General features: G+C 46.4%; 2 protein-coding genes across 5 annotated transcripts; both read left to right on the top strand.

Moving 5' to 3' along the window:
• Positions 1–15,407: 15,407 nt before the first annotated feature.
• On the top strand, positions 15,408–70,085 carry SLC20A2 (solute carrier family 20 member 2). Of its 4 annotated transcripts, XR_009555862.1 has the most exons (12): positions 15,408–15,573; positions 32,416–32,948; positions 43,679–43,819; positions 46,307–46,392; positions 53,614–53,710; positions 55,568–55,684; positions 57,016–57,219; positions 57,945–58,533; positions 62,084–62,269; positions 62,870–62,954; positions 63,782–63,866; positions 68,293–68,459. XR_009555862.1 is itself a non-coding variant. In XM_060247852.1 (11 exons), exons 2-11 carry the CDS (start codon positions 32,660–32,662, stop codon positions 68,455–68,457), a joined length of 1,959 nt encoding a protein of 652 aa, XP_060103835.1. In that variant the 5' UTR covers positions 15,408–15,573; positions 32,416–32,659; the 3' UTR covers positions 68,458–70,085. The 4 variants fall into 4 exon arrangements, 3 of the variants coding, with proteins under 3 accessions (XP_060103835.1, XP_060103836.1, XP_060103837.1); XM_060247852.1 differs by lacking the exon at positions 63,782–63,866 and having other exon boundaries at positions 68,293–70,085; XM_060247853.1 differs by lacking the exon at positions 62,870–62,954 and having other exon boundaries at positions 15,432–15,573; positions 68,293–70,085.
• Positions 70,086–94,024: 23,939 nt separating this feature from the next.
• On the top strand, positions 94,025–114,381 carry LOC132578042 (sulfotransferase 1B1-like). Its single transcript, XM_060247867.1, has 7 exons — positions 94,025–94,174; positions 96,695–96,823; positions 100,687–100,784; positions 108,568–108,694; positions 112,144–112,238; positions 112,443–112,623; positions 113,222–114,381. Exons 1-7 carry the CDS (start codon positions 94,027–94,029, stop codon positions 113,332–113,334), a joined length of 891 nt encoding a protein of 296 aa, XP_060103850.1. The 5' UTR covers positions 94,025–94,026; the 3' UTR covers positions 113,335–114,381.
• Positions 114,382–121,896: the final 7,515 nt, after the last annotated feature.

The raw sequence follows: 121,896 nt of genomic DNA, 5'->3' as shown, positions 1-121,896 counted from the left end.
AATAATTTAAGGCGGGCAGCAGAATCGGTCTGTAGTAGAAAAGCTGGATTTAAGTCTGGAAGCACCTTAAAGACCAACCAGAGTTCCACACACTTTTGAAAGTCAGAGCTCCCTTTGTCAGATACTGCAAGTGGATGAAAAGATACTCTAGTATCTGTCTCCCCACTCGTATTCTTGGGCATTTATGGCAATACAGTAATGCTCAGCCTTTCATGTAGCCAGAGTGTACATTGTTAGAGCGGGTATGCATATAAATGCTTGCCATTTGATAGATATAATTTCCTTCTATGGTAGCATTAAGGTTTCCCTTAAAATTAGGGCTAGCTTGCTTATAAGTACCACAGACCCTCCGGCTTGGCACCCAGATCTCTAGAAGCACTGGTGGAAGAAGGCAGGAGGTTTGCCTTATGCCCGTTGTCCCCTCCCAGACCACCAGCGAGTCCAAGATATGTCCCTGTGCTGCCAGCAGCTCTACTGGCTCCAAGGGTGTTTGGCCAAGTACTGCCCTAGTCTCTCCCTTCACCCCATTCCCCATTTTGGTTCTGGGACATTGATTTTTTTTCTGGTACTGGGGCAGAAGATGTTGCTCACCTCTGCTCTGAAGGAAGCAGTCCTATAGTTGGTTTATTGTTGTGTGATGGCATGCAGGAGGCTTCCTCTGGATATCCTTCAGCACTGGAGAAAAAGGGCAAAATGCTTTCACACAGCAGCATTGAGGATGGAAGCTCAGGTTAGGAACTTAGCAGTGTGGGGTGCACTGTATCCGTCCCTACAGACCTTCAACTGAAAGTTAGAGATCTGTGCAAGAATTCAAGGGGAAACCATTATCCAAACTTCACTCCTGTGATGTTTCCTGTTTTGCTTCTTGAGATACAGGTGTCACGATGGGGAGCCCTTCTGGAACAAGTTGGACTGAAGAAGCAAAATATCAAGATGCTGGTCAAGCAGTTATTATTCACATGGGCTATCTGGGATCGGTCTGAGAGGAAATCTGCCAAGTAGAGCTATGTAACTCCTGTCTCTGTGGGTTGAAGGAGCAGGGACTTCATGATTTGAGAGACTGCACCATCTTCGGTGGTGGCATTTCCCTGTGCAATCTAGAAGACTTGACAGCTGTCATTCCACCTCAGCCCTTCGTACAGTCATTTGTTTCATCTTTTCTTCAGGAAAAGTATCAGCTGTTCGCTTGTTTATGGGACCTCTTATGCAACACAGTTCATAAATCTCTTATTAGGCACCTGCAGGACCCAGAGAATTTCAGCTCATCCCAGTTGCAGATGAAACATGAACTTGTGCACAAGTAATAAAAGACATTATTATCCAAACGATTAAATCCTCGTCAAGAATGGAAAGAATAACTACTCTGTGGATACTTTGTCAGTACTGTGTGTATCTTCAGAACTCATGTCTACATGGTTCTCAGGCTTGCGTTTACAGACTGTTAAACAATGGAGCTTATCAGCTGCCTGGCCAACCCTGAAATAACAATCAGCAGCTCTTTTATTTCTGTGTTATTGTGCACGGAAATACATGTGGCATTAGATCAGAACATTAGTGGTTTGGGCATTTATGTAAAAAAAAATTGTCAGAGCTCCTGCCTTCAACAGAGTTTTACTTTTTCAGTACCTCTTCCGATGCTGCTTCGCAAGCGACATTATATTGTGGTCAGATGGTGTATTTGACCTAACCGTCTAGTCTGGAGATAGAAAAGACATTTCAGGTTTCAGTGTGCTTGCCACCCAAACCTGCTGGAGCTTTTCTGTTGAGAATAGGAAGAATATCTAACATGAAATAACCACAGCATCATGTAGCAGGAGATATGACCAAAGATACTGTAACTCTCAAGTGTTTAACAATTAATGGGAAAAATAAGATTCTGTTGAAGTTGGGGGAGCCCTGAAAGAATTTTTCAAATGCAGAAGCCTAAGCTTAGATTTTTAATACTTAAATCTCAAACATGTTCTTAAAAGTTGGATTCCACCCCTCACCCCCCCTGGAATTTCTATGTTGATTCTAGGTACCTTTACCAGAAGCTTTAGGAAAGCTGCCATGCATTTTGCCTTCAATATCTTGCACTTGGCATCTAGAGGTTAATTTTTTTTCATACTGAGAATGCAAGTCTAGAAAATGGTGTAATTGTTAACATACATATATATATTTATTGAGGTATCTATAAAATTAGTAAATGAGAGTGACTTTGCATTGTACCATAAAGGAATAGAAATCCTGCATGTATTATGAATTTAGTGTATTTTTTCTACTACTTTTTGATCTGTGAGGACTGAAAATTACACTTAACTGTTACTGAATTATTATTATTATTTATTGCATTTGATTAATTGCCCTATCCCAGCTAGTGCCAGGCTCAGGGCGATGTACAGCAGTAAAAACACACATATATAAAATCAATGACATTAAAATTTACAGACCCTGATGACGTCTTAAAGTGCTCTTAGTTATTACATCACATCAGGGGTTATGTTCCATAGTTTTTTAACTGAAGATTTCATAATTTTTTAACTACGTTTTTAACATAGTTTTTTAACAATTATGTTCCATAGTTTTTTAACTGAAGATATGCAGATAATTTAGCAATGTAAGCCTGCCTATAAAATTAGTAACTGAGGGTGGCTTTGCACTGTAATATAAAGGAATAGATAGATATTTTGCATGCATTATGAGTTTAGTATGTGTTTTTGCTACTACTTTTTGATCTATGAAGACTGAAAATTACCCTTAACTGTTACTGAACTTACTTAAGTTCCATATTAAGTTTTTGAACTGAAAATGTGCAGATAATTTAGCAGTGTAATCCTAATTTGGTCTGGGGCTATTAAAATGAATGGTTTTAGACTGGAGTAATTCTCTGTTTGTTTGCATTTGTGAGTCTGTTGTACTAGTTACATGTTCATTCTAAACAGGGTCGTCAAAATCAGGAAAGAGGAATTGATCCTTAAAAAAGAAAAAAACAGCTTTGCACACTGGACATAAAGATGGCTCATCTTGCCTTGAAAATAAAAAAAACCTGCTTAAAAATGTTGTCGGGAATAATATAACCCAGCTGCTGCTGTTCCAAAATATACCTCATTTGTTTGCTTACAGTTTGATGTCTTGGTGCTCCATTATAGTTTTATTTTAAAACAACAACAACACTAATTAGGAATCTCTCTGTTTGGAATTGTCTATAATGGCTATGCCTTTAATTGTTCCATGCTGCTTGTGGCAGGTTTTTAATATGGATGTTCTTAAATTGACTTGTTCTGTGTTGATGTGCCGCTTTGTCTGTGAGGGGCGTGGAAGAAGAGCTATCAGAAGAGCTGTCAGAAGAGCTATCTAGCCCAGCATCCTCTTTCACACAGCAGGCAGCCAGTGGCCCTGGAGGGGCCAAAAAAAGAGGACACAGAGGCTAAGGCCTTCCCCTGGTATTGCCTCCTGGCACTGCTGTGCAGAGATCTCTGAATATCGATGTTCTCATTAGTTGCCAGGGCCAGTGATGGAGCCTTCCTGCATGAATCTGTTTAATCCTGTTTTAACCTTACCTGTTATATTGTTGATCATTACGTCTGCAGGCAGTGAATTCTACAGTTTACTCATTGAATTAAAGAAGTATTTCTCTTTGCCTGTCCTAAATCTATTGATAATCAGTTTAATTGGGTGTCCTTTTGATCTTCATCGTGGTCTTTGTGCAGTCCCATACATGGGTTTTCTTCCTGGAAACGAACTCGACCTCAGAGAATTCAAAGCTAGCCTAGGCGTTTATTTTGGCGTGCATTCCCTCTCGATCTGGGGAGCAGGCATCCACTGTGCATGCCTGGAGCGAGGGGAAGGCGCGCCACCCACCCAGTTTCTTCTTAACCGCCGTTCGGTTTAGACCTACCTCGTTGCGTCTCCTCAAACTCGTTGCGTTTTTCTTCAATTCTTCTCCAACAACCTCTTCTTCATTCTTTGACTGGTATCATTTTTTTTAAAAAAGACTTTATCTACTTTACTATTACCACTTCCCTCCCCCCCCCCACCCTCCCCCGGGTGAATGGAAGGGAAGGACCCCAAAACAACTTTTAAAAAGTGCATCCAGTGTGGAACCAAAATTCCCTCTACCGATGGACACTCTTTGTGCTTATTTTGTTTGGGGGAGACCCACAGGATCGACACCTGTGTTCATTGTAGCCAGTTTGGAAAACAGGCCAAAAAGAATCATGCTGCTTGACTCAAAAGCCATCTGCTGGAATCTTCGCTGTGGCCTGCAATGCCCCACAATTCTGGGTCTCATACTTTGCCACCTTCCCTGACTCCACAAAGGGACGTGGTTTGATTGGCAACTTCTGTGGCATTGGCTCCCAGTAAGCATAAGTCCGGAAAACATACCAAGAAATCTGACGACTCCAAGAAAAACCGATTGGAATCGTCTTCTAAATGTCACTCGGATTCGACTTCGAAATCCACGATGAAGACTGACCGTAAGTCCTTGGATTCGAGACCCTCCGACCATACCATGGCATCGACCTTGCACTCGGCGGCTGTATCTACCTCGGCTACGGTATCGACGGCACCGACTGTTCCAGTGGAACTCTCGACTCCTACTGATGTCATAACTGACGAGGTAATCCGTATCCAATTGCAGTCTCTGTCTGTCCACTAATCTCTACCAGAAGACATCCTTGCTACTGAATCCTTGGAACCATGGTTTCGACTTCGAGGTCAGCAAGCTAATCTCCTTGGTGTCCACTCATTCCGGGAAGTGTCGGTGCCTCGCACCTTCAAGGATTCATCTGTCTCTCCGCTATATTGAGAGTCTTCAACTCAAGCCCATGATAGTCATCTTCCTAGATCCCTGCTACATGGCCCACCAACACACAAAGATCTGTCCACACAAATCTATACTGACCCACGGTCTCCATGCCAACGCAGGGATCGTTATTATTACTAAAGTCCATCAGGGTCCAGATCACCTCCGTCCCCACGTCGGTACTGGCACTATAGGTTTTCTAAATCGCCATCCCACGAGCTCCATTGACCTCGGTACTGTGAGGAAGTCTATCAACCTAGGTACCATGAACCTCGGTACCACGAAGACACATACCATACTCGGTACCATGAGGAAATTTATTACCCCCGATACCATGAAGGTTCATCTCATCGACCCTAACATTACAGTCAGGATTCAAAACCACTATCACCGGTGCCCTGAATGTCTGCTCTCTCGGTTCCATCGAAACAGCAGATGGACCAACCTGACCAACCTACCCTTCTGGGTAAGGCTATATCGCTACCGACCAAGCCCATACATGACTGCCCTACGACTCCCATGAATGTTCCTGAGAATTCTGAAGCTGAGCACTCTGATTCGTCTCAATCTGCAGCATCCACAACAGCATCACCTGTTAACGATATTACCAAATTGGCCGATCTCTCACCATCCGATGGATCCAAGGCTTACTTAGACCTGCTTACCAACATGACGAATACTCTCAATATAAAACTCACTACTGATTTACATCCGAGAGTATCATATGTGGTCCATGATCGAATCCATGCGGACTTACCTGCAGGCTCCTTCCTCCCTATGCTCCCTGTTCACCTTGAAGGCCTAAAAGAGGCTTGGGATAAGCCCACGTCGATTCCACCTACATCTAAAAGGATCGAATCCTTATATAAAATCCATGCACTGAATTCTAAATTCTTATTCAATCATCCTGCACCCAACTCCATGATTGTGCACTTCTCATCAAAGTCCAAACAAACACGTCATCCAGTCCCACCAGAGAAGGAGGGAAAGAAACTTGACACCATAGGGAGAAAAATTTACTCCCGCTCTACTGCCACCTCTGAAATTCATAATTATTTGGCATATTTTTCGGCCTACACCTTTAATTTGACGTCCCAATTTACTACACTAGTTCCGTCTCTGCCTGACTCAGCACAGAAGCAAGCATCACAAATCCTGCAAAAGCTCTCCAGAGTTAGCACACAACAGATTAACTCAGTTCGTCTGCTGTGGCTTGCTTATCCAGAACCATGGCCACATCCATCGCCTTGCGCCGCCATGCCTGGCTTTGCAACTGGACATCAAATTTAAAATTGAAGACTTGCCCTTTGATGCCCTTTGATGGTCAGGGCCTTTTTAATTCTACAACTGATGACATCCTGACCACTGTCGATGACAGTAGAAAAAGAGCTAGGAAATTGGGAGTAAGTCAACAACAGTCTCAACCTAATCGGCAGAGAGTCTGGAAACCGTCCTATTATAAATGTCCCCGTTCACCAAACAGGCAGACTATTGGAAGCGCAAAGCTCCACCAACTAAACAACCCTTCCATCAACGGCCTCGTACACAGACAACAAAGAAGGCGACTCCCGCTTCAAAACAGTCTCTTTGACTTCCTCATACCATCTCCTCTTCAACCACAACATCTATCCAGCATCACAAGACTGCTTCCTTTTTACCCCATGTGGGAATCCATAACATCAGATTCCTGGGTCCTGGCGATAATCCACAGGGGCTACACCATAGAGTTTGATCCACCCCCGAGGCTCCATCGATTCATACGTACTCCTCCATCCCTCCCACTTCAAAGGGAGATCTCCGCCTTGCTGGACAAGGCGGCCATAGAACCAGTTCCACCGCAGTTCCATTGCACAGGGTTCTATACTCGATACTTGCTGGTTCCAAAGGGAGATGGAAGACAGTGTCCAATCCTGGAACTTCGCAAGCTCAATCGCCATGTACAGTACAAAAAATTCCGCATGATTACCCTGCAGTCTGTTCTCCCATTGATTCCAAAAGATGCTTGGATGGCGTTGATAGACCTTCAAGATGCCTACTTTCACTTTACCATCAACCATCACCACAGAAGATTCTTGAGGTTTGCTGTCAGGGACCAACACTACCAATTCTGCTCCCTTCCCTTCGATCTATCGACTGCACCAAGAGTCTTCACAAAGTATATGGTGGTGCTGGGGGCGACGCTCCACCAACAACAACAAAAAAATCTCCATCTATCCTTACATAGACGACTGGCTCATTGTGCCCAATCCAAAGAGCAACTTCAGAAAGAACATCTCAACCACTCTGTCTCTCCTGTCTTCATTGGGTCTTCAAGTCAACTTGACAAAGTCCAACCTGATCCCAACACAGGACATTCAATTCATAGGTTCATGCCTATCCATGGTATCCCACAAGGCCTACCTCCCTGCAGACAGGGCCCACTGCATTCAGACTCTGGCTGCTATCATATCACACCCTACCCAAACAGCCTTCATTTTTCAGCGCATGCTGGGACTTATGGCTGCCACAACCTCTGTCCTGTGCTTTGTGAGACTCCGCATGAGACCTCTACAATTATGGTTTGTACGGACATTCCACCCGCACCGACAACACCAAATGACTTTACTCACCATTCCACACCACATTCTTCTATCTCACGAATGGTGGAAAAGGAAACATCATCTTCTGGCGGAAATGCCATTCCTAAGATCACCCCCGTCGGCCATTGTCACGACCAATGCCTCGAGGTGGGGAGCCCACTTTGGGACCCTAATGGGACAAGGGCAGTGGACAGACTACGAGAAATCTCTACATATCAATTGCCTAGAACTCTTGGCGGTCCACAGAGTACTCAAGTCATTTCTACCGTCCCTTCATGGTCTGCACATCCAGGTCACCTCAGACAACGTGGCAATCGTGTTTTATATCAATCGTCAGGGGGGTACTGCTTCTTTCCGACTTTGCAGACGGTCCTTATCCCTCTGGCATTGGAGCATTGCTCACAACATATTCCTCACAGCTGTACACCTGCCGGGAATCCAGAATGTTCAAGTGGATGCACTATGTGGTCACCTTGTGAACGACCACGATGGACCCTCAACCGCAGTTAACTTCTGACAGTCTTCAGGACATTCGGGGTTCCGACCATAGACGACTTTGCCTCTCCGGACAATGCTCAATGCCCACGTTTTTACACTCGAGGCCACGCAATCCACTCGAATCCACGCAGTCCACGGGAGATGCCTTCCTCCACTCGTGGTCAGGACTACTCCACTACCTGTTCCCTCCAATCCCACTGATAATGAGAATGCTTCAGAAAATCAGACTGGATCGAACCAACTGCATCCTCATCACTCCCTGGTGGCCCTGCCAACCATAGTTCACCACCCTCCTTCTTCTGTCAAACAATGTGTTTCATCGCTTTCCCCAAGTTTGGGACTTAATATCTCAACAGGACGGCAAAGTCCTGCACCACGACCCAGGACTTCTGTGATTGACTGCCTGGAAAATCTGTCTCTAGACTTCCCACCAGAAGTCCGACGTGTCCTCCTCAATGCTAGAAAGCCCTCTACTAGAAAATTCTACTCAACAAAAGTGGAAGTGCTTTTCAGCATACGCTGCTCAACACAAGTTTCTTCCTGAATCGTCCTCTGTGGCCCAAATTCTTGTCTCTATCAAACTCCGGGCTGGCCTACTCTTCTCTAAAGGTCCACTTGGCCGCTGTTTCAGCCCTTCATCCACACATTGAAGGATGCACTGCCTTCTCTCACTTCGCTACAAAAGCCTTCCTAAAGGGCATTATGCATCTTCACCCTCCCATTCGCCAACTGCAGCCCACATGGAGTTTATCTCTTGTTCTAAGCCAGTTGATAAAAAAAACCCATTTGGGCCAATGGCATCCATTCCACTGCATCTATTGTCTTGGAAGACAGCGTTGCTGGTGGCACTCACATCTGGCAGGAGAGCCAGTGATGTTTGTGCCTTTCAGACGGACCCCCCATACACTGTCTTCCACTGTGACAGAGTGGTGTTACGTCCTGACCCTGCTTTCCTGCCAAAAGTAGTTTCACTTTATCAACTGGGGAAGTCGACCACACTGCCTCCCTTTTTTCAAAAACCCAGTGATGCTGGACAATGGACACTACATAATCTTGACGTATGTAGGGTTCTTGCTTTCTACTTTGACAGGACTCGTCCCTTCTGCAAGGACTCTAGACTTTTTGTAGCCTATGGAACACATAAACAGGGCTACAAATTTTCAACTCAGAGATTTTCAAAGTGGGTTGTGACTGCAATCGTTTTATGTTACCAATTGGCTAAACAACCCATACCTGAACACTTGCGAGCTCATTCCACCCGAGCCGTATCCACATCATCAGCTTTCTGTAGAGGTGTACCGATGGAGGACATCTGTGCTGCTGCAGTCTGGTCTTCTCCATCTACGTTTGCCACGCACTGTGCCCTAGACATTCATGCATGGCGTGACGTATCCTTCGGGCAGGCTGTGCTTCGCTCCATTTTTGACTGATGCCTCCAGCTCCATGCCCTGTAAGTACAATATTTCATATCATTGTATGCATGCTTAACATGTGTTCTTTTATTATAGAACCAGCACCCACATACCATGCACTCCAGCTTACCAGTCACCCATGTGTGGGACTGCATAGAGACCACGATGAAGATAAGAAGGTTGTTTACCTGTAACTGATGATCTTTGAGTGGTCATCTGTCCTGTCACACACGCCTGCTCAGCCTTCCCCGCTGCTGGTTTATTCTTTCTACTAAATTTTTTTTCTCTACACAGCAGCTAGAAGAAACTGGGTGGATGGAGCGCCTTCCCCTCGCTCCAGGCATGTGCAGTGGATGCCTGCTCCACAGATCGAGAGCGAATGTGCGCCAAAATAAACGCCTAGGCTAGCTTTGAATTCTCCGAGGTCGGGTTCGTTTCCAGGTGGAAAACCCCTGTGTGGGACTGCACAGATAACCACTCGAAGATCATCAGTTACAGGTAAGCAAGCTGTTTTTCTAGTATTATGGGAGAGGGATAAAATGTTCTCCCCATCCACTTCCTTTGCCCTGTGCAGAATTTGATCAACCTCTGTCATCTTGTTGTCCCTGTTGTCTTTTTTCAGAAGCTGAAAAGTCCCAAACTCTTTAGCTTTCTCACAGGTGTTTCTTATCTCCTTAATTATCCTGTTTGCCCTTTTCTGTGCTTTCCATAGCTCTGCAATACAGACACAGTGACCAGAGCTGTACACAGATCCAGGTGGGCAGCCATGTTGGTCTGAAGCAAGAGAACAAAGTAGGAGTCCAGTAGCACCTTTAAGACCAACAAAGTTTTAGCACATGAAAGGTGACATTCTAAATAAAACTTTGTTGGTCTTAAAGGTGCTGCTGAACTCCAACTTTGTTTTAGAACTGTAAACAGTATTCCAAGTGGAACAACGCCATAGAACTAAACAAGATATTACAATGTTGACATTTTATTTTTTGTCCCAGCATGCATTTTCCTTTTTCTCTGCTGCTGCACATTGATTTGACAATTTGAGTCATCCACTGCAACTCCCAGATCGGTTTCAGTCTTCTTCCCAGCTAACTCAGACTTCATCAACATATTGTTCCTGCTGGGCATTTGCCTAGGGCGGCGGGCCGTGTGTGTGTGCGTGTGCCAGGTTAGGCTCTCCCCACATGACTTCAAATAGAAAAACAATTCTTTGCATTAATTTTGCTGGCCTGAATCATTCTCCCTTGGCGGAACACTGTTTTTTAAGTTGATAATTTTTTATGGCCCGTGAATGATGTTATAAATATCCATATGGCCCTTGGCAGAAAAAAGGTTCCCCACCCCTGCCCTAGGGAATAATGGAGTGCCCAGGAGACATTTCCCTCCCCCCTCCCCCGCTTTCTGATGACCCTGGGGTGAGGGCCTCCAAACCAGGGAATCCCCTTTCTCCCCCTGGGGATTGGCAACCCTAGTGCTGCCTCTTTTCCTCCCAGCTATTCCTCCACATAATGGATTTCGCCTGTTTCCTATGTACTTGTGCTGAATCTTGAGTGGAAGCTGTGCCTGTTCTAGAGGTAGTAGGATACTGGACTAGCTATGTAAATATTAGCGGACCCCAACTTGGAGACCCAAAATACAGATTTAGTTCCTGAAGTATCACTGCCAGTTTCCATAACCTCGCTGTGTGTTTGGAAGTGGCACTGATGGTGGCCGTAGGACATCCTGGTTGTCCCTTTCTGCAGATGGAGTTGGGGAGCTGGGCACCTCCAGCCTTGCTCAGAAGCAAGGTTTTCATATGCACCATCTCTAATCTTCTACCCCACATTTCAAAATTTTCTGTGGTGTCTGTCACCAGTATCACCAACTGCCACCATAACAATGGATGGTTTATAATATATGTTGTGACTCATGTTGACTTCTACTGTTACTTTAAAACAATATACCATTGTGGTATAAATTTCCCAGCAGTTATATTTTCCAAAATTTAAAGTTGGTGGGCAAGATTATCAGTCATTGATTACTATTTTTGTATATAGCAGTAAACTTGATCTCTGTCTTCAGGTTCTGTTGCTGGAGATTGTTTTCCCATGTCTTGGGCTCCAGGATAATGAGAAACATCTACAATGTTTCTATCCTCTGTTGTTCTTTCTTTCTCTGTTTTGTTTGCCTGCGCACATAATAATTTAAGGATAAAGCTAATCCTTGATAGTTGTTCTCTGTGGGAACTATTGAAAGAGCCTTCTCTTAGTACTGCAATTAGAGGACTGAGTGGATTCACGTGGCTTGAAAGTTGTCTTGTTGGGTTAACGTTAAACACATCCTTCCAAACCAGACAAGTGTTCTTCTAGCAGCATAGTCTCCTGTGGTGGTTGATCTAGTCATTAGGTTGAACTATCAAATGAGTGAGCTGGACCCTGTGGGAATTGAGGGTTAGGACAGGGCTTTCTCACTCCGCAGACAGAAGGGCAATTTCATCAGGGATTTAAAATAAACTGAAAAACTGGATAACTGTTTTAATTTCCTAGCAGGTTCAAGCTCAAGGCCCATAGAAGAATCAATACTGTATAAACACCCCCCCCCCCCACCGTATACCTGCAAGCACTGGTTTCGAGCTTATGTGCAGCATCCCCTAAAATGGAGCATGCAAGCAGCACTGCTTTTTTTAACAGGACATCCACCTTGGATCACAATCCCAGAACACACTTCATTATCCTTTGCATCACAACAGAGAGTATCAGCATGAGTATATCTCCACAGTGCAGTGGTAGGTCGGTAAAAGATGAATTGTATATCCTCCCAAAACATTACAATGTGAAAGTTTCCCAAGAAGTGATAAATTAACACAATAAAATTGAAAGTTATGTTAAACGTTTCTGGACCAAGACAGCATAAATTGCAGCACACTGACCGGAGGAAACCTGGCCCTGGGAGCCAAGCCAGGTTGTCAGAACAGCACACTCCACAAAAGGCCGGTCTTGGTAAATGGCAGCAGGTTAATGTGGCAGTGGCCATTGCTTGAAAGGCTTTTCTGAGTTTTATGAAAGTTGAAGCAAGACAAGTAAAAAAAGCTCCGGTCTGGTAGTCCTGGAGGTCATCAGCAGCATCTGTGTTGAATACCTGGCCATGAGCAAGAGTCCAGGAACACCTTAAAGACTAACAAAATTTGTGGCTGGAGAGGAGCTTTCATGAATCACTTCTCACCTCAGATATCTGAAGTGTGCAGTGATTTACAGAAGCTCATATCCTGCCACAAATTTTGTTAGTCTTTAAAGTGCTGCTAGACTCGTAGTCTGTCTGTAGCGGTAGACAAGAACAACACTGCTACCCATCTTCATCTATCTGGTCATGAGTTTTAGGACTGTCCAAAGAGGGATATTGGGAATTGGCTGATTCAGGTAGTGACAAAAAAATGCTGTTATAACCAGCAACCCAGGTGGTCATTGCAGCTGGTTAACAGCTTTGATAGGTGACTAGATGGAGAATTCTCCAGTTGTTTCTGTCTCCTTCTGTTCATGGGACACAAGGTCTTGAATAACCACAAACCATAGAATTAATAGCATACTTCTAAAGAATTTTGATTTAACTTCATGCCTAGAAGAAGCGGCCGCCAAAAACTGTTTATAGGAGAGCTCTTTAAAAGAGGTTTTATAAAACATGAATGAAGCATAGAGACTAAGTTTGGATAAGAAAAAGAACCTCTTAAAGAACCATTTCCTAAATGATTTCTGAATGGATTCTTTGAAATAAGGTAGTTAAGAGGAGAAATGGCATTATTTCATCAAATCTCTGGAAATCTCAGGATCTTCTACCCTCTGCACTAAGCAGTAGGCCATCCCATAGAAAAGATGATGCTGGTAGCCTTTACCTTAAAAATAAAAAATAGGAAGATGATCACTTCCCAAAAAGCTGCCCTCTTTTTTTTTAATTTTTAATTTATATCCCACCCTCCCCGCTGAAGCAGGCTCTTCAAAAGAAATTACCCAATAAAGCATCAAATAATTAGTCAGGAAGCAACTCATAATGCTACAGCCATGTTCAGAAAAGAATCAACTTGAGCAGTTTTCCCAGTTCCGTCATTCGTAATAAATAAGGCCAAATAAAGAATTACAAATAGCAGAATCCTGTTGACATACTTTACTTTATTCTCTTGGGCTCGCCTGAAGAAAAGGCCAGAAAAATCTATCAGCAAGTGGAACCCAAACATCATTTGTTGGGCAGATATGTGCGTTTAAATCACCTCCAATGTAGAATCAAACCCTGGGGTAAGCTCAAATTACGCTATTCAAGTGGTAATGAAATGATTGCCACTTGTTTTCCATTTGCACCTTTGTTAGGGATGGGGAAAGATAAACTGAGATGAATGGAAAAAAATTCCCTTTAATATCAAAATGGTTAACACAAGTGGAGACTTAGCTACTATTGCTTTAACCAGAATTTCCAAGGAAACGAAGAACAGACAAGGAAGGCTGACCACCCTTAACTTCCAGACAGTTAAAAGCAATAAATCCTGGGATATTAAAATCACCCAACTTCAAGCTTTCCTGTAATAATAAAATGTTACATAAGTCAAATAAATGATGTCAGGAATTGAAGATTTACTAGGCTGGCTAGCCAGATTCCAGGACATAATAATTATACATTGATGTCTCCTGAGTCAATTATTTATTTCTGTGATCTCTGGCTCACAAAGCTTGATGTGTACTTTAGGGGAGAAAGGGACTGATGGGTTAGTTGATGTAACTGGAGAGAGCCTGATGAGAGAGAAAGTCTTCTAGAAGCAGCAAACCAATTGTAGGGTTGAATAAAGTTTCTGCCTGTAAGTTTTCCTTACTGCCAGTGAAATCCTGCTGTTGTGGGTTTTGGTCTCTCTGCCCCTTGAAACAAGGGGAGTTTTGGACTGATACTTACACTTGTTGCCGGGGAGTGTTTTTTTCTCATCAGCTGCTCAAAAGGATCAGCCAGCAGCAAATAAGGTTCTGAAGGACTAGGATGAAATATTTTATCAACTGGGCAATATTTGAGTATTCTATTAGAACTTATTGTCTTCAGGCGACACACTTGATGGATCTGCCTTTCCTGTATCTTTACAAGATTAATTAGCGGAGCAAAGGCCCTGGTCATCAGGTCTCCCAAGTCACACTGTCTTTAGCCTTTCAAGCTTGGCTACAATCCGCTGCTGCTCGATCAATGCCATTTCCTGTAAGAGTGAAATAACTGGTTTTTTAAGGCTTCTAATCCTGGGTTCTCTTCCAAGGAAGATAAGTTTATAAGGAGAATTGCAGTACTGAGGAGTGTCATCTTTTTTCTTAACTGACTCAGACATTTCACTCTTAAAACACCCTCACCATAATAAAGTAAGAGTCCAGCAGCACCTTTTAGACCAACAAAGTTTTATTCAAGGTATATAATAAGCTTTCGTGTGCTGCTGGACTCTTACTTTGTTCCGTTGCTTCAGGTCAACATGGCTGCCCACCTGGATCTGTCTTTGTGTCTACTCCATGTTGTTGTTTTTTAAGGGTACCTGTGGGCCTAGACAGGAATTGGGGATTACAGCTGAGGTAATAAATGCTGCTTGGGCAAGGGTCCAGTAGCCCTTTGGAGACAAAAAGATCATTGGAGTGGGAGCTTTTGAGATAATGGCATGGACCTTCATGCTGCTGTTTCACTCCATGTATTCAACGGGAGGATTTTGCTTGTTCCGCAGGAAGGTGTCTTCTGGAGAGGCAGCTGTTCTTAGTGCAATCACAATCAAGTGCTGTTCAACTTGGGGTTGGGTTTTTGTTTTGTTTTGTTTTGCTTGTTTAGCTTTGCTGTATGCTGCTCTTGCAATTTGGAGCGTGTTGGCTGTTCTGTTTTCCTTTGTGTAAGTGGACTTTAAAATGATTGCTACGGAGAGGAGAAAACCAGCTTTGGACTTGCATTCATGTGCTGAGGTCAGAGAAGGGGAGGAGTGGACTTCCAAGAACCCTCTTCAAAACAGGCTTCACTGGGATTGGCTTGTTGAACTCATGTAATTGTGATGTTGTGCTGCGCTGATCAGTGCCCAGCCTTGGCAGAGTTTGCCTTATGTATATAGAGCTCTCTGGCCAGTGCTATTGAGAGTTGTCTTGTTTGCAGTTCTCTCAGGAGTGTTATATGCAGGTTGCTCTGAGCTGTGCGACTGTTTGCTTCACTTGGGAGTTCTGTGCTGAGAACAGTCGGACATCTATTTTGGACCGAGGAATGCATTTGTGACCAGCAAGGCAGAGTTGCTTGAAGAATTAAATGGGCTTGTCTCTGTCGTAAAACAGCTGGGAGGCGCTGAGTGAGTTTTAACTCCCCCCACCTTTTAATGGAAAGGGCTTTTTCTCTGTAATTTTTAATATTTAGTGGAAAGTTATGAAAGTTTTGGCTCTAGTTATATAATGGCTGGTAAAATCAATCTCTTTAAATATGGTTCTGTATTTGAATTGTGGCAAACAACCTTAAACGTCAGCACTGCTCCCTTTTTAGTACAATGGGAAGTTTATTCCAGCAGCGCATGAGTGGATGTAATCTCATGTGTCATCTAAACTGGGGCACACTTTGTTGATTCATAATATAGGGCTGTATGTTTAAAATGTGAACAGTGTTCAGTGTTTGAGGAAGGTTAAAGAGCCTGGGCAACAGAAACTGGTGAAGGTGTTCCTCTGAATGATTTTGTAGCTGAAGATAGTCATGCAGCTCTGAGTTTTTAAAATGCAACGTACCAGTGTTTGCCCAGTAAGCAGGCTTGCGAGTCAACTGCAGGAGGCTGCGTAGATGAATTTAGTAACTGGTAGATGATTTTTTGTTGTGACTAATTTTATTCTCTTTACATTTTGGACTCTAAACTTTGCATCATTCTTGGGCTTATTGCGAGTAATTCGAACAGTATGGGGATGTAATTTGGCTAGAACTATTTTAATTTCATGCCTGATATGGTAAGTTAGATTTAAGCACTTTATAACCACATAACTTATTTACTTGTGACTGACATTAGAATTCTTTAATATGACTAGAACAGAATGCAAAGCATGTTACATAGCTAATTTCTGACCAGAGGAATGAAACACAGCAAAAGAGCCACCCGTTTTAACTCCAGGGTGCTGCTGTGGTTCCATATTCAGGATGGCTGCCTGGTTAAAGATGGGCCAGGGAGGGGGAGTCCTGCTGGGGGCATGGGCTTACTGGGCTTACTTGTAACTTTGCTCCTTAATTGTTGCGTTTTCTTGTTAGGCTTCTGCACCGTGTCTAGATCGAAATGCCAATTATTACGGTATAAAAAAATAAGGAAACTAGCATTTTCTGTTTGATCCTGCTTGCCTTTAGATATTTTGTTGTTGTAAATACCTGGCTGTGTATACGGAGTAGCATTATTCCCCCCCCCCCCCCCCCCCCCCCCCCAAGTCATGATGTAGGAATTAAGATCTTCCAGCATGGAACTCATATTGGTACTGTGTGGTGAATATCAGACACTGGCAAAGATTTGTTGGGCTGGCTGCCATTTATGAACAAGCACTATAATTTAGCAGGGTTTGCCCTGGATTCCCTCAGAGGAAATTTAAGGGTAGACCATTAACATTCACCTTCTGTCTGCTTATTTCCTTTGTGCCTGGCAATCTGCTCTTGGCTGGCCGCTGCCATTCCCTTGGACTCTGGACTTGGCTCCGCAGCCGTCCCCCTTTGTGTTCCGATATGTCCTCTCCTTTGGATGTCCTCCTGGGTGGTCAGGAGAGTCAATGTGTCTGCCATAGATCTCTCTCCCTGGCTGGATAGGATGGTGCAGTTTTACATTTCGTGGAAGTGTTGTTTTTCTTTCAATGCAAGATCCCCTCTGAGATTCCTAGACATCATAAATGACTGTGCCGGGGAACAGTTGGTCACAGAGCCAACCAGAGAGGTAGTGACCTTGGACTTGGTTCTGAGCGAGTCTCAAGACCTGGTGAGAGATGGAGAGTTTGTTACACCAGTTGGGAACAGGGACCACAGCACTATTAAGTTCAGCATTCAGGTCACAACTGTGACATTTGATTTCAAAAGAGGAAACTTTACAAAACTATGGGGAATAGTATAAAAGAAGCTGAAGGAGAAACCCAAGAAAGTAAAATCCCTAGAAAAAGCCACCTGTTTAAAACCACACTGATTGAAATAAATAAAATGCCCAAATAAAATGCATTCTGCAGGTTAGGAAAGGTACTGCTAAGTTTAAAAGAAGGTCTGCATGATTAACAAAGCAAGTCAAGAAAGCTATCAAAAGTAAAGTGGAAGATTTGCCCCAATGAATTGAACAGGAGGCTCTTGCAAAAGAAACGTAAGTCAGTAATTAGGTATGCCAAAAGAGATTTTGAGGCATCAGTTGCTAAAAGTGTCAAGTCAAAGTATAAACAATTTTTAAAAAATACATCCAGATAGGCTTGCCAATCCCCAGCCCCCAGCAGGGGATCCCCTGGTTTAGCAGGCTCCTTCGCACCCCCAATCAGAGGGAAGCCCCGCTGGCAGAGGGAAGCCCCGCCCTCACAGCCCCCATGTACTTTTCCACTTCGGAAGGCTTAGAAGACTTGGGAAGGGCTTGCTTCTTGAAAGGTGTGTGTGCCTTTAAAACTCTGGAGCTAGGCTGAATGGGGGCAGGGCGAGCCTGCAGAACAACGTGGCTCTTGGGAGAAAGGAAAGGAATTAGGGAAGCAGCTAGCTCCCCCTGTTTGTTTTGCAGCCCTTTCAGAAGTTTTTGCAAAGTAAAATAGAGAGAACTTCTATTTCCCTGTGTTAATCTGAAGAACTTGGTTGAGTGTACAACATTCATCAACTCCCATGGTGAGTAAATTGCCCCAGGAAGCACAAAGAGTGTGCTTTCAAACTGTGTTTCTTTTGGCTGCTCTGTGTGTGTGTGAGAGAGAGAGAGAGAGAGAGAGAGAGAGAGAGAGAGAGAGAGAGAGAGGAAATAGAAGTGCAGCCAGCTGCTGAGGGACGAGGAAATGAGACTGTGTTCATGGGAACTGCACTGCTGTATTTTTATTTATTTGTTTTAGGGAACTGGAAGGTCTTCTGGCTCCACCGCAAAGTCTCCCAGCCCCAAAGTCCCCACGTATTTCTGAGTTAGACTTGGCGACCCTACATCCAGAGCAGGAAACCAGCCAGAGAAGCAGTGCGGCCTTTGGATGAGAAAGGAATAAAATTATTGCTAAGAAAAGATGGGGAGATGGCAGAGAAGCTCAGTGAATTTTTTGCTTCTTTGGAAAGTGTGGGGCACGTACCCATGCCACAGCCCCTATTTTCTGGAAGGAAGCCTGAAGAATTGAGCCAAATTATGTGACCAGGGATGAGACCTATTGGGGAAATTGAAAGTCTCCAGGTCCTGATGGCATACATCCAAGAGTTCTTAAGGAACTCAAATGTGAGATTGTTGATCTACTAACCCATATATGTAACCTACCACTAAATTCAGTTGCTGACTGTACCAGACGACTGGAGAGTAGCAAATGTGGCACCAATTTTTAAAAAGGGTTCCAGAGGGGAACCAGAAAATTACAGCTCAGTCAGCATATCATCTGTCCCAGACAAATTGATAGAAACTGTAATCAAAGACAGGCTGGTTAGGCACATAGAGGGACAAAGCCTGCTGAGGGAAAATCAGCATGGCTTCTGCAAAAGGAAGTCCTTCCTCACCAACCTTTGGGAGTACTTTGAGAATGTGAACAAGTATGTAGACAATGGTGACTTGGTAGGCATTATATAGTTGGTCTTTCAAAAGGCTTTTGACAAGGTATCTCACCACAGACTTGCTCAGTAAATTTAGCAGTTGTGGGATAAGAGGATAATCTTACGAATTAAATACTGGTTAAATGATTGGAAGCAAAGAGTAGGATTCAGTGGTCAGTTTTCACAATGAAGGGAAGTAAGCTGTGGAAAACCATAAGAATCAGTATTGGGACTGGCACTATTGATCTGGAACTAGGGATAAGGGGTATAGTGGCCAAGGCTGCAGATGACATCAGCCTATTCAGGATGGTGAAAAGCAAGGCTGACTGTGAAGAGCTCCAAGAGGACCGCCAACATATTGGGTGAACGGGCAACAGTGTGGCACACTGAACAGTGTGAGGTTCAGTGTTGGGAAGTGTAACATGATGTACATTGGGAGGGGGGGCAGCTTCAAATATAGGCTAACGGGGGTCTGAACTTGTTGAAACTGAGAAGGGGGAAAGATCTTGGGGTGGTAGTGGATAGCTCAATGGAAGTGTCAACCCAGGGTGCTGCAGTGATGAAAAAAGGCAGACTCTATTCTAATGCCCCTCTGTGGATCGATGGTGCGGCCTCATTTGGAATCCTGTGTGCAGTTTGGGTCATCGTATTTCCAAAAGGACACTGCAGAGCTGGAAAAAGTACAGAGGAGGGCGAGGAAGGTGCTTACGGGGCTGGAGCACCTTCCTAGGGGCAAAGGCTGAAGAGTCTGGCACTTTTCAGTTTAGAAAAGAGAGGACTAAGGTGGGACATGATAGAGTTTCATAAAGTTATGTGTGGGTTGCAGATAGTTGACAAAGAGACATTTTTCTCCATCTCCCAAAATACCAGAACTCGAGGGCATCATAAGAACAAAAGAGAAGCCATGTTGGATCAGGCCAATGGCCCATGCAGTCCAACACTCTGTGTCACACAGTGGCCAAATTTTTATTTATTTATATATATATACACACACACACACACAGAGTGGCTAATAGCCACTGATGGACCTCTGCTCCATATTTTTATCTAACCCCCTCTTGAAGCTGGCTATGCTTGTAGCCGCTACCACCTCCTGTGGCAGTGAATTCCACATGTTAATCAACCTTTGGGTGAAGAAGTACCTCCTTTTATCCATTCTAATCCGACTGCTCAGCAATTTCATCGAATGCCCACGAGTTCTTGTATTGCAAGAAAGGGAGAAAAGTACTCCTTTCTCTACCGTCTCCATCCCATGCATAATCTTGTAAACCTCTATCATGTCACCCCGCAGTCGACGTTTCTCCAAGCTAAAGGCCCCAAGCTTTTTAACCTTTCTTCACAGGGAAAATGTTCCAAACCTTTAATCATTCTAGTTGCCCTTTTCTGCACTTTTTCCAATGCTATAATATCCTTTTTGAGGTGCGTGACCAGAATTGCACACAGTATTCCAAATGAGACCGCACCATCGATTTATACAGGGGCATTATGATACCGGCTGATTTGTTTTCAATTCCCTTCCTAATAATTCCCAGCATGGCGTCGGCCTTTTTTATTGCAATCACACACTGTCTTGACATTTTCAGTGAGTTATCTACCACGACCCCAAGATCTTTCTCTTGGTCAGTCTCTGCCAGTTCACACCCCATCAACTTGTAATTGTAGTTGGGATTCTTGGCCCCAACGTGCATTACTATGCACTTGGCCACATTGAACCTCATCTGCCACGTTGACGCCCACTCACCCAGCCTCAACAGATCCCTTTGGAGTTCCTCACAATCCTCTCTGGTTCTCACCACCCTGAACAATTTAGTGTCATCTGCAAACTTGGCCACTTCACTGCTTACACCCAACTCCAAATCATTTATGAACAAGTTAAAGAGCATGGGACCAGTACTGAGCCCTGCAGCACTCCACTGCTTACCGTTCTCCACTGCGAAGACTGCCCATTTATACTCACTTTCTGCTTCCTATTAATTAGCCAGTTTTTGATCCACAAGAGGACCTGTCCTTTTACTCCATGACTCTCGAGCTTACTAAGGAGACTTTGATGAGGAACTTTATCAAAAGCTTTCTGGAAGTCAAGGTAAACAATATCTTATCGGGTCTCCTTTGTCCACATGTTTGTTCATCCCCTCAAAGAAATGTAACAGGTTAGTGAGGCAAGATCTTCCCTTATAGAACCCATGCTGAGTCTTCCTCAATAACTCGTGTTCATCAGTGTTTATTATATGTTGTAAGCCGCCCTGAGCCCCCTTGGCGGGAAGGGCGGGATATAAATCGAAATAAACTAAAACTAAATGTGCCTACTATTCTGTCCTTGATAATGGTTTCTACCAACTTTCCCAGTATTGAAGTCAGACTGACTGTAGTTTCCCAGATCTCCTCTGGAACCTTTTTTAAAGATGGGGGTGACATTTGCTACATTCCAGTCCTCAGGAATGTAGGCAGATTTCAATGAAAGATGACATATTTTTGTCAGAAGATCCACAAGCTCAACTTTGAGTTCTTTCAGAACTCTTGGATGTATGCCATCCGGACCTGGTGACTTATTAGTTTTTAATTCATCTATCAGTTGTAGGACCTCCTCTCTTGTCACCTCAATCTGACTCAGGTGTTTCAACACCCCTTCCAATATAAGTGGTTCTGGAGCAGGCAAACACTTCTCATCTTCCACAGTGAAGACGGAGGCAAAAAATGCATTCAACTTCTCAGCCATTTCCCTATCCTCCTCCAGTAATCCTTTTACCCCTTGATCATCCAAGGGCCCCACTGCCTCCCTGGCTGGTTCCTGCTTCTAATATATTTGAAGAAATTTTTATTGTTGGTCTTTATGTCTTTTGCAATATCTCCTCATAGTCCCTTTTTGCCTGATCACAGTCCTGCATTTGATTTGCCACATCCTGTGTTCTCTTTTATTAATCTCATTTGGACTAGCTTTCCACCGCTTAAAGGAGTCCTTCTTACCTTTTACAGCTTCCATTACTTTGTTTGTTATTTCTTATACCTGTTTGTGCCTTTCCTAACTTGTGGTATATATTTTATCTGAGCTTCTAGGATTGTAGTTTTAAATAGCCTCCAAGCTTCCCCAAGGGTTTTGACTGTATTTACCTTTTCTTTCAGTTTCCTCTTCATATGCCTCCTCATCTCAGAGAATTTACCCTTTTTAAAGTTAAACGTGGTTGTGCCGGTCTTTTGGGGCAACTCTCTATTTATACAAATGGTGAAATCAATAATGTTATGGTCACTGCTCCCAAGTGGTGCAATCACTTTTACATCTCTCACCAAGTCTTGGGCATTACATAGGACCAAATCCAGGATCGTCCCACCCCTGGTAGGTTCAGAGACCATCTGCTCCATAGCACAGTCATTGAGAGCATCTAGAAACTCAATCTCTTTCTCTCGACCAGAACACATATTGACCCAATCAATCTGCGGGTAGTTAAAATCACCTATGACAACACAGTTTTTACGTCTAGCCACTATCTTTAATCCTTCCATCATATTATAACTGTCCTCTATCTTTTGATTTGGTGGGCGATAACAAACTCCCATAGTTAAATTTCCTTTTGGGCCCTCTATTTCAATCCAAAGCATTTCTGGAAGGGAATCTAATTCTCTGACCTCAGTCTTACTGGACCGTATCCAATGAAGCTGATGGGCAGGAGGTTCAAGACAGACAAGAGGAAATACTTGTTTATACAGAGAGTGAATAAAATGTGGCATTTGCTTCCAGAAGATGTCATGATAGCCACATGCATAGACAGCGTTAAAATAGGATTAGATGGATTTATGGGTGATTAATCTATCAATGGCAACTAGCCATGGTGAGGGGAACCTCCACATTCAGGAACACTAAACCTCTGATTCCCAGGGCCAGGAGGCAACATCAGGGGAAGGCCTTAGCCTCCATGCCCTGTTGTTAGCCTTCCAAAGGAAGTGATTGGCCACTGTGTGAGACAGGATGCTGGACTAGATGGACCACTGGTCTGATATATCAGGGCTCTAAAAAAGCCTAAAGAAGCTACGTTGGCTCCATAAACAGCTCTCTAAAGACTTGCGAAATAAAAAAAAGACTCCTTTAGGAATTGGAAGGAGGGCCTTATAACCAAGATGAATATAAACAAATCACCAGTGCTTGTAGAGAAAAAGTTAGGAAAGCTAAAGCTCAGTATGAGCTTAGACTGGCCAAAGATACTAAAAACAACAAAAAAGGGTTCTTTTCTTATGTTCAGAGTAAGAAAAAGAGCATGGACATGGTAGGCCCATTGCGAGGGCAAGAAAGTGAAATTGTAACAGGTAATGAAGAGAGGGCGGAACTGCTCAATTCTTAATTTTCCTCAGTCTTCTCTTCTGTGGGAAACAGTGCTCAACATGGGAGAAACAGAACATATAATGAGGGTATGAAGTTCCTACCTAGGATCAGCATTGGGATAGTACATAAACACCTCGTTCCTTTAAAGTCCTCAGGGCCAGATGAACTGCATCCAAAGGTTCTAAAAGAGCTTGCGGATGTAATTTCTGAGCCTCTGGCTATTATTTTTGAGAATTCTTAGAGAACAGGAAAGGTGCTGAAAGATTGGAGGCAGGCAAAGAAGAGGAAAAAGGAGGATCCGACTAACTAAAAAGTTTTAGAACAAATAATCAAACAATCCGTCCTGGAACATTTAGAAAGGATGGCTGTGATTACTAAGAGCCAGTGTGGGTTTCTCAAGAACAAGTCATGCCAGACTAACCTGATCTCTTTTTTTGAAAAAGTGACTACCTTGCTGGATTATCATTTATCTTGATTCCAGTAAGGTTTTCGATAAGGTTCCACATACTATCCTTGCTGACAAGTTGGTAAAATATGGTTTGGATCCTGTTACCGTTAGGTGGATCTGTAACTGGTTGACAGATCGCACCCAAAGAGTGCTTGTGAATGGTTCCTCATCCTCTTGGAGCGGAGTGACAAGTGGAGTGCCCCAAGGATCTGTCCTGGGGCCTGTTTTGTTCAACATCTTTAGAAATGATTTGGATGAAGAGAGAATGCTTATTAAATCTGCCAATGATACTAAATTGGGAGGGATTGCAAATACAGTAGAAGACAGAAATAGGATACAGGATGACCCTGACAGACTGGAAAACTGGGCTAAAACCAATAAAATGAATTTTAATAGGGATAAATGTGAAGTTCTGCATTTGGGTAGGAAAAATCCAATGCATGGTTATAGAATGGAGGAGACTTGTAGCAGCAGCAGGTGCAAAAAGGATCTAGGGATCTTAGTGGATCATATGCTGAACATGAGTCAGCAGTGTGATGCGGTGGCTAAAAAGGCAAATGCAGTTTGGGGCTGTATCAACAGAAGTATAGTATCCAGATCACGTGATGTGATGGTATCGCTTTACTCTGCTCTGGTAATACCTCACCTGGTGTATTGTGTTCAGTTTTGGGCACCACATTTTAAGAAGGATATAGACAAGCTGGAACGGGTCCAGAGGAGGGCAATGAAGATGGTGAGGGGTCTGGAGACCAAGTCCTATGAAGAAAGGTTGAAGGAGCTGGGCCTGTTTAGCCAGGAGAGGAGGTGGCTGAGAGGTGGTAGGATCACCATCTTCAAGTACTTGAAGGGTTGTCATCTAGAACAGGGGTCCCCAACCTCCAGGTCGTGGACCAGTACCAGCCTGTGGCCTTTTAGCAACTGGGCTGTGGAGCAAGGTAGAGGCACCACACCACCCAGGACCCAGACAAAAGAGGCAGCATAGCCTCGCTCCAAAACTGGTACCCCTTGCAGGGGAGGCAGCCTCGGAGTGAGGCAGAGCAGCCCCGGGCAGGCAGAATGGGCAGTGCCTTCCCCTCATTTAAAGACTCCCATGGGGGGACAGGGATGGGGCATGGGCAGGGGGGGGCACCGTGGGACAGCCAAAACCCCAACCACCCCCCACCGGTCCATGTAAAAATCTTCCATGAAATCGGTCCCTGGTGCCAATAATATTGGGAGCCACTGATCTAGAGGATGGTGTGGAATTGTTTTCTGTGGCCCCAGAAGGTAGGACCAGAACCAATGGGTTGACATTAAATCAAAAAAGTTTCCAGCTCAACATGAGGAAGAACTTCCTGATGGTTAGAGCAGTTCCTCAGTGGAACAGGCTCCCTCGGGAGGTGGTGGACTCTCCTTCCTTGGAGGTTTTTCAACAGAGGCTAGATGGTGGGATTTAAAAGGGATTGGGATAAATTCAGAAGATATATAGAAAAAGAATGGAAAGTAAAAGGACATTGGGTGATTTTTGAGAATACCACCTAGATTTTTAGGAGAAGAAAGAAGATGAACTATAATAACTGGGTGGGACTTTATAAAGTATAAGAAATGTGTTTATTTCTCAGCAAAAATTTATATATATATATATATATATATATATATATATATATATATTTAGGCCGTTTTCCCACTTACCTTACCCCGGAGCGACGTCCCTCTTCACTGCGCTGCGTCTGCGCGGATTTCGCACAAACTGCTGCGCAGCACCAGGAAGAGCCGCGTAGTCCCGGGGCTTTTGCGTCGCAAATGTAAACTGCCAAAAAGCAGGTTTACATTTGCGATGCAAAAGCCCCGGGACTACGCGGCTCTTCCTGGTGCTGCGCAGCAGTTTGTGCGAAATCCGCGCAGACGCAGCGCGGTGAAGAGGGACGTCGCTCCGGGGTAAGGTAAGTGGGAAAACAGCCTTAAATTAAGATTCTTTTAAAGTTAAAGATACTTTTTGATATTAGAATTTTAGGTATTTGGCACCGGCGGAAGTCAAAATTTGGGGGGAGGGGAGGTGGGGAAAGTGTAATGTATGGGGAAGGTAGTAAGTGTTTATTAATATTTTATTAGTATTGGATATAATTACCATATATTACCAAATAAAATTGTTTAACACCGAAACAGAGACTAGATGGCCATCTGACAGCAATGAAGATCCTGTGAATTTAGGGGGAGGTATTTGTGAGTTTCCTGCATTGTGCAGGGGGTTGGACTACATGACCCTGGAGATCCATTCCAACTCTATGATTCTTCTAATGTTCTTATGAAGGCCTCAGCCTCTCTGTCCTGTTGTTGGCCTCCAGAGGAACTGGTTGGCCTCTGTGTGAGACAGGAGGCTGGACCAGAGGACCACTGGTCTGTTCCAGCAGGGCTGTTCTGATGTTCTCTACTTGGCTTCTATTCCAAAATTATCTGCCAAGCATTTCTGAATTTGGGGGACTTTTATTGTAAAGAGCTTTTGAAAACTGAGCACTTTGTGCAATATTGGAAAAACAAGTCCCTTCCCAAAGATTTACAATGTAAACAATGCAAAATGATGAGGAACAGAAAGTAACATTAGATTTTATAACCTAATGTAAAACCATTAAAGCACAGTGTGTTCCTAATGAGTGGAGAGCTGCAAGTCTTTGGGAGTGGGCAGAGCAGCAAGTGGGCTTGGAGCAGGTTGATAATATGATGCTCTCTCCCCCCCAGTACATTTAAGTGCTGAAATTCCTTTTGCAGATTTATGTGGGTTTTTGGTATGCTAAGATTCCCATCTTTTTGTTTAAGTTCTTGAAAATAAACTGGTAAATGTTGTGGCATTTTAAATGTGAATCAGAAATTTTGAGGGAGATTATCCAAAGCCCTGAACAGAGTGTGATATGATTTAGCATGTTTATTTTGACATACCTAGTCACGTATTTTTAAATAACTAGAATAAATTTTGCATCCCATTAGTAACAAATACTTGAATTAAAACATTTTATGCCGGGGGGGGGGACAAATTGATTAGGTTGAAGTGTCAAGCAAATGTAGAGCTTTGTGCAGGAATTTTTAAATTTTGAATAATAGTTTAAAAATTAAAGACAATGTAGCTGAAGGAAAACTAATAGATCCAGGTGGATCGCTGTGTTGGTCTGGAGCAATAGAATAAAGAGGCACCTTTAAGATCAACAAAGCTTTATTCAAGGTATGAGCTTTTGTGTGCATGCACACTTCTTCAGATAGAATGAAATTAAACTAAGGAAAAAGAAATTTGCATTGTTTCAGCGGAAAGAAAAAGAAAAATCAATAATCCCGTATGTGTTCCAAGGGTGTTTAGAGGGGAGCAACTCTTTGTAGGATTGCTTTGTGGTTTCATCATGCCCAGAGAACTGTACCTGATCTGCCGTGGACGTGGCTGTCTACTCCTCTGTTTCAGCGGAATGTAATTCTCTTCCACAGTCAGTGGGGGACCTCCGTTTCCCCGTCACTCTCCGTGGCATCATTTGTGCTACTGCACATAAGAGATTCCAGTGTCCCTTTTAGAATGTGAACGGACACAGAGACATGGGAGTGTTAGCTTTGGTTTTGACTTGACCTGCACAATCAGGTGAATTCATAGTTTTAATTTAATTTGGATGATTATATGTATTGCGTTTTATTTCTCACTCCCAATTTTCACACGTACACACACATGCGCACTCCTCCAGTCCCTAGGGATAATTATCTGAAACATTAATTACAATTGTGACACTGCCAAGCATGCTTATTGTTGAATTTGCAACAACGTCCATTAATTCTTTCATGAAACAGTGAATCTTCAGAAATGGAAGCTCTTCTGCAAAAAAAAAATCCTCATAAAATTTTGTGCACCATGTCTTTGATGTTCTGAGGGTTGTAGTCAGAATGCTTTTTAAAAATGTCTTGAGTTGTTTATAAACTGCCCATAAATCCAAATATTGAAAACTTGCCTGATGACTTTGTGCTAAATATTCCATAGTAATAATGCAGCTGGTTATTCAGCTTCGCCAACCTTCAAGCAAGCTGCTCCCCTTGTAATATATTTCACTGTATTACTCAGTGAAACCCTGACTTCAGTGGCCCAGGCTGGCCTGATTCTTGTAAAATTCAAATGGTGATCGATAGTTTTAAGGCCCTCCATAAAGCTGGTCTGCAAAACATCATGGAGGTAACATGGCTGTGTTATTCTCCCCCCCTTTGCTTTATGGCTTTGTGTAGTGGAGTAGGAAATGAAACTAGTTGGAGATGAGAAGAAATGACACCTTCCCATACATTCCTGCAGGGGAGTATAGACCATCTGGGAAAGCAAGGAAGAGATACTGATAACGTAGTGAGAAAATAGACTTTTATGATAGTTGATGTGCCGGCTGGCATTCCTCACCCCTTCCCGTGAGAACCCTTTGATGTATGTCTTAAAAGAAGTGTATCAATGTATGGTTGGTATCACTCTCAAGGTCCTGTACCAGGAGAGCATATCGATTTAACAATAAACGTAGTTTTGTATCCACTTGACTCGTTCTTTTAAAAATCGCATGCTTGACAGATCTCAGATCTCAGAAGCTAAGCAGGGTCTGCCCTGGTTAGTAGATGGGTAGGAGACCACCCAGGAAGTCCAGGGTTGCTACACAGAGGCAGGCAAGGGCAAACCCACCTCTGAACATCTCTTAGCTTGAAAACCCCACAAGAGGTCACCATAAGTCAGTCTTAAGATGGTGTCGTACAATTATTACTCTTCTTACCTGTGGGAGAGACCAGAATTCCCTGACATTCTGCTCCACCCGTGTTCTGTCTCCCCCAAGCACATCTAAAGGTCCAAAGTGATGGCGTGCCAGAAGATAAGAGGGAACACATCTCACCAGCCCCCCTGACCTGAATGGCCCAGTCTAGCCTGCTCTCATCAGATTTTGCAAGCTGAGGAGGGTTGGCTTTGGTTAGGAGACCACAGAGGAAGTCCAGGGTAGCTACGCAGGGGCAGGCAATGGCCAGCCATCTTTGTTCATCTCTTGCTTTGTAAACCCTTTGGGGTCGCCAAAAGTCAGCTGCAGCTGGCTGGTACTTTCCACCACCATCACTCAATGTGGTGCAATTTCCCTTCTCTGTTAAATTAATTCAGATCTTGCTACTGATACATTCTGGATGGCTTCAAGCATTATCAAGAACTAACTGAGGTAGATCTCTAAGGTAAGTTCACTGAGACAAACTAACTGTATAGCCCCTCAGATTGCCTTTGCCATGCCTCCTGCCCCACCCCCAAACTCATAACGGGCCACAGAAGCAAAATTTTCCTGTTGATAGCAGATGCGGCAAACCTCTTGGATTCTTCGGTTTGCCACACACAGGATCTTCTGTCTTCCATACTGCCTGAGGCTTCACACAATATTCTGGGTTCAAGGAACCTTCCATTTAACAGAAGCCAAGCCGCTTACAGATTAATCCATGCTCCAAAAAGCATAGAAAAAAAATTAAACTAAAACTTCTAAGCCTGATTAGCATCAGCCCTTATATCCCACAGCCTTTGCTATGATGCTCACTTAAAATGAAGCCCTCTGCTGCCGTGTGGTGCTTTGCTCCTTCCGTGGGGCTGCTTGGCTCCTGGCCTAATGAGTTCTTTGCCTGACACATCTGGGGTGAACAGCAGAGCACTTCTCCTTGCCTCATGTTCCATCCAGCTAAGGATCACTCATTGGTAAAATCAAATTGCGTGGAATTGAGGCAGCTTGGTGCTAGATGGCAAGAAGATATTTTTCAGCTTCAAACTCTGAAGGTCCAGAAAAAGAGATGCTGCTTTAAAACACACACACACACACAAATCATTATGTGAAACATTGTGCAAAGAAACACCTCTCTCTCTCAGCAAAGAGTCTAGATGGCCATCTGACAGCAATGCTGATTCTGGGAACTTAGGCAGAACTTGGGGGGAAGTATGAACATAGGGGGAAGGTATTTGTGAGCTTCCTGCATTTTGCAGGGGGTTGGACTAGATGACCTTGGAGGGATCAACACTATGATTCTGTGAAATTAAATCTTAGAGGAAAGCCTTTGTAGTAAAACCATGTGATTGCTATAATTAATGTATATTTAAGAAAAATGTTTGTGTCAATATTTAACCCAAGTTTCCTTTTCCAAAAATTAAGGGAAAATGTGCAAACTAGCTGCCAAAGTAGCTTTTACTTTTGCCTACTCTCTGTCAGCTGAACATCTCACTTAACTTGGACAACTTGGCTACTTGTCACGCCTGATTTATACATGTTTTAATGTTTAGGCTTCTCAGTTCCTTGTGATCACTATCTTAGCTGCAGAAAAAAAGAGCTGATATCATTTGATATTCTGTTGCATAGTCTTAACATCCAACAGAGGAACTTGAGGGTTTTTTGGCATTTTGACCAGATGCTGCATGCCAAGCCAAGTGTACTTCTATTTAAACTTAGCCCTTGGCAACGTATTCTTATCTCGTCTTATTGATCCTCATATGTAAAATGGGACCAGCTGTGATGTTCAAGGAGTTGTCTTGGCGGCTACAGATTTCTTGGCACTGCTTGGCAAATCACTCCTCTGACCCTCTGGGTTCCTTCAGATACCTCCTTCTCTGACTCCCATTTTTGTGCTGTCTGCAAAACGGAGCAAACAAAACATGGGCCCTGAGCAGGCTGTGCAAGTCTTATGCCAATGAAATGCAAAGAGAATTGTGTGAAGAGGTGGTCTGTGCTCAAGGATTCTCTGCACAGTTTTATGGAGTAGTGGGCTGGTCGTTGAGTGTTATGCCTCAGTGTTCCTTATACCTGGAAGATCAGGCAAATGTGCTACCTTTTTTTTCTGGCAGATCTTTTACCTGGCATCTCAGAGAGAGTCGCCAGATTCTGTGCAGTTGATAGAGCCATCAAATCATAGAGTTGGAAGGGGGGCCCTGCAGGGTCATCTAGCTTAACCCCCTGCACAATGCAGAGAATTCACAAATGCCTCCCCGAGATGCCCCCAGTGATACCTGCTCCACACCTAGACTATGACAAAAAAAAAAAACCCTCCAGGATCCCTGGCTAAACTGAAGAAGACTGCAGATTTATACCCCGCCCTTCTCTCTGAAGCAGTCTCAGAGCGGCTTACGGTCTCCTTTACCTTCTTCCCCCTGTGAGGTGGGTGTGGTGAGAGCTCTAGCTGACCCAAGACCATTCCAGCAGATGCTAGTGGAGGAGTTTGGAATCAAACCCGGTTCTCCCAGATAAGAGTCTACACACTTAACCACTACACCAAATTGGCTCTGAACCTGTTGAATATCTGGGCACATTCCCAGAATTTATTCAGCTACTCAACTGAAAGCCTATGGCAAGAGTGGAACCTAATTGGTGAGAAAGGAGCCATGTCTCTTGTCTGTATCTGATCCGTGTCGTCCTCGGTGTGTCCTGCATGCTCCAGGATGGGGCTTTTCCAGGGTCTGCCCCTTGCCTGTGGAACAGCTGCCTGAAGGAGTCTTGAGAGGCTGCAAGGGAACTTTGAGGGCAAAGGGGGGATGAATACCCTGCTGGTGGAGCAAAAGTAGCTGTAGTTTGATTTTAAGGTCTTACTGTTTGTTCCTTTTTTCCCAAATCATTTTTATACTGTTGTGCCTTGAGCCCTAGATGTCCTGGAGAAAGATGGGGTTATAAATATTTTAAATAAATACTTTTAAACGTAGCAAAGTTTTATAGGAGGTGTCAGAATTTCTGATCTTGCATCTCTGGCTCAAACAGGGGCACTGGCCTGTCATGGAATGCAACAGTTTGCAAACTGTGGTGGGAAATCTTTGGCTGTGTGATGTTGTTGAGCCCAGTGCCCTTCAGCCTGTGTGTTGCAAGGCCCTGGGGCCCAATGGAACCGCCTTTCTTGGCCGGCTGCTTGTGGCCATGCTGAGAGAGCAGAGGGGAGCAAGCAATGGCAGGGGAAGATAGACACCCTCTCTTCCCCTTGTACCTGCACTGCCCATCTGCTCCCCCATGCTCACTCCACCAGTCCCCCCTCAGGAGGAGGGAGAGCCCTCCCTCCACCCAAAATAAAAGCCCAGCCTCTTCCCAAAATGCAGTTGTGGGGAGATGATCATGAGATTGACCGTCAGGGTGGGCCAGTCTAGGAGGAGGAAGAGGAGGGGGCTCATTCATCACAATGGTTCACTCCCCTTCTGTCTCTCTTCACTTGACTCTGATATTTGCCCCTCAGTGGGTCACCTGTGCTGCTGCTACCTGTGGAGGTGGGGTGGGTGTACGGCTATCCTGGCTCCGCAAGAGTACAAAACTACTGCTTCAGTGTATTAATTTCTGTGCAACTCAGTCAAATGACATAGTTGCATTTGGGATGATAAAGATGGGGGAGAGGGCTGTGCTATATGCATTCACAATTACTTGAGTCTCCTTTCATAGGTAATGATTGTAAAAAGAGTATTTTGTTCTAGGTCAATCTTTCCCAGCATTAGAGCAAAAATTCCAGATGCTTCTTGGCACAAGGCGGCAGGCTGACTGGTTTCTGTCTACTTTTTGCCAGCTTTGTATCAAGAGGGTTTTAGGGAAATAAAAGCTAACTCTTCTTTTCGGAGGCATAATGGTGTCTTTTCCTTTTGTCTGAACAGGGGGTTGCTGTCATTGTTCGGACCCAGCATTTGATTTAAGCAGTTTGCATTTGGGAGGGTTCCCTCTGGTAACTTTTTTTCTCTGTTGCAGGAGGAAGCATCGCAGCCGTGATTCTGTTGAAGTTAAATATGGAATGGGTTTTATTGATGACAGAAACCAACCAAAGAAACAGTACTGACATTCATCTGAAAATCAACAGTTAGCAGCTTCTGCACCCTCTAACACCAGATCGCACTTTCCAGAGACAACTCATTGTTTACAAGGAATCTGCTTTCCAAAGCTGTTTTTGTGCTCTACTGATTTGTACAGTTAAAGAGGAAACGCACCTGGAAAAATGGCATTGGATGAATACCTATGGATGGTCATTGCGGGGTTTATCATTGCTTTTATATTGGCATTCTCTGTTGGAGCAAATGATGTGGCCAATTCTTTTGGTACGGCTGTGGGCTCTGGGGTGGTTACTCTGCGCCAGGCCTGCATTTTGGCTTCTATTTTTGAAACTACTGGGTCGGTGTTGCTGGGAGCCAAAGTAGGAGAAACCATTCGTAAAGGTATCATCGATGTGAACCTCTACAACAGCACAGTAGGATTATTAATGGCAGGAGAAGTCAGTGCAATGGTTGGTAAGTAACCTTGCTTTTAAAAGGACTTGTGGGGTTGTCCTTCATCCTCTTCAGAGAGCTGCCTCATGATGTGTTACTTTTCTTGATTGTTTCTTCTGCCACCTCTTGCTAAACAAAGCTTGTTGTCTCAAGCATTCTCTCTTTGTAGGGTAGAAGCTTACTCTTGGTCTTTGACTGTTCTGGACAAGTCAGACAGAGCAGATGCCTGACCCATAATAGCTCAGAGGTCAGGAGCAGGCCCTGGGGATGTCTTCTTCCTCCCCACCCCACCTCTTTTAGCACCAGTGTCTGTTTTGATTGATGCCAACCAGTTTCCCCTTAACAAGATTTGAACCTGGTTAAGAGGGAGTGGTTTGAAGCTGACTAGTGTGACTAAGCTCTGAGCCAATGTAGCCCTTAACTGTGGTATTGAGGTAGGATTGAGGTAGGATTGCAAGAGCACACAGAATATGCATTTTCATATATGTGGGTCAGCTCTTTACATCATTTTGATGTCATCAGTGATTTGTGGAAATGCCTTGGAAAGCCATGCACCATTTTGTGGTACCAGAACTAGTGTTTGGACCAGTGCCGCTGTATGTCTTCTTGCAGGAGACTGTCTCCAGAGCATGGTGATGTGTCATCACATCCAAATAGAAGCTTGTGGCACCAGTGCTGGGATATGTCAAGATCTGAATTCTAGTCGTTATAGGGTTACCTGGAAGCACCACCTGGCTCAGAGCTTTAATTGATGTGTTGGATAAACTGTTTGGGTGGTTTTAACTTATCAGTATTTTCGCCTGGCTAATGAGTCAGCTTCTTCCTGTCAAGGTTGTAGAAAAGAGGCTGATTGCCTATTAGCCTCACCTGCCTATCTAGTCCTTCGTTTTCTGTGCCTTGTACTGGTTGCGGCTGCTGCCCATGTTTTATCTGTAAGCTTACCTTACAGATAAAACATGCGTAGTTTTTTTTAGAAACTTCGTTATTTTCCTAGAATAATCCCAGTGTTCCTGTTTCCTAATAGATTTAGATATTTAGATAAATAGCTTTCATTTAAAAATAATGATCCATCGCTTCCACTCATTATTTACCCAACAACCAGAACCAGTGTATGGACTGGGCACTGTGCATGTCTTCTTGCACGGGACAGTCTCCAGAGCATGGGGATGTGTCATTTAGAGTAGTCCAGAGATTGTTTTGGGGGTTCAGCCAGGCCCAGTGTTGGCCTGTATGATTGTCCTGGTGGCACTGCACTTTAAATAAACTGACACAAGAGCCACACTTAGGACCAGGAAACAGCATATATCCTCTCGAAGGGGAGAGCCCACTAAACATAGGGGTGTATGACATGTACTAGTGGTCTAAAACGTATTTTGAGGTGTAAAGGGCAAACAGTCAAGCCAGCTCATAACTCAAATCTTTGAAATACAGGCCTTTTGGTGGTACTCCAAACAGAAGCTTGTGACACCAGAACCATTGCTTGAATTGGGTACCACTGTCTGTCTTCTTGCAGGGGGCTGCCTCCAGAGCATATGTCATTTAGGGTGGTCCAAAGATTGTTTTGAGGTTGCAGCCTGGCCCCAGTGTCTGCCTCAGGGCATCGAGCTCTGGAGCAGCTGGCACAAGAGCTGCTCTTTGGCCCAGGAAGCAGCACATGTACCCTAGAAGGGAGAGCCCCCCAGAACAAAGGTATGTATGACCCTTGGGGGGTGGTTTTTGACCTTTCAAACTCTCCTTAGTGTTTTTGGTTGAATTCATGAATAAGTCATGAATAAGAAATGAATAAGGAACTGGGAATAAAGAACCAACTTCAGCCTCATCTATAGAGCAGGGGTGGCCAATAGTAGCTCTCCAGATGTTTTTTTGCCTTCAACTCCCATCAGCCCCTGCCATTGGCCATGCTGGCTGGGGCTGATGGGAGTTGTAGGGAAAAAACATCTGGAGAGCTACCGTTGGCCGCCCCTGCTATAGAGGGTGGATGCTCTAGGACTTTGGCTCATTTTATGGTATATCAGAGACTAGGAGCAACTGTCAGTTGATGCCTGTAAAGAGAGTAAAGGACAGAAGTTGTTTGAGGACTGAGAGAGGGCTGGGACTCCTCCTTTGGGTGTTCTAAGGGGCTTTTTCTTAATACCAAGAAAATCATGAAGAGGATTTGGACAGTTTTATTTTTTTTTAAAGACTGAGTAGGATGTAATTGGGTAGCAGCCAGTTTTATCAGCAAATATTTAGGATCAAAGGGTTAGTATGGCATACAGAAGGTAGTTGAACTCATTTGTTATGAGGGCAGGATCTCACATAAATGAGACCTTCTCGAGCAGGGCCATTTGTGTCATACAGTGTAATGCCAGGAAGCAGAGATATAAACTTTGCGCAAACACAATTAAATATTTTTAAAAAAAAACTTTAAATAAAACAATTAAAACATTAGCACTTGCAATATTTTGTTTATTTAACAGTCTCTGATAACTGACACCACTTTCTCCGAATGATCACATCAGAATCTAGAGACAGTGCCTGTGCTATAGCAATCTTGAGTATGCTGTTCAAGTATTGTTCATGTGTGTATCTGTAAGTTGCAAACCTACTTTTGATTTACTGACATTTATTACAAAAATCTCATGGTCAGTGCTTTGAGCCTAAGACCCAGAGGAAAACATGAAATGGCTGGGCATTTATGTAAGTTGCTTTTTGTGCTGGTCAGCCAATGAAGAAAATAGAGGCTGTGTTCTGTAGCTTGATTGAGTAAGCCTGGCAAAGCAAGCTGTGATGCAGAAGGAAGCAAGAAAGGGAGAAAGAAGCAGGCTTTCTGTCCCTCTCTGTTCACTCAATACAGTGAATTGTTTGCAGGCCTGATAGGAGCTCTCCAGGGGCCTGATGTGGCCCCTGGGCCGTATGTTTGACACCCCTGGCATACAGAATGCTACAAGTGATGTAAAATGGGAGAAAAAGTCAGGGGGGAACTGGTATGAGGTGGGACATTGAAATTTGAATTTTGATGGAAGGAAGAAGCCTTACAGGAAGGGGGGAGTTGGAGGAGCTGACCTTTGACCTGGACATGACATGACAGGATATGACACCACAGGACATGAGATCATATCCCTGCAGAACTCCCCTCCCTCTCCAGGTCTTGTTTCCAAATCTCCATTAATTTCCCACGCCAGACCTGGTAACCTAGGAAGAAGTTTCTGCAGTGGCAGCAGAGGAGATGGGAAGAAAAGGAAACAGCAAATGGATGAACAAATGGCCAACAGAGGAGAAGAGAGAAAGAGTGACCATGCAGGTGGGAAGGAAGCAACTCAGGAGAGTGGATGATGGGGGATGGGGGAAGGGACATGGCGGGGGAGGCAGCAGAGCCAGGGTGGGGCAGAGGGGGAGGAAAGGCAGCCAGTATGGCACATGGGGGAGGCCACCTCCTGATGAATCTTGCAGGACCCCAGCTTGTACTCATATATTACAATAAATTGTTATTTTGCCAAGGCTGTTGAATTGATTGTGCAAGAGTATAAACAAATGTATGTTTGTACAAATTTGATGTAGAATATGGTTAGAATCGTAGCGCTATAAAAAAACCCTCCCAAGTCTTGCAACAGACACCTTTTGCCTAAATCCTGTAAGTCAACATCCCTTTGGTGAATGGAAGGCTGCCTGCAGTTGCCAGCAGCACAGCCCTGGCTGCGGTGGATTTCGAAGGTGCCACAAAAATGCACATTTCTTTCCGCAGGACTGTTAGCTGACTTCTGTGTCGAGAAAAATCTTGTTTGGAACAAAGTATTCCACAGGAGCCACTGAACGGCCACAGCAAGCGCTCTTGGTCTTCCTCAGATTTGAGAGGCATTTGTCATCAGTGAAGTTTCAGGCATGAGGAACAGAAGAAATGGGGGTGAGGGGAGAGCCTGGTTGCTAGCCTGGTAATGTGGCGAGCATCCAAGACAGCAGAGCTGATTTCCAGGCCGTGTGTCTTGTTTCTCCCCCCAAAGGCAATGTGATGGGGTCAGTGGGGCCATCATCACTCTGTTCACGACAGCTGACAGCCTCCCTAGTTTTTGTTGGCTTCAGTGTGCTCCCCGGGACTGCATCTGATATCAGGAGATCTGATGTCAAGAGAGGCATTTCTGTAACACAAAGTCCAAGCTGATCAAACATACAACTCCAGACTTGGAGAAGAGCAGCAGATTGTCTTGTTCCTGCCAGGCTTGGGAGATGCTCTCTGATGCACAGCCTCACCCAGCAGATCTTCTCCCAGCCCTTCTGAGCTTGGGCAGAAGAATGTGGGCTGCACCTTCCCCTCCTTTCTCACCGAGTCACATGTCAGCATCCTTTTCTTCTCTGCTCTTTTCCTTGTTGCCATTCTCCTCCCACATCTAACAAGAAGTTAGGCAGCCTGATTTTCCAGGAGAGAAAGGTTTAAGTGCCTGGATCCAATGTCTTGGCCCCCGTCCAGGTACTTTTTAACCTTAAGAAATATGGCTGCATCTTGAGTCAGCCCCATAAAGCTCTGCTGTGACTGAAGTCCAGATGTGATGGAGATGGACTCCACTCGGCATGCCCATTCAGCTGGTCTTTCAGTCCTTACCACTCCTGTGTCTTCCATGCCCCCCAGCAGTGTTTCTCAGAGGCATGCTGCTGCTCGGAGCAAGCCTGAGCAAGAGTTGCTGATGCCTTTAGAGCGGAGTGGAAGGGTGTCATTGGCCCAATCTGCTCCTGCTAGCAGCATCTCTCCAAACTGGAGATGCCGGGGATTACACTGTTCCCATGCCAGTCATGTGCTTGTCTTTTGAGCACCAGAATTTCCTTTAATCTTCCTTTAGCGCAGTCCAAGCCAGTGGCCATCCCAGCATGTGGGGGAAGTGAATGCCCTTAATTAGGCATTGTGTGCAGCAGGACTTTCCGTCCTGCCTCTCCTGCCAGTCTTTCAGTGGGTGATACCAGGGAATAGCTGTATGAGACGGAGAGGGACAGAAAGTTCTTTCCCCGCCATGCATAATTTTTTAATCTTTTATCATGTCCCCACCATTTTTCTTCTGTGCTTTTGAAGCTAACCCTGCCTCCAAGGATTTGGCTCTTCTTTGCAGGAAGGGTACTCAGGCATATTTTGAAGATGGGATGACCACAGTGGTATACTGTGTTCCAAGGGTGGCTGAACCTTGTACTGTGCAAGGACTTTGAGAGGCTGGCTGTCTTCTTTGAATCCAGCTGGTGCTGCCCTACTCTGAGCTGGTGTGCTGAGTTCTCTCCTGCCCTTTAGTCTCCTTTAGACTACCTGGGACATTGGTTGGTTTCTTCTGACCAGCTAAGCAAGGCCCCAAGGTGACTTTATGTAAAACATCTCCCAGTTTCATGGCACGTTAGGGGACATTTAGATATTTAAGCAAATAATTTTGCCAAAAGAACCTTAAAGAAACTGTCTGGATATTACTACAGGTGAGCCTATCCAGTACAGTACGTTCAGCTTCAAGCTCAGTAAAGATTAGCAGATTGTTGGTCTTAAAAGTGCTTTCATCTTTCCTGTCCAGTCCAGGGTCTCTTAGTTGTACAGCAGAGCTACTGAGCCAAGTCTCTCTTCCTTCTGTTGGCTGAGGCTCCTCCCCCTCCTGGTCCCCTGGGAAAGGGAGAAAAGAGCCAGAGCTCCGATAAATTGTACCCTCTTTTAGAAGAAGAGGAGGAGATTGGATTTATACCCCACTCTTCATTACCCAAAGGATTCTCAAAGTGGCTTAAAATGTCCTTTCCTTTCCCCTCCCCACAATAGACACCCAATGATGTAGGTGGGGTTGAGAGAGCTCTGACTAAAACTGCTCTTGAGAGAAACAGCTTTGAGAGAACTTGTGGCTGACCCAAGATCACTTCAGCATTTGCATGTAGAGGAAGAATCAAACCTGGTTCTCTCAGATAAGATTCATGCACTTAACCACTACACCGAACTGGCACTGAAAGGGTAGTCCTTCACCCTAATCTTAGGTTTCTTCCTAATGTAGTTTTAAGTTCCATTTGGGTAGTCCTTCACCCTAATCTTAGGTTTCTTCCTAATGTAGTTTTAAGTTCCATTTGTCCCAGTATATTGTTTTGCCCATATTTTTTTCTGCACCATGCTCTGAGTATTAGCACTCATTGCACTCTTTAGATGTTAGGAGGGTGTTGTTATTTTACCTCAAGAGAACCTTGAAGTTCCACAGGAATAGAGGCCCATTTGTTTGCTTTAGTGGCCCTAAGAGAAGTAGGCGAGTATCATCTCAGACCCTGTCCCAATGAATGGCCAGGACCATTAGGAAGTGTGTTGATAGGACCAGATTGTCATGTCTGTTGAGCCTCCATGCCCATTCTACTAGGGAAGTGACTTCTGCAGTTTTCCTGGCTTTGATGGAGATCTGCAGAGGAGTCACCTGGTTGTCGGCAGGCACATTTGCATGTCACTGTGCTTTGGATCTGCAGACGAGGCGTGAGGCTCAAGTAGGCAAGGCAGTTCTTTATTTGCTGTTCAAATGAGGAGAGCAGGCTCCACCGCCTGGTGAGTAGCTTGCTTGAATCCCCATGTGAGACTGCACAGAAGATTGATGATGAAAACAAAGTTGCACTTACCTGTAACTATTGTTCGTCAAGTATCTTCTGTGCAGGCACACATAGCCCCTCCCTCCGCCCTGCTGCATCCTTTGACTTTGGGGCACTAAAGGTACTGAGGCTAGGGGTGTGCTGCTGCACAAGAACTTGTGGTCCCTGGGTGGGAACAAGCTTCTGGCTCTAGTGTGCAGAACCCTCTGGAGGCTTCTAGTTGTGAAGACCTATTGGATGTCAGGCCTGCTCAGGCGCAGTCCCCATGTGTGACTGCACAGAAGAGACTCAATGAACAATAGTTACAGGTAAGTGCAACTTCGTTTTACAATCCCATTGCATTTCAGTGTGCTTTCTGTTAATTTTGCATTCCCTGCCAGACCTGATCTGTGGTAGTTTTTTAAACCTTTAGTACAGCTGGAGCACCAACCTATGCCCAAAACATTATAAAGGTACTTTAGGGCCACTGTCTCTTTAAATTTACTCCTTCCTTTCTGTTTGCACCTTATTAGGTTGCTTGCCATTCACACAGTTTCCAGTGGTACTCCTGAAATAGGAGCCTCTCAAACAGTTTTTTTTCCCTGGGGAGGGGAGCCCAGATTAGTGGGGTTACCGACTCTGGATTGGGAAATTCCAGGAGATTTGAGAGTAGAGCCTGTGGACTGCAGGATTTCGGGACAGAAGAGATGTAAATAAGGCTATAATGGCATAAAGTCCACCATTTGAAGTGGGTCATGGCTCAGTGGCAGAGTATCTGCTTGATATGCAGAAGCTCCCAGGATCAATCCCCAGCCTTTCCAATTCAAGGATCAGGTAGCAGGGAATGTAAAAGACCTCTGCTTGAGACCCTGGAGAGCTGCTGCCACTCTGAATAGACAACTGACTTGGATGGACTGAGAGTTTGATTTGGTAGAAGGCAGCTTCATGGGTGTCCATTTTCTTCAAGGCAACAGATCTGCAAATCAGTTGTACTTTCAGGAGACTTCCAGGCCCTATCTGGAGGCTGGCAACCCTACAAAGAGCCAGTTTGGTGGAGTGGTTAAAGAACAGCAGGCAGATTCCCCAGTTCTCCACATGAAGCCAGCGGGGTGACCTTGGGTCAGTCACAGTTGTCTCAGAACTCTCCCAGCCTGACTTTGCTCACAGGGTGTCTGTTGTGGGGAGAGGAAGAGAAAGTGATTGTAAGCTGCTTCGAAACTCTTCTAGGGACTATTATTTTTATTTTATTTTATTTTTGTTAATTTGTATTTGTTAATTCCACCCTTTCCCATGAGCGGGCTCAGGGCAGATAACAACAAAAGTTAAAATAATTAAAACTACATGCTAAAACCATAAAATACAATAAAACAAATAGCATATATGTCACAGGCCGCGGTTTCCATTGGGCCCTTTCTATGTATCGGTGCAGCGGTAGACCCAGAGATGGAATAATAGATTAAAGGGCAGAGTATAAATCCAAGTCGTCGTCTCCTCCTTTTCCTCCTCCTTCCCCTTCTTCTCCTCTGCCAAAGTGGCTGTTCATTTTAATTTTTTCATTTGCCATTTCTGAATCATACAATTATGATTTTTCAAAAAGAAAAGGATAGTTGTTTGGCGTGTAAAGTGAAAAGCAGCAATTCAGGGAAGCTGTTGGTTTGAAACTGTTGCTGCAGCCAGCATGAACAGGAAGCCATTAAACTGGCTCCAAACAAACTGCAGTGAGAAACAGAATCTTTTTTGAACATGTTTCCAGAAATGCATACAAAAGCCGACATGGCTGGCTTTCTGTGGGGACTGCATATAGTAAGTGTTCTGTAGAGCTGTAGTTTAAATCCTTCTTACAACTGATTGTTGTAAGCACAAAAGCATTCCAGAGATAGGATCAGCCAGAGTGAGAGTATCTGTGGGAAACATGTAGCTGAGCTGATATTGAAAAGTCAACACAGCTCACCGGCTGATGCCTCCTGTACTTACCTAGGAAGAGCTCATTTTGGGTTTCCTGTAACTGGTTTTGGTTTGGTTGGGAAGGGGAAAAGAGACCCTCAGGACAGGGCTTCCCAAGGGAGTTGGATGTGATGCCATCTCCTCACTCACCTCCTACCTTTAGAATAAGTCAGCTCTTCTGGGAGAGAAACCTGGCTTCTTGCTTTTCAGGTAGGAGATCTGACCTATACCTGGTCTTGCAGCTGTGCCTTGCATGGTGCCATCATGGCGATCATTAATCTGGCAAGCCTCCGGAGGGGCTGCTAAGGACACTGGCCCTTCTGGAGCTTGCTGGGACCCCTGGGCACTGACATTCTGCCTAACCCACTCCAGCAGCCCCTGATCCACCGAGGCAAATTCAGCCCACTGTTCAGGTGTTTAGTCAGTCAGCTCCAGGACAAGCCTCTGCTGTCCCAGGCAATACCTTTTATTAACCCTCCCAACCTCCCCCCCCCCAACTCTTTGTGCAAGTGTTTAACTTAATCCAGAATTTTCCATCAGAATAGGGAGGGATATAAATCCAAAAATTAAATTAAATTAAAAGGCCAGAGGGGGGGGGGAGCAAAAGGCTCTTCCAGGGGGTGTGGCTTGCTCCGGAGGCTCAGGGTTGAACGTCTGGGGTGCTGGGAAGACACTGAAGGCGGCATCTGCAGGTGAACAGGGACAGCCGAAAGGTGAGCCAGCGTCTCTCAGATGTCACACAGACACGCACGAGGCTTCTTACTGTGGCTTCCCTTTGCTCAACTACTGATGTGGGGTGTAACATTTTCTGGTGCTGTATTTCTCCATTGAAATTTTTCTGCCCACATATGCAGGGCTGTAGGGCAGCAAAACAGTCATGTTATATGGGAGAAATGTGGGGCAAAGAGCCTGAATAAAGCCTGGGTTTGCACCAAGCTGTCTTCTTTTGCTCTTCTTTTGCTAATGTTACTTTAAAACATTTATTTAAATTTGCATCAGAAAATGTTCTGGTTCATCCCTGCTCTCAGCCTCTTGAGAGACCTGTTGCACGTTGTTTGGCTTCAGACACCTTGAGTTGGTGTTGTTACAGGTTTGCTGGTAAAAGATACTTTGTTGTTAGAAACAGAGAGATTTATATATATTGATATTTTAACCAAGAATTCATGAAACCAGTTGGGGAGCAGCACTGTTGTAACCAGAATGTTGCTGATATTTTTGTTGTTGTTGTCGTCAAAACTGACTTTATTTTCAAAAGTATAACTTACAAAATAGGAAACATAAAACACACATACTCTAAAATACAACCAAAAAAAGACTAATGAAGACACAGTTCACAAACATATACAACTTCCTGTTCCATACACTTATTAAAATTATAACCAATATACCATAAACTAATCAAAAATACATCATTTCTTGATAAAGTCTGTTATTTGGAATAACCTCTTTGCTTATAAGGTATTCAACAATAGGATACCAAATAACTATTAACTTTGATTCCTGAACATCTGACATTAATGTGAAGACATTAGATGTAATTTTATACATTATAATACTTTCCCACAATCTATTCTGCCATGATGCAATATTTGGAATTGATTTGTCTGTCCATCATGAAGCTATAGTAGTGCGTATATGGACAGTTTCAGTTACTGGTGATATTTTTCATGGTAGTTCATTCTGTGACGAAAGGGCTTTTTAAAACTTCTTTCGCTTTCAAGGTTATGTAGAAACCTGGATTCTGTGGTTGTCTAGGTTGCTAAAAATTGTGATTTCCTATTTTGTGGTGAGGATGTAAAGTTGGAAAAGTTGTGAAAGGTAAATGTTTATTTTATTTTATTTATTTATTTAATTCGATTTATATCCCGCCCTACCCCACCGAGGTGGGCTCAGGGCGGCTGAGCCCACCTCGGGTTGCACAGGAAATGTGGTTTCCTGTGCAACCTAGCAGGGCTGCCTCCTTCTGCCTTCGCATTACATCAGCATGCATGGAGGGGCAAGTACCAATGGAAGCAAAGTCATTATGCTGTTTGCACAAAGTCTACCTTTATTAGCAGTTCTGTTTGCTTCCAAACATAAAGCAAAGCAGCGTTGGAGGAAGCTGGTACTTCAGCTGTGTATTCCTTTCTAGAAATCTAGTGTCTGTGAACAAAAACACTTATAACAAAGAGCTTATTATGGGATGGGAAGCGAGTGCTTGTGGGGGGAAGTGCTGAAGTGGTAAAAATGTTTGCATCAGCCTTTATTATCTATACTCTCCCCACCCTCTTCCATTCTAGGCTCTGCTGTTTGGCAGCTGATTGCGTCTTTCTTGAAGCTCCCAATATCCGGAACCCATTGCATTGTGGGTGCTACCATTGGATTCTCATTAGTTGCTATTGGCACCAAAGGAGTCCAGTGGATGCAGCTTGTCAAAATTGGTAACTAGCATTTCCTTTTATTTGTGCACAACACAAAAAGCCACCTCAGCTTTCCTGTGTTCTAGACTGTGGTCTAGCAATATAGCTGGGCACACAAAATCAAAAGAAACGTTGGGTATAGATAGAAAGCTGGGATCCTTAAAAGTCTGATTGGAGCAGTTGAGTTTATTTGTTCATTTGAAACACTTATATGCCACATCTTCTGAGACCTGCTTCAGGTAGCTCACAAAATACAATCCTTAAAATGAACAATAATTAAAAACTACCCAATTAAAGCTCAAATAATAAAATCACGTAAAATTTCCAAAGCATAAAACATTTGGCAGCCCAAGTCATCCTTACATCTCAGCCTAGAAAGAGATTGTAAGAACAATTAAAAGATCAAACCTCTTGTCCAGTCATTAAGTAAAAGGAAATGTGGGACCTGAGAAGCAGAGTAGGAGTTAGGCGAGCCTCAAGGGGAGGGCATTCGGAAAGTGAGGTGTCACCACTGAAAAAGCCTTGTAATTGGTTGCCGACTGCCTCACCTCTGAAGAGACCAGGGCTCAAGAGGAAGGTTCTAGCAGGTGGGCTGGACAATATGGGAGGAGGTGGTCTTCCAAGTGTCCTGATCCCAAGCCACTTAGGGCCTCTTAAGCAAGAATCAGCACTGAATAGTGCCCCAAAACAAATAAGCAGCCAGTCCTGAGATGTCAGCCCTGGGGTGATACCTAGTTCCTGCCCATTGCTTGGCTGTCGCATCGAGCCCATGACCTGGATGTGATCAGCGTGTGGGTCACTGTGGCCAGAGGAGGCTTTTTGAGGAATGGCCATATTGGGAGTATCAGCCGAAGGTGCAGCATGCCTGGGTGGAGATCATCACTCCGGGCCATCAAGGCTGCTTACAGCCCAGGCCTGAATCCAAACTGCCTCTCCCAAGACTGCCTAAGCTGTCCCAGCCACCACCGGCTCAAGCACCTTGAATTGCCATTAAGCCAGTGGTCAGATATCAGAAGGGATAACAACTTTTTCTAGATGGATCCTCAGCAAATTGGTGGTGGTGGTGGTGGTGGGGTCTTCCCAAAGTATACCAGTATGCTTCGGCGGGGAGGGTGGGATATGAATCTAATAAACCTAAACCTTTATCTCTGCAACTATTGAAAGTGATGGAATTAGTTCCTGGAATTCAATAATCATTTGGGGCAGATGGAACTGAATGGAATCTTACTCTTGCTCTTTCCTACAAAATGGTATAGCTGTCCCAGGGCTCACTCCTTAGTAATCAGCTTTAAAGATCTGGGTTTTCATTTACAGAATAGTTTGATTATACCTTTTGTAATGTAAACTTGGAAAAGAGCTGTGAATTGATTTTAAAACACTTTCCACATTAAGATAAATCATGATGGGTAGCTGTGTTAGCCTGTCTGTAAGAGCCAGTTTGGTGTAGTGGTTAAGTGTGCGGACTCTTATCTGGGAGAACCGGGTTTGATTCCCCACTCCTCCACTTGCACCTGCTGGAATGGCCTTGGGTCAGCCATAGCTCTGGCAGAGGTTGTCCTTGAAAGGGCAGCTGCTGTGAGAGCCCTCTCCAGCCCCACCCACCTCACAGGGTGTCTGTTGTGGGGGAGGAAGGTAAAGGAGATTGTAAGCCGCTCTGAGACTCTTCGGAGTGGAGGGCGGGATATAAATCCAATATCATCATCATCATCAGCATACAAGAGCGAGAGTCTAGCATTTGTGGCAGGGGATGAGCTTTTGTGAGTCACTCCTCCCTTCAGGTATCTCACAAAAACTCCTTTCCTCCACAAATGTTGTTTGTCTTCAAGGTGCTCTTTCCTATTTCTGCATTAAGGATGTGTTTGTGGTGTTTTTCATGACCAGTTATTTTGTGTGCTAGTAGTGGACAGGGTAGGGAAGAAATCATCAGCCCCTATTGAGTGTGCAAATAATACTTCTCAAAATAGCACTGGGGAGAAGAGGAGCTGATTTGGCCTTCATTAACAGCACATTTGAGAGTGCTGTGGCTTTTGAAAAGCATCTAATGTGACCCAGCTAAAAACGAAGAACTTTGCAGCCCAGTAGATTTCAGGAGTGATGCAAACTGATGTTTAACCCTAACATTGTTGGTGGTGGAGCACAAGTTGTTAACATGAGCTGGGTTGTGGTCCTTTCCCTCTCCCTTGCAACTATTTTATTTTATTTATTTTATTCAATTTTTAGCTCACCCTTCCCATAGAACAGGCTCAGAGAGGGTTACATCATAAAAGACAATCAACAGTTAAAACCAATTAAAATATATAAAATCTAAACTTAAAGAATAACAATAAAGACTAATATGACAAATTCTGTCTCATGAATCCCCTTTTTACAATAGTGAGGAATCAGGATCAAGAAACCATAAATCTTGTCCAATGTTAGTTTGATCAGGGGTTTTCTTTGCATTGCTTTTTCTTTCTTAAATGGGATGGTTCCCCTTATTGCGTATTGCCTCTTTTCTTTTTTATTCAGTTGCCTCTTGGTTTATCTCCCCTCTGTTATCTGGCATGATGTCTGGTGTGCTGTTTGTGCTGATTAGATTTTTCATCCTAAACAAGGTTAGTGACTAAATTGGCATTTCCTCTTCTTGCTGTTGCTGACTAATGATTGTAATACAACGGACAACATTTCACTGTCACTGACTCAAGACATCGTGGCATGTAGCTGGAGCTGAGCAGCTCTAGGTTCTCTTTGAAGTCTGCAAGGTTTAGCAGGTCTGAAAAATAGTCTGGTAGTACCTAAATTTATGTTGCATAGGGTTGCCAAGTCTTAACTCAGAAAAGACTTGAGGACTTTGGGAGTGGAGCCAGGAGGCTTTCCCACTCCCTAAAATAAATAAATAAAAATACAGCAGTGCAGTTCCCCTGAACACAGTCTTCATTTTATCATCCCCCAGCAGCTGGCTGCACTTCCCCCCCTCACACATACACATGCACACAAAACATCCAAGATAAACACAGATTGGAAGCACACACTTTGTAGTCTCACTGTGACAATTTACTCACCATGGGAGTTGTTCAGTGCTGTGTACTTAACCAAATTCTTCAGACTAACACAGGGAAACCAGAGGTTCTCTCTATTTTACTGTGCAGACAACTTTTAAAGGAACTGTAAAACAAATGGAGGGAGGGGGCTGCTTCCCTTCCCTTTCTCCTAACAGCCATGTTGTTCTGCAGGCTTGCATTTAGCCCTATTCACCCCCAATTCGTCCGCTTCTGGAGATTTAAAGGCACACACACCTTTCCAAAAGCATGCCCTTCTCAAGTCTTCTAAGCCTTCTGAGGTGGAAAGGCACATGGTGGCTGTGGGGGCGGGGCTTCCCCCCTCCAGCCAGCTGACTGGAGGTGGGAAGGAGCCTGCTAAACCTCTGGGATCTGGGGATTGGCAAGCCTAATTGCATTATGTAACAATCCTATATGCAAAAGGAGCTGGAATTTGTACTGAATTCCATGGCACAAAATAAATGTCTCCGGCCTAGGAGACAATTGACGGAGGCCAAAGCTGCCCCATACCCTGTACTCAGGCTCGTTGAATTCCCTGCCCCCTTGAGCCCAGCGGCTCAGCTTCCTCCAGTGGGGGACCCTGCATGGTATGCTCAAAGTGGGCCATTGCACACCTGCATTCTCCTCCTATTCCTGTGCCCTTTTTCCTCCAGGGCATTCATGGTGTTGCATGTGGATGACCTTGTCCTGCTCTCCCCCTCACAACAACTCTGCAAGGTAGTAAATGCAAAGCAAGAATGGCGGACCCATGATTGCCCATGAACTAGGTTAGGTTTATTTATACAATGGACTTAGGACTGGCTGTCTAATTCCATCATGTTTCTATTAGGCATGAGAAACAACTGAAGTCTGTCAAATATTGTGAAAGATAAAGGCATCTTATATAGGCCTCTCTAAGGGATGCAACTTGAGATTACGTTTCAGGGCCATGCAGGAAGGACAGCAGCATTCTGGGATGCTGATGGGAAGAGGGAGTGTTCTGGATGTTGTTCTGCAGTTCTACAGTCTCACCCACGCTGACATCAAGAGTCCCAGTCCAAAGCTGACTAGGTGGCCTCAGAAAACTCCTTTTCTATCTCTGCACTCCCTCCCCACCAGCTGCCATAAAGGAACAATATTCACTCCCTTTCCAGGGCTGTTGTACGGATTACAAAATAATGTAAAAAGGAAGTCTTTTGAATGGGGGGAGTGCTGGACAACTGCTGAATTGTTCCTGCGACTCAGAAAGAGTTTCTGCAAGAAAGGCGGAATATAAATGAGGTTTATTGAAAGAAAAGGAGGAAGGGATGCTGAATTAGACTGCTCTAAATGCAGATCTTTGCCCAGAAGTGCTGAAGCACCCAGGAAGAGCTGATGGGCTTTCAGCACCAATGCCAAGTCAGTCCTTCTGGAACATTAACTTTGCTGAGCAGAAATGCCTGCTGAATTAATGCCCTTTTCCCTTGTGTTTACCAGTCAGCTGCCCAGGGCATGGCATGGCACAGTTGCAAAATTGAAGGCAGCAAACTTAGCACAAACCCAGGTGTCAAATCATGACCTGTCACTATGCCGCAATGGCTTGTTTTGGTGAAAGGAGCACTTGGCCATAGAAACCACAGGGCAAGAACAAAAGCAGGAAGATTTGTCGGTGCCATATGTCAAATGTCCCCTTCTCAAAGAACCACAAGTTCTAAAGTCCCTCTTAAGGTTTTGATATTGCTCAGTATCTCTCAGCAACCCGGTCAGTTCAGAAGTGGTGTTTCCTGTGTTCTTAATGGGAAGATCTTGGGAACTGTTGACAAAGAAGCTGGAGATGCTCTTTTTCCTGGTCTCTGTGTATCACCCTGATGGGAACTGAGCATGTGCAGAATTGGACCAGAGAACTAGGCTTCAAAGGACTTTGGGGGGCACTCGCTCCAAACACAGGGAGCACCAGGCAGCAGCAGCATGTGGGCTCAGAGAGGCTGGAGCTGTCTCCTGCTTAGTGCTACTTTGTCTGGAGCAGCTGGGACCACAGACCATGAATCCACCAACATCCTCCAGTCCCTCCTATGCATCCAGTCTGTCCAGGTACAAATGGACAAGTTGTGTGGAGGGGGGGGCAGGGGCTAGGATCTCTCTCCTTATGTTGCCTTGCATGTTACCTTCAGCATAGGTGTTGCATTCCCATCATGCCATTGGCCCAAGTTCTGGGCATTCAAGATCAGAGGTGGATGCCCTGAGCAGAGTAGGCTTCTCAGCTCATGAAGAGTCATTGCCTGCCGTGGCTCTACATGACCTACTGAAAGCCACTTGAGTGCAGGGGATTTCTTAGCACACAGTGTTCCTCTGTGCTTTGCATCTAGTATCTTTTTAACTTGTGTTCAGTTTGAGCTCTTGTCTGGATTTGTAACAGCCGCACATATCCCAGCATTGAAGCCCAGCTAAAGCTGAACTCTGTAAAATGCTCACAAGGAATTTGATCAATTTGTCCTTCTTCTCAAGCACATTTGGTGGGAATCCTGCAGTCAGATGCAAAGGGATGTGTTCCCGTGAGGCTGGAGGACAAGTGCCTGCCCCTCTTGGTTTCACTATCATGTTGAAAGTGTTTGATTTTCAAACCCACTTTCACCCAGCAGTGAACTCACGGCTCATGGCAGAGAAATAGAACCCTGTAATGACCAAGTTACATGCAGTTTAAGCTTATGTGGAAAGAAACACACAATGATTTAATCATGTTTTTCTTGAACAAGAAAGCAATTTCTTTCCATTATGAAATAGGTTTTCCCCCTATCCTGCCTAGTGTTCCAAGTGGTTCCCCCCAGTGCAACTTGTGTGATTTGTTGTCTATTTTTTTTGGAGGGGGGATCACTAGTCGTCGTCATGTCCCACCTCCTCTCCCTGCAAAATAAAAGGTCTGCATTTTGCTGCCTGGAGCCACCAGTGGGCAGAGCCACTGCCAGAAATCCTTGGAAGCTTCTCATTTTATTTATTTATTTATCAAAACATTTCTCTCCCTCTTTTCCTCCTGGTTCAAGGTGGCTTACAATAACAATTAAGATATCCCCAGCTCAAATATCAAGGCCCAGATCTCCCCCCTCCCCCTTTAAAAGGTGTCTGCCATTCATCCCCCCCCCCCCAAAGGGCTGGCAAACAGGCCGGCCTTTCATCTCCAAGAAGGGCCCCCTTCCCACAGAGCCAGCACCACAATGGGAAAGGCCCCCATTGGTGGGATGAGCAAGGCGTGGCTCACAGGGATGGGGTGGATGGACAGAAACAGCCCCTCACATATGGGGGTCCCATGTCTGGAAGGGCTTTAAAGGTCTGGCCTCTTGAGTTGAACAGACTCGCCGAAATGGATGAGGTGTGTTCCTGGCAGCAGTCAGGCTGCTGCATTCTAGACCAGTTGTAGTCTTCGAGGGCAGCCCCACTAATCCAGCCATGAGGTTACAGAAGCCTGGCTCAGTGTGGCCCAGTCAGTCAGCTGAATCTAGGTAATAAGAAAGCTGGCGAATGAAATGCAGCTGATGGAAGGTGCTTCTGCCCCCCCTCCCACCATGCCAACTGGCTTTTCAAACAGCAAGGCGGGACCCATGAGCACCCCCAAGCTCTTAAAGGCAACATTACTCCAGATTCAGTCCCTCTAGAACAGGGGTGGCCAAACTGCAGCTCGGGATCCACATGTGGCTCTTTTACACATTGTGCGGCTCTTGAAGCCCCCAACGCCCTGTCAGCCGGCTTGGAGAAGGCATTAGTCTCTTTAAATTGCTTCGCCAAGCCAGTCTGCAGCTTGGAGAATACATTTAAAGTTAAAAGTTGCTTCCTTTCCACCCCTCTCTCAAACATTGATGTTTATTCTATGTGGCTCTTACATTAAGCAAATTTGGCCACCTCTGCAATATCAGCCTTCCTGACCATTTTCTCTGATTCAAATCAGTGCCTGCTTGATTCCCATCAGTGTGACCACTCTAAGGCCATGGTACAGGAAAACAACCTGTTCTTCTCTGGCCTTGGTTTGGTGCAAAACAAAATGGAAGCAAAGCAAGGAATATTATAGGGTGCATCCAGAAGCAGTGGAAGATTTTTGGGAGATGAAACAAGAGAGAAGTTGAAAGTCTTGGGGAAAGACATGGATTCCTGCATTGACCTTCTCACCAGTGGCAACTCGAGGGTGGAACAGCTTTTGAGTTGCTGTGTTTTGACATTCTGGCAGTGTTTAAAGCTGCAGTTGGGCATGCACCCATTTTGTGGTGGCTGCGCCTGCTCAGGCCTCTGATCCCAAGCTTGACCAAGCCTCTGCTTGGAGGGAAATGAGCAGACGCTAGTGGAGAGATGTCGAATTTATGGCCATCTTGAAGCCGTGGGAGGAAAAAAAAATCCTTTATTTGGGGGGGGGGGGGGGGAAGAAAATTGAAATATATGCAACACATACTGTTACTATAAAGCCTAAACTTCTTACACTGATTGACCAACATAAAATGCATTGCTTATAACTTAGCATATACAATTGTACTATTTGGCATATTTCGGGGCTTTAAATTCATACATATCTTCAGTTTCTAGAAGGAAAACTAGCAAGCACGCCCAGTACCTGAGAAAGAATGGCAGGGGGGCGGGGCATCGCTTAACAATGGCGAACGCATAATTCTGAGCGGGCTCCCACTTTCCCAGAACTAAATCAAACTGCCATAAATCGGATGGAGAGATATGAACAAAAATAAACGCAGAAAATCAGCAGCTAAAAACAACGCAAGAAACTTAAGATCGACAACTGTTGAAGACTTTTTTCGGCCAGAGGAGCAGGGGAAAGCCCAACTCCCTTATACACCAGAACAACTGAAAATGGCGCTGGCTGCTAATGAAGGAGAAAAAGAGCAGATGCAACAAGAGTCAAATACTCTTACAAAGCAAGACCTTATGAAACTTAAAGATGACCTACGCACATTTATAAAAGAAGCGGTTGATGATGTCCTACAACGTTAAGCAAGATATAGATCAGTTAAAAGCGGCAATGACGGAAATGAACAAAATGGCGGAGCATGCAGCGGAGATCAGTGAAGCAGCAGCGTCCCAAATACGAAGCCTGCAAAGGTCAGAAAAAAATCTTGCAGATAGACTTTTAATTGTAGAAAATAGATGGTGATCGTGTAACCTTAAATGAAGAGGGGTGGAGGAGGACATTGATAATCAAGGGGACCTGGCAAGTTATGTGTCGGCGTGGCTTGGAAATGCTGTCGGAGCGGAGGACAGGGTGGCCCCAGCCATTGTTAGAGCCTACAGACTGGGGGCCTTGGCAAGAGCAAGAAGAGAGAGGCCTCGTGATATCTTGGTGCAATTCTTATATCCAAGATCAAGGGACAAAGTTTTAAGAGAAGCCAGGAAAACCGGAGGCCTTATGCATGAGGGAAGGAAGATACAGATCTTATTAGATCTCCCCACAGAGGCAATTCAAAAACGTTGAGCTCTTAATTTCTTTGCCAATAAACTTTTTACGTCTAATGTGAGATTCAGATGGAGTGCGTCTTCGGATATATACATCTTTTGCAACGGCTCTTTGATGGAGGCCTCAGACATCGCATCAGGAAAAACACTATTGAAGGACTTAGGGATTGTACCTCCTCCAGAAGAAGAAATGAAAATCTCCACTAAGACCCCTGAGGATAAATGATATGTGAAACTCAAAAATTCTTCTCCTAAAAATATTTGTTTTTTCTCTCCTCTGGAAACGTCAACGTGACTGAGATCAATGCGTTTTTGTGCAACATAAATATGTATTTTGTAAATTTGAATATTTGTTACCATCTACAGACTTTAGACAAGACTTATAGTGATATTAGACTTAAAATTTAAGAATCTACTACCAATAACTATACTTTTGAGAAAGAATGGCAAATAATTGCATCTTGTGCTGCCATAGCACATGTATGTTAATATAAAGATCAAAAACAAATTCCATAATTTAAAAAGTGTTCTCTTTGAACAGAAACTCTCTCATTGGGTCACAAGAAGTAGGAAGACCATGATGTATGGATAGTAAGCTAAAATGTATAAAACTGAAAACAGTGAATTATAGAATATTAATTGTTGCCAAAACTATTCACATTTTTAAAAGATCTTGAAAATGTATGCATGTTGAATGTAAGTTTTTTTCAGTGTTCTCCAACATTGTTCAGATTTTCCATGCTGTACATTTGGAAAGAGTAAAATGCTTTATAAGACAATTGTTTTCTCAAATATTTCATAGGATTTTTTTCCAGTGCTGCACCAAATTTCCCAGTTGTCCCATTAGAAAAAAACCAGGGGGAGGGATCATTGAGGCCAAAACTTGGGTTCTTCCCCCCCCCCCCCCAGTTTTCCCATTCCCTCCCCCTCTGCCCCAGTCTTTGCATCTTTACTCTGGTTTCCCTAGGCCCAGGCAGTCAGCGGACTGGAGTTGGACCAACCAGGAAGTTTTGAATCAAGCTCTGCAAGGGAAAGGAGGGGAGGGTGCTAGCCAGGCCACAAGTTGTTCTCATGCAACTTGTGACATCTGATCTGAGTATCTTCTGCCCCTAGAATAACCCTTGCTTAGGTATGATGGGTCTCTCTCGCTTGTCTCCCTACACATCAGCTGAGAGCTGCCTTAGAATTCCCTCACCTGACTGTATTTCTGAATTGGTGCCTGCAGTGGCTGAGACAGAAGGACTCAGGTTTTATGAGCCATTACAAGACACTCCCAGTTCCCCCAGACACCCACTTGGGTTATGTGGGGGTGGGGGTGGTGGTGGTATTCACTTTCTGGAGTTGCAGTTATTTCCTCTTGTTTTTTGTTCTGTACAGGAAGATCCTGTGCCCAACGGCCTTCGTGCCCTGCCAGTGTTTTATGCTGCCACAATAGCCATTAACATTTTCTCCATCATGTATGCAGGGGCGCCAGGTGAGTCATCTCACTACGTGAAATGTTGCAGTTTCTCTTGTCAGACGCAGGGCATCTATCCTGCTGTATGCTTGCTGACCATTAGAGAATATCACAGTGATGAGGGGCTGCTGCGGCTGTGGGTCCTTCCTGTAGGTCTGAGGCTTTCTCGGTGACGGCTTCTGTGGAGGGAGATAGCCCTGCTGTGGTTCTGCAAATTGGTTAAGTGACGTTACTCTGGAGGCTTTTGATGCTGGCAGGGAGCAAGGCTGTGGCTCAGTGGGGCTTGTGACCGGCAGGAGCTTGAGGTTTCCACCTTGAAACACTGGAGGGAATGGGTGACAGGTAAGTTGCCAGCCTCTCAATGCTTCAATCATGGCGCCAGGGGCAAGTGAATGGTGCATCCTCTTCAACAACCCCCCCCTTCCTCTGCAGCCTCCACACACTCATTCCAGTACCTCAGCTCCTGTTAGGAAGAGAGCAAGATGGCTGCCAAGAGGAGAGAGTAGAACCACTGCAGCAGCCCTCCCTGGGGGCGGGGGGGGCGGGGGAGAGTGAACTGGCCACAGTATTGTGAGGGGAGACTGTTCCCCTTTCTCCATGGTCAGCTTGGCAGTCTCACTCTCTCATCCAGTCCGCCGTCCTTCATGCTGAGGAGAGAATGAGAGGCAGAGAGAGAGAAGCCCTTCCATTCACTCCAGATGCCTGAGGGCTGTTGAGCTTCAACAGTTGTGGGGGCAGACAACCCTACGTCCCCAGAGGCACTATTGTATTTTTAAACTGCATAGCTATATATTTAATATTAACAGTTATATCCTATCCAGGTGGGAAGCAATGTCAGTATGAAGCAATAGAACAAAGTCTGAGTCCAGGGGCACCTTGAAGACCAACAAAGCTTCATTCTGGTATAAGTATAAGCTTTTGTGTGCCTGCAGGAAAGCTCATACTAGAATTAAACTTTGCTGGTATTAAAGGTGCCACTGGACTCAAACATAGTTATATGATCCCTTGTATTATTCAAAGTGTGTGTTTGGTGGATGGTGCACAGGCCTATAGGTGTCTGCCTATTCAGAGAATTCCCTAGGGATCAAGTTCTGTGCAATTCTCAACTCAGCCTCTCTGATTTGAATCAAATAAAGACTTTATTGAAAAGATACATGTTCACAGCAAGACGTTCTTTGTTAGAACTGACCTTATAGGGTAAGGCCAGACACCTATACTTTAGGTATGACAGTTAATGACATCAGCAACTGTAGGTGCACAAGAGGGCTTGAATTATTGTGTGCTCAATTCCCCCCCTCCATATAGTCACTCAGTGTCTTTTTGTGAGAATAAAACTCCAAGTCACTCTTTCTAGCCATGCCGATAACTTCCTGCCTTTTGAGGCCAAGTCCTTGCCTGTGGGCACATTCCAGTTCACTCTAAACTTACATGGGCTAAATAATGAGCAGCGCAAATCCAAGCCAAGCAGAGCTATTCAGCAGAGGCGTTATAAGAAATAAAATGTGAATGACATATATGAAAGACATATGTTATAACAAATGCAAATTTCACCATCACAGTATTAGTAATTAACACTGGCAATTCTCTGACATAAATTCAATAGCCTGAAATCAATGGCAAGATGAGGCATCCATGAAAACAGCTGATAAATTAAAACATGCACAGCTGCCCAATCCAACCTGCGGAGGGTGGAGGATGCTCAGGGCCCTTTGAAAGTTCAGAGCGGCTGAGAGCCAGTGCTGTTATTAACAGCCAAAATACTGTTCCAGCTGCTCCCCCACTCCTCCCAAATTTGGTATTTGGATGTAGAAAATATAATGATTGTTGCCAACCCCAATGCACAAGAATGTAACATTATACTCTTTTCTTTTTCAGTCCTGGGAATTGATCTTCCTATTTGGGCAATAGCACTAATTTCCTTTGGTGTGTCATTGGTCTTTGCTATCTTAGTCTGGATAGTGGTGTGTCCGTGGATGAGAAGAAAAATAGCAAGTATGTCTTTTGAGATGCAAAAATGTGGTTGAAAAAACATTGTCAAATAGAATTCCTTTTACCTGGGGATGAAAAAACTGGTTTCAGAATATTTTAATAAATGGTTTTTTGTTTGCTCAATATATATTTTGCATTTAATTGCTTGTATTTTTCTAAGCAAAGAAAACAAACCATGACCCAAGGGGCACAAAGTTGCTTGCAGGTACAAGTGGGACTTTTATCCATCCCTCTTTAACAAACACTTTTCCATGCCATGTCACAAATTGATTTGAAGATTGTCTTAAGTAGAAAATCGCACAGCAAGGAGTTGAGGTGCTTGAGAAATGGAAGCCCCTCGCCCCTTCCACAGGACTTTGGGTCTGTGGCAGAATTCACCTATAAAGGCTGAAAAAGATGAGATGAAGAAAAGACTATATAACTCTGTCTTGTCCTCTAAAATGCGACTTGTATTGTGGCTTCAGAACAAAGAGTCCTTTAAGACCAACAAAGTTTTATTCAGGGTGTGAGCTTTCCTGTGCATACACATGTCCTCAGATTTACCTTGGAGCCCTTTGGAGAAGAAAGAGGAGGGTTTAAGCCTTCAATCTCTGTTTTGTTTTAGTACTTCAGACCAGACACCCTGTTCTGTGATTATTTAAAAGAGGCACACTTTTAAAAATGCATCTTTTTATCCTTGTAAAATTATATTAAAGAAAACATGAAGCAAGATTATGATTAGAGAAACTGAGTGGAAATTTAAGGATTAAACTTCCTTCCATACACAAAGTGAGGCTGTGTAAGCCTCCAGTTTATCCTATTCCTACATATAGCTATAAAACACAAGCTATGACTCACGTTGCCTCCCATTGGCCTCTGGGGAAGCTGCCTTCACCTCCCATTGGCTCGTCCTGCTAACTCCCCCTCCTGGAGTAAAGTGCCACCTTGAGCTGGGCAGCGGCAGCCAGCCCTTCCTCCCCAGCCACCATTGCCAGCTCTTTGTCCCTCCCACCAGAAGAAATCCTCTCAGGACCCCCTGGCTCCTTTCCTGTAGCCAGGCACCTACCTGGCAGGACCAGGCTGCCTGCACCTCCCGCCTTGCTGATGTGTGAACTTCAAGACGTCTGTTTGAGCCCTGAGCTGCCTTGAACTTGGGCAAGTTAATAAAAGCTTAGAGGTATATTACGGATTAGTAAATTGAGTCTCTGTGTATTATGCACAAATTTTAAAAATATATATGTTTGGACTGTTGAACACGAGAACTAATACTAAGTGAACTACTCTAGTCAGTGACACCAGTAACATCTAATACAGATCAGTGATAGAACAGATGATAAAAGCTCTGATTTCCTCAGGTCGGTTAAAGAAAGAAGGTGCACTATCAAGAATATCTGATGAAAGCCTTGACAAAATTCAAGAGGAGGATGCAGTTGTCTTCAAAGAGCTTCCTGGTGCCAAGGCAACGGATGAAAGTACGATTCCCCTCACTGGCTCTGGGACAGAAGAGGCTGGAGTATCAGACAATGTAGCAAATGGGAATCATCCACGTGTTCCATATGGTGAGAATCTGCACTAGAGTGCAGGAGTTCATTTGTTGTGTTGTTCCAGGCTGCTGTCATGTGGCTTATTCATCGGAAGACCAGAATACAGGCAACAGCATCTGGGAAACCAAGGACACAGTGGGAGGGGGGAGCGGGGAAAGAACTGTCCAGTTGTAGATTTTTGGATGTCCATCATTGGGGGGTTTCTGAAGAATATGCTGAGTGTACCTGGACTGGTGTGTGGAGGGGGAAGGTGGGCACTGGAGGCAAAGTAGCTTGTAGCCATCTCAGCTTCTGGATGCCATCAGACCTGTCTATTTCTGCACTGACCCTCCCACCCAGCATCAGCCACCCCCACTGCCAGAAATAAGCTCTTCTGTATTTATCTTTCAAGGAGTTCCCATCCTTGTAATATATTTTTTTTCTGTTCTCTTCAACCTCTCCCGATTACCTTTATTTCAGTTCTTTTCTATATATCCAGTTATTTAAAAATCCCTTTTCCTGCCCCAACAAAACCCAGCCACACAGCAAGTAGCATTAAGCCCTGGCCAGCTTATGTCTTTAGGAACTGCTCTTCAACATCCTTCTGCCAAGCAGGTCTTTGCCAGGGCTTGGTAGGCGGGGCCAGGAGGGACTCAGCTTCCTCTGTGGCTTATTCAGGACACCAAAGCTAAAGGGAGATGTCTGTTTCCTGAAGTTTCTGGTTTAGTCTTGCAATCAGACTTCTCTCTCTGCTTTTTCAGGGAGGGCATTTTCAATGACTCACAGTATGGTGAAATCTCCAATTTCCAATGGCACGTTTAATTTTGATGGGCACATGAAGAGTGATGTTCATGTGTATCACACTGTGCACAAAGACTCAGGATTGTATAAAGATTTACTGCACAAAATACACTTAGACAGGGGCAGCAGTGACAGACCAACCCAAGAAAATAATTACAAGTTCCTGCGGCGCAACAACAGCTACACTTGTTACACAGCCGCCATCTGTGGGATGCCAGTGCATTCGTCCTTCAAGGCTGTTGATACATCCACTCCAGAAGATAGTGAGAAGCTTGTTGGGGACACAGTGTCCTATTCCAAAAAACGGGTGCGCTATGACAGTTACTCCAGCTATTGCAATGCTGTGGCGGAAGCAGAAATCGAAGCAGAAGAGGGCGGGGTAGAGATGAAGATGGCGACGGAACTGGTAGATCCTAACAATCACACGGAGGATCCTGTGGAAGATGAGAGAGATGAGAAGGACACCTCAGAGGTCCATCTTCTTTTCCACTTTCTTCAAATCCTTACAGCTTGCTTTGGATCTTTTGCACATGGAGGCAATGATGTTAGGTAAGTGTGGTAAGTTCGTGTGAATAGTTTCCTCTAAGCTGCACTAGGGGGTGCTGGTGCACAAAATTTTAACTGGCAGCTCAGGGATTTCTGCTTCAGCCCACAATGCATTCCTCCTCCATTGGAAATAATGGAGGATGGGGACATTTCCTTCTGGGGCCCATAGAATTGACCCTCTGGTCCAATCTTTTTGAATCTTGGGAAGTTTTTTGAGGAGATGCACCAGTAACTATGCTCCAAGTTTGGTGCTTCTTACCTAAAAAGAAAAAACCCTCCCAGAGCCCCAGATTGATTCTCCATTATAGCCTATGCAGCCCATTGCCTATAATGGTCCCCATAGGCTACAATGGAGCACACCCCTATTATGCTTTTCAGTATGATTTGTAAGCTGCATTGAGGCACAGGAAAAGTGAGATATAAATATCTGAATAAATACGTAGTTTGGGCAGGTCAATATTTAAGCCACTTCCTGTTTGTTAGATTAGGCAAGGTTCTGTCAGTGATTGTTCCTCCTCTGTTTATACTTGACCTGTAATACTGGTTGTCATATTTCAGTTAAAAAACCCACCAAAGTAGACTGCAAGAGTCTCCCCCCCACTCCCTGGCAAGTGCTGGTACATTTTCTGAGGCTCAGCATAGGGGAACAATCCAAGGCCAGGCTGCCCAATATAGTGGGAAAGAGGTCTACAGATATAGTGGAAAGGGTTCCTTGGAGGCCAGGTCTACCAGTACAGTGGAAAGGGATGAGTTTTCTAGAGGACAGGTCTACCAGTATAGTGGAAAGGGATGGGTGAAATTTGACTTGATTCCATTTTCTCTTATATCGTTTTCTCTTAAAATATAGTTTAAATATAATTTAAAAGAATTGATTCTGAGATTTTACAAGTTATGGAAGTAATCTAAAAACTTAATTTATGCATTAGTCAAATGTCGACTCATTCACAACTTTAATGTTACTAGCCTTTTTCTCTCACGAGGTAGAATTTTTGCTCACAACACTGGAACTTAGGGAACATTGGCATGTGTGGTGTTCACATTGGTGGAACTGTTCCACTTGCTGTGAAGTGTTTGTGAGAGGCATGATGCAGAATTGTATAAATGCTATTCTTTTTAAAAAGAAAAACTGGAGGATGTTCAAAAGATTGTCTTGATTAGCAAGTCCAGGATGTCTCCAAGCAATTAGCTGGTTTTTAAAACTAGTCTTCAGAAGTGCTTCAGAAATGACAGACCATGATATTCATTTAACGGAAGGTTGTCATGTCCACTGTAATTTGAATATGTTAGCAAAATGACTGTCTAAAATTAGTGTTGGCAATTTTCCCTATATTTTCAGTTTTAAATTTATCTTGAACTTAAAGGACAACCAGGCATTCCACTTTTGAGCCATAAAAATATGCTCTTATACCTCTATTTCAGTTTTTGTTTTATTTCTATTATCATTTCCTGCGATATTTTCTCAGACGTATTACCTTTGAGGAAATATCTCCGGAAATGAGGTATCTCAGGAAATTATTATTCTCCTCAGAGGCAAAGTGGAACCCATTTTAAGCTTCCACTTTGAATTAGGGCCATCTTCTTGAAATCTGATCACCTGGAAACTGGTAGCATGATTTCCCCCAGTCTGTGGTACCAATAAACCTGAAGGGCAAGGGACTGTAGTATACATTTTCCACATGGTTTCTTTGCCAGCTCCTGGACTGGTCTGACAATTGTGAGTGTTGCATTTAAGTTGTTAAGTGCTTGAGGTTTTCTTGCCTCAAAATTGTGATCTGGACATTTATAGGAAGATATATGTACTATCTGCGTGATCCAGTCCATGGCAAGTCATCATAAAGTAAAACACCATGACCTTCAACAATATATAAAGCTAAAACATAAGAACATAAGAGAAGCCATGTTGGATCAGGCCAATGTCCCATCCATTCCAACACTCTGTCACACAAGAAAACCAAGTGGCATCAAGAGGTCCACCAGTAGGGCTAGAAGCCCTTCCACTGTGCCCCCACAAGCACAAGAATACAGAGCATCACTACCCCAGACAGAGAGTTCCAACAATAAGCTGTGGCGAATAGCCACTGATGGACCTCTGCTCCATATGCTTATCCAATCCCCTCTTGAAGCTGTCTATGCTTGTAGCCACCACCACCTCCTGTGGCAGTGAGTTCCACATGTTAATCACCCTTTGGGTGAAGAAGTACTTCCTTTTATCAGTTCTAACCCGATTGCTCAGCAATTTGCCCACGAGTTCTTGTATTGTGAGAAAGGGAGAAAAGTACTTCTTTCTCTGCCTTCTCTATCCCATGCATAATCTTGTAAATCTTTCTCATGTCACCCCTCAGTCGACGTTTCGCCAAGCTAAAGAGCCCCAAGCATTTTAACCTTTCTTCATAGGGAAAGTGTTCCAACCCTTGAATCATTCTAGTTGCCCTTTTCTGGACTTTTCCCAATGCTATAGTATCTTTTTTGAGGTGTGGTGACCAGAATTGTACACAGTACTCCAAATGAGGCCATACCATCAATTTATACAGGGGCATTATGATACTGGCTGATTTGTTTTCAATTCCCTTCCTAATAATTCCCAGCATGGTGTTGGCCTTTTTTATTGCAATCGCACACTGTGTGTGTTATCCAGTTAAAACCAAAAGCTACTACATTTAAGGGGGGGGGGCTTTTTAAAGGAAGATATCTGAATCTCTCTCCAAATGCTTGTTGAAATAAAAATATCTGTTGTTACTAATTTTCGAAAGATGAGAAGATGACCCTGTGAGGCTCCCTGTGGGGATTCTGAAGAAGAGGCAGGATTGTTGGTCTCTCAGTCTGGCGGAGGAGGAAGAGATTCATTTATTTAGTTAGTTAGTTATAAATTCATTTGTTTAGAGCGGCTTATCAATTCAATAGCCCCACATAGCCCCATCCCCTGAAAAGTTTTTATAAAGCAGGGCTTCCCCTGACGTTGCTGAGGAGAAGGGATTCCTGGACAGAGACTCCTTCTGTGCTAAAGGCTGAGAAGTGGTGCTTGGAACTGTGCCCAAGAACTAACTGGCAACCAGGGCAGCTGTATTAACCCTGGATTAGTTCACAGGCACTACATTTTGCTATAATCTTGACATAAATAGCTGTACAACACTAAAGAAATTAAAAGCCAGTCTCAGAGGTATCTGGACAAAAAGAAATGTAGGAATAGATGAGTTTAGGAGATGGGTAAGGAGCTCATTCATGTCTGTGGGGAAAGGGCAGGGCTTTTTTTGAGCAGGAATGCACAGGAACACAGTTCCCGCTGGCTTGGCATCAGAGGGTGTGGCCTCATAGGCAAATGAGTTTCTGCTGAGCTTTTTCTACAAAAAAAGCCCTGTGTGAAACACTGGTGATGTCGGGGTGTGACCTAATGTGCAAATGAGTTCCTGCTGGGCCTTTTCTTCAAAGAAAGCCCTGGGAAAGGGAATTTTCATTCGTGTGCCTCTCCTCATTTAGGACATTCTAACCAGTAAGGAATTCAACAAAGGGATTAGGTTGTGATAACAGAGCTCCACTGTGCTGTTCTGTCTTCCAGCAATGCCATAGGCCCTCTGGTTGCTCTCTGGCTTATATATGAACAAGGTGGGGTCATGCAAGAAGCGGCTACTCCTGTCTGGCTGCTCCTGTACGGCGGCATTGGCATCTGCGTGGGTCTCTGGATCTGGGGGCGAAGAGTGATCCAGACCATGGGGAAAGACCTCACTCCCATCACACCGTCAAGGTAGGACTATGTCTGTGGGCCTTGCACCCAGCTTCTCACCAGTCTGCTTTGGAAAATTCTGCCATAGTATTGCAGGCCTAACACTGTAGATTGCTGCTTTTGATTTTAACTGCGATCAAGCACTGCAGCCTTTTTAAACTAACGTCATGCCTTTGAAGAGTTAAGGTCTAGTTGAGCAGAATATTCTGCCAAAGTCTTGAGTAGCATAGAAAAGCACAAACTAAGAAATGGCAAAAATCAAAGTTGTTTTTCTTAAGCTTTCAAGTCTAAAAAATGGATCTGTGGTTTTCATTTGCTTTTTAATGCATACTAGATGTCTGCCATTAAGCTAATTACTAATGGAGCATGATTTCTTGGAAAGTAGAACAGTGAGATGGCCAGAGAGAGGGAGCCGCTGTGCAGGCTCTGTGTGGAGTGGAGTGGTGTGGAGTGTGTGTGGGGGCAGTTTCTGTTCCTCAGGATCACATAATCACTGTGAATCAGTCGGAGAAGATGTTGGTAAGACACTGGCATGTTGCATGGCACCAGTCCAGAGTGATGACAATTTTTTTTTTTTTAAAAAAAGTGTGACTGTGAAGTGTTTTCTTATGCTTCCTGCAGTGGATTCACTATTGAGTTGGCTTCGGCGTTCACAGTTGTGATAGCTTCCAATGTTGGACTTCCTGTCAGTACCACACACTGCAAGGTATGCCTTTGCCCTGGGACTGCGGCCAGGCCGGTCTGGAGTGTTCGTCTTTTAACTCTGCCGCTCAGATCAGTTTTGTGGTGGCATGACACCTGGAGAGCAGGAAGCAGCCCCCCACCCCCACCCATGGCATTCAGGCCAGACATTTCTGCCACACTAATATTTCAGCTCTTTCATGTGTTCTTGTGGAACTGAAGATGTGAGAATACTTTGATTCAGTCCCCCCAACCCTGCAAGATGCACAGTAAATGTGGCCTAGTTCTGCATCCTCCAGGAAAGGAGTCTTCAGCCGCACGTCCTTTGCAAATCCTGCTGATTTCAGTGGGGACTGTGTGGCTGCCACTTCCTGAGCTGCTCTCCAGTTATTGAAGAATAAGCATCAACTGGGAGAGAGAGCTCTGAGCAAGAGCAGACCTAAGGCCAGTTAAAAAACTTCTGGACTAAAGTGCAAGATGGGTCACAGCTACCGAACCTGACTTGCCGTCCCACCTATGATGGGGGGAAGACACCTTCAAAGCATACAGCAGGGCTCCTTTTGACTCCGGATCCCTGCCGGGGGGAGAAGGAGAAGGATTTTCCGGCTTCCCTCCCAGGCCATTTTCACCGGCAGAAATAGATGTGGGGCCGAGGCCTGTTGGCCCCTTCCTCATGCCAGGGTCAGCCCCCTGTCTGGTCATGCCACATGACACTCTGATCTGTAGCGCCATTCTTTGCCCAGAGGTTCCTCCTTCCTCCCTTCACTGTCCTGAGGACTGCATGGCATGGGATGTCCTGTGTGTCACTTCACACCACAAACTTCTGTTTGTCTTCTTTTTATTTCTTCACAGTGGATTTTGCATTGAAGTAATGTGTGCGCTAACCGTACTTGTAGCCTCAAATGTGGGTATCCCAATAAGCTCCACTCATTGCAAGGTATTGGAGTCTGCTGTGGTCACGCCAATTAACCGCACTCTCAGAACTTTTAAAAACAGAGTTCCAAATCACTAAGCACTCTTTTTCTCCCATTTTGCCTTCATTGTGTAGAACATTGAGCAGTTTTTAAAAATCTGAAACAAAATATGGACTTCCTATTCAGTTTCAAAATTACCTGGAAAATTGTATTTGTGATCTCCCCCTGTGACAACGTTAGGATGCTAAAAGATTTTTCTGTTATTATTTGCTTGGATTAAATTTAGGTAGCTCATTATTGTTGTTGCAACTTAGAGAACTCATTGTAGTGCTCATCTAGTAGTCAAAAGGTAACAACCATCTTAACTTTAAAAGCGTCTCGCTTTTGTGCATTAACTAATTCTCAGCCTTGCACTAACATAGTTTTACATAAATTGTACTCCTCCCCCCCCTCAAAAAAAAAAAAAAGATTTGCACAGCTTTTCATGTTGTGGATCCTTTTTGGAGACATGAATGAGTCACTTGAAGGCTCAGTCCTGTGTTTCAGCACCTGAAGGCAAATGGCGCTTGGTCCCATCCAATCATAGCCCAGCTCTCCCTTGATGGGGGCAGGACAGCCGGTCAGGTGACCAGGGTTCTAACCTGTATTTTCATGTTTAGAGATGCCAATGCCAGTATTATTGATGCCCTTTTGAACGGAGGCAAATTCATGAAAAGAAGAAGTGCATCTTTAAAAATAATTATTAAACAAAATTGTAGCACATTTTATCCTTCCTTTTCAGAGCCTGACCCAGATTTTCTCCCCAGTGCAATGCCCTGTATATGTTCATCTTTACTCCCCTTTTCTTTTTTCCTCTCCATTCACTCTCCCCCACCCCATTAATCTTTTTCTTGTGCTGTTTGTATAATCCACCAAGTGAAAATGGAAGGCCTTTTCAGAGCAGGAAATGAGGGTGGAAGGATGGAGTAGACCAGGCCGAAATATCCCAGAACTGATAAAAGTTTGCCAAACGTCAAGCAGCCCACCCTTGCTTCAGATGCAGAAGTGTCTCCCATGTTGTCCCAGCTGCACGTTGGCAGTGCACCAAGGAGAGAGAATGGGAGACCCAAGGGCCCTGGGCTTGGCAAAGGCCTCTGAGTGGGAGAGATTCAGCAGACAGGGAGAAGAGAGATTTAAGGGGACTGTGGAAGGCACAGTGATTGGGAGTAGGTCCTAGGATGGGGACATGCTCCAGTATATCTGCCAATGGCATATTGAGTGGCATCTAATTATATGCATCAAAAATCTGGCTCTGACGTGGATAGCCCAGCTGAGCCCCATCTCATCAGATCTCAGAAGCTGAGCAGGGTCAGTTCTGGTTAGTCCTTGGATATGCCTTGGATGGGAGACCCCCAAGGGAGTCCAGGGTTGCTGTGCAGAGGCAGACAAGGCCAAACCCACCTCTGACGGTCTCTTGCCCTGAAAAACCATAAAGTCACCATGTCAGCTGTGAAAGAAACAAACAAACCTTGGCTAGAGATCACATCATGATACCTGTTTGCAAGGCCATTGAGTCACTAAATTAATTTCATGCAGCCTGCAATCCAGAGAGGTCTATGTGCCATGTACTTTTCCTTTTTGCACAGGTTTACCACCTGTTTTGCAGGCACCTGTTTTGCATGCAAAACATCCATTTGGAAAAGGAGTAAGAACATAAGAACATAAGAGAAGCCATGTTGGATCAGGCCAATGGCCCATCCAGTCCAACACTCTGTGTCACACAGTGTCAAAAATTTTATATATACACACACACTGTGGCTAATAGCCACTGATGGACCTCTGCTCCATATTTTTATCTAAACCCCTCTTGAAGGTGGCTATGCTTGTGGCCGCCACCACCTCCTGTGGCAGTGAATTCCACATGTTAATCACCCTTTGGGTGAAGAAGTACCTCCTTTTATCTGATCTAACCCGACTGCTCAGCAATTTCATCGAATGCCCACGAGTTCTTGTATTGTGAGAAAGGGAGAAAAGTACTTCTTTCTCTACTTTCTCCATCCCATGGTAGTAGTAGAGGTAGTAGTATTGGGAAAAAATGTTTCTCTGCCTGCAAGTTGTAGTAGAAAGTGCTGGGGAGATGGACCAAAGGTGTGACTTGCTATAAGGCAATAAAAATGTTTACAGTTTGCAGGGTTAAGCAAGAAGTGACAAAATACGTTGCTACAAATAAGTATGTAGTTAAGCTGGAACAGGTCCAGAGGAGGGTGACGAAGATGGAGACCAAGTCCTATGAGGAAAGGTTGAGGGAGCTGGGCATGTTTAGCCTGGAGAGCAGGCGGCTGAGAGGTGATATATCCAAGAGGGCAGCCGTGTTGGTCTGAAGCAGTTGAACAAAGCAGGAGTCAAGTGCATCTTTAAGACCAACCAAGTTTTATTGAGAACGTAAGCTTTCGTGTGCTAAGTACACTTCATCAGACGAGGATCAGACAATACCTGATCCCCTCGTCTGATGAAGTGTGCTTAGAGAGCACACGAAAGCTTATGTTCTCAATAAAACTTGGTTGATCTTAAAGGTGCAACTTGACTCCTGAGAGGTGATACGATCACCATCTTCAAGTACTTGAAGGGCTGTCATCTAGAGGATGGTGTGGAATTGTTTTCTGTGGCCCCGGAAGGTAGGACCAGAACCAATGGGTTGAAATTAGTTCAGAAGAGTGTCTGGCTCAACATTAGGAAGAACTTCTTGACTGTTAGAGCAATTCCTCAGTGGAACAGGCTTCCTTGGGAAGTAGTGGACTCTCCTTCCTTGGAAGTTTTAAAAAAGAGGCTAGATGGCCATCTGACAGCAATGCAGATCCTGTGAATTTAGGGGGAGGTGTTTGTGAGTTTCCTGCATTGTGCAGGGGGTTGGACTAGATGACCCTGGAGGTCCCTTCCAACTCTTTGATTCTAAGTATGGAATATCAGATACTTCACCATCTGCATGGGTCTTGGTCGCAACTCCAGTTTCTGGTATGAGAATTTAAACTCTTCTTATTTGGTCCCATCACCTTTTGTGCAGGCTTCCTCTAAAGTGGAAACCCCACCCCCAAAAAGAGGGGGGAGGAATTCTCTCAGGTACTTCAAAGTAGGCTTGTAGCCCAATGTGTTTCTGTCCAAAAAGGTAACTTTAAAAGAAACCGTTTCTCATGAAAAAAGACAAGAATACTCACAGGAAGTTGCTTATACTATCAGCTGATATACCTTGAATAAAACTTTGTTGGTCTTAAAGGTGCCACTGAACTCTTACTTTATTCTGTTGCTTCAGACCAACACAGCTGCCCACTTGGAACCACCTGCTCATGTTTAGAAAACAGCTCTGTCAAAAGAGTACCAGGCACAATCAGCCATTCTGTTCTAAGAGAAAAAGAGGATGTGGAATTGTCTAGGACATTGATTCCCACATGTGTCCTGATGTCTAGGACCAGGCTTCTTTCCCAGACTAAAGAGTAGATCCTGGCTTTTCTCCATCTCACTGGGGCACTGGCTTCTTCAGAAGCATCATCTTCCCCTTTGCAGGGAGTGCCCATTCAGGAATCGCTGCCCCCATCATAGAAGAAGCCACCCAACATTTTGTAATTGCCCTCTCCCCCATGGCAGCCATTTTCTGTCCATATGCTTAAAAGTGCCCACAAGCTTCACAAAGCTGGAGACCCTGGTCTAAGTTGTGATTTGTCCTTGGCAAGCTGGAGGGAGGACTGGCCTTTCTCCATCTCCACATCCCTTCTCTTGGTGGGGTGGGAACACAGATGAATATGTGTTTAGGAGGAAAAATGGGCTAAGAAGCTAGAAGAAATGCCAGTGGAGAGAAATGATAATCCTTTGTGAAGCAGGGTGTTCAGGATGGAAGACAACCTCTTTGAGCTAATATGCACGGTTAGAGACCTTCCCTTCCTTTGTCCAGAGATCCATTTCAGGCAGACTCTAAAATGGCTGTCTGTGAAGGCACTTCCTGGACACTGTATGCAGTCCCTGGTCCCTTTGGTTTGCCACGTGTGTTGCAGTGTCGTATAGACACAGTCCCTGTGTGGAACGGAAGCAAAAATCCAGATTTCAGCAGTAAGCTATTTCAGATGTTTTTGTTAGATTCTGGGCATCAGTTGACTGGCATTGGTTTGGTCATAGACAGGGGTCCATGAATGCAGTGCCCAGGTAACCAGTGGTGGCTGAACCAAGCACAAAATGGGAGAAACCTCTCCTTCCCACTTCCTGGGCATTGGAGAGGAGAAGAGCCTGTCACTGTGCCTGGTGGCCTGTCACAGGGAGCACGTGGAAAGGATCAGTCTTGTTTCGCATTTCAAACAAGTAACTGGTGAATGCTTGTAACATCTGGTTACCGAGGGTGAGGTAAATTTGTGCACCCCTCGTCATAGACGTTTGTTACCTAGATTATGATGCATTTAATTCTAACTTCCTTCTCAAACTTCCAAGGTTGGTTCTGTGGTGGCCGTTGGCTGGATACGATCCAAGAAGGCAGTGGACTGGCGTCTCTTCCGCAATATCTTTATAGCCTGGTTTGTGACTGTTCCTGTGGCTGGCTTATTCAGCGCTGGCATCATGGCGATCCTTATGTATGGCATCCTGCCATACGTCTGATCATTTCTTCCTGTCAGGAAAGGGGGGAGTTTCTCCGGCCAAATCACACTCTGAAAGTGTGGAGCTCCCTCTTTCAAACAAGGATCGGCTCATCCTCCATATCTAACTTATCGACTGTACAGAACTTCAGTGTCATATTGGTAACATCACACATGGTGCCGTTTCTTATATCTTAAAGAAAAATATATATATTTATAAATATATATATATATATGCTTAGAGTAGGTAACACTACCTTAAATTGTGAGGTGAAAATAATAACCTAGAACTTTAGTGATCTGTGTACATAGTGTATCATTTAGTAGCTAATTTTTAATCTTAAAAGCAGCAGCTTGCTAGTTGAGATGTGTGTGTGTGTGTGCGCGCTCGTGCGCATGTGCCAATTTGATATAGGATGAAACGAGGTGCAGAATGGATCCAATTTTTGTACAACTGTTGAGAGATACTGGAACAAAACGGTGCAGAAACACTTTCGTAAAAGAACTTGGTTCATATCTCGTTGCCATGTCTAATAGTGTATGAAAATGGCTTTTGTAAATACTTTTAGAACTATAACTTTTTAATGGTGCATTTCCCTCATATATTTTGGATAAGAAAGTTTTGAAAGTACCAAAGAAGAAGGGGAATAGCTTGTCAGTATTACATTACTGCCTCTGTGTGTATGTGTGTGCGCGTCTTTGTGCCTGACCCTTTGTAACTTTTTAATTGAAAATTGTTTTCCATCTTATCAGTCAGCAGCAATGCTGGATAACATCACTCACATTTTACTGTAATTAACTTGGAGTTTCACTGTTCAGTCTGTTCTGTGTATTGCGTATGGTCTAAATAGGACTTCAGCAAAACCCCACCTTTATTATGTGTGGAGCATCAAAATTCACTTCCATGTATTGACCACATGTAACCTGACAGCCCAGTTCCCCTCCCAGAATATCCATTGCTTAGCAAGCAGGGGAGGAGGCTGTGGCTTGACATCTTGTTGCCTGGCCTTTTCTGTTTCTTCCCATACATACTAGCCAGGCAGTGTCAGAACTAGGTGGGCAGGGAGTATCGCCTAAGGGCAGAGGATGACGCACAAGCTGCTCTTGCAGGGGGGAGGGCGGGGTCCTTGGGACAGAGGAATTGTGGTGAGATTTGTCCCCATGCCGCTTGAGCTGACTGGCTGCAGCTGCCAGAGGGGGCTGGGAGAAGGAGGAGACACTTTCAGCCAGGCTGCATGTGAAATTATGACACTACTGAACAGGACTACACGTCTTTGGCCTTAGGACTGCAGTTTGTTGTGTTTTGGATTCACTCAATTCCCAAGCAGCCTAAAGAGGTATCCCATGTCAGACAGCAGAATCTGAGTTGCCGTGGAGAGCTCCTTTGTGCAGGCCCACTGAGGTTGGTCCCATCCATCTTGGGGGGCAGGGGGCAATGTTCCTGAGTTTTTTGATACTGCAGTGCCTTTTGGCAGGCTTCATTGCACTGGGCTGGAAAGTGATGGGCCTTTGGGTGATGCAGGGAGCTGAAGACTGTTGAGATGCTGCTAAAATGTTGATTGATTCATAAGCTGTCTTGGTCCCCATCTGGATTGTTTTTCATTGGTCATTCATTCTCAGTTTATAATAAAAGAATCATTTTCCCCAGAACAATACTTTTGTTGGGAGTTTTTTGTTGCTACTGGTCTGTGATTTTTTTTACTATTTAAAGCCCACCCGTGTGCAGGGGGATTCTTAGCACACAGTGTTCTTCTATGCTCTGCATCCGTTATCTTTTTAAATTGTGCTCAGCTTGAGCTCTTCATCTGGATTTGTAATAGCTGCACACATCCTATCGTTGAAGCCCAACTAATGCTCACAAGATATTTGACCAATTTTTCCTCAGATTGTTTGTGCTTCTTCTCAAGCACATTTGGTGGGAATCTTGCAGTCAGCTGCAAAGGGATGAGGTTGGAGGACAAGTGCCTGCCACAGGGCGGCAGACCTGAGAGAAGGCGAGCCAAGGAGAGTCCTGTGTCTCCTCTTTGTTTGACAGCAGTCTTATTCATCCCATTGAAGGAGCTTGATTTCATACGACAGTGTCCTGATGCTTGTCAACTGATTGTCAGCCGATGTAACTTTCTGGAAATGAAATACTTAGCTGAACTGTAGCCATTTTGAAATGCTGTCACTAACCATGAGAAAGGCCTTGCATATCAAAGTAGAAAGTTGTAGATTGTGGCTAGTGCTTGGTGTGAACATTTCTTCCCCTTGATACTAACAAAGGCAGAAATTCCCCTTTGAAGATAAAGCGCCTCCAGGGACAGCCACTTGGCTATCCCCAGAAGACTAACAGTAACAATATGATAAGAGAAGGAGACCGTGTGAATCTTCACACCTCAACTCAGCAATGTTTAGAATTGTGGCTTTATGTAGTTCCCTTTGATGTACCCCCTTATAGCCTGCTCCTTACTGCTACAATGTATCAGTCTCAATTTTCTTTCGTTCTGATGCTTATGGATTATCATATAAAGCCTAACTTTGCAACAATTCAAGGCCTGGTTAATTTGAGATCCCATCGTCTGACATTTTGAGACTGATCCCTTTGAAGGCTTATCTGAACCGGCCACTTTTAAGTCGGATGGCTGAAAAAGTTCCGGATAACAGAGAACCTGCTGAACCTTTAGGGAAAGTAAAGTCCCCTGGCACATCACCGGGGCTCGGAGAACCGGGAGATCCCCACTACACATCCAGACGCTGTTCATCACCCCGCATAAGTGGCAGCCAAGAACTTCAACCACCCTGATGGACGAGGCCCTGGGATGCCACGAGAACCTACTGACCAGACCCGGTCAAGGTGGGAACCCGGGGAGTGAGGGCAACCCAGACCGAGACAGCGGGGAGAGAAACCGAGTCGGGTTGGACGAGGAACACGGCCAGGGGACCAATTTGGAGGGGGAAAATGGGAGCCCCCCAAAGGGCGAGGACATCATGGAAAAGATGAGGAAGGAGATGAGAGTTATGGCTAAGGACCTCCGGGACAAGATCCACTCCAACACTGCTCTCATGGCTCGAGAGGTGCAGAGGCAGATCGATCGACTGCTGCTCCGTGCTTTCGGGCGAGGCCAGCTGGCTGAGCCAGCGCTGGCAGGGCCCCCTCCAACGGGACTAGCCGGTCTGGATGTCCCAGCGGCGCCCCGGGACCCGCCAGCACCACCGGTGGCGCCCACTCCACTGGCGGGCCCCGCAGTTCCGAGGCCACCAGGACCACCTGGGCCATGGGACCTCGGACGGGGCCAGGGACTAGACATCACATTCGATGGCAATCCCGAAGAAGTGGAGTATTTCACCATACAAGCCAACAGCTACTTGCATTATTGGGGGAACACCTTCCCTGACGAACCTAGCCAGGTGGACTATCTGGGCTCGAAGCTGAACGAGGCGGCCAGGAGATGATACATAAGCCTGTACGAGAGCCGGAGCCCAGAGCTGAACAGTATCGAGGGTTTCCTGCAAGCCATGCTGCTCCAGTACAAAGACCCCCTCCAGGAGATTCGGGCCCTTACCGCCCTATGCAACATGAAGCAGGGGTCGAAATCGGTGAGAGAGTACATGGCAGACTTCAGGGCTCACTGCGCGAAAGTCCGGGGTTGGAGCGAGATGATGAAGATCGAGGCTTATCACCGGGGCCTCAACGCTAGCCTCCTGGACAGGGCTTTTCACCAGGCTCATCCCACCACATTATTGGGGTGGATGCAACTGGCGGGGGAAGTCGAAACCAATATGAAGCGCATAGCCCTGCAACGGCAACAGCAGCAAGGGAGGAAGGGGGGGGGCGTGAGGCTCGGCTGGGCACAAAGACTGAAGCAAAAAAGGCGCCAGCCCAGGGTGGGACCCCTAAGGTCGCCACTGGTCGAAAATGCTTCTGATGCGGCGATCTTGGGCACTTAGCCGCTAACTGCCTGGAAAAACCTCGAGCCCCCCCCCCCCCGAACCTGAAGCCGATGGCGGTGGGACCGAAGAAGATACCAGCAAAGGCCAAAGAACCCAGTTGGGGCAGCACCGCCACCTCAATGGTGCTTGACGAGGATACTATAATTGTTGACGACTTGAGCGAAGAGTTGTGGAAGCCCGAGCCGGCGGGAAACGAGAGCGACCTGCACTGACGGGTGCCGGGAGGCAGGTCGTGGATTTAATGGCACCACTATGGGTGAGAATAACTGGGGCCCTATTCTTTGTCCCCTTGACTTTATTGAACCCAAAACTCAAATGATTTATGCACACCCGAGCTCTAATCGACTCCGGGTGCACCCGAGAGATCATAACCCCCAGACTGGTGGACGCCCTTGGACTATCTCAGACCCCTTTACCACACCCAATCCAATTCGAACAGATGGACAAGTCCGTAATGCGAGGGGAACCGTGTGTAGAAGAGACTCAGGGCTTGCCGGTGGGGATAGAAGAACATTGGGAGGTGGAAGTTTTTGTTATTGCCCCTTCGTCCTCCTTCGATGTGGTGTTGGGGTGGGCTGGCTAGCCAGACACCAACCGGATATACAGTGGGGAGCGCAGACCATAGACTTTACAGACAAGCGGTGCGTGCATCACCACTGGTTAGAGAAATGGTGGCCGAATCCACCCCCAAAGAACGAAAAGATGTGCGTGTCGGTAGAGGAGATCCGATTGATCCCAAAGGAGTACCGGGACTTGTGCAAGGTGTTTAGCAAGGAGGAGGCCAATGAGTTACCCCCCCCCCCCCACAGTACCGACTGCGCCATTGAACTAATCCCGGGCCAGGAGCTCCCGAAGACCAAACTATATTCCATGGGGCGGGCGGAGAAGGCAGTTACAAAAGTTCATTGATAAAAATGTAAAACGGGGTTTTATCAGACCGGCCGCGGCACCCCATGCCGCACCTGTCCTCTTCCGGAAGAAGAAGGACGGGAGCCTTAGACTTTGCACTGACTTTCACAGGATCAATGGGATTTCGATGTCTAATGCCTACCCCATCCCCCTGATCAGAGACTTGTTAAGCACGGTATCAGAAGGGTCCATCTTCACCAAATTGGACCTAAGGGATGCTTACTTCCGAGTGACAATCAAGGAGGGGGATGAGTGGAAAAAGGCGTTCAACACGCCAGTGGGACAATTTGAATACTTGGCGATGCCTTTCGGTCTCCAGGGGCCCCCGGGAGTGTTCATGAACTTTATCAATGAAGTGCTGAGAGAATATCTGTACAAAGGGGTGGTGGTGTACCTGGATGACATCATTCGAAAGATCTCCCCTCCCACGTACAGTTGGTGAGGAAAATGCTGTCCACTTTAGACGTGCACAAGCTATACGCGAAATTGTCCAAATGTGAATTCCACCGGACAGAACTCGACTGCTTGGGGTTCCGAGTCTCCGGGAAGGGGTTGGCGATGGACCCGGCCAAAATACAGGCGGTACTAGGTTGGGAACCCCAGAGAACACATAGACAGCTCCAATCATTCCTCGGGTTCGCAAATTTTTATTGGGGGTTCATTCAAGGGTTCGCCCAGGTGATGTTACCCCGACAGACTTGCTTAAGACTAAAGGGAAGGGACCGCAGGCCAAGAAGCCCAGAGCTCAATTAAGCTGGTCGCCGGAGTGCAAACGGGCCTTCGATAAACTTAAACGTTTGTTCACAAGTGAGCCAGTCCTTGCCCACCCGGACGAGCTAAGACCCTTCGTGGTCCAGTGCGACACCTCCGACGTGGCCGTAGGAGCAATATTAATGCAGAGATATGTAGAAAGAAGGCTGAGACCCTGTGCCTACATTTCTAGAAAGTTTTCACAGGAGCAGCGTAACTGGTCGGTCTGGGATAAAGAGGCGTTTGCAGTGACTTTTGCTTTGAAAATCTGGCGGTCCTGGCTAGAGGGGGCGAGGGTTCCGTTTGAGATCTGGACAGACCATAAAAACCTAGAGGCCTTCACAGGGCATTGGAAACTAACTGCCAAACAGATTTGGTGGGCTGGATTATTTGCCAAATTCAACTTCACCCTCCGACACATCCCAGGGTCAAAAAACTTTTTAGCCGACGCCCTGTCCAGACTGCCTCAACACGAGAGCCAGAGGGAGGAAGTAATAGACTCTATCATTCCCCCCTCCGCGGTAGCAGGAGCGGTGACCACTCGATCAGGAAAAGGGACGAAACCTCCAGAGCCGTGGGGGGGCAGCAAACTGATCGAGGAGACGGAAGGGGAAGGAACGAGCAGACTGGATGGGATTGTGAAGGGAGCAGGGAGGTTTTGGTACTACAAGGGGAAGCTGTACGTTCCTAAAACCCTCCGTCAGGAAGTCTTACAGCATTGTCACTGCAGCAAGCTGGCTGGCCACTTTGGCTATGTAAAAACACTGCACCTGGTCAATAGGCAGTTTTGGTGGCCACACATGAAGAAAGACATCTCAGAGTTTGTGGCCTCTTGCCCCACTTGCGTTATGGCAAAAAAACCGAGGGGGGGGGGTAAGATACCGGGCTTCCTTCAGCCCACCCCCACAGCCAATCGACCCTGGTCAGTAGTGTCAATGGACTTTATAGTAGAACTGCCAGCATCTCAGGGCAAGACGGTGATTTTGGTAGTGGTAGACACCTTTTCAAAACAAGCCCACTTTATTCCATGCAAGCAACTCCTCACAGCGAAGAAGCTAGTGTATTTATTTTTCCAGCACGTTGTTAAATTACACTCATTCCCTGACAAGGTCATTAGCGACCGCGGGCCGCAGTTCGTTGCCAACTTCTGGTGGGAGTTTTGCAAATTAATTGGCATGAAATGGGCTGAATTCCGCCTACCACCCACAGACGGACGGACAGACGGAACGCGTAAACGCCCTTCTAGAGCAGTACCTGAGATGTTATGTAAATTACCAAAAAACAAACTGGGTTGAGCTACTTCCCTTTGCTGAATATGGGTACAGTAACAGTTTGCATAGCTCTACTAAAGCCTCCCCATTCCAGATCGTGAACGGCTATGAAGGAAAGCCTTTTCCCCTGCTGCCCAGCAGCCAAGAAACCTTGTCTCCCACCTCTTGTCAACAATGGTGGGGGGAACTCAAAAAGGGTTGGACCATTATACAGGAAAACTTGGAAACAGCTAAAAGAAAGCCCACTTCGACAAAAAACATTCACCTGAGTGGGAGTTTAAAGTGGGGGAGACAGTCTTTCTATCTGCTAAGAACTTGCCTTTGCCACAGACTTGCAGGAAACTGGCATACAAATACCTGGGACCGTTCAAAATAAAACGAGTAATAAACAAGGTGACAGTAGAACTGGAATTACCTAAACTGTTTAGTAAAATTCACCCTGTTTTCCATTGCAGTCTTCTTCGGAAAGATCCTGGAATTACGTCTTGGCACCCCCACCCTCCAGAGCCCCAACCTATTCAAATGAGGGGTCAGAGTCATCATGAGGTGCGGGAGGTGCTAGATGCCAAAATGAAGAGGGGGATTTTGTATTTCTTAGTACGCTGGAAATATTTCCCTCCTAGCTGTGACGAATGGGTCAAATCATCGGACCTACGAGCCCCCCTCCTCCTAAAAAGATTTTACCTGCTGCACCCAGACAAACCCCGAGCAAGAGCTTAGGGGGGGCAGTATGTCAGCCGATGTAACTTTCTGGAAATGAAATGCTTAGCTGTAGCCATTTTGAAATGCTGTCACTAACCATGAGAAAGGCCTTGCATATCAAAGTAGAAAGTTGTAGATTGTGGCTAGTGCTTGGTGTGAACCTTTCTTCCCCTTGATACTAACAAAGGCAGAAATTCCCCTTTGAAGATAAAGCGCCTCCAGGGACAGCCACTTGGCCATCCCCGGAAGACTAACAGTAACAATATGATAAGAGAAGGAGACCGTGTGAATCTTCGCACCTCAACTCAGCAATGTTTAGAATTGTGGCTTTATGTAGTTCCCTTTGATGTACCCCCTTATAGCCTGCTCCTTACTGCTACAATGTATCAGTCTCAATTTTCTTTCGTTCTGATGCTTATGGATTATCAAATAAAGCCTAACTTTGCAACAATTCAAGGCCTGGTTAATTTGAGATCCCATCGTCTGACACTGATGGCTTATGGCTGAGAAAGATTAATCCCTAAAGACCAATTTGCATGTAATTTAAGTTTACATGGAAAGGAACTGTCACACATCAGGGGACCAAGTGTCAGATTTGTAACTTGCTTATAGTAAAGTAAACCCTCTAGCATGATAGCTTGACATGACTAACGCCATATTGTACTCTATTGTGACCTCTGCTTTTACTAACCGTGAGAACAGCAACATGTACCCTTCCCCAGAGCAATCTGTAGCCGCAAGGAGAAGAATTTCACACCCAGCCTAGAAACCACCTGGGGCCTTTGAAGTTAGCATATTCAAGGTGACTAGTGAATAGCTTCCTGGGAAGAAGATAAGGGATATGGGAAGCGCCGACTGTCTCTGGGAGTGTGAAAATGCTGTATTGTTTCTTTTCTCTGAAATGCACAAAAAGGCTGGATTCAGCCTTGAGAGTTATCAAACTAAACTTGGCTCCTTACTAGACTGTTTGTTCTCAAATAAATGGATTAATTTTGCAACAATATGATCTGCCTTTGTTTGAAGTTCCACGTCTTGACACCAGGAAGGGCCTCTGTTGGCTGCCACCACTCTGGTAAGGGTGTGTCTGGGGGGGGGGGTCCAGAGCACCCAACCACCCCTGTGTCTTCCTTATTAGCAAAACCTTTTATCTGTGACTGAAGAGACGTAAGGACCCAGGTAGTATAACAATAACAACAGGCTTATTATAAGTGCTCAAAAACAATAAGTGGGTTGTAAAACTTTTTAGTGCAACAGTGAATTCATAGAATCATAGAGTTGGAAGGGACCTCCAGGGTCATCTAGTCCAACCCCCTGCACAATGCAGGAATTCAGAAATTCGGAAACAGTAGTGGTTGGTACAAAGAAATAAAAACCCTGACACAACTACCTAAATGTTCCCTCCTTGTAATGCCAGAGACTCACCACAGCTTTGGGTGAGGCAGCTCTCCCCAGCTGCAACTTGCTTCCAGCTCAGCTTTTTCCAGCGAGAACCACCTCTCTGTCTGCAGCTTGGCCTGTTTAGGCTTTCCTCCCAGGCCCCACCCCACTGGGCAAGTTTTCCTTCCAAAACTACTTTCACCCAATTAGAGGGACAGAAGGGATCCTGGGAGATGGAAGCCCCGTAGCTACTCCTACACAGGCTTCTCTGGAGTCTGTAGGCCTCACTAGGCCTAGGATCATGACAGAATCACACAAAGATTTAATTGTGTTTTCCATGAAAGCAATTATTTTCCATCATGAAATACAGGTTGTTTGGTTTCTAGACTGCCTAGTGTTCCAAGTGTGGGCTGTATTTGTTTGGGGGGGAGGGGCATAAATTTGAAATGCTCCCTTTTAGATATATTCAAGATTAATTGCAAAACGGATACATAATTTACGTTATAACCACCTTTCTTTCCAACACTTGAAGCAGGTTACAGAATTTTAACAAACTCGCATAAGTCATTCAAAGAATATTGCGGTTGGACTAGAGTTTTGCAGTTACCTTCTTATTCTCCTTGTCTGAACAGAGGCCTTGGATGCTCCTCCTGTGGAAAGATTCACATGTGGCCTGAAGACAGGAGGCCTCCTATAAACAGAACATATGCCAAGAGAGTTTCAGTACAAACACTTGGATAAATACTGCATCTCTCCCTTCCTCCATACCTCTGAGGAAAACCAATGTTACCAAAGGACTAAGGCTCCAGGCTGCTTTCCTCCAAAGGGAACCAGTCAAGATAATCAACTTGGTCATCTTGGCCACTGAGAGCCAACCACTTTTACAAATCTTGACTGAAGTCATTTTTTTTTAATCTTTCTGCTTTTAACAAGTGCTGAAGGCTCCTTAATAACAACTGGATGGAGGAGACAATGAAGGCAACAGTCGGAGACCCACCAGAGGATCCAGTGGGGACTGAGCAGTGTTCTTCTTCTCCTAACAATGCTGCAGAAGGAAAGGAGCCTGAGAGAAGAGGAGCCCTTTGTGTCTTATAGTCATGGCTGCTGGTCAGCATCTGCACTTTCCTGGCCACCTGTAGCCCTACAAAGATGACCATATGCACCAGCAGACTTCCAAAATGACAGCTGTTCTCCAGAGATCTGTTCCCCTGGGGAAAATGAGCTGCTTAGGAGGCATTATACCCTGCTGAGGTCCTTCCCCCCAAACCCTGCCCTCTCCCAGCTCTACCCCCAAATCTTCAGGAATTTTCCAACCCAGAGCTGGCCAGCACCACCACCCACCCACCCCCAGGTTCCGTGTGTGTATCTGCCAAGTGAGGTGGACCAGTGAGCTGGCCTGCTCCTGAGTGCCCTGTTTCCCAGGGTGGTGATGGGTCCCACTCTCGAAGCCTTGCTTGCTGCCTTTAGACGCTTCACTCTCAGCTGGGAAGCTCTCAAGGCAGCTAATAAACCAGTGCATAAAATACAGCTGCAAGGACAAACAAGAACCTATAATGAAACCAGAAGCTGGAGCGTACCTGAGCAGTAGCAACAAGGCATTCAATAATAAAAGCAATCTAGCAGGATGTAGCAAGGGAGATAAAATGTTTATTTAGAAAGTTTATCCAGCCATAATGAAATACTGACCAGGAGCTAATGGTGATACTATCCACAGTATTTCAGCAAAATGAACTGACTGCTTGTCATTGGGAGACAAATGCTGAAGGCTGCCATACTCTGCACACTCTGCACACCGGTTTCAATGGGCAGGATTTACTATTGGCTAAGTTAATAGAAGCCTCTTCACAGACAGCAAGTTTCCCAAAAACCCACAACCCCCCACCAGAATCAGAAGGAGGGAGGTGAGCACAAACCTGGGACAACCTTCCATTTCTGCAGAGGATACTAATGGTGACAAGCCCAAGGGCAGGTAGGACATAGACAGTGTGCATTTTTGTGTGCGCGTTTTTCTAGCATTTCTTGTATTTAAGAAAAGGAATGGGAACTTCTGCTTGCGTGTCAATTCCACATTAGTGGAGCCACAAGGCCAGAGTCCAGTGGGACCCAGAGGAGTCTTGCTCCGTTTCTCACACAGACGAGCTTTGCTTTTGTGTCCCAGAAGAGGGCTGAAGGAAATCCTGGCATGAGCAGAGGACCAGAAGAAGATGTGCTTCCTTTGACTGCGCTGTGCAAATTAGGTCACCTGGATGTGGGAATCCTGAATGTGGGAACCTCCACCAGATATACTGTATGCTATAAGGATTTATTACCAGAATCACACATGCCTTGTAAAACAGAGCAGGAGTCAAGTATCACCGTTAAGACAAACAAAAGTTTTATTCAGAATGTAATCTTCCATGTGCTCTAAACACACTTCATCAGACAAGGAATCAGGTCCAGTGTCAAGCACAGGTGGATGGAAATGCATTCCCTATCAACCAATTCAAATACTCTGTGCTTGGTGTGATTGTCAAGAGCGGCAGGCTCTAAACTGGAGAACCAGGTTCTGTTTTCCACTCCTCCTCCACCTGAAGCCTCCTGGGTGGCAGTTAAGCGATTGGTTCAGAAATATATCAAAGTTTTGCTGCAGACCACTTTAAATGATGTCTTTGTAAATCTGTGCACGGTCCCTTTAATGGCTCTGCATACACGTCCTTCTTAAAGATGCATTTGGTAAGAGGACTTCTGCTCTGACTAGAAAGCCATTCAGCCAGCAAAAGAGTGTTCCATGATCTCTGCCCTCCAGCTTAAACTGATTTCATATTTGAGTGAGACACTGTTGTGTTTGTATAACTATTAAGTGTATATTTCATGCTATATAGTAGCTATTGTTTGCATTTGCATTTACAGCTTTACCAGAGCTGGAGTTTGACAATTCAGTCTTGTGTTCTGGATATGGCGTGGAAGTCTGATAAGTGATGTCCGTTGACAAAGTATAGAACAACAAAATGAGAAGCTTCACCAGGGAACCTCATTTGGACTTGTCTTTGGGAGACCTAATCGGTCATGAACCCCAGTGACATTCTCGTTTCCTAATACAGTTTTTGGGAACTCTGCCAATTGGGGTGTTCCTAGTGTATTGTTATGTATATGTTGCCATACTCTGGCAATTTACTCTTGAGATAATGACAATGATTGATGTATTTTGGTTCAATAATGATGGCAGTGTTTTGGAGCATTTTGGAGTGGGAGCAGCATTGTGTTTGCGGGGGAAGGGGGTTGTATGTTCCATTGGGTGCTGTGTGCCTCTTGCAGTTATCGTTCTGCATGTGCGTTGGGGCCAGCAGATCGCCTTGTTTCCCCTTTGTCACTTGATGGGGGTCAAGAGAGAGAGTCACTCCCTGTATAAATAGGCCCGGTTTGTCTTGACAACTGAAGCTGGACTGTGTGTTGAAGTCAACAAAAGTGCTTGGCCTTCTGTGCTGTTTGTTTACTTGACCCTCTTAATCCTGCTGGAGGCCACTTTCCGCTCCTGCCTGCCCGGCCAACAGCATTTGTCATTTGCTCCACGGGACCCTGAAAGGTGACACTCCTGCTTGGGATCAGGATGGAGAGCTGTCTTGCTGCAGCTGTTGCCACAGGGATGGTCCAGGAAAGGGCCCTGTGGTGGACCTGAAGCAGCAGAGGAGGCCCCAGGCCCAGCTAGTCTCCTGCCCAGTTGTGACAGAACTGTGTCGTGATAATGGGAGAGAGAGACACGGTGGTAGCTTAAGCAACTCACACAGGCCCCTGACTTTATGGTGAAATCACAGTGTCACCTACCAGTGCGATGAGGCCATGGCCAGGTTGCAGGAGAAGTCACATCATTTCATTGGGGCACTGGTTCTCCCCCCCCCACCAATTCCAGAACTCCCCATCTCCCCCCCCTCCAGTTGCCAGGCTGTGAGAGGCAGCCCCATTGCCTGGACCCCTGGAGCAGGCAGTCAAAGCAGAGGCCTACCTTGTTCTGTCACACTGAGGTGGTCAACAGATGTGCCCCCAGGTGTGCTATTCTTTAAAGAGTTGTGCCTGGGATACCCAGTTCCAGCTGTGTTTCCCCACAGCTACACAACAGCTATGGAGAATGCCTGCTAAAGAAATAAAAGTTTTTCTTTATTTTTAACAGACGTTATTTATTTTTTAATTCCTTTATTTTTTAAACATATGGCGAGATTCAGGTCAGGTTGGTGCTTCTGTGGGGTGTGGCACCAGCAGGGAGCGGTGTCAGCTCAAGGCTTCGGCCTGAGGAGAGCTTCCAGAAGCTTCCCATCTTTCCTTCAAGCTGACACCTGTTGGATTTGTATGACCATCCGGAGCACCAGCTTCTTTGTTGTGATACCTTTTGGTCCCTGGTACAAGACCCAGAAGACCCCCTCCCCTGCAGAAGAGAAGCTGAAAGATCTCTCGGGGCAGCAGGAACAGCTGAACGGTTAAAAAAGACCCCCGAGGGCCTGGAACAGGATCTGTGTCAGCAGAAGATCCGTCCCAAAGGCCCCAGGGGAGATGCTGAGGCCAAACAATGCCAAGTCCTCTAGAGTTACAGCCTTGTCAAGCTGCCATGTCCTCAGGGCCCAGCCGTCCCGTCACTGGCAGGTTCTGTTTTAGTTAACAGAAAATCAAGAACAAAGCTCTGAGCCCCTCAGAGCTTAGGTCTGTCAGATGCTGCTACTAAAAATAAATGCACACTCCATGACCTAAAACTTGACACCAGGTTTGCACTCCATCCCCTCTTCTGGAGGGGAAGGGGGTCATTGTGCTTCTCAATTTAGATGCCCCTGGATGCCAACTGGGTTGAGAAATTCCTGGAGATTTGGGGGTAGAACCTGAGAAGAGCAGGGGATGGTGGGGGGAGGGACCTCAGTGGGGGATGTAGTGGAATGTGCCTGCTCTGGCCTGCAGACTCTCTTCTGCCCTGCTTTCCAAGGGTTTTCCAACTCCGGGAGGGGGGGGGGTCGTCTTTCTCTCTCCAGTGATGCATTGCCACCACCTGGCCCACTGGGAGAATCAGGGCTCCCAGCTCCCCTTCCAAACTCTGAGGCCTGGCCTCTGAGGCTCCACTGCCCAGTGCCTGGTCACCACAGGAACACTTTACTGCCTGCCTTGGGTGTCCCTGAAGGAACAGCCGCTGGCCAGCTGCCTTCCTTCCCCTGGTGCTCCTTTTAAAATATGGTGGAGGTCTATGTGGTACAGAAAACCACTGCCAGCATCAAAGGTTTAAATTATTGATTTAAAAGAAGATGTTTACAAGCATCCTTTTAACACAACACCAATTGAGCAAAGGAATCCAAAAGAAATGGGTAAAACATAGTTCCTCTGTCTCTCTCTCTTTATACATGCCCCATCAGATGGCAAAATAGGCTCCTTTTGCTTAGATGTTCTAAATCTCCCAGGTGAGCAAATGGCCAATAACAGCTGCCTTCACAGTGGAGGAGGCGGTGTGCGCTTGTGGATGCAGCATCCCCAAGAAAGAGACAGTTCCTTCCTCATACAAGGCGTTTTATAATTCTCCTTTCCCCTCCCCGATGACCCAGCTCATACCAGGCCAAAGCAACTTCCTGGAAAGCTCCAGGAATCTATTTCTTGAAGACTGTCTAGTATTTAGTATCTCCAAATCTCTATTACCAGCAAATCTCAGAATCCTTGCCAGGTTCAAACAAAGTCCAGAGTTTGTTCCCAAGTTCATAAAATTCATTCAAAAGTTCATTACCAGATTCATTCAGAAGTTCACAAGAAATCCTGGGTACAAGTGTCCCTTCATCAGTGAACCCACACAGTGGTGGCGAACCTATGGCACGCATGCCAGAGGCGGCACTCGGAGCCCTCTCTGTGAGCACATGTGCTCCCTCGCCCTCCCCATGCACAAGGCTCGGCTCCCCCCCACCGCCGCCCCCACCTTCTAATTCTTTGAAGCCGGAAGTGAGGGGGAGCAAAGCCTTCTCCCGCATGGGCTTCAAAGAGTTAGAAGGTGCGACGGCCTCATAGAAGCTGACCGGATTCAGCTTCACCACAGCACGGCTCGGCATGCCTCTGAGGAGGAGTGGGGCCACGTAGCATGGCTGCCTTGCAGCTCTGGGGAGGGAGGGAAGACAGCGGGTGGCGGCAGGGGGGCCGGCATGCCTCGGCAGGGGGGCTCAGCATGCCTCTGAGGAGGAGTGGGGCCACGGAGCATGGCTGCATTGCAGCTCTGGGGAGGGAGGGAAGACAGAGGGTGGCGGCAGGGGGGCCGTGGGGGGAGCTGCGCCTCATGCGCAGGGGGGGCAGGCAGTGTGCGTGCCCACAGAGAGGGCTCTGAGTGACTTGGTTTGGAGAGGGATTTAAAGAGACAAATGCCTTCTCCAAGCTGGTCGATGGGGCAGTGGGAGCTTCAAGAGCCACACAATAGTTGCGAAAGAATCATCTGTAGCTCCCGAGTCACAGTTTGGCCACCCCTGCTCCAGGTGGTAGCTAGAGGTTGTTGACTTTTACAACTGATCTCCAGGTGACGGAGGTCAGTTCACCTGGAGAAATATCTGCTTTGGAAGGTGGACCCTTTGGTATTATACCCTTCTGAGCATGGGTGCAGAACAGGATTGCCAACCCCCAGGTGGTGGCTGGAAACCTCCTGCGATTATAATGAATCTCCAGGCGATAAGAGATCAGTTTTCCTGGAGAAGATGGCTGCTTTGGAAGGTGGACTCTGGAGTCATATCTCATTGAAGCTGCTCCTCTCCCCAAACTCAGGCTCCTTCCCCCAAATCTCCAGGTATTTCCCAACCCTAACTGGGCCTCCTTCAGAGAGACAACAGGGCACTCCAACCTTTTTGAGCTTGTGGGCACCTTTGGAATTCTGATGTGGGGGTGCAACCATGATGCAGCCCCCAAGCACAGCACACAGAGGAAAATTCTTTGCAGGTGATCCTGCAGTTTTAGGGATGGGGTTAGATGGGACCCACTAGGGCAGGGGTGGTCAAACTTGCTTAACATAAGAGCCACATAAAATAAATGTCAGATGTGTGAGAGCCACCAGACATGAACGTTAGATGTCTGAGAGAAGGAAGGAAGGAAATAGATGGGGGAGGGAGAGGTGGAAAGAAAGCAACTTGAACTTTAAATGCATTCTCCAAGCCACTGGTTGCCTTTGTCAGAACTTGTAACTTTCCTATATGCTGTTAGCCTAACCGACTCCATATTGAAAACAAATACTAACCCAAGCAGCTTGCCCAAAATACTAACCAGTCCCCATGTTGTGTGTGCCTGTGCATTTCAAACAAACTGTGATCACTGAAGTGTAACAGATAGCCCAGGGTCAACATCTGCAGATGGCCTTTGAAGCCAGGCCGGCCCGCACTTTCCCAGCGGGATTCCATCCTCCCTGCCTGATAACAAACCCTGAGAAACAGACTGTTGTCTCCACCCGTGTGAACGATCGTTTTATTGTTGTCAACAGAATCACATAAAGTGTATCGAATACTGGCTGTTGTTATCAGTGTTATTCTGCACCTCAAGCTCTGGAGTTCTCTAATAAAGGCCTATACTTGCAACTAAGTCTTGGGCTTTTCTTGAAGTTCTGCCAGTTCTGCCAGCCTTGGCTTGAAGAAGTGGTTTAAAGAGACAAATGCCTTCTCTGGTAGGGCTTCAAGAGCCACACAATGTGTGTGAAAGAGCCACAGTTTGGCCACCCCTGTACTAGAGAGATGGGTATAAGGCAGTTTCACATTTTCATGTGGCCAAGACCTGGTTGTGTTTCATATTTCAAAACTTTTGTGGCACGGTCCAAGCCGAAGGGAAGAAGAGAGCATGGGTGTGTGGGGATGGGGGAGGGGGGGGGAGAGATCAGAACCTTGAATCAAGTACTTTTTTTGAAGGTATGTGGATTTATTACAGAAAATGTGTATCCCACTAATCTGGCAGAAACAGTGGCCGGGATCACCTCTGGTTTAGGAGTGGAAAGGGAGGAACTGCAGGCCTCCTTCCTTTCAAATACGATGCTTCTTATAGTATCTGAGCAAAGCTCTTTCAAGCTACAGGGACCATAAGGTAAATTACATAAGGTAAACAGTTTTTGAACTGTTGCACTGCTGGTCTGGTTTTCCAGAGCATCCCTGACAAGTGTTTGTCCAGCCGCTGCTTAAAGACTGCCAGTGAGGGGGTGGATTGCACTGCTGAAAAACTCATACTGTTAAAAAGTTTTTCCTATGCCAGTCCTCTCCTCTGCTGCCAGTGAGCACTGTGGTGGTACAGTGAGCACTGTGGCACCTACTCTCTACACATGCACAGGATTGCAGTTTTAGTTTAAAGAAAGAAGAAGATATTGGATTTATATCCCACCCTTCACTCTGAATCTCAGGATCTCAGAGCAGCTCACAATCTCCTTTATCTTCCTCCCCCACAACAGACACCCTGTGAGGTAGGTGGGGCTGAGAGAAGCTCTCCCAGAAGTTGCCTTTTCAAGGATAGCTCTGTGATAGCTATGGCTGACCCAAGGCCATTCCAGCAGCTGAAAGTGGAGGAGTGGGGAATCAAACCCGGTTCTCCCAGATAAGAGTCCACACACGTAACTTCTACACCAAACTGGCCCTCCTTTCTTACATCAGACTTTCTAGTTAATACAATTCAGACTATCCCTGAAGTTTCCAAGGGTAGCCATGCTGGTCCATAGTAGAACAACTAGATTCGAACCCAGGAGCACCTTAGAGAGCAACAAGATTTGGGGGAGGAGGCACAAGCTTTCCAGCATTAGAGCTCCCTCGATTAGATAAAAGGAGCTTTGACTCTCAAAAACCTTGTTCTCTGTGGTGCTGCTGGACTCAGATTTAGCCATATAAATCAGTGGACTCCTTTCATCAACTTAATTTATTAACTAACATCATGTATTTCCTGCCCTCCTCCCCCAAATCTTGTTGCTCTCTAAGGTGCTCCTGGGTTCGAATCTAGTTGACACACTCTCCCCTTCTCTTTTATCCTCACAATGAACCTATGAGGTGGGTTAATTCAGAGTATATTACTGGTCCAAGGTTTCCCAGCAAGCTGCCAGGGCAGAGTGGGCATATGAATCAGGACCTCCCAGATCTGAGTTGGACACCCTAACCACCAGCTCCTCCTAACACGCTATATTTTAATGCATTCATTTTTCCTAATGGCAAACTAGAATGATGTTTATAATGTAAGTTACATGTTCAAAAGTAAATCAGGTGGACAGGAACACCTCTGGGAAAGGCATGTTCTCCGTTTAACCCAGATCTGCAAGCAACAGAGCAATGAACAGCCTCCATTTATTGCCTTATGACACTCTCACCATCATTCTCCCATTCTGACATGTCACTATTTTGTTCGTTTCCTAAGCAAATGCTATCCAGACCAAATGTTCTTTCAGTTTGTTAATTTCACTATGAGTTGTTTTTTTAAAACTAAAACTTCAGTATTCAGGTTAAATTGCCGTGTTGGCACTTTGCAATAAATAAGTGGGTTTTGGGTTGCAGTTGGGCACTCGGTCTCTAAAAGGTTCGCCATCACTGCTAGTAGACAATTTAAAAGGTCAAGGTAGTCCCTTGTGCAAGCACCAGTCGTTTCCAACTCTGGGGTGACATCGCATCATGACGTTTTCACGGCAGACTTTTTACGGGGTGGTTTGCCATTGCCTTCCCCAGTCATCTACACTTTCCCCCAGCAAGCTGGGTACTCTTTTTATCAACCTCAGAAGGATGGAGGGCTGAGTCAACCTTGAGCCAGCTACCTGAACCCAGCTTCCTCCAGGATGGAACTCAGGTCGTGAGCAGAGAGTTTGACTGCAGCACTCCAGCTTTACCACTCTTAGACAATTAACGACCATCAACAATGCTGAATTCTGTGTAATTAATCCACAAGAACTATGCATTACTTTCTCACAGGCACCATCACCACCGGGGTATAGCCTCAGGTTCAATCCCTGGCATCTCCAAGGGATGAGAAAGACCTCAGCCTGGAACCCTGGAGAGCCACTGCAGGTCTGAGTAGACAACAGGGCAGGAGAGCATCTGCTGGGCAGCAAAGAGTCCCAGGTTTGGTCCCCAACGCCTCCACTTGAAGAGTCTGGCAGTGGGTGATGTGGGAGGCCTCTTCCTGGAACCTGGGCAGCCACTGCCAGTCTCAGCAGGCGGTGCTGATCACTCTGGACCGGGGTTGTCGTTCCGTGGAAGACAGCTTCATGCCAGCTGGGTGGCCTTGGGCCAGCCCCAGTTCTCTCAGAACTCTCTCAGCCTCACCCGCCGAGAGGAAGGGAAAGGCGATCACAAGCCTCCGGGACTCCCTCCGTAGGGGAGGGGAAAGTGAGGTATAAAAACCAAGTCTTTGGGGAGCCACTGAGAGTCTGAGTAGATGATACAGACCTCAATGAACCAATGTTTAATAAGGCTGTTTTTCCACATACCAAATATATGGGTGATCTCAGGGGGAAGGGAGGCCATCCCTATGGGGATTCCTCTCCCGGCAGTTTTTTACTAAGTATTCAATACTGAATGGAAAGTAGCCAAGTGGCTAGCCTGGGCCTAAGTTTAGTGCTTCCCTTAGAGGCAGAGGGTCTTCTTAAGGATCCTTGCGATTCACAGACCTCACAGGCTTTACGCGAGGACCTTGAAGCCCCCTCAACAGCATATAGAGCTTCCATGGCTTGCTGCTTATGCCTCAGAGCCAGCAAGTCCTGGACAGCTCATCAGAGTGCCTGGTTTCCCCTCATGGGGGTTTATTTGACAAAGGCATGGCCCAATTCCTTGTGGTAGGGGAGGGAGGGAGGGGGGGAGGGAGGGAGGGAGAGAGAGAGAGAGAGAGAGAGAGAGAGAGAAAGAAAGAAAGAAAGAGAAAGAAAGAAAGAAAGAAAGAAAGAAAGAAAGAAAGAAAGAAAGAAAGAAAGAAAGAAAGAAAGAAAGAAATCCTCAACTGTTAAAAAAAAAGATGTTATGTCCAAGAACTGCCTTCCTCCCTTTCAAGATCTGTTTGTAATGCTGTGGGGAGATGGCAGTCAAAGCAGCAATAGAACAGCTGTCCATGACCAGCTCATCTGTCAGAGCTCACACAGTCCCAAGAGATCCTCGCACACAGAAGAATTGTCTTTTCCCTGGACACAGGAACAGCCCCAGGGCCAGGAATGTGTGGGTGGTGTGGTTCATGGAGGTGCTTCAGCTTCAAGCTATTTTCTGAGAATAAGGAGCCTTTTATGTTCAGGGCTCCTAGATGAACTGGAGGTCTCTAACGCCTCTTTAGGGAAGAATGGTTCCTTGCCAGAATGTTCTTCAGTGGTCTCATGCCCACACTCATCTGCTCCAGATTTCTACTCTCTTGCCCGGATGCAATGACCAACAAGAGGTTTAGGTTTGTTCCAAGTGGCCAGCATCATCGCTAAACAGGACACTCGGGTGATGGTTTGTTTCCCCCAGATTCTGGGAGGGGTTCTCTGTAGGAACCAGGGCAGCCATGATAGAAAATGGATGAGAACCTCCCCGGTGGGGGGAATGGGTCCCGTGGGCCAGGGAGGATGGCACAGGGTTGTAAGCTTTGCCTCTGGTGGTGGGTTTTGGTTGTTGATTAGGAAGTGTTTGCCTAATGATGTTTCCTTGGAGATGCTGGTTGTTCAAAGAGGGAGTTACAGCTTGGAAACAGGCTGGGGATTTCTGGGACAAGCCCCTCCCCTCTGGTATCACACAGCTTGACCACCCTGCCTGCAGAGAAGGAGGAGGAGCTGTATCCCAGAAGTGACCCCTGGACCACTAAGAAGGAAGAGTCACGGTAAGTGAAACAAATCTTCCATTCTGTAATCAGCATTGATGCTTTTGTGAGCTATTGTTTTGATGAAATCTTTCTGCTCCTCCAGCAGCTGCTAGCCACTATTGATACAGAACAAGAACTGGAGGCCCTGGAATGATCCTCAAAGTAGACCTCCAGGAGTTCAGAAGGCTGGCTTTATTGATTGATAGGAACAGTGTGTCAGATCTGGCACACCTAAGAGGTGGCCAGAGTTTTTCCAGGGCCATTTTGCAACCCACCAAATCTTGCAGTGCAAAAGCCTGCTCAAAAAAATCAAAGTACGTAGTTCACACCAACATCTCTCCCCTCCCAGACAATACGCAGTTGAAGTTGGCTTTGGGGTGAGGTAAGGTGGCCTTAAGAAAGCAGCTCCAAAGCTCTCCACAGGGCAGAAGTTAATACTTCTAGCTGTTACACAGACAGAGCAAAGCAGGCACAGTCTGCGCTCCCCCAGATTCCCAAAACAAGCCAATCAGTCAACAGCAGCCTAAACATAGCAAGAGCCGTCTTCAGGTCTAGTCATGGTGTCAGGATCCCTTGTCCTCATGGGTTGATGCTCTTCTGATTTTGGGTTCACTTGTCTGGGAACTGGATGGGAGGAGTAGCTGGCTAGCTTGCTCCTAGGAACTGCTCTGAATAGCTAAGAGCAGGGGTTATCCCCCGCCCCCCATTTTCAAGATGTTTGCACCTGGAAAGAGACTGTGGGGCTGCATTGGTCTGCGGGGAAGTATTGGAATGTGGTGTGAACATTGTTCTTGCTTCTGCGCACTTTTTGCATCCTATAAAGTTTATGTTTGTCTACTGGAAAGCAGTTCTGACTCAACCCCCCAGTTGAGTCTATACCTTAACTGAATGTCTTAATAAATGCAACCATTTTGGAACTAAATGGACTGTTTTTTGAAGAACCAGGGGTAGGGCTGACAAATGGACCATTTCAACTGACTCTCCCAGAACAAGGTTGACAGGATCCTGGGTGCTGTGAAGCCCACCACATGACCTGGGGACCTGTGCCCATCATGCTCATGAAAGCCAGCAATGATGAGATATGGGTTTCCCTGGGAGGTATCATCCACTTGACCCTGAGCTCAGGGACTTTCCCAGGGGCTTTAAAGAGCAGTGATTTGTATGAGATGTGCCAGAAGCTGCCTTTGCCATGTGACTTGGCCCGCGCAAAAAGTTCCTGGGCTGAAATAGAACTGATTTCCTTGGGCTGTGCAAGACCCGCCTTGGTGGCATCTGCAGGAGTGCTTTTGTCCCAGCTCATCAAGGCTACCTTTCCTCTTCTCAAGGACCTCAGGAGACAGGAAGAACCTCACAAGAGTTGCTCAAAAAGAGAGAGTTGACAAGGATTGCACAGAGAAAACGAAGGGATCTACCCTGCAGCTCTGAGTGGAGATCTGAGGGCCAAAAGCACATTTGAAGTTCTACAGAGGCAAAGCCTCTAAGGAAGAGGAGCCAATGAAAGCAGAGGCATAACAGTAGGGAAAGGGTTAAGTATCTTCCTCCTCCTTCAGTTTGCAAGACTGGAGCAAGGCTGTTAATTTGGGAGGCCATTAATTTGTGCGTGAGCATGACATGCTGACCAGTTGTTTCCAAAGGATGGCAGCCCTAGGAACGAAGGACCTCCAGAATGCCTTGCTTGGGCCTTGCAAACTGAAGGTTCCTGCTTCCTTGGCAGCTTCCCCACTTTTGTGACCTGGGCCCCCCTTTGAAAGGAGGCATCCAGGATCCCCCCAAACTCCTGATGGGTGGCCCAGCGGTCTCCCTCCCAGCCACAAGACCTCCATCTCTGCAGGATTCAGTTCCAGCCTGCTCTGCTTGAACCAACCAACCAACCAGGGCCTCCAACCCCCTGGCCAGATGTTCCAGAGTGGCCAACATTCATTAGCCACCTTTCTTCCTTACTGAGCTCAAGGACTCTTATAATATAAATAAAATACATGAAATAAAGGACATAAAAATAAATAAAACCAAAATGTAAAATCACAATTTAGGACGGCTTTAATCAATTGCAAAGAGGAGGAGGAGGAAGCAAGAGTTTATCCACTTAACTGCACTGTGACTCAACGGAGACTGGAGTTTTGGTGTTCTTATCTGTTACCTCATTTTTCTAAAGGGAGGCTCTGTTCTTACACTCCATTGGTCTCCTCTCAAGCATCTTTTCCTTGGAGGTGTTACATCAGAGCAGCACCGGATCTACATGTTTTTTGAAGGGGGGGCAAAATTAAAAAATGATGCCCCCTTATGGGCCATTCTATCTTATGGTCCCATAGAATACAATGGACTCAGTACCAAATTTGGTGCCCCCCCCTCAGTTGGCGCCCAGGGCAAGCACCCCTCTCTGCCCCCCCTCGATCCAGCCCTGCATCAGAGAAATCTATTCCAATGGATGGCATTGCATTACACTCACTCTATTCCAGTGGGTTGGAATCCAGAGCAAAGTGAAGGGCTGCTCACCTGCTTCACCACAAGGTGGCAGCACCTTTAGACAGAGCCAGACAGCGCTGCGCTGGGGCAGCAGGTGGGTCTCAAGCCCCGGAGTCACAGAAGCTCTTGTGTCCGGAAGGAGGGCGGAGTCAGGCCAGGGCTGCCAGCACTGGGCTGGGAAATACGTGGGGATGTTGGGGGCTGAACCTGAGGGGGTGAGGTTTAGGGAGGGGAGGGACTCCAGTGGGCTCTGGCATAGAGTCTGCCTTCCAAAGTGACCATTTTCTCCAGGTGAATTGATCCCTGTCACCTGGAGATCAGCTGCAATCCCACCTGGAGGTTGGCAACCCCTGTTCTGGCCAGCAGAAAGGCAGCGGCTGGAGCTCAGGCCCCGCCACGCAGCATCACTGGGAGAGGTGACCAAAGCAGCCACTTTCTCCAGGGCCAGGCCGGGATCTGGTGGAAACTCTCCCAAGTACTGTTTGTTCAGCAAATATTGTGTAGAGCAGAGAAGAGGGTCAGGAGATCTGCAGCCGTGGGAGGGAGGAGGAGGAGGAGATCTTTCAAAAACATCTCCGTGGGACTCTCAAAGCGAGAAGGGCCAGGCTGGGGGCTCGTGGTGTTCCTCCCTTTCTCCTTTGAGCCCATGTAGCTCTTTCTTCTCTTGCAACCTCTTCCAGCTCACTCCGTCTTTCCCTGCTGGCTCCTCCTCCTGCAGGGCCCTTTGGTTTCCTTGGCTTTGCTCCCGAGAGCTTCTTGTTTGCTTCCACTGGCAGCCAAGAGCTCCGCCAGCCTTGTCGTCTTGGGAAGGACCTTCTGCTTTCACCACCGAAAGCGTGACTAGCAGAGGCCAGGTAAGCTTCCTTCTCCTTCTTTTCAGTTTAATGCATATTGTTGTTTTGAGAAAGCGCTGCTCTGCAAAGGCTTTGAGTCTGAGGGCCCCCCTCCCCCGTAGTGATCAGGAAGAGGGACGGGCAGCTCTGCCTGGGAGGTGAGCAGGAGAGGCAGAATGGGCCTGGCGTGAAGCCTTGGCTTGGAGCTGCCAGACAGAGTCAGAGGCGACGGCCTGGGTCCTCTTCAGAGTTTGGCTCTTTTGGGCTCAGCCGTGATTTGCTAGATTTCATCTGACATTACAGATGAAACAAAAACCTTTCTGCATGCCCAAGTAGCATATATTGTCTTCTGAAGTTGAAATGAAATCCGAATGGGCATAGCGTATTAGACATGAGTGTAGATATAATGAGGGAAAATGTAACCCTATCAGTAAAAACAATAAAAGAACAGCAGACTGTTAACACATCTGATGACAGTAGAAAAGAGGAAGAGTCCAGCAGCACCTTCAAGGTCTTTCCCCACCACCCACGTTTCAAGGAATACTTTCCCCACTCTTGGACAGAGAAAGAACCACACCACCAAGGTTGTTAGTCCTGAAAGTGCGCCTGGACTCTTGCCCTTTTCTGTTGCTACAAATAGACTCGCTTGGCAACCCACCTTGATCTACATCCTATAACAGTGTATTATCCTTCCCTTATAAAGCACCTTCCTGAACTATTCTGTTCTGGTGTAGCCCTCCTTTCACCCTTAGAAAGGCTCTCCTAAGCAGCTGGCCGAAGGACAGGAGAGAAGCACCTGCCAAGACAGTGGTGTGTCTTGCCCATTGGCAGGGTGGCCCCGGCAGAAGGCCCTGTCCTGGGGCGGAGCTGCCTCCCGTCCCGTGGATGTCCTTGGCCAGCAGGGGGTGCTGAATGGAGGAGGGGGAGGGGGAGCTCTTCCTTGGGCCAGGCTGGCACAGGCACTCGCCTTCCTCTCGCCTGCTCCAGGGAAATCTTGTCTCCTGTTTGGGGTTGGTTTTTAAAAGATTGGACTAGCTGCTAGCATGGATACACGTGCAGTATGGTGTTTCGTAAAATAATAGAATAATTTCATAAGTGCATAAAATATTAGTAATATAATAATTCGTAGAATAATAATACCAGAAAATGTTATGGAAAATTGGCCTTGTAATCATGATCTCACCAAAAAGAAAAGAAGAGAAAGGTTATTTTCCCCCCACAGAGGCCTCTTTGCTGCATTCTTATACTGGCCTGAGGTTAACCATCTGGGCTTGTTTTGTAGCAGGAACTCCTTTGCATATCCAGGAACTCCTGGAACGTCCAGTAAGCCCTGGACTAAGAGCCCTGTCAGCTCTTGGGGGATTGGCTACATTAGGGGGTGTGGCCTAAGATGCAAAGGAGTTCCTGCTACAAAAAAGCCCTGTTAATAACTAATTTATGGTAAATATCTTTTGAGATGCAACAAATAAAACCAAAGAACAGGATTCTATTCAGTCATTTCTGTAAAAACACTCCCCGCCTCCACCCTAAACCTTTCCCTTGGCCCTGGGGACATCTCTGGGGATCCAGCGTCTGTCCCTCCAGCATCTCAGTCGGGCTGCTGCTCTTTTCTTCAAGATGACACCTCCAGACTCCTTCCTTCGGCAAGAGTGGCAGATGGTTCGTGGCGTCCCCATGGTCTGTGCATTTGCCTTTGACTGGGACAGGATCGACAAGTTCCAGAGCAGACCTGATGACATTTTGATAGCCACATACCCCAAATCTGGTGAGTCCTGGCAGGGAGAGGGTGTTTCCGTGAACAAGCTAATTCCCCCCAAAAGAAAGAAAAGTGAGTCTCTCCCCCTTTCCACTCCTCGGTAAATAAGAATATTAACATGTAATTAAAGATAAAGCATTTGCTGCTGCCTGAAGCATCTCACTGCCAGTGGCAGGGCAGGCTGGGGCGGGGATGGCAGGGGAGTGGGGGGAAGAGAATTTGCTTTCAAAGCAGGTGGTTGATTCAGAGCTTGACTGCACTCAAGTGTCACCATATCAAGCGGCGACACTGACCTAGCTCCTCCCCTTGTACAAAGCTTTGGATGCTTTAGCAAACTGTGGTCAGTTATTTGCTACAAACAAGTTTAGAAGGCGACAGTTCTGCTAAGGTTCAGAGTCTCTTACAAGCAAGGAACAGTGTGCATATTTTGTAAAGCTTCCCAATTCTGGAGGTGGGGAGGAGAGCCATTAGCATTCTACATCTCAATCTGGAGACTGGAGTTCTGCTGAGCACCAGGCGACTGTAGCCAGGGGGCCCAAGTGGACATGGTAGTTATCTGGGAGAACCGGGTTTGAGTCCCCACTCCTCCACTTGCAGCTGCTGGAATGGCCTTGGGTCAGCCAGAGCTCTTGCAGAAGTTATCCTTGAAAGGGCAGCTGCTGTAAGAGCCCTCTCCAGCCCCACCCACCTCACAGGGTGTCTGTTGTGGGGGAGGAAGGTCAAGGGGATTGTAAGCCACTCAGACTCTGAGATTCAGGGTAAAGGGCGGGGTATGAATCCAATATCTTCTTCATCTTCTAGGCTGGGTTGCCAAATCCAGCTTGTGAAATCCCCAGAGATTTGGAGGTAATGCCTGGGGGGAACAGAATCTGGGGAGGGAGCTCAGCAGGAGTGCTTATTCTGTGTGAGGAACAGATGCCCTAAAGCAGGGGTGGCCAAACTGTGACTAGGGAGCTGCATGTGGCTCTTTCACACATACTGTGCAGCTCTTGAAGTCCCTGCCACTCCGTTGACTGGCTTGGAAAAGGTTTTTGTCTCTTTCAACTCTTCTCCGAGCCAAGCCAGCCCCTCCCCGTCCTTCTTTCTTTTCACCCCTCTCTCTTTCTCATCTGTTTCCAATGGAGGGAGTGAGAGAATGCTTCCCAAAACATATCACTTTCAAGAAAAACTAGGTCAGGAAATAAACAGTTCTAGTTATCTAATAGTTCAGTTTATTACCACCAAAGATCATGAGCATGAAGAGTATCTGGCCTGTCTGCTGAACACCATTAGAAACAGCATATAGAGATGGCATGCTTGACACATACAAATCACAAATATGAAGTATGGACTACGGTGGGTCGATCCAGTACACTGTTTTGAAGGTTCCCTGTACAATCATTGCAGGCTTTGTCTACTGGGGAATATTTGTGATGATTCCCACATAAACACAAGTTCTTGCCAATAAGACTGTAAATTCCTTGGAGTCTGGTTTGGCCCCATTTCAAAAGTGATAACATTAAGATTGGAGTCCGGTTTGGTCCCACTTCAAAGTGATAGCAACAAACAGGGCTATATGTTTTTTGGTTTCAACCTATTCATCCTTGGTCCTGAGGAAGATTTGAAATGGTTCACTGATTGACCCACTCTAGTCCATACTTTATATTCGGGATCTGTATGCTCCGTGGCGCAGAGGGGTAAAGCTGTAGTACAGTCCTAAGCTCTGCTCACGACCTGAGTTCAATCCCCGTGGAAGCTGGGTTCAGGTAGCCGGGTTCAGATTGACTCAGCCTTCCATCCTTCTGAGGTCGGTAAAATGAGTACCCAGATTGTTGGGGGGGAAAGTGTAGATGACTGGGAAAGGCAATGGCAAACCACCCCGTAAAAAGTCTGCCATGAGAGCAACATCACCCCAGAGTCGGAAACAACTGGTGCTTGCACAGGGGACTACCTTTACCTTTTTTGAAAATGTTGTATATTTGTAAACAAATGACTGGCTAGTACTAATTATTTTTGTTAATTTGTATTCTGCCTTTTCCCAGGAGTGCGCTCAGGGCAGATAACAACAAAAGTTAAAACAATTAAAAACTACAAGCTAGAACCATAAAATACAATGCAACAAATAGCATCTATGTCACAGGTGGTGGTTTCCATTGGGCGCATTATCTCTTGTTGTGCCTGGAGCAGTGTATTGTTGATTTGTAATCTCCAGGTGGGGCCTGCTGTTTTTGCAACTGCTCTCCAGACTACAGAGATCAGTTCTGTTCCCCTGAAGAAAATGACTGCTTTGGAGGGGAGGGGGCTCTGTGGTGCTGTTCCCCGTCTTCCCCAAGCCCCCAAATGGCCAAGTATTTCCCAGCCCAGAGTTGGCATCCCTAACAGTATGCAACTGACTGCACCCTCTTGCTGGTGGCCCTCTTGGCCCTTCGCAGGCCTTTGTGAGGCTCTAGGGGGAGGAGGTCCTGCTGGCCATATTTTGCCCAGAGGTGCACAAACCTTGCTCCTGATTGGAAGGCTCAGGGCAGCCTAACGTGGCTTTCTGGTTTCCAGGTACCACATGGATGTGTGAAATTGTGGACATGATCCTGCAGGATGGGGACGCTGACAAATGCAAGCGAGATGCCATTTTCAATAAAGTCCCTATGCTGGAATTTGCTGCCCCAGGGAAGATGCCCTCAGGTGAGCGCTGGAAGAGATCCAGCAGGAAGCAGCAGCAGCTTCATCGGGCAGATCAGTGGCTTTGTTCTTGCTTGTTTGATCCAGGGTTGCCAAGTCCAGTTCAAGAAATATCTGGGGACTTTGGGGGTGGAGCCATAAGCAAAGTTGTGACAAGCACAATTGAACTCCAAAGGGAGTTCTGGCCATCACATTTAAAGGAACTGCATACCTTTTAAATGCCTGCGCTACATTGTAAATAATGGAGAGGGGCACCTTCTTTCAGGGCTCATAGAATTGGACCCCCTGGTTCAATCTTTTTGAAACTTGGAGAGCATTTTGAGGAGAGTCATCAGGTGCTATGCTGGAAATTTGGTGCCTCTACCTCAAATAACAGCCCCTACAGAGCCCCAGATACCCCCAGATCAATTCTCCATTATACCCTATGGGAATCGATCTCCATAGGGAATAATGAAGTGCCCAGCAGACATTTCCCCCCCCCCCCTTCTGACGACTCTGAAGCGGGGGAGGGCCTGCTCCCACCTGGGGATTGGCATCTCTGCTCATGATTTGCTGAACTTCCAACTTCTTCAAAGTAACACAGAGCAACCAAAGATTCAAGTTTACCTTTCCTATGAAAAGATTGTGCAACCAACGGAGAGACCCTTTCACAGCCACTGGGAGCAGCCATGTTCTTCTGCCCCCCCCCCCCACTCAGTCTTAAAGACACAGACACAAGAGAAAGCCTTTCCAAGCGGAGTCTGAAGCCTCCGGAGGTAGAAAGGCACAAGGGGGCTGTGGGGGCGGGGCTTCCCCTGTCGACCAGCTGACTGGGAGCGGGAAGAAGCCTGGGAAAGTGGGAGAACTCCCGCTGGGACCTGGGGATTGGCAAACCTAGTTTGATCCTTGGCAAAGTGGATGAATGGGAGCCCCTAAGTGAAGTTTTCCTAGCAGGGCCTGAGGCAGCTGCCTAGAGCGTGGCCCTGGGGGGGTGTCAGTTTTGGCCCACCTGCCTGCCCTCATCTCCGAGGTGAGAAAAATAGTGAGCTTGGTGGTGGCTGCTGCAGGGCTTCTGGCCACAGCATGCACACACTCTGCTCGCTTGCCGTTGTTCCGCCCCTCACATCTGTGCTTCCAAGATCAAGCTTGGAAGTACAGACGTGAGGAGTGGAGTGACAGGGGGCACTCAGGCTGGAAGCCCCCCGGCAGCCACTGTTGAGCTCACCCTTCCAAGGAGGCGAGGGGCAGCGGGGGCACCTGGCCTGGGATGCCAGCCTAGTGTCGGCTCCCCAGCACCAGCACTGGTTTTCCCTCTACACAATGTGAAGTATTTTGTGCATTTAAGTAGTAAGTTATTTTCTGAGGATACTATCTCCTCACACATCCTCACATAGTGACTGCCAGCAGTTTCACTGTACTGGGCCCATCTTGACCTTGCTCCCAAACAATTGTTGGTCACCCCTGAAGGGTTCTCTGCACACTGTCAAAGAAGGGATTGCAGAGGCAAAAACTGAGATGGAATTCAGACCGCTTGTGAATAAACTGTTTGCCAAGGGCAAAGGAAAACAGCAACAGGAAGGAAACTTTCTGTGAAAGAGATCCCCCCCCCCCCGCCCAGTAGGTCTTTAGTGACTGATTTGTGGCAGAGGAAACGATTCTGAAGGTTATATATTTTGTGAAATGATTTCCAAAGTCCAAACTACATACAGCACTAAAATATGTACCTTTTAATCAGATTTCGTCTGCTGTTAAATTGTGAATGTCCCACACTGCAATCCATGCTGGAGAAACGAATGGCTGCACCAGGAGGCAGGAAACAGAAAAAGAAAGGAGGAGGGCCAAGGTGAAAAGATTCCTTCTTAGACAGAGCTTTATAGATCCTTACGCGTTCCGCTGTTCAGCTTCTCTGGGGAATCTTCTCCCTACAGGGTTTTTCAAATTCATGACTGTTCAAGGTGGAAGTTGAAAACCCCTCTAAAGATCCCCTGGAGAAGCTTAATAGTGAAACACGCAAAGATCTATAAAGCTCTAAGAAGAAGATATTTCATTGGACCTGCTTTTTTCTCCCATCCACACACTTTATTTGTTTAGTTATTTATTTGATTTATATCCCGCCCTGCCCACCGAAGCAGGCTCTGGGGCCTTACAGAAAAACTAGGAATCATTGAATTCTGTAACATAACATGTAAATACATTAATATAAAACATAAAACTATAAAAACAATTTGAGGTGCTATATAAATCTTAAATAGAAATACATTTTATGATGACGGACAGCTGCCTATTCATTTTGTATCAGCTATTCCTATTCCACTGTTCCCGCTAGATGTTCTATATAAAAACAGGTCTTAGGGCCATGTTTTGAGATGATCCAGATATTTCAGAGTCTGTTGTAAGCTTTCATCTTAATTAATAAATGCCTGGCGGAAGAGCACCGTCTTGGAGCTCTCTCTTGTTCATGTTTCTTTTCATAAAACCTAAAACATTCAAAATGAAAGAGAGGTGAGTGAGGTGTGTTGAAAGCAGCTCTGAGCATGATCCAGCACACGGGGTGACAACCAGCAACAGGCCTTGAGTGGACTTCCCTGGAGGAGCTTCATGCCCCATAAATAAAAATCTGCTGGTGGCCCCGCCCCAAAGAGGTCCTGCTGTCCTCAACAAGGGCCGGGATCTTTTCAGTCCTGGCCCCAACCTGGTGGAATGCTCTGCTGGCAGACACTAGGGCCCTGGGGAACTGGCCTGTAAAGCAGAGATGTCCCACCAGGCTTTTGCTTGAGGGCAGCAACAGTTGCTGGGCTGGTCTCCTGCCCCTGCAGGAGGGGGGAGTTCCCCCGTTCTGCTGCAGATTCTAGAAAGCAGAAACTGACAGCACTTTACAAAAGACCTCATCGGGTTAGTAATTTGGACTTTAGTCCACTGGTTTTGCTGATTATTATATCACCTAGAGCCCTGCACCAGCTGGCCTGAGGTGATTCATAAATCAAATAAATAAATAAATAACAGCAGCAGCAGCAGAGGGCAGAGCAGAATGGCTGAGGGGAGGGCGGGACAGAAATCCAAAATAGTAAATTCCGGCAGTACCTTCTTCTCCTATGCCCTAGAATCATGGAATCCTAGAGTTGGAAGGGACTTCCAGGGTTATCTAGTCCACCCCCTGCACAATGCAGGAAACACACAAATACCTACCCCAAATTCACAGGATCTTCATTGCTGTCAGATGGCCATTGAGCCTCTGTTGAAAAACCTCCAAGGAAGGAGAACCCCCCACCTCCCGAGGAAGCCTGTTCCACCCTGCAAGGCTTCCTGCAGCTGCCTCCCCCCCCCCCCCCGCCGCCCCCGTCTCTGCAGACCCACCAGCAAGCCCAGCCCTGGAGCTGTTTCAGAGGCGGGGAGAATTGCCCAGCCGGCCCTGGCTGCAAGGAAGCTTCCTGGGTGGTGTGGCTCAGAAGTCCCCACCCTGGCAGCAGCTCACTCCTGTCCCGGTGCCTGCCCAGGGTTTTTCAAAAGTGAGCAGGGCCAGGTGGGCCTTTTGCCCAGCAAGACTTCTGATTGGCTAGTGGAGATTTCATGGCCTGGTTTGGCAGCAGCTGTTAGCGCAGCTCAGCAATCTTCACAGACTGAAGGGAAGCTGCAGAGAGCGTGGTGCGGCTGGTTCCGCAGTCATTGTGTGGCTGTGCCCCAGGTGCTGTGTAAAGGTGCCACCAAAGGTGCCCACAGGCTCCAAAAGGATCCCCTCCCCGCATGTGGCTGGCCAGCCTCCTGGGCAATTCTTCTGGCTTGAGCCAGATGGCGTCTGACACATCACTTCTTCTACTCATCGCTTCAACCTGCAAGCTGGTTTGTTGGAAATAACTTTGTGAAGGACTCAGCCTCCCTTTGCTTTCCAGGCACAGAGCAATTAGCTTCGATGCCGTCTCCTCGCGTGGTGAAGACCCACCTCCCAGTCAGTCTGCTGCCCAAGTCCTTCTGGGACAATCAGTGCAAGGTACTGGTCTCAGGGCCCAGGGGCACAAGGTGCAGTAGCTGGACATGGCTTTCTGGAGGGGGACGGGGAGGGGAAGGCCAGGCCTGCTCTTGTGGTCTGTCCTCACAGTTCCTGCTTGCCAGTATGCTTGGCAATTGGGGAGGGGCAGATGGATCCAAGGTTGCCCTAAATATAGACTGAGATAGTCAAATTAAGAGAAGGAGGTGCAAATGTCTCATGAAACAAATGCATCGTATATCTGACTTTGGCAGCTCATCCCACTCTTTCCTTTTTTCATGATGTCATCCTTGGGGAGAGCAGGCTCCGTTTGTGGTCACCTGGGTGGGTACTGAGCACCAACACCGTGGGGAGGGGGGCGTCCCAAGTCCTGAGGGGCAATTGGTGGAAACTGGCCCAGACTTACAGAGGAGTACTGGCACCTTTTTAAAAAACAACGCTGGATATGTGTACCCAGAAGTATTTCCTGTCCAGAGAGCCAGTTTGGTGTTGTGGCTAAAAGCAGTGGACTCTAATCTGGAGAACCAGATTTGATTTCCCATTCCTCCATGTGCAGCCAGCTGGGTGACTTTGGATCAGTCACAGTTCACTCAAAAGCAGTTCTCTCAGAGCTCTCTCAGCCCCACTTACCTCACAGAGTGTCTGTTGTGAGAAGAGGAAGGGAAAGGAGATTGTAGGCCACTCTGAGACTCCAAGAGAAGGGTGAGATACAAATCCAACCTCCTCCTCCTACTACTCTTAAGAACATAAGAGAAGCCCTGTTGGATCAGGCCAGTGGCCCCTCCAGTCCAACACTCTGTGTCACAGAAGAACTTAAGAGAAGCCCTGTTGGATCAGGCCAGTGGCCCATCCAGTCCAACACTCTGTGTCACACAGTGGTCAAAAAACCCACGTGCAGCGGCACGCTGAAGCAGCCTGTCGGTCACTTCCGGGTTCCTGTCCTGCATCTCGACCTGTGTTATTAGTGACAGGCTGCTTTGGCGTGCCGCTGCGCCGGCCCCCTGGGTCCCACAACGATGGGACCGATGCCACAGGGACGGGCTCGAAACACTCTATAATCGCTCAAAAGAACAGCAGTCTAGCTCGCTTCCCCCGAGCCCTGTCGCCATAAGCCTCAAGGGGGCTCATTTTGCGGCATCTCCCGGCGGGAGGGTGGCACCCGCACGGGACACATATCAAATGAAAGAGGGGGCGCAGGGCTATCAGAAACAGCCGGCGGAGGGAGTCGGGAGACCAGCCCACTGGGGGATTCACACCCTGAAAGTGATGAAGGTGGCACAGATAGAGCCAACAGAGCAAACAGGACAAAATAAATAGGCTGCATTATGCAGCACAGTCTCACTGGAATCTCACTGGAATCTGACTGGCTTCTCAGCATGGAACCCGTTCTCTCTAGTCTTCTCACTTTGAAAAAAGTAAAAAAAGAGTTTCATTTAACTTTACTTCACCCTTTCCCTCTCTATAAATAATCTTGGTGTTTCCGGCGGTGATATTTGGGGGATTTTTGGGGACGTCACAGGAAGTGCTGTGAAGTCACTTCCTGTTTCCGGCAGTGGCATTTGGGGGAAATGATGTCATTGGGGGAAATGATGTCACAGGAAGTGATGTCACTTCCCGCGTCCGGCAGGTGGCGCGCGCGGGGGGGAAATGATGTCACAGGAAGTGATGTCACTTCCTGTTTCCGGCAGGTGGCATTGGGGGGGATGATGTCACAGGAAGTGATGTCACTTCCTGTTTCCGGCGGTGGCATGCCGTCACCGGAAGTGATGTCACTCCCCCCCCCCCAAAAAAAAGGTGTCCCTGGCTGGCCTTCAGACATTATGGCCACCCTAGATTTTAATGAGAGATTACATATTTCTGTCAGGAGATCCACAAGTCCACCTTTGAGTTCTTTCAGAACTCTTGAATGTATGCCAACCAGGCCTGGTGACTTATCAGTTTTTAAATTGTCTATCAGTCATAGGAGCTCTTCTCTCATCACCTCAATCTGATTCAGGTCTTTCAACACCCCTCCTGAAATCAGCACTTCTGGAGCAGGCAAACACTTTTCATCTTCCACAGTGAAGGAGGCAAAAAATGCATTCAGCTTCTCAGCCATTTCCCTATCGTCCTTCAGTAATCCTTTGGTCATCCAAGGGTCCCACTGCCTCCCTGGCTGGTTTCCTACTTCTAATGTATTTGAAGAAATTTTTATTGTTGGTCTTTATGTTTTTTGCTGTATGTTTCTCATAGTCCCTTTTTGTCTGCCTGATCACAAACTTGCATTTTATTTGCCACAGCCTGTGCTCCCTTTTATTAATCTCACTGAGACTAGCTTTCTACTGCTTAAAGGAATCCTTCTTACCTTTTACAGCTTCCATTACTTTGTCTGTTAACCACGCAGGCCTTTTTCTACACATATTTGTGCCTTTCCTTCCCTGCAATATATGTTTTGTCTGAGCTTCTAGGATTGTAGCTATAAATAGTCTCCAAGCTTCCCCAAGGATGTTGACCCTTTTTACCTTTACTTCCTCATCTCAGAGAAGTTTCCCCTTTTAAAAGTTAAAAGTGATTGTGTTGGTCTTTTGGGGCAACTCCTTATTTATACAAATGGGGAAATCAACAACATTAAGGTCACTGCTCCCAAGTGGTGCAATCACTTTTACAATCACTCTTGACTTTAGAGAATCCCCACCTTTAAAAGACTATTCCTCACTGAAACTGCCTTGGCATAGTGGAGATTGCCCTGATGGCTTGTCCTCCACAGCCCATCTTCCAAAGCCACCGTGCCACCCCTCTCCCCCATTTGGAGCTAAGGAAGGGGGCTCAGCTTCTCATCAGCCAGCCAAGGTGCTGGTGGCTGTTGGGTCTCAGCTGCACACAGAGGAAACAGACCAGCAAGCTTTGTAATGGATGCCTGGAAAATATTTCATTGTACCATGAAGGCAAGGACTATCAACAGTTAACAACAAGAAAACACAACTCATTAATGAATCCAACACTAAAACTCCAAGTGCCCCTTACCCCTCACTACTGAAGCCAGCTAAGGTCAGATCTCGTACTGCAGGATCCTCTTTTCTCCCGGGATGCTCTTGGGAGGGCCAGAAGCAGGCCAGAAGGAGAATCACGGCTCTCCCCAGAGGCTGATCCTGAGCCAGAGGAAGCGGGAGGTTTCCTTTCACTCGGACTGTCCTGTATGCATTGGCCTGGTCCCCTCTTAAAGCCCTCCAGCAGTGTCCATCACTGCATCTCCTGGCAGCAGATTCCACACCTCAATGATGAGTTGTGTGTCTTTCACTTATCTATAATGACTCTGCTGACCAGAAGCTTAATTAGGTGACTTCTTATTTTATGGGGAAAGAAAAGTGTTCTCTGTCCACTTCCTCAATACCACAATTTAGAAACCTTTGTCTTAATCCCCATCATCTCTTTTCTAAACCATTTTTGCTACATTTTGTCCCTCTAGCAGAAAACTTCTTTCAATCTAGTTTTTTTCCTGTTTCTCCATATCCATTGTTCTTTCGACTTATTTCTTAAGTTTCCTGCTCCATTATGTGATATAAAACTCATTATGAAGTTTATTATTTTTCTCCGTATGCATTGAAGAGACTAAGTGCTTGATTTGAAAGCATTAGTAAGGAATTTGTAAGGTACTCCATATGCTAGAAGATACTGGATTGATATTGGTTCTCTCAGATAAGAATCTGCGCGCTTAACCACTACACGTAACTGGCTCTCAAATGGCAGGTCTGCCTCATTTGTGCTCCCTCAGACCAACAAAGGCCAGGTTTTAACATTCTGAGGTAACTGAGCGCTCGAGTCCATTGTTTATATGGCAGAGATTTTGAGAGCCAGTTTGGTGTTGTGGTTAAGAGCAGCAGACTCTAATCTGGAGAACTGGCCTTGATTCCCCCTCCTCCTCCACAAGTAGCTTCTGGGTCACAGTTTTCTCAGAGCTGTTCCCTTCAGAGAAGTTCTCTCAGAGCTCTCCCAACCCCACCCACCTCACAGGGTGTCTGTTGTAGGGAGAGGAAGGGAAAAGAGATTGTAGGCTGCTCTGGTTCTGCAATAGGAGTTGGTCCACCTTTGGGCTTCTGCTTTCCCTGGCTCAACCAGTTGCTGCATGGTCGCATTTTGACCCATGCCTCCCTCCAATTCTTGTTTTGTAGAGATCAGGAAGATGCAGGGGGAATTGGAGGAAGGCGCAGGTCAAAATGCGGCCATGCAGCAGTTGAGCTGAGGAATGGAGGAGCCCAAGGGCAGAGCAACTGCTACTAGGAATCAGTCTGAGACTGGGTATAACTCCAGTCTCCTCCTTCTCCAAGACTCGGGTGGAACAGGAGGGAAAAAGCAACCCTGGGAAAATGCCCCAGCCCACCCCCACAGAGGGGTGTGTGTGTGTGTGAGAGAGAGAGCCATCTAGTGGCCAGGAGGTGCCTGGCATCCTGCTTGGGTGCCTGACCAGTCTCGCTTCTGCCCTGACTCAGGTGGGCCCTGCCCTTAGGCTTGCCAACCCCCCCGCCCTGGCGGGGGACTCCAGAATTTATAGCCTCCTCCCCCGGTCTCCAAAAGTCCAGAAGCGGGGGGGGGGGGGGGGGGGAAGGGGGGGAACTTCATGTCACTCTCCGGAGAGAGCCTGCCTGATTCCCTGCACCCACCGAAGGCTCAGCACTGGAGTCCAGTCCTCACCCAGGCATGCTAAGCAAGAGCCGAAAAAGAAGGGAAGGGAGGGTGTGTGTGTGTGTGTCCTGTCCTGTTAGTAAAGAAGATTTGTAGAGGTGGTTGGTGTGTAAATAAACATTCCTTCCAGGCACAGAGAGAGGGAGATCTAGCAAACATTTTCTCGTCACACAAACCTGCTCTGTGCCTTCACTGCAGAACAGAAAGGCATGAGGTGCTCTTGATGAGATTTTGAATGATGCATGAACTGATAAACTGCCTTGCCCTCAACCTGTCAGCAGCAACTTCTGCAGAACTTTGCATTAGAATACTTATTGAGAACTTTTGGGGTTGTTTTGCCTTTAAGAAGAAAAGCCTCTCTTCCAGAACAGGAAGTGCAGGCAAGGAGTAGTCTTCTGATGCTGTTTTGCTCTGCGACTAAGGTGCTTTCTAAAGCTTGATTTTAAATGATTTAAGGTATCCGTTTAGAGTGCTTAAGTTTTCGTTTTATGTGCTTCTCAGCCGGGCTGGGCTAAGCGCAGTCCCAGCCTTGTGTTCTTGTGGAGACTGTTTATTTTTTCATTGTCTTATCTGATTTATTGCCTCCTCTGCTTTTATTGCCTTTGGCTACCCCATGTTCAGCTTAACTTTGGTATATGCTGGCCCGGGTGTCTGGAACATTCTGAAGAAATTTGTCTTAATTTTTAAAACCTTGCTAAAACTTTGAACCAAGTGGCACCTTTAAGACCAACAAAGTTTAATTCAAGGTATATTTTTTCATATGCAAGCATATTTATTCAACTGATTTGCAGTTTACAGAAGTCATTTTCACTTGAGAAAATGGGTGTTAAAACTAACCTATTTTTATTTGCTAGCATTGTTTTGCTGAGTTAATTATCCTGCTCTCCTTCCCCCCCCTTAAGATATAGCAGGTTTTTTATCACAACAAACACACCAAACAAACCAATCCTATAACGACTGGGGGGAGGGATTTTCCAGGTAAAGATCAGATAGTTTGACAGGAATTGTATTTTTTGTGAAAAGGAAGCAATATAGTTTATTGCATTATGAATATGTTGGTTCTAGATGACTTTTAAACATATTTTTGAGCAATGTTTCCTCTAAGCTGAGTTAGTGTGAGCTAGTTCAGTTTTTAGTCTCCAGCTCACACATTTTGGTCTTAGCTCAGGAAAAATGGCCCCACATGAAACTAATTTATGCAGGAGCTCATGACTTCAATGCCAATAGCTCACAAAGTAGATTTTTTGCTCACATGACCCCACAGTTTAGAGGGAACATTGCTTCTGAGTCTCAGGTGTTCTAAATGCAGTACTGCAGATATTGTTTTGATATTGTGTTCTTTTCTAATCCCACTAAATGAAAAGATGAATAACTGATACTTGAAAGTATTTCCTGGAATTATGGCATATCTCCAGATTACAAAGTCAATTTCTGCTGGAGAAAATGGATGCTTTGGAGGGTGGACTTTGGGAGCATTGTAATCCACTGAGTTCCGTGTCCTCCCCAGGCTCCACCTCCAAGTCTCCAGGAATACCCCAACCTGGAGCTGGCAACCCTACTCCTGCCTCTGGTCAGTGACAGGTCCTGGCAACCCTAGAGCTATTCTATTACATGATGGTAACCAGAGCTGCTTATTAGGATTTTTGGTAGGGGTGATATATGCAAACCTCCACTCCCAATTGCTAGACATAGAGGAGGACATAATATGCTCTAGTGTGCATATAAGAATTTTCTCTGGTGTGAATTATCTTAAGCTTCCAAATTGCCAAGCATAAAGAGCTACAAATTCTTTTTTGTGGCAAAGAGAATGCAACTGAGAAATACCTGACCACAGAATTACCAGAGGTATGATAGAGCTACTTAGGCTTGTAATTGTGTTTGACCTGAGAAGACAGCAGTAACTAAGTCTTACTAGGTTGGGAATGGCCTCCACTGTTTAAGAGGGAAGCCCATATCTGTTTTGAATTAAGTGACATTATTTAGCAAGCTTTCATCCAAATTTGTCAATTAGAATCTTATCATTTGAATTGAGTCTAGCACTAAAGTCTCTCCCCCCCCCCCCTTTAGAATCAGGTGTGCTGGAGTATCTAATAAAAGTTCTTCAATAAAAAATTCAGATTAATTACAGCACCTTGCTATATCTGATCATTTTTGCTGGGGAGGGATATATACATTTAGTATTAGAAGAGACCCCATTTTGAAGTGTAGGAGGATAGCCATTGCCCATGGGTTTGAATTTTTTAGATGGACACATTCAATTTAAGTGATGTAGAAATTAGGATTCCTAAACCCCCATGAAGGGTTTTAGAGGTGGGGTTTGATGCAGTGTGCTGGAAGTGATATAGAGGAGTGAAGTTCAGGAAGTGACATCACTTGACCTTTGACTTGGAAGTGATGTCACTTCCTTGCTCCTGGCTCCACCCCCAAAGTCTCCTGGCTCCACCCCCAAAGTCCCCAGATATTTCTTAAATTGGACTTGGCAACCCTACCTGCCCTCCTTGCCCTGGGCAGTGCTGGTGGGAGTGGGGAGGCCACCATGCAATATGGGCTTGAGCACAGAAGCTGCTGTTTTGCCAGTCCAGAGCATAAATCTTATCTTTATATTGCTTATTTATTTGGAAGGGTAATACAAACAAATAAAAATAAAAACTTGAGAAACAATCCGTTGTAAGATAATGGAAGTAAAAACTAAGACTAGACATTTTTGAAAAAAATATCTAAAAAGTAAGACTTAACTTATGTCACTGCTTTTCAGATTATGGTCCTAGAAACTTGGGATCCACAGGAAGCCTATTGGGAGTTTTTGAATGAGAAGATCAGCCAGGGTGACTCTTGCCCCGTGTTGCAGGGCCAAATGCCTGGGCTGGGTGTGTCTGAAGGGGGGGCAGGCGTGAGCGGAGGGGCTGCGCAAGAGCAGGCTGTGCAGGCCTCTGTGATGCTCTGGAGATTTGTCTGCCTGAGCTTCAGGACAGGAAGACCTTGCCTAAAATTCTTCCTGGTTGCTGTTGCCAGAATCTTGCAAGGACTGGGATGTCAAAAGCTGGGCTCTCAGACTGGACTCACCTAGAGTGTAATATCACCAAAACAATTTGATTTTTTATTATTATTATTTTCCCCTCTGAGGAAGACAATCTATGTGGCTCGCAATGCAAAGGATGTAGCTGTATCCTTCTATCATTTTGACCTGATGAACAAGCTGCACCCAGAACCTGGCCCCTGGGATGAGTACCTGGAGAAATTCATGGCAGGCAAAAGTGAGTCTGGATGCCGTTCACAATTGTGCACTTCCTGAACTTTAAACCTTTTATAGGAAACTAGCAGCACAATCCGGGGGAGGGGGCAGAAAGTGTTTTGGGAGCAGACGAGCTGCTACATGGGCGCAGGAAGGGTTTGCGACGACGTACGACCGGCGGCGCCACAGTGGAGGGAAGTTACATGGGCAGGGGGCCGCCTGAGCGCCGCTCCACCTGAAAGCAGCAGCGCCTGAGGGCTGTGCCCGAGCGTGGGGGGAAGTGAGGTGGAGCACAGCGTTCAGGCGGAGGAGAGGGTGGAGAGTTGGGGGCGCAGCCAGGCTTAGGCGGCTTCCTGAGCAGTTTGGCCCATGACGCCCCCCCCCAAGAGGCGCAATGTGACACCTGCAAAAATAGCGGCGCTCAGCTGAAATGCAGCCTGCTCTTCCAGCTGCCGCCTCTGCAGGTGCTCTTGATCTCTGTCTCCGTTTTGCAGGTGGGACTCCAACACAGAGGCTTCTGGGTGTGTTGCTCCACTGCCCTCCCCCCACTCCCTCAGCTGCTTCTGCCTGCCGCTGGGAATGGAGCCCCACCCACAGCGAGACTGCCCAGCGAGCTCCAGGGAGACTGTTGCACTCTGTTCCGGAAAAATAAAGTCTGAGCTGTGCCCTGTTGTCTCTCCCACTTGGCATCTGCTGCATGTTCCCGGGGCAACCCTCCCCCTCTGTCAGTGGCCTCTCCGAGGGAATGCCTGGGAGGGTGGGCAGACTTGGTTCTTGGGGGGCGGGATGGGATATGAGCCGCTGCGCTGCCCCCCCGCGTGGCTGGACAGAGGAGGGGGTTGCCGCTCCTCATCCTGCCGGGGCTGACCCGACTGCACAGGGCTGTTGTGCTCTGGGCACTTGCGGGGGGGGGGGCGCTGAAGTGGATGCATGCCCAGTGGCTTACACTCTGAGTTCTGCGGCCCCCAGGGGAGGTATTCCTTGCATATAGCAGGGGGCGGCAGCAGGACAACACCGGGGGGGGGGACTCTGGGGGGTGTCTTGTGGACTTGGTCTGGCCGCTTTCAGACGCACATTCCAGCCGCTGTCTAGGACAGCGAACTCCTGCACTTGGCACTTCCTGCCTGTTCGCCTCTGCCCACCTGCCTGCCATTGGTAGAGTCTCTGACAGCAGGAAGGAGTGGGGAAATTGACGGCCTCTCAGGTGCGGGCTTTCAGCCCCCTCGCCCGGTCACGTGCAACGGGGTGGTCAATCCCATGGTCCTGCACGAGCCTGCGCCTCCCTCACCCCCATCTTGGCAGCAAGCCAATGGCATGCGCCTGGGCGGAATCACCATGGTGATGGGTTCTCTTGCTCATTGGGCCACTCTTCCCCCTCCAAGCATGGCGTAACGTCTCCCCTTTGAAGCCAACGAGTGGCACCATAGATCTGCCCATGCCTGAGCGGCCGCCCACCACATATGTCTGGATTAGGCTGCCCAAGTTATTTTATAAACTGGAGGTGTATATCACTGGCTCACATCTTCACATTGGATCAGCAAAGAATGAAGACGTGCCTGCCGTGTTTAGAGTAATGAGAGCTGGGGTGGGGGGTGCTAGGGTGTGCCTAGCAGAAGCAAAGAGTGCTTAGTGCTGATTGGCTGCCCTCAGGACGTCACCACCCAATCTTCTTTCCCACACCTCTTTTCTGTTACAAAGGTGATAAATTAGTAAATACCAAGCCTAAACAATGGTTTTGTAATTTTCTTAAAAAGAAGCAGGCAGAACATACGAAGGACAAGACCAGCAGCGGATCCAGTGTTTGATCTGCTGGTGGCCACCTCTGTTAGAAAGTTGGGCCTAACAATTTGTACTTCGTGTTGCTTCTACACATTTTTGTTGGGTGTTACGTGATCCAGACTGTGTGCATAGCTTATACGTGTTTGCTTTGATGTCGCTGCCAGTGTCTGCAGATGCTGCAGTCTGTTTTCCAGGCCCTGCAGATGGTGGGGCAAGTACTCTTTGCAGGCATTTTTTAGCTGGCTGGCTGGCTAAGCTGGCTGTGGGCAGGCCGATGACTCTGAGCCACCTTCAGCACCTAGAAGATGATGCTGCTGCCTTGCCCAAAGCTGTTAAAGATGTCAGTGCAACAACCAGCAGCCCCTCAGGCCACACAGCCTGTTTCCCAGCATGGAGAGGAGGAAGCCCTTGCGTTTAAGAACACTGACAGGATGTTTTGTGCTTGTGGCATTCCTGGGGCTCTTCCTGTTAAATCAGCTCCCAAAACTGATCTTCTTTGATTCAGTTCAGAGGGAATATTTGGTAGTGGTTGTGGGCATTCCCTCCCTTGCTCTGCTTGCCGAATGGCGTGGGGCAAGATCACCTACGCTTTGTAGCCCTACAGAAGCCCTTTCCCTTTCCATGCCATGCTGTGCCACTGTAGCTTGGCTTGGCAGGGGCAGCGGGGTCTAGGCACTGAGGCAATGGCGGTCAAGCGCAGACATGCCAGAATAAAGGGGGCAGCAACTGTGACCAGAGCAGGACTGGGGTAGGGGCCATTTCTTCCCACTCCTGTCCCACTGCAGGAAGCCACAGTTGCTAGAGGCTGAAAGGGTCGTGCTGCTTCTAGAGGGTGCTTTTTGAGCATTCAAACTGCTCTACATGTACCTGGGTAATCTTTACAATCCAGTGGCAAAAATCACTGTTATTGTCCTAACACTGCAGATCTGGAGGAAGTTACGAAAACAGAGGCTGGCCTAAAGACCAAGCCAGATGTGTGCTGGGAGTTTCTTATTTGGATCTGCTATCTTAAAAAAGAGCCCCGTGGCGCAGAGTGTTAAAACTGCAGTACTGCAGTCAGAGCCCTCACGACATGAGTTCAATCCCAGCAGAAGCTGGCTCAGGTAGCCAGCTCCAGGTTGATTCAGCCTTCCATCCTTCCGAGGTCAGTAAAATGAGTCCCCAGCTTGCTGGGGGGAAAGTGTAGATGACTGGGGAAGGCAATGGCAAACCACCCTGTAAAAAGTCTGTCTTGAAAACATTGTGAAAGCAACGTCGCCCCACAGTCGGAAACGACTGGTGCTTGCGTAGGGGACTACCTTTTACCCTTTTTTAATCTTAAAAGAAAAGAAAAAGGTATGCAGAGCCTGGTTTGGACTGGGGCCACAAGAAGTGGCTTTAAGCCTCCCTGCACATTATTCAGCAGGGAGGGGCACTAATTCCCTTCTTGCAACCCAGTTTCTCATGGAGCCCCTGCATTCCTGAAAATCATGTTTAAGAAATTGCTTGAGGTTTCAAACCCAAAACTCCCACTGCTTGCCTGGTTTGGCCTTCTGAGCCGACTTAGTGAATCTCTGGCTAAGGTGAGATCTGAAATAAGGACTTTCCAGCTTGTCCCTGTAGCTATCAGGCTCCTGTACTATTAAATGCCATTTTATTTGTTTCTACTGTTTATCATTTTTCACCCTTACACCATCTCATTTTCTTTCTTAGTAGCTTTTGGTTCCTGGTATGACCATGTGTCCAGCTGGTGGGATAAGAGGAATGAGCATCCCATGTTATACCTGTTCTATGAGGACATGAAAGAAGTAAGTGGTGGTCCTGAAAGTGACTCTGTCACATGATCTCCAGGATGCCCATAGGAAGACCCAGCACAGAGTCCGTGGAAATGCTTCATTTTGGCTTCTATGGGAATTTTCATGTAGACAGTATAACTCGGTAAAGGAAACGGGGAAAGTGGTAATTTATCCTGAGTGAAACAATACAGATGCACTATCATATCTTTTCCGTAGGATCTGAAACGTGAGATTAAGAAGGTTGTGCATTTTTTGGGGAAGGACCTGGCAGACTCCGTTGTAGAAAAGATCGTCTGCAATACTTCCTTTGACGTGATGAAGGACAATCCTTCTACAAACTACAGAATGGCACCTGCTGCTGTGATGGACCAGAGCATCTCACCGTTCATGCGCAAAGGTGGCCTTGCTCAGCTCCCCCAGCCAGGAGCCTTCCGTTGGTTGGGTTGTTTCTTTTTTTGATTAAAGCATATTAGTTCATTAATCATCTGCCTTTTAAATAAAATATGCTTATTTTTCAAAATCTCAATACAGATGCTTATTCAGATTAGTAGAAAGAGATTTTCAAGGCTATTTTGTTCCAGATTATAGTGACACATCAAGAATAAAACATCCCAGATAAAAATGTATTTATTTATTCAATTTATAAATCACCTATTCCCCACAATCTAGGCGATGCGCAACCATTAAAACAAGTTAAAACCAAAACAAAAAAAGGATACTACATTATTTCAGAAGGCATCAAACATTCCTTCACTACTTGTGGTCGCCAAAATGGTCTTCACCAGTTGGTTGACTAAATACAGAAATTGTCTACTGATGAAGCTTGCAATCCCATTAAATTGTTTTATTGTTTTAATATTGTTTATTGTATATTTTATGTTGTTAGCTGCCTTGAGTCTGCATAGAATAGGCGGGATATAAATATAACGTAAATAAATACATTATATTTCTAGATAATTCATTTGTCTGATTGATAAACTTTCATCTTCTACTAGGAATTGCTGGTGACTGGAAGAATTACTTCACTGTAGCTCAGAATGAGAAATTTGATGATGATTATAAGAGGAAAATGGCAGACACAACAATGCAGTTCCGAACAGAGATCTGAACCTCCCTAGAACTTCCAGCACTGCTTCTGGTCTGCAGTTCCACTCACACACACGTTTTGGGTGGAGATTTTGGACTGCTGCAAGTCTATCTTCTTAATTTACCTGTCAAGTTTCCCAGTCTTCTTGGTTGTGGGAGCCATGGGTGAAATGTGTTCTGGTCATCATCATCATCGTTTATTACAGTCTCGCGATCAGAATACAGTATAAATATAATATGAAAAAATAAAAGCAGACATAGTTATGGTCGGGGAAGACTTCAGTGCAAAGGAGGTGATCTTTAAGCACACTCCGGACTCTCCTTTGTTTAGTCATTTATCCCTCTGTGTCATCTTGTATCCCTCGCTTCAACCATTTCTCTTTACAACTAATACAAAAAGACAAACGGTGCAAAGGAAAGACTGTAATGATTATATAACTCCTATGCATTTTGTGTTCAGTTTTGGCAGGGGGAATCTTTCAGATTCTTTATATAGCCAGTTTGGTGTAGTGGTTAATTGCGCGGACTCTTATCTGGGAGAACCGGGTTTGATTCCCCACTCCTCCACTTGCACCTGCTAGCATGGCCTTGGGTCAGCCATAGCTCTGGCAGAGGTTGTCCTTGAAAGGGCAGCTGCTGTGAGAACCCTCTCCAGCCCCACCCACCTCACAGGGTGTCTGTTGTGGGGGAGAAAGGTAAAGGAGATTGTGAGCCGCTCTGAGACTCTTCGGAGTGGAGGGCGGGATATAAATCCAATATCTTCTTCTTTTATATTGGGAACAGAACTTAACGAATTGGAATGATTCACCCTGAGGAAGCTGCATGCAAAATCTGTACAGTCATTAAAAGATTCTTTCCTTTGCCCCATTTGTCTTGCCTTGGTGCGCCCCCCCACCTCCTGCCTTCATCTCTCTACAAACTTCCAAATCTTCAAAATTCCTTTTAAAAATACTTATCCTCATCAATTATGATGGGATTTTAAAAAAGTTATAAAGGTTAAGGAAATTAAATTTTGCATTCTGCAGTAATTTAGAGCTTACCAAGTATGGAATAAATACATTCCACAGTATCTTATATTGTGTTCATTAACATATTCACCATATTACTTACATGTTCATGCACACTTTATCTTGCCTTTTCAACTGCAGTCCTCTGAAATACCAATAAATACAGAGGGAGATATCTGTGCATTTTAAAACAGGGAAAGATTATTATTATTATTTCATGGGAAGTCCCTTTCCCAATGCAAGGTGTCTTTTCCTCAGCTGAGGAGTTTCTGTGGCTGCAAACCTGCACAATTATGTGACTGTTGTTTTGACAAAAGTTAAGTCTCACTTTCTTATTCAGACATAACTTGCTCTTAATTAATCTTCTATCCCAATTAACACTTTCCCCAGTATTATCTCCTCCCTGCTGCCCACCACCTTTTAATGGTTGTTAGCACTGGGCCAGAGTGCAGGGACCCAGGGGCAGCCTCTGTCCTCCGGCAGTCAAGGGGCTGACCAGTTGCTCGCAGACTGGAGAAGAGTTCTGGATGGGCCGGTTCTGGCCCACAGGTTGGTTGTTTGACGCTCCTGGGTTAGACCTTCCAAGCAGAGTCTTGGAGAGCCAGCTTCGAATCCCCGTCTTGCTGTGGAAGCTCAGTGGGTGATTTTGGACCAGTCCGTCACAAACTTTTACATGGTTGTTGTGCAGATTAAAATGGAGGAGAGGAGAACCAGCTGCTTGGGTCCCCATAGAGGAGAAAGGTGAGGCATAAATGAAGTCAAAACATCATAAACACAGCTAAAGATGGGAGGCCAAGAAAAGGTCTGCTGGTGAATGCCTGAGAAAGAAGGAGAGGATGTGGCGGGGGAGGGAAGGAGAGAGAGTAGGAGGGGGATGCAGGGGGAAGGGAGGCACCCCCCCTCCTCCTAACTCCGGGAGGGTTCCCTTCCATGCAAGTGGTGCTGGCACCACACAACTGGGCCACAGTTTTCCAAATTGGGGGTGGGGCGGGGGTCAGCTTAAAATGGGCAGATAAAGGCAGGTTGGCTTTTTGGTGGGAAGGAGAAAGGGTTGCCAACTCCAGTTTAGGGAATTCTTAGAGATTAGGGAGTGGGGTTTGAGGAGGGGAGGGACCTCAGAGGTGCATAATGCCGGAGAGTCCATTCCCCAAAGCAGCCATTTCCTTCAAGGGAACTGGGCTTGCCAACCTCCAGGTGAGAAAGGAAGCAATAGCTCCATGTATAGAATACATCTTGTACAAATTGTTCTTAATAATGTCCAACAAAGATTTTTTTTACAATTGTAGAAAATTGATTTCTTTATTCATATCAAAAATTTCAAAATTTATAGGAATTCATTAATCCAGGCTTTCATAAAAGTTCATAGATGTTCCGGATTTGCACAATATATGCAGGAGGTATTGAAAACAATCAATCAATAATCATAACCAGCTTACAGGCACAACCGGTCTAAAGAACTCCTGTTTCGCATTACTGCTTTATCCAAGCTTATTTTCCTATTTATAAAAAGAAATTAACACATTAGAATAATACGTCTTCCATTTCTTATAATGCATCCATGAACAAGCACCAACTACTCACCTACTCATATGCTTCACTCATCACATTAGAAATAATTTTTACATCATTTTGTCTCAGCAATGAGCCATTCTTCATTTTTAGCAGCCTTTTCTTATTGCTGGCCAGAAGGCCCTAAAACAGTATTTAAAAGTATGGTAGCCTGTTTCCATCCCAGACATGTTTGGTTCTTGTAATGTATCTTCACGGTGATCCCATTATTGATTATGCTATTGCCACCTAGAGGTTGGCAACTATAGTTAAGGAGAGAAGAAGCAAGAAAAGGGGAAAGGCTGTGGGGGCTTTCAGGAAAGGAAACTAGGAAATGGCGGGGGGGGGGGGAGGGAGAATGAGATGCCTCTGCAAGTCTTTGTGGTTTTATAATTACAGTAAACCTTACACTCATGCTAGAACAGGAGAGGTTGGGGGAAAGAGGAGACAGCGCTGGAGATCTTGCGGTAGCTTGCACCTTTTTCTCCTCCAAGAGTGCTTTAATACCTCCATTCCTTTATTAGCTCTTCCTCCCAACCGGTGTATTGCCCCAAGTCTAGAGATGCAATTGTGTCCACAGGAGCTGGACTGCATATTCATCGCCATCTTTGCCGTTTCTGGGGTTTTGCTTGCTATATCTATGTAAAGCAGACCTGATGGGTTTATACTCCAATGCATCCGATGAAGCCAGCCCTCTCTGCCTCCCCAAAGCTTATGTTGGGAGAAGTGCTGCTGGGCTCCAGCTGTGTTGATGTAGCGCCTCTCGAGCACAGTCAGGAACACATCATGACAGTGGGGCAGACTCACCGGCAGGGGGAGCTCTGCTGACTCCTAAAGTCCTGAGGCTGATTTGTTGGGGGCCAGGCAAGCCCCTCGCGCAGAAAGCTCCCCCCCCCCCAATTCCCCGGCTGGCCTGCTGCAGCCAAGGCTCCAGCCTTAGGGAATTCAGAAGTGCTTACAGGGAGAGGAGATGGTCCCCCAGGCCGGCACAGAGGAGGGCAAAGGGACACGCAACACAGTTTCGTCCAGGGCAAACATGGACACACGTGGCTCTCTCTCGGCTTGGCTTCGCGAACGAAGATTTAAGAAGGGTGCAATAGTCCACGTCTGCTGCAGGCTCGCTGGTGGCTGAAAGACCAATGCGGGACAGGCAGGTCCGGCCACAGTGGCTGCGATTACATATTAACCACCGGCCAGGAGTGGTGGATGGAGGTTCAGTGTCAACTTGGGCAGGTTTTATGAACACAGCATTGCAGAGAGAGAGAGAGAGAGAGAGAGAGAGTGTAACCCAAGCTCTCGTGGCTCCGCCTTGGGTCAGCCATAGCTCTCACAGAGGTTGTCCTTGAAAGGGCAGCTTTTGTCAGAGCTCTCTCAGCACCACCCACCTCACAGGGTTCTGTTTTGGGGGTGTCAAAGGAGATTGTGAGCTGCTCCGAGACTCCAAGATTCAGAGTGGAGGGCGGGATACATACAAATCCGATACCGTCTTCGTCCCCAGCCCATGGGCCCTATTGACTGCTCTCAGAGTGCTGCTCTGATTGGCTCCCAGGCTGGTGGCCTACCTTGCAGGGTGGGTGTTGAGCTGACCAACTCCTGCAGCCTCACTTGGAGGCAGGCGACTGAGGCTTGTGCTGACAGCAGAGGCGCTTCAAAGGCAACCAAAGAGGGAGGAACACACCCTTTTTAAACCTCCCACCCTGGCAGGTTAACAGAAGCCTGTTAGAGCAGGAAGTGGCCAGGCGGTCTTCCAGCGGAGTCCCAGTCCCCGCCCCCCCCCAAGAGTGCACCCCATTTGTGCAGACGAGCCTTTGCAGCAGCCACTCGAGAGCTGCGACATGGCAACTTGTGCACACACACACACACACACAGAGCCCTGCTCTTTCGAGGAAGCAGGCTGGCTGCTTCTTGCAGCGGGCGGGCGGGCGGGCTCTGAAACGTGCCGGCGTCGCTGGTGGCGGGTCTTTTGAAGGGAGTTTAGTGGCCGGTCAAGGGGGGGGGGGGGCAGAGTGTTCCAGCTGCAGTCCTGAACTCTGCTCAGGGCCTGAGTTCGATCCCCGGCGGAAGCTGCGTTTTCAGGTAGCCAGCTCGAGGTTGACTCAGCCTCCCCTCCTTCCGAGGCCGGTCAAAGGAGTCCGCAGCTGGCGGGGAGCGGAGATGGCTGCGGAAGGCGAGGGCAAACCACCCCGTCCAACGTCTGCCGTGAAAACGCTGAACGCCGCCCCAGGGTGGGAAACGACTGGTGCTTGCCCGGGCGGGGAGCTGCTGCCGAGCAGGCGCCGCGAAGAATGGCGGCCGGTGACGCCAAAAAGCCTCCCGGTGACGTCAGGCGAGAGTGGCGCGCGGAGCCGGGCAGCCCGCCAGCCCCCGCAGGCCGCGGCCCCAGGAGCCCGGGCAGCATGGGCAAGAGGAAAGGTGAGCCCTCCCCGCGGCTGCTGGAGCTGGAGAAGACCCCCCCCCCGCCCCTCACATCTGGGGGCTTCGGGGGGGGGGGTGGCCAGCGTCACTGAACTCCGAGGGCACTTCTGGCCATCACCTTTGAAATCCCTGCCTTCCATAGGAAATAATGGAGGATAGGGGCGCCCTAGTCCAATCCTTTGGAAACTTGGAGGGTCTTTTGGGAAGAGGCACCAGATGCGATGCTGCAAATTTGGTGCCTCTGCCTCAAAAAACAGCCCCCCCCCAGAGCCCCATAGATCAATTTTCCATTATACCCTATGGGAATCGCTCTCCTTAGGAAATAATGGGGTGCCCAGCAGACATTTCCTTCCCCCTCCCCACTTTCTGATGACCCTGGAGCGGGGGAGGGCCTCCAAACTGGGGGACCCCCTGCCCCCCACTGGGGATTGGCAACCCTATCCTGCAGGCTGCTGCCATCCCCCACGGACAGCAACGGGGCAGCTCCTTCCCTGGGCAGGGCCAGGTGGGGAGGGGGCGGGCACATCTGGAAGCAGCCAGGCTGCATGGCCGGGAAGCAAGAACATATTTTGAAAGGTTTTAGAACCATCCTGCTTCTGCTGCCTGAAATGATTCAGAAGAACAAAGTTGGAGCCCTTGAAGACCAAGAGAGCTTAATTCTGGGCACAGGCTTTCTGCAGGCACCTCTGAAGAAGGTGTGTGTGCACACAACACAACACAGAAGTGGGCCTGCTGCTGCACACAAGAGCTCACCCCTGAAGTAAACTGTGGCTGGCCTGAAAGGTGACAGAGCAGTGATGTGACTGTTGCCCTTCCCAGAACAGAGGACTCAGCAGCCCCCGTCCATCCGAGGGCAGAACGCCTGGGGGACCAGGTATTACCCGAGGAGGCCTGTCGTCCCTCTGGTGCCCACGACATCCTGACCAGAGCAAACCTCACCAGAGCAAACCCCTTCCGCACTGCCATCCTGGCAGGCTCCTTCGCCAAGATCAGTTTAGAAGGGGGACCAGGATGGTGTACAGAGGTTAGAGGGCCCCCGCTCTGGCTGGGTGACCTTGGGCTGTGGGCCCACCTCTCAGAAGTTGTGAGGATAACTAAGAATTAGAATCCTAGAGTTGGACGGGATCTCCAGGGTCATCTTGTCCAATGCAGGAAACTCACAAATACTTCCTGCCCTCCCCTTTACAATCTGCCTAAGTTCACAGAATCAGCATTGTTGTCAGATGGCCATCAATGAACCCCTGGTCTGCCTTGAGATCCCAGCACCAGACACAGCCGTCAGCATTGAGAAAGCAACAGACTGACAAGGAAGCTGGCCTTATGATAGACTACCCCTGACAGTCAGCCCCCCTCCCCCCTCCATCAGGCCAGAACTCAGACTGGCATGCTTGCCCAGCTTCAGGTCTTTGATTGCTGCTATTCTTCCAGTCACCAGCCTGGTTTTGGCCCTGGCATGCCAACATGACACCCAGAGCTCCTTTAGAATAATTGCCTTGCTGAATCTGGGGCAACCCAAGGCCAGCACTGTGTTTCCAGAGGTTCCGGGTTGCTCTTGGAAGCTACGTAACTGATAATGCCATCTGCTCCATGACTTTGTCTGCTCCTTCTGGGAAACCATTTTGCAGACTGCTGCAACACGCGTTGCTTTCATCATCAGCTTGGAGATTTTAGGTCTCCAAGTTTATTGGAAGTTTATTATGTCTTCACTCCCAGTATGTTAAGGGATCGTAATGACTTTTTATTTGTTTATCAAATTTATATCCCACTTCCTCTCCCCTGAACAGAGCTTGGGGCAGCTAACAGCATATAAAATACAAAGATACAACAATGTTTAAAATATAAAATGGTTAGCAATCTATGCCCATTAGACTCTATCCACTCTCAGGCAGGGCAGGAGGTGTGGCTGGTGAAGGCCAGCTGTGCCCGGTGGATCCCCGAGAAAGAGCAGCCTTGCAGGCCCTGCAGAACCTTGGGAGGGAGGCCCACGGGTCTTTAGGGGGTTAAGAACATAAGAACATAAGAGAAGCCATGTTGGATCAGGCCAACGGCCCATCCAGTCCAACACTCTGGGCGTTTTCACACTCACGTTCAGCCGTGTGTCACACAGTGGCCAAAAATTTTATATACACACATACACTGTGGCTAATAGCCACTGATGGACCTCTGCTCCATATTTTTATCTAAACCCCTCTTGAAGGTGGCTATACTTGTGGCCACCACCACCTCCTGTGGCAGTGAATTCCACATGTTAATCACCCTTTGGGTGAAGAAGTACTTCCTTTTATCCGTTTTAACCTGTCTGCTCAGCAATTTCATCGAATGCCCACGAGTTCTTGTATTGTGAGAAATGCAGATGGCTTGAAATGGCCTTCTCTCTATTTTGTAGGAAGCTGGAGGAAATTTTTTTGCTGCACTGGCCCACCAGAAACTCAGTCTTCAACCTGGTAAGTTTCCTCTTTCCTGATCCACTGAACGGAGCCATGTTCACCCAGACACCTGCCCAGTTAATATTTCACCACTACAAATCAGAAATCACATCAGTGCCCCAGCTGGGCCTTACATTTCACCTGAGAAGCCATCATAAGTGAGGGATTTGTACAGCTGTCTGGGGTACCAATGAGGAGAGAGCAAGCTGACTGCTAAGAGAAGCTTTTAAAATTCTGCATAAAGAACTGGCTGTACACTGAGAGCGGATTCACCTGCTACAAGGCAGGTATTTGTCCCCACAGCTACCCTTCTCCATGCTGGCTGCGGTCCTGATGATGATGATGAAGAAGAAGATATTGGATTTCTATCCCGCCCTCCACTGTGAATGTCAGAGTCTCAAAGTGGCTCACAATCTCCTTTATCTTCCTCCACAACAGACACCCTGTGAGGTAGTTGGCGCTAAGAGAGCTCTGATGGAAGCTGTCCTTTCAAGGACAACTCTGCGAGAGCTATGACTGACCCAAGGCCATTCCAGCAGCTGCAAGTGGAGGAATCAAACCCAGTTCTCCCAGATAAGAGTCCACGCACTTAACAACTACACCAAACTGATCATGCCCTTGATCCCTCCCAGATATTAGTCTGTTCAAAGGGCTTCTAGAAGTTGGCCTGAAAATGACAGTACTAATGTACAAAGTGTTTCAGATAAAGAAGCAGCAAGAACAGCAGGCCTTTCCCCAAGAGGATCGCATGGGTTCTGAGCTTTTTTCAGGCAACCATAATCTTGCCTTTTGAATCCTGCAGGGTCGCGCCTTCCCTCTGGAAGCAAAGTGTGTGTTCAGTATGAGGTGCTTTTACTTCTAGATGGATTTATGTGGCTACAAAGCCATGAGGGCCAGTTGGGAAGTTGTTTTGGGTCCTATAGCTAAGGGAGAGGGCCTCTGTGTAGGGTTGCCAGGTCCAACTCAGAAAAGTTGAAGCCAGGAGACTTTCCTATTCCTTAAAATAAATAACTAAACAGCAGTGCAGTTCCCCTGAATAGTCTTCATTTCCTCGTCCCCCAGCAGCCTCACTTCCACTAAATGGAAGTGAACACACACACACACTCAGACAGTAGCAGTGTAAATATTCTGGAAATCTCAAAGCCACCGGGGAAAATGATTTTCACTATTTGGAGTGAGACAAATTTG

This window comes from Heteronotia binoei, chromosome 10 (assembly GCF_032191835.1).
Source record: "Heteronotia binoei isolate CCM8104 ecotype False Entrance Well chromosome 10, APGP_CSIRO_Hbin_v1, whole genome shotgun sequence".
In the NCBI taxonomy this organism is placed as follows: domain Eukaryota; kingdom Metazoa; phylum Chordata; class Lepidosauria; order Squamata; family Gekkonidae; genus Heteronotia; species Heteronotia binoei.
Note: the sequence above shows the minus strand (reverse complement) of the source record. Positions and strands in the feature narration are given on the sequence as shown.

Bases quoted from the DNA above. Each gene is read 5' to 3' on its own strand.
- SLC20A2 (XM_060247852.1), top strand. From the start codon at position 32,660: ATGGCATTGGATGAATACCTATGGATGGTCATTGCGGGGTTTATCATT. The intron at 58,534-62,083 runs GTAAGTGTGGTA...TCTGTCTTCCAG, and splicing joins CATGGAGGCAATGATGTTAG to CAATGCCATAGGCCCTCTGG. The intron at 62,270-62,869 runs GTAGGACTATGT...TGCTTCCTGCAG, and splicing joins ACTCCCATCACACCGTCAAG to TGGATTCACTATTGAGTTGG.
- LOC132578042 (XM_060247867.1), top strand. From the start codon at position 94,027: ATGACACCTCCAGACTCCTTCCTTCGGCAAGAGTGGCAGATGGTTCGT. The intron at 108,695-112,143 runs GTGAGTCTGGAT...TTTCTTTCTTAG, and splicing joins GAAATTCATGGCAGGCAAAA to TAGCTTTTGGTTCCTGGTAT. The intron at 112,239-112,442 runs GTAAGTGGTGGT...TCTTTTCCGTAG, and splicing joins TCTATGAGGACATGAAAGAA to GATCTGAAACGTGAGATTAA.